Source organism: Mastigoproctus giganteus, chromosome 2 (assembly GCF_048544385.1).
Source record: "Mastigoproctus giganteus isolate SK-2022 chromosome 2, ASM4854438v1, whole genome shotgun sequence".
NCBI lineage: Eukaryota > Metazoa > Arthropoda > Arachnida > Uropygi > Thelyphonidae > Mastigoproctus > Mastigoproctus giganteus.
The window spans coordinates 222896616-223040794 of record NC_143576.1 but is presented as its reverse complement, the minus strand read 5'-3'; the positions used below and the strand labels follow the sequence as shown (position 1 = coordinate 223040794).

The following is a 144179-nucleotide window of genomic DNA, read 5'->3' as shown; positions in this document are numbered from 1 at the left end:
ATTTGGGAATTTTTTTTTTTTTTTTTTGTCTGGTGCAGCATAAGCCTCAGGCGTCCTTGCACCATATAGCTAATAATAATAAAAACATGAAGAGAACTATTTTTGTGGCTTACTGAATTTGAAATCCCCATTAGGCCAGCCACCAATTAACGTCTGTAGCTGCTTATGGGTGAAATCCTGATAACAACACTAAATGAGCCGTATGGAGGGGGGAAAAGGGTGTTATTATCGATCTCGATCGTGTAATATGCGTATTAGTGCCTACATACAATTATTCCTTTCGTAATTGTTATAAAACAAATAAATTAAATAAAAGGTAATTTTGTAAAGTTGCAATTATTCGTACATTTTTTTAAGATTAATTTGGTTCATATATTGTTAAAATTTTAATGATGCCTCACTACGTTCATCATCTAAACAATCCAGTTTTAATTAAGAGCCATTTTTAACCGATACTTTTAAAGAGTCACAATTGTCACCGATTACTACAATTCACTTAGCCCAACACCTGAACTGGCCAAAATTTTCCACGTGGATAGATGGGTCAAGCTTTTTCCTGCTAAATTCTATAAAATACCAGAATTCTGATATTTCTCGTTTTGATAACAACATAATGCCAGCTTATTCATACGCAAATGTGATATATTTAAAGAATATTATTTTTATTTATTTCCCATTCACAGCTAGACATGGCTGACATTGAAGTTCACTGAACGCAATGAGTCAATGACAGAACTTATCTACAAGCGAGAAGGGAAACTTAGTTGCAGGATTGTTTTAACTTACCAATCGCTCATGTTATATTCGAAAGATTTTACGCAGGATAATTACATATCAACTAAGAGCGCACAGCTTTGAATATCATAAATACTACTCTGACAACACAATCAAGTGACACAACCTAGATAAATGCTTTTTCAGGTTGGTGTCGAGAGTTTGGAGTGGCTTGCGGATCTTAAGTGAAGAAAATGTAATGATCGGCTAGCCTTTTCCGAAATATGTCAGTTTGGTACATCATGCTGAAGAAACCAGATAACTCATAAAATCTCTAAACACGCCAATTTCAGTATAATGTGCTTTGCAATCAACGATTGATTGAGCCATTCATCAAAAAAGAATTGAGACTTTTTCTTTCTTCTTCTTCTTTTTTTTTTTTTTAATTAATGTTGGATGCTAATCGGTGGTCAGCTAATATAGAAGACAATTCAATAGAACGATGATTTGGTGAAAGTTGTAAATCTGTCCCCAAAATAATAATTTTTAACGAAATACCATACTTCACCATAATATACGCAAACTATTTTGGTGATGATTATCACAGGAATTGTTTATAATACTCAGCCAAGCTTATAGCAAAGAGATGTAAGAGAGTACTTATTTTTTCATTTTCTTTTTTAAATCATAAAATCACCAAAGTTGAACATAGTCAGGTTTGCCAAACATTCCAGTCTTCAGAGGTTGTCCTGGTTTTTGATATTCAAAACGTTTGCTTATGAGGAAGGTAAGGGCATGTTTTCTGTTATTGAAAATTGTAGTGCAGTAATCTCATATTGGGCCACGCTAGCTCTCGGGAATCGGAACTTTAGACAGAGAATGCAGTTAGTGCCTTTGATTATGGTGACCAGATTGAAGATAATAAAATCACGACAAAATGCATTCTGGAGAACAAAAATGGGGAAATTCCTGTGATCACCTATTAAAGTCAGGGTCATGTGATTTTTTTTTTTTTTTAATCTCCACGTGCTTTTCTATAGCACTCTAATATTTCATACCGAAATGTTAGAGTGCCCAAACTCCAATACTTATAAAGCACTGACAAAAATATCTGCTATTTTATTTTTGGTTCAAATAAAATTATCGATTCATTAACTGTAGGAAAACAAATTCTTATATGGTTACAATTATCCTGTTTCATATAAGAAAACATTCACCAAACACAAAAATCAAATAATCCTATGAATAACTTTTGGTCATGTTCTTCCTAATTTCTGTTTCGTTCAGGAGATTTTTGTTCTTAAAAAAAAAAATAAAATAAAAGCATTTTCAATATTAGCATTAGTAAAGGCACATGATGCAAGAAATCAAGCAAGCTTTCACCCATCCACTTGCTCCAAATGTTTGTCTAGTTTCTGCCTTGAATCTATTTAAGCTATCAACTTCTACAACGACAGATTATTATTATTATTAATAGCCATATGGTGAAGGAAGCCTGAGTCTTATGCTGCACCAGGAACAAAAAAAAAAAAAAAAAAAATTCCCAAGTTACCCTGAGAGAGAGTCAAAAGTAGAAGGGAGTCACCAAGAAAATGAAGAATGGTGATATCCAGCTCAGGACCCTGGGTGTGCCAAGCCCATACTCACCACATGTGAGCCCCCGGGGTTAAATGGAAGTTTGTTCCAGCAAGCAACCTTTAGCAACAGGCAAACTTCCACACATCTGACCTACAACTATCTTTCTTCAATTTGATTTTATACCCTCTCAGGCGATTATTCTAAGCAAGAGGAAAGAATCCCATCAGTAGCATAGGAACGTCTTGGCATTGGGGTAGGTGCCAAGGGCGTCACTGACAAGCCACATCAGTTCCGTTCCAAGCTATTTCGACACCCGTGGCTAGCTGACGAAATGGCTCCACTAGATAACATTGCATCAGGATTAGAGCAGAGGATGGGGTGAAAATTAATTTCCGCCAAATGGCGTGATTTCAGACGGCGATACAAGCCTGTGTGCATCCTTAAATCTGAGTACTACTGCATAGCATTTGGAGGGAATGGTGTGATTTTTTTTTTTTTTTTTTTGCTGATGCTGCATAAGCTCATACACTTGCTTTCTTGCATTACATGCCACTACTACTACTATTACTATAGCAGCACAGATCTTTTGGCTGTCCAGAACGTAACTTTTAAGGAAGCAATAAGGCGACTGAATCAGCGCGTTTTTTTTTTTTTTTTTTTTTAGGAGCATTAGCAACTAAGGCCATATTGCTCCGAGAATATGCGGCGGTCATTCCCTGACCTTTCCATATCCTCCATATTTGGTGGTGGAGGGCCGAACCCAAGTCTAATCAAGAAGCGTGTGCTACGCACTGCTGCTCCTTCCCACCTGGCTACGGAGGCGCCCATCAGCGCGTGATCGAATACATAATAGTTCGCAATGTACGCATTGTGTACGTTCTACAGTACTGAACAAGTTAGAATATTTCAAAACATAAATACAGTAAATCCTCGCTAATCCGGTTACAGTTCATCCGGATCGAAATATGAAAAATTCTGTTCACAGTTGAGTACGTTGAAAGACACACGGAATTAAGGCAAGCAGATACTCACTGCGCGCTGATTGAGTGCGCGGAGAGAGACGGAACATCCATTGCATTTTGTTCAATACCGTGGTTAATTGCGTCATACGAATGTTATTGCTTATATCGCTTCATTTGCGTACTTCTTTATACGTGTATATATATATTACGTAAGTTAACATATTTTATATAATTATGGGTTCTAAAGAATTAAAAAGGGAATAAAAAGAAAACGCGTTATTTAACCATCATTAACAACCTCAAAGTGATAGAACAAATTCAAATGGTGTTCCTTGAAAAAAAAAAAAATTGCTGAAGAATTTGGTATTGGCCAACAGGCTGTGTCAGATAATAAAAAACAAAAAGAATCTATATAGACATTTGCTTTTCAATTCGATGTGGGAGTGATAAAAGCAGTGTATCAAGACAGACATTAAAAAAGCCAAAAGAAGTGTTGCAGGAAGAAATATACGCCATCTGATAAAGGCATAAATGTGCAAACGCCATCTGGTAAATGCATAAAAAGACAAAAGACAATACATGACATTTATCCATCGATAGAGGGATAAATGTACTATCTCTTTATAGTTTTTAAATAACAGCTCTACAGGGATATTTTTTATTTGTATTTTCATTAGCACTACTACACTGGTGTGCAAAACGTAAAGACCAACACTATTTCTAAAGGTTACACCACAAAATTTTTACTTAAGGTACTCTTTATTCATGAGAGAAGATTCAGTCTCACCAACGATTCGGGACGTCAGCTAATCTGGCGAGAGGTTGGCACACAGTATCACCCCGCAAACATCACTGAAAGGAATCGATATGGCGGTAGAGGCGTTCTCGTCTGGGGAGGCGTTATCTTGGATGGACGTACATAACTCCAAATACTGGAAGGCGTTAATGTAACCGGTGAAGGCCACTGTACTGAGGTAATTCTTCTCCATGAGTCTGTTCCAACGTGCCATTGGCCCCGAGTTCGTGTTTATCGATGAAAACCCTATCGCACTGCAGCTGTTGATATGCTTTTGGAAAGTGAGGACATTGTTCGTATGGATTGGTATGTCCGTTCCGCCAATCTAAATCCCAACGACCACATATGGGCGCTCTGGGGAGACGCCTAGCGGCACGTCCACGCCCACCAGAAAATGTTCACCAGCTGAAGATGGCGCTGACAGAGGAATGTAGGATGTTACCGCAAGAACTTATCAACAACATTGTTCTAAGTATGGACAAGCGGTGCAAAGCCTGCATCGAAATTAGGGGTGATCATATCTCCTACTGAGGATTACCTCTTTGCTTTGTTCAATTTTTGGCAGTGATGCATCTGTATCATGGCACTCAGTGCTACGTTACCATTTTTGAATAAAGTCCCTCTGTAACGTTTTGTTTCCGTTGTGGTGTCGGTTTTGTTTCCTTCATCATTTCTGTACCTCACGAGGTTCCATTGGTATGATTTTCCCATATCCAGGCCACTCCTGTGAGAAGCTACAGGTGAAAATCTGACTGGTCCTTAAATTTTGCACACCAGTGTATAACTGAAGTCATGTCTAGATGATCCTGCAATGTTTCTTCAAATAGTGCCTCCATTAATTACCCTGGAACAGAAGTTAAACTATCAGGTCTGTAATTACCTGTGTCTCCGTTTGATCCTCCTTTGTGGATTGGGGTCATATTTGCACATCTCCAGTCCATGGGTACCACCCCCCGAGTCCAAGCAAGCGCTCATAATTATGGTTAAGGGTTTCCTTACTTCTTTTGTTGCCTCCTTTATTATAACTAGATAGATTCCATCCACCCCAGGTGCCTTTCGTATGTTTATCTTCAACAATTTCTCCTCCACTTTACTCTCAGTTATTACAAGATTATCTAGCTTACTGCCAGAGTTTAATACACCTCTGGCATTCCCCTCCCTGAATAACTCCACATGTGTGAATGTACGAGGGGTTTCCGAAAAGTAAGGTAACACATTTTTTTTCTTAATAATGGTGAAAAGTAATTAGATGAAATGCAGTGGACAGATAGACCCGTTAGTAATGTTCAAAAAGACCTCCAATGCAGTGTTGCCGTACTGTCGCCTCACACTAGATTCCAGTTGCAAAATCGCGACTACTGTGTGTGTGTGGTCCAAAAAAGGTGTTCATGAAGTTATTCGCTTTTTGCAGGCAAAAGGATCTTCACCAAGTGACATTCACAGTGAACTAGTTGTTGTGTTTGGCAAAAAGGTAATGATAAAGAAGCAGGTGTGTTTCTGGTGCAATGAATTTAAAGCGGGCCGTGTTGACATTGAAGAACGACTTCGGGTGGGCAGTCATGGCCACATTTTGTTCTGGGATCGCCAATGCGTTCTGTTGGTGGATTTCTTGCCAAAGGGAGGAATAATAAATACACAGCTTTACTGTGCAACATTGAAAAAACTGAAAGCCAACATTAGACGCAAACGATCAGGACTCTTGACAAGCGTCGTGATTTTGTTGCACGAACAAAACTCCACACACTGCCCACACCACTCGTGAGTGGTTGCGTGAAAATAATAGTAATAGATAAAGTGTGACAGACTTTCCCAACGTAATCGTTGGGAAAGTCTGTCACATCCCCTACAGCCCAGACTTAGCGCTTTCAGACTTCCATTTGTTCGGCCCTCTGTAAAACACCTTTCAGGAAAGCATTTCACCACGGATGAGAGAGTTCATCAGGCGGTGCTATGTTTGTTACTGCGTATAGGCACGAACTTCTTCCGTACAGGTATTGATAAACTGATCAGTAATGAATGCAGAAGTGCATCAATAAAACTGCAAACTTTGTAGAGAAGTGGTGCATGTTCACTTATTTCTTGGTGTGTAATTTTAATTTCGTATTATTAAACATCATCGAGAGCAAAAATGTGTTATTTACTTTTCGGAAACCCCTCATAGATGTAAAATATTCATTTAGTTTCTTAGCTACCTGAGCAGGATCATCAACAGTTGAACCATCGATATCAAGGGGACCAATCTGATTCATCCCCTTCCTTCTAGAATTTGCATAAGTAAAGATCTATTCGCCGTTTTTCTTTCCATCCTTTGCCAAAGATTTCTCGTAATCTGCCTTTGCCCACCTAACCTCCTTTGTGACTTGGTTACAGACAAGCTTATATCTATCATAGGCTTCCGTGTCATCTGTTAATTTATATGTATCCCATGCATTTTTCTTCTCTGCCACATCATCTGGTGAGTATGGGCTTGACACACCCAGGGGCTTGAGCTGGATATCATCATTCTTCTCTTTCTTGGTGATTCCCTTCTGCTTCTCTCTCTCTCTCTCTCTCTCTCTCTCTCTCTCTCTCTCTCTCTCTCTCTCTCTCTCTCTCTCTCTCAGGGTAATTCGGGATTTTTTTTTTTTTTGGCTGGTGCGGCATAAGCCTCAGGCTTCCTTGCTACCTATAGCAAATAATAACAATAGTGTTTAGACTAAGATGCATTTAGGGCTAAAGCCTCAAGCTGCGAGCAAATTTAGACTATGTATATATTAAGTGCAATAGCATCATTAATACACAGCCATTTCTGAATAAACAGAATATTTATAAGGCGGCATCGTTTTAAGTTATATCTCATATTGTGAATACCTTCACAACGAGTTGCCATGATATTGCACTACTTCGAATAAGTAACGCTTCACCTAAGGAGAAGACTAATGTTACTTATTCTCAGATGGATACCACCACCCAGACGGCACCGTTTCAGGGCTATTTTGTATGTGTGGGATAATAACTCGACTATCCACTTGTCCCTATTAGACTTAGAAAAGCAAAAAGGTAGAGGGAAAATAATAGTAGGAGTGGAACAGGAAAAGAACGGTGTAGAATAATGAAAGGGACAGTAGCTCCTTCAACTCACACCACTCAAAAACTCCTCCAATAGGCAACGCTTCCCCAGTGGAGAAGGCTGTTGTTACCTATTCTTGGAAACTCCGGACATCATCAGGCTCCCCCTGGTGCCGTTTCAGGGCTATTTGGCCCTTCTTGGGTGGATAGCTACCCGAGTGATGCAATGAGGGCAAAACAGTTATGAAGTATAACCCACAATATGAGAGATGCCTGATGGTGTATGATGTATTTAGACTAAGATGCATTTAGGGCTAAAGCCTCAAGCTGCGAGCAAATTTAGACTATGTACATATTAAGTGCAATAGCATCATTAATACACAGCCATTTCTGAATAAACAGAATATTTATAAGGCGGCATCGTTTTAAGTTATATCTCATATTGTGAATACCTTCACAACGAGTTGCCATGATATTGCACTACTTAGAATAAGTAACGCTTTACCTAAGGACAAGACTAATTTTACTTATTCTCAGCTAGGTACCACCACCCAGACGGCACCGTTTCATGGCTATTTGGCTCTTCTTTGCTCGCAGCTTGAGGCTTTAGCCCTAAATGCATCTTAGTCAAAATACATCATACACCATCAGGCATCTCTCATATTGTGGAGTTATACTTCATAACTGTTTCGCTAGCATTGCATCACTTGGGTACCTACCCACCCACCGAAGAAAGGCCGGATTAACGTTCTTCTTTCGGATAGTCGTCTGACGAGGTTGTGCTGCTTCAAGGTCCTTCTAGATATCGTAAGTTCTAACATTAAGTTTTCTTTGCTGACCCTGCGAAAGTTTCCAGGGCGAGATTTGTGCCTGCGGGCACGACCGTTGTGACATTTTTTTTTTTTTTTTCAAAAATGAATTTTTATATACGTGAGAGGAGCTTGGAATTCGCTCTGGATGCAGAGTATGAACCAAGACAAGTAATTGAGGGGCGTAAATTTATACAGATTACACGGGTTCACTCTCCTGTCCTTGAGGAAATACCAGGTAGTTTGTAAAGACGGCATGCCGAGAGACACATTGCTGAGGGGGCTTCCCTTTTGAAAACCAAGTGATACATCCCCATTTGGTGGGTAGTATCAGGAAATATATCACCATAGAGCCTTACCCAATTGAAATGCCGAACACATATCTAAAAACTTCATTAGAAGCATATGGAAAAGTCTTGAGTATAGAAATGCACGCGTGGGAGGGCTTTCCAGAGCTGTATACGGGAAAAGTAACAGTGCAAATGGAAATGAGAAAGCCAGTTCCAAACATCATCTATGTAATGGGGAATCGACTACTTCTGAATTACAGAGTGGTAGAGAAGAAGTGCTTAAAATGTGGCAGCGTGGATCATTTAGGCGCGAATTGCACAAAAGGACGTTGTTTTAATTGCAAAGAAGTGGGGCATATCAGTAGTGACTGGCCCAAAGCATGCAATAAATGTGGGGAGACAAACCACAAAGCGGGAGGCTGCTCAGTTAGGTCATATGCAGATGCCATCAGAGGAGGGGAAGGAAAAGTAGGCGAAGAAAATTCGGAAAAGGGTAACATGGTCATTTTAAGGCCACAGGGAGTCATAAAAAAGATATTGTCAGCTGAACCAGTGAATCTAATTACAGGAACAGGGGAAGAAAAAGGGGTTATGGACATAAGTGAAGACACTCCCACTTAAATGGAAACGGTGGAAATAGCAAGAGGCATGAAGAGGGGGGACAACAAAGAAGAAGAAAGTCTAGAGGGAGAAGGAAAAAGAAAGAGGCAATTGTAGAAAAAGGAAAGGACACAATACAAAATCTGAATGAGCTAAGTTCAGATGACTCCGAAACAGAAGGGACATTAGGCGAGGGTAGTGACAAATCTGGAGGTGCAGCATTTAAAAAAACACGTGTCAGTAGGATCGGAAACATTAACTGTTAAATTAGAAGAATGGGAGCAGCGGCTAGGGAAGCCGAGAATAGTGTTACAGCATGCTCAAGGAGGCAAAGTAAACAACATCCAATTCATGTGGAGAGACATATTCTTTGGAAACTTAGTAGGACAGACGTTACTGGGAATAGTGCAGCAGCTAAACGATTCCCGAATTTCATGGTTATTAGGACATGAGCAAGAGTTAGGCAGGACCCTGAATGCTCTAAGCATATCTCTGACACAATAGATCAGATTTCTAAGGGAACACGAATTGTATCTACATGGTAATCATTGGTACTTGGAACATAAGGGGCTTTGCTCAAGGGCATGCTCAGCATCATGTATGGAGAAGCATGTTGTTACTAGGGGTAAGGATTTTATTCATCCAAGAAAGTCACTTTTTTAACTGTGTCCAAGTGCGAAAATTCCAGAACAGATACAAATGTCTAAGCTTCTGGAGTTTTGGCTCAAGGAATGCCAAGGGGGGGTAGGCACTATGATGCCTACCCTACCCAATTGACTGGAGAATAGGGTCGCACACAATAAGACTGATGAATGTATATGCACTAAACCCCTCTCCAGAGCGGAGGTGGCTATTTTCTAGTTTACATCTTTTTATGGTGGGTGCACGATTAATTATACTAGGAGGAGACTGGAATTGCGTGTTAGACCCAGTTAAAGATAAGACCGGTACGGGGGATCCAACAAGAGGCACAGGGGGCTCCTTGGAGCTCAACAGCTTTTGCTTAAAACACGACCTGATAGATATATGGAGAAAGAAATATCCCATAAGTCACGGAGCAACCTGGTCTAGGGGAACGGCAGGGACCCGCATTGACCGGTTCTATGTCCCAAGGAAGATAGCAGACAAAATAAATCGGGTAAGACATATCAACATTTCGGGACCCTGTGCAATAACAGATCACAAATTAGTTATAATGGACTTTCCATTAAGCTTAACTGTAGAACAGGAGAAGGGCACCTCGAGGTTAAACCCGGTGCTCTTGCAAGGTGACCCGCAGGGCATTAAAAGATTAACGCAGCATTTGAGAGACTCCAATTACTGGACAGAAGGAAGCTGGGCAAATTATAAAAATGCAATAAAAACAGTTTTTCAAAAATTAACAAGGGTAAGGAACATGGAAAGTAAGAAAGAGTTAAGGAACCTCTATGAAGTTCGGAGGCTCCTAAAGTCTTGTCAGGATGAAGTGGGAGAAAGGGAAATACAAAAAGAAATTCTGGCGTTATTAGAGAGGCAGGCAGAAAATGAGGCGGTCTAGATGCGCATATGTAACAGCAAAGCTGATAAGTCGTCTGCTTTCTTTTTCAAGCAATTCAACAGATCACATAGAGCAGTTTAATCCAGCAAATACAGGTAGGCCCACACCAATATCAGAACACTAGTGACATCGTTAAGTGTTTTGCACATGTTTACAAGGAAATGTACACAGCATTTAAAGGACCAGATTTATTAGAGAGCTGGAAATTACCAGGGTTCTTGGCAGTTCATAGACATGAACAGGATCAACCTATCTCCCTGAGTGAACTATCATTAGCATTGAAAGATATGAAAGGAGGTAAAGCGCCTGGTCCAGATGGACTAACAGTGGAATTTTATAAGAGGTACTGGGAGGAAATTGGGCCAGTCTTGGCCGTCATTTTCTCCAAATTCTTGGAAGGGGCAGAGCCAGAATTTATAGAAGCCCAAACCATATTTCTCAAAAAACAGGGTAAAATTGGGAAAGAAGTGGGCGAATGGAGGCCAATATCACTACTTAATACAGATTATAAGTTGTATGTCAAAGTATTAAACGCCGGACTCAAAACGCATTTAGGGCACATCATAGGTCCCAATCAAACATATGCAATTCCAACAAGATCTATGATGGCAAATCTGTCATTTCTAAAAGATTTGTAAGGATACTGTAAGCAGAAACAATACAGTGTAGTGGTGGCTGTACTGGATTTGGCAAAGGCCTTTGATAAGCTTTCCCATGAGTACCTTAAAAATCTGTTGCATATAGTCCGAATGGCTTCTTTGCTAAGAACAGCCATTATAAGTCTGTACAAAGGGGCACAAACCATTCTTTTGATTAATGGCTACAGCTCGGAGAAAATAAAACAGGAACGGGGAGTTAGACAGGGGTGCCCACTAAGCCCTGCACTATTTTCGTTGGCATTAAAACCCATATTAAGGCTATTTCTAAAAACATATTATTTCTAAAAACATATTAAGCTATTTCTAAAAACATCAGCGGGGTTCTTCTTCCTGGCCCACACTCTGATTGCAAATATGTAGCACATGCGGATGACGTGATCCTAACTTTGGCGGATAGCAGTTCTCTACAAAGAGCGCTGTAAACCTTTAGTCATTTCAGCTTATCCAGTGGCCTATGTCTAAACAAAAGCAAGACCAAATGTCAACAGTGGGGAACTGAGGCTCCAGTACAATTGCCAGCAGGCCTCATAGTCTCGACAGCACCTATAACCATCCTAGGGGTTCCTTTTGTGAAATATCCGGTAGTATCGTCCCGGCAATTACTAGATTCTTGGGAGGACGCTCTGTCAGAATGGAATCTGGTGATGCTATCTTTCTCCGGAAGGGTGTGTATTATGTGGACGATTCTGATACCGATGCTGATGAATACTGTCAACTACATCATTTAATTACTGCGTGCAGAAAAAGTTAACTCGAAGACTAAGTTTTTCTGGAACAGCAGACAGCAAGAAGTAACGCAGCAGAGGCTATATTGCAGGAAGTGTGAGGGGGTTATGCAATAACACGGTTAAAGTGGTTAAGGTGGGCATATGTGTTATAGAACATTTGGACTGCCCTACGGGGAGCCCATGCAGCGGCTGCTTTAGTAAAGTACAATATGGGAAAGTTTACTGAACGACTAGGAGAGGAGCACACTGATCCAACAGTAGAAATAATAACACCCTTTTACAAATTGGTAATCAAGCACTTACAAGAGTTATCTGCAGGGGGTTTACACATGGGAACCAAGCTTAAGATTTCGGAAATATACTGGAAGTTATCCGACATGAATACACCGCCAGTACCGGTGCCATGCAGTTGGCTGAGACTGGACGTGACTCAGATGTTGGGCAACCTACACCATCATATAGCTTATGAGTCACGGAAAGACCTGGCATAGAGAATAATACACGGACACCTGCCAGTGGAGAAGAACAAAGCCAAATTTCGAGGGCACATGAATGTTGAGTGTTTTTACTGTAAGGCGTGTGAAACAGTGGAACATGCATTCTTCTCTTATCCAGTTATTCAGTGCATCTGGATAACAGAAAACAAATGTACACAAAACAATGGGAATACCACGCTTGACCAGGGAACAAGTACTATTCTTACAGTTCCCGGCCCCGATTTCCAGAGCGACGCGCATCCTGATATACCTTTTAAATGAAGGTAAATATCAGGCTTGGAAAATCAGGAAAAGAAAAGAAGAAGGCTCTGCAGAGGAGGTGTCAAAATGCACCCTTCGAATGATGCATGGTGCAATAAGATTTTTGCTATTAGAATTACTACAACTTGGTAAGCAAAGATTCTTACAATTATGGTGTTTCCCCACACCTTTATGTCGGCTAATAGATGACAACATATATGTGCAGCTTAGATGGTAATGATCAGTCTAGGCTAGGGAAGTGTATGTACCAAACAGATTAGTTTAGTTATTAGAGGAAAGGGACCAAGTCAGCTGCAGGCATTTGGTCTCTCTCCCAGATGAACGGCAGCTGAGCTTTGAAGGCTGCATGAAGTAACAGGAGTGTGGAAGAAGGGATGACCCTAGAACCCATGTAGGGCAAGCCAACTCCAGGCGGCCGCCAAGGTGGTCACATGGACTGGGCCTCCCTCGTAGTGTGTCAGTGGGAGAGTAAGCCGAATCGGGATGAGGTGTAAAGATATGAGCAGATAATGGTGTCTGTCCCTGTCTGCTCATTACAGGGTTTTTTTTTTCAGCCATACAAGCCGCTAGGTAGTCCCAAAGCAGGATCCATATAGGGTTCTTGAAGTTAAATTCCATATAAATATCTGGAAACTGGAAAACGTCTGGGATAACCAGCAAGCCTACCTACCCATTGATATAGGCCAAATAGCCAGACACGGCACAGGGGATCAATTTAACCATCCTTGTAGGACTCTGATTTGGTAATAATAGTCCCCATCAGGGGGGACGCATTGCCCATTCGGGGCATAGAGTTTTGAGTTCAGGTGAACCACAACTAAAAATCCCTTTCATTCTTCTAGGGCATCTTTTCCTCTCCTTCTCTTACTGTCACTTTCCTACCTCTTTTTTCTTTGCTCAGTCTAATAGAGATATTGAGGATAGCAGACATCTTTATCCAATACTATTTTCAAAAACGGTGCCGTCTGGAGGGACCTGATGGCCACTGAGTTTCCTCGAATAGGTAACAACAATCTTCTCTACTGGGTAAGCGTTGCCTATTCGAGGAATATGAGTTTTGAGTGCGAGTTGAAGGAGCAACTGTCCCCTTCTTCCTTCTACGGCATTTCCTTCCTCTACCTCTCCTACTATCACCTTCCTACATCTTTATCTCTTTTCTAAGTCTAATAGGGATAGCATGAGGATAACAGAGAACTTTATCCCATACCATATTTCAAAACGGTGTGGTCTGGGTGGTGGGAAGTCTGTTCCACCAACCAACTAGCCGCTGGTAAAAGGCAAATTTACGCACATCTATCCTAATCTGTTTTTCCTCAATTTGAATTTATGTCCTCTCAGGTGATTATTCTGAGCAAGAGGAAGAATCCCATCAGCATTGAGCATGCTCAAACCACTGAAAGCTTTATACACCTATATAAGATCACCTCGCTGGTGCTTAATCTCCAGACACTGTAATTTACAAAAATTAAGCCTTTCTTCGTAAGAGCAACCCTTTGTTTCCTTCACTAATCTTGTTACCCTTCTGTACTCGCTCCTTGAAATGAGGCCTCGAGACCTGTAAACAGTACTCAAGGTGTGGCCTGACCATTGCCTTATGCAAGGGAATAATCACCTCCTTATCCCTGCTAGAAAGATTTCTGTATATCATTGACAAGACACAATGAGCTACTATTGCAGCCCATCTGCACTGTTCAGAACACTTCATATCTGCCTGAACAAATACCCCCAGGTCCTTTTCATTCTCTACCACTGTCAGGGTACCACAGATTTGATACGTTGCTCTGGGGTTGCTGTTTCCCATGTATAGTACTTTACATTTGTCAATGTTAAACTTCATTTGCTACCTCTCAGCCCATCTGCTCAACCTTTCCAGATAATGTTGCAGCAGCACACTGTCAGTAATGTCCTTAACAACCCTGCCAACCTTTGTATCGTCTCCAAACTTGGACATTAACCTTAATATGCCATCATCAATATCATTTATAAATAAAGAAAACACCAATGGACGCAACACTGAACCCTGAGGGACTTCACTAATAACATTAGTCTACGATGAGCAGTGTCCATTGATTACCACTCTCTGTCTTCTCCCACTCAACCATCCCTTTATCCAAAGCAGCAATTTGCCTCCAATGGCACACTGCATCCCTTTATCCAAAGCAGCAATTTGCCTCCAATGGCACACTGCTCCAATTTGTGAAGCAGTCTTTCATGTGCAACAGTATCAAAAGCATTTCTAAGATCCAAATATATAATATGAAAGTTATTCCATGAATCCAGTTCTTTTGTGACTGCATCATAGTATCCAATCAAATTGGTCAGGCAAGACTTTCCCTTAACAAAACCATGCTGTGTTCAAAATATAACTGAAGTCTTGTCGAGATGATGCTGCAGTACTTCTTTAAACAGTGCCTCCATTAATTTTCCTGGAACAGAAGTTAAACTCACAGGTCTATAATTATTTGTGTCAGCCTTTGACTTCTGTCCAGGAAAATTAATGGAGGCACTGTTTAAAGAAGTACTGCAGCATCATCTCTACAAGACTTCAGTTATATTTTGAACACAGCATGGTTTTGTTAAGGGAAAGTCTTGTTAATTTATATGTATCCCATGCATTTTTCTTCTCTGCCATATGTCTCGTTAGTTTATCTGACATCCATTTAGGTCTAAATCTTGAACAATATTTCTTAGTTGGTATGTAAAGCCTAGTAGCTTCCAAGATAAATTCTTTGAATGCTTCCCATTTTGAATTTGCTGTTGGTAACATCATCAGTTGGTCCCACTGTATAGAATTTAAATACTGTCTCAGACCATCGTAGTCGCCTTTATGAAAACAAAAACCCTTTCCTTTACCCCTGATGGTAATTAACTCTTTGAGTAAATCCCACTTCAGCACGAAGAGGCTGAAGTGGGATCGAAAAGGCTCTCATCATATATTTCCTCCTATTGTGTCTGGGCAGAATTTTGTCTGGGAAGGAGAATGACGTAGGTAAAGTAAACATTGGCAGTGAGCTGGATGATTTTGTAATAACTGAGAGGAAAGTGGAGGAGAGATTGTTGAGGATAAACATAAAAAAGGCACCTGGGGTGGATGGGATCTATCCAGTTATATTAAAGGAGGCAGCAAAGGAAGTAAGCAAACCCCTAGCCATAATTATGAGAGCTTCTTTGGACTCAGGGGAGGTACCCATAGACTGGAGATGTGCAAATGTAACCCCAATTCACAAAGGAGGATCAAAGGCTGACACAAGTAATTATAGACCTGTTAGTTTAACTTCTGTTCCAGGTAAATTAATGGAGGCACTGGTTAAAGAAGCACTGCAGCATCATCTAGACAAGAATTCAGTTATAGCTCAGACGCAGCATGGTTTTGTTAAGGGCAGGTCTTGCCTGACCAATTTGATTGGATACTATGATGTAGTCACAAAAGAACTGGATGCAGGGAATAACTTTGATATTATATATTTGGATCTTAGAAAGGCTTTTGATACTGTTGCACATGGAAGACTGCTGCACAAATTGGAGCAGTGTGGCATTGGAGGCAAATTGCTGCTATGGATAAGGGGATGGTTGAGTGGCAGAAGACAGAGAGTGGTAATCAATGGACACTGCTCAACGTGGACTAATGTCATTAGTGGAGTTCCTCAGGGTTCAGTGTTGCGTCCGTTGTTGTTTTCGGTGTTTATGAATGATATTGATGATGGGATATCAAGTTTAATGTCCAAGTTTGCAGATGATACAAAGGTTGGCAGGGTTGTTAAGGACACTACTGACGCTATGCTGCTGCAACAGGATCTGGAAAGGTTGAACAGATGGGCTGAGAGGTGGCAAATGAAGTTTAACATTGACAAATGTAAAGTACTACATATGGGAAACAGTAACCCCAGAGCAACATATCAACTCTGCGGTACTACAGTGGTGGAGAATGAAAAGGACCTGGGGGTAATTGTGCAGGCAGATATGAAGTTCTCTGAGCAGTGCAGACGAGCTGCAAGAGTAGCTCATGGTGTCTTGTCAATGATATACAGGAATTTTTCTAGCAGGGATAAGGAGGTGATTACTCCCTTGTATAATGCAATGGTTAGGCCACATCTTGAGTACTGTATACAGGTCTGGTGGCCTCATTTCAAGAAGGATGTAGAGCTGCTGGAATGGGTACAGAGAAGGGCAACAAGATTAGTGAATGGAACAAAGGCATGCTCTTACGAAGAAAGGCTTAAGTTTTGCAAATTATAGAGTCTGGAGACTAGGCACCGGCGAGGTTATCTGATAGAGGCTTTGAATGGTTTGAGCATGCTCAATGCCAATGGGATTCTTCATCTTGCTCAGAATAATCGCCTCAGAGGGCATAAATTCAAATTGAGGAAGGACGGATGTCGGATAGATATGCGGAAATTTGCCTTTGGCCAGCGGGTGGTTGGTTGGTGGAACCGACTTCCATCACTTGTTGTTGAAGTTGATAGCCTAAACAAATTTAAAGCTGAACTGGACAGGTATTTCGAACGAACGGAGGGGTGAAATGGGAGTGGTGTGTGTGGTTTTTTTTTTTTTTTTTTTTTTTTTTTGGCTGATGCTGAATAAGCTTGCTTTCTTGCATCATATGCCTCTACTAATGCTAACCTTTGCCCCCTGGCAAACATATCCTAGTCCTGTTCTACCTATCCTTTTTACATTCCGTCTTTCCCGTTTCCCTGACAAGAGTCACCAACAACTACTAGTTCCTGTGAGACCAGCGCATTCTGCCTTGGGGGTTGCCGCTGTGTTGCGTGATGATCAAGTGCAAGCTCTGGCATTGATGTGGGCAGCTGAGAGCTTGATGGGCCCCTCAATTTAGATCCTTCGAGGGCATCCACTCTGTCCTTCAAGCTCTCAATATAGGCCCATAACAACGCTGTTTTCACCTGATTTCCTTACACTCCTGACATCGCGCACACACAAAGACATCCCCCATGGCAATATCATGTCCCGTACCCGATTGATCCACAAACATCAAGCAAGCACTGCATTTTAAAAGGCTGTGATTGAGAGGTCAACTGCCCCCCCCCCCCCCCCCTCAGTTCTCCCTTGGGCCACAGCATTCCCATTAGCTTGATTCTTTTGCTTTGCTGCTCTGGTCTGAGTCATGATTTCGATTTAATTTCAATTTTAGTACAAAATTCTAACCCTAAACTTGTATCCCAACACATTTATAATACTATACATATATCTGTATAAATTTTTCAGTATCGAGTATTATCTACGAGTTCCGTTTATATAACTTCCCTAACAAGTTATGTATTAATTAATTATGTTACGTTTGTAAAATCTAAGTCTTTTTATATATTTAGTTAAAAAGGTACAATTTAATTGACAATGAAGTTTAACAAGATTAATAGATTTTACTGATTAATTGATATTATATAATACACTATACAATACTAAGCTAATGCTATCTAGTTCGGTATATAACGTAGCGTATAACAATGGCGGCAAGCTATGAACGGTAAATCTACGGACACTTAAGTATTAAATTAACTTCTAAAATCTCGCTGTCTCAATTCAGAATAAACCAGGGATCTTGACTGGGTCTATAAGCTACTTATAGAAAATAATTTATTATAACAATTGGTCAATAAAGCGGCTAAATATGGCTAAAAAACTTGGCGTTCAGCGGAACTGCAAAACTTTTAACACGTGGATTGGATACCTTTACCGATACTAAATAATAACCTACAAAATCTCTATCTAAGTTAAACTTTAAACTAAGTATCGTAACTAGGAATATAAAGCTACTCTTGAAAATAAGTTAATATGTCAATATAAGCTAATAAAATAGAAAAAAAACTTCTCTATTTCCACGAGCGGTAAAAACTTGGCCTGCACATGACTACTCTCGTCCCCAAAGCCTTTTATGTGTCTCCTTCCAAAACGTAATGTTATTGAAGATATCTATATTCAAAATTTAAGAAAACTATTTTCGTTTTACGCAAATGACCTTGTTAATGAAAATATGTTAATTTCTGAATATAACCTTTGGCAGAAGGAACGAGCTGAAAACTACGAAATACTGTGACTGCCATAGAATCCTTTAGCAAGATGTAATAAAGATATACATCCAAATACAGTAAACCCCCGCTATTCGCGGTTTCGCGATCGCCGATTTAATATAAAATGAAACCTAAAAAATGTGAACTTTAAAGCGCCGTGAATATTTTCCGCCATAAAAAAAACATGGGCGTGGCTAAAATTATCTTTCCCGATCAAAACGGCGCTCAGTGGGTGGGGGAGGGGGTGACAAAATCGCGAGCGTGGATGTTTCTCGCTAATTAGCATTAGCATTAGTAGAGGCATTCGATGCAAGAAAGCAAGCTTATGCAGCATCAGCCAAAAAAAAAAAAAAAAACCCACTTCCACTTCACCCCTCTGTTCGTTCAAAATACCTGTCCAGCTGAGCCTTAAACTTATTTAGGCTATCAACCTCCACCACAAGGGATGGCAGTCTGTTCCACCAACCAACCACCCGCTGGCTAAAGGCAAATTTCCGCACGTCTATCCTACATCTGTCTTTCCTCAATTTGAATTTATGCCCTCTGAGGTGATTTTTCTGAGCCAGAGGAAGAATCCCATCAGCATTGAGCATGCTTAAACCATTCAAGGCTTTATACACCTCTATCAGATCACCTCGCTGGTGCCTAGTCTCCAGACACTGTAATTTGCAAAACTTAAGCCTTTCTTCGTAAGAGCACCCCTTTGTTCCATTCACTAATCCTGTTGCCCTTCTCTGTACTCGTTCCAGCAGCTCTACATCCTTCTTGAAATGAGGCCTCCAGACCTGTATACAGTACTCTAGGTGTGGCCTGACCATTGCCTTATACAATGGAATAATCACCTCCTTATCCCTGCTGGAAAAATTCCTGTATATCATTGACAACACTCCATGAGCTACTCTTGCAGCCCGTCTGCACTGCTCAGAGAACTTCATATCTGCCTGCACAATCACCCCCAAGTCCATTTCATTCTCTACCACTGTCAGTGTAGTACCACAGAGTTGATACGTTGCTCTGGGGTTGCTGTTTCCCATGTGTAGTACTTTACATTTGTCAATATTAAACTTCATTTGCCACCTCTCAGCCCATCTGCTCAACCTTTCCAGATCCTGTTACAGCAGCATAGTGTCAGTAGTGTCCTTGACAACCCTGCCAACTTTTGTATCATCTGCAAACTTGGACATTAAGCTTGATATACCATCATCAATATCATTTATAAATACAGAAAACAATAATGGACCCAACACTGAGCCCTGAGGGACTCCACTAATAACATTAGTCCACGATGAGCAGTGTCCATTGATTACCACTGTCTTCTCCCCCTCAACCACCCCTTTATCCATAGCAGCAATTTGCCTCCAATGTCACACTGCTCCAATTTGTGTAGCAGTCTTCCATGTGCAACAGTATCAAAAGCCTTTCTAAGATCCAAGTATATAATATCAAAGTTATTCCCTGCATCCAGTTCTTTTGTGACTGCATCATAGTATCCAATCCAGTTGGTCAGGCAAGACTTCCCCTTAACAAAACCATGCTGTGTCTGAGCTATAACTGAAGTCTTGTCTAAATGATCCTGCAGTGCTTCTTTAACCAGTGCCTCCATTAATTTTCCTGGAACAGAAGTTAAGCTCACAGGTCTATAATTACTTGTGTCAGCCTTTGATCCTCCTTTGTGAATTGGGGTCACATTTGCACATTTCCAGTCTATGGGTACCTCCCCTGAGTCCAAGGAAGCTCTCATAATTATGGCTAAGGGTTTGCTTACTTCCTTTGCTGCCTCCTTTAATATAACTGGATAGATCCCATCCTGGATAGGTCCAATCATTAATCCTTGTTCAGTATGTGTTATGCTCTTTTCATGGAAGGTTTCGTCGTTTGCTTTTAATTTACTGTATATGCTTATAAATTGAATAAATTTATCAATTTATAAATTGATATACTTACAAAAGTGATAAATCTACCGTTTTGCAGTGTAAAACAGACTTTTTTCTAATGTGTTAATGGAAGAAAGTGACTTTATTGTGGACAAGTTCTTTCTAACCCGTACAAAAATATGGCTACGAATAACAAGGGAAATGTGAAAAGATCAAAGAAGGTGATGACATTAGCGAATAAAATTGAGTTATTAGATAAAATTTCTAATGGTGAAAGTGTCTCCTCAGTGGCAAAACATTATAAAATCAATGAGTCAACGGTATGATCAATCAAGAAATCGGAAGAAAAATCTGCCGTAGTGTCTGTGAAAACGCGCTAATTGCTTCAAAAATTTGCTCTGTAACTCGTGATGTTCAATTAGAAAAAATGGAAAAAGCTTTAAATCTGTGGATAGAAGACCCAACTCAAAATAAAATTCCGTTAAGTTCACTCACCATTCGTGAAAAGGCAAAACTCCTTTATCAACACTTTAGCGAAACTGGTGATAGCACTGGCGGGATAAATCTTTTCGCTAGCAAAGGCGCTGGTTTGAAAGATTTGTTTGAAATTTCTAATAAATATTACATTTAATATTAAATTGTTTCTTATTTTCATTTCGATGTCATATGCTTGCATTTCACTATGTACTGTCTATGTACATAGTCGTATTATGAAGGTACATATAATACATACATAGACAAAATTTCAGACTAGTTTTTCTTATATATTTCATACTTTGGAACGGAACTCCTTTATTACTATGGGAGCCATAACTCAGTATTCGCGTTTTCGATATTCGCGACATTTCTCAGGAACGTAACCCCCGCAAATAGCGGGGGTTTACTGTATATATATCAGTTACTGAAAAAATATCTGCCACTTCACAGGTATCCACTGCGACAGTTGAAAGATCTAATTCAAACTTAAATCATTTAAAAAGTTATTTTAGAAACCGTATTGGGGAGGAAAGGCTGGAGGGATTAGTTCTTTTTAATATATACTATGATGTAATCATTAATTCCAAAGAAGTCATAGATCTTCTTTGAAAAAAAAAAAAAGTGTTTAAATATATAACTAGTTTACGTTTCTAACATCCACTTAGTATTTTGTTGAGTATAAAAGGCTTTTTTTTTTGTGTGTTCAAATACAAATGAAGAGTTTTAAGTTGTTTTGCCTATTTTCGTGGAGTATAAAATGTTTATTTATTTATTATAGATCCTTGAAATAAAGTTTAAGACATTTATTCTGTTATTTTATTCATGCACAAAAAAAATAGTAAAGAGATAATGGTCCGGGGGGGCAATATCTGTAAAATTTCAAAATTTAAAGACTAGTAAAAACCTAAGTATAATTTTTCTCAGGATGTGCTGGACAATAATGCATTAAATGTGTGTGGCAGCACATTGGGAAAGTCCATACCTGTATGAGTATAAGCATGGAAATGTTGGACTGATCAGCTCAGTGCCTTGACCTCAATCCTATAGAGGGCCTCGTGATGAATTGGGTCACTGGGTGCATGTGGGGAAAGACTGTTTGAAAAGGAGAGTTCAGCTGGTTGCTGCTTTGAAAGCCAAATGTCTAAAAATATCAGAGGACATTTACATAAAAAAAAAAAAAAGCTAGTGGAGTGTGTTCCATGGAGGCTGTCATGAAGGCTAGGGGTTTCAGTGTACATTGTTGGTTTTCTTTAAATAGAAGTTTTGTTTGTAGATATGCAGGTGTCTGGATGTTAATGGTATTTGCTACCGATGTGGTCATATATGTATTGAAGTGAACAATGGGTTGTGTTGGGCATCCTCTGACAGGGTTGAACGTTCTTGACTGACAAAGTCACTTCATTGTTTCAGTCTGTGTGCACCCTAAACTGGTACAAAACAAAGGTTTTAATTACAAACATGATGCCAAGTTTGAGCCTAAAAGTGGGCCACACCTGAATATCAAGCTAACAACATTTGTGGCACCCAGCTGTCAGCACAGAAACATTATAGTACTACTCAAAGATGCATATGGGCACTTTCGTTGAAGTTGTTCTGGCTTGAATGAATATTAATGATGGAAAATTTTATTCCTTGATCCCCCCCCAACTTGCATTCAGATTTTATTACTATTCCTCAAAAAGTAATGAAATCTGATGGAAATTATGGTCAGTGGTTCCCCCCCAACTTCGGTAATCGCTTTCACAACCCACACTTCAGGGATCAATTCTGTCAATCTGAAGAAGTCAACTGTTGCTGAATTCTGAAATTGTTGGAAGGTAGAGAGAAAAAAAAAACAAAAAAAAAAAAAACCAATAAATCAGTATATCATATATATGAGTACCTGCTGCTGATGTGGTTTTTTCACGAATGTGTTTTTTTATGCATATTTGGGTACTCATCATGCACTCAAATATACATAAGGGTGTACAATGGGTGTACGAGCTTCCTCTGATGGGGTTGAACATTCTTGACTGACCAACAAGATCATTTAATTGCTTGAGTGTGTGTACAGGCTACTGGCATGACTCTGCTAATTGCAATCTTGACTCTTGGTTTGAGCATGTGTGGTGGCTCTAAGCTCCACAAACAAAGGACACCCCTCCAGTTTCAAAAGTTGGAGGGCCCATGAATGGTATAATGGACATAGCAAAATTAGTAGCCTTAGTTATTTGGTGCTTAACACATGCAAAAAAACTTAAATCAAAAGTCCTTTATTAGATTATAACAAAATGTTAGAATGGCATTCATTTCAAAGTGTATTAATGATGTACTAAGTTGACATTTCTTGATCTGGCATTTCAGAGTTATGCAAATGAATTCATGAATGGCCAAAATCAGTGCATTGATAATCCATGCAAACATATCCTAATAAGGTGTGTGTGATCTCTATAGGTAGCAATATAAGCATGACATTGTTTTCTCATGCTGAGATTGAGATTAATTATTGGTGGACGTCAGTTCACATTCTTGCATGAGTGTTAATTATTGCTATTTATTATTGTTCATTTTTTGCTGGAAGCATCAGTTCATATACTTGTATGAGGGTTGACATATGTGTGCTGAGGTTTCTGAAATGGAACTTGTGACTGGCAAACCTCCTGCCTATGGCCATCCAAGACGTAATCTATTGGATTGCGGTCTGGCTGGCCATTTCATGCAGACTTACTCTCCTTCTGAAGAGAGCTCTGTGCGAATGTGTATTACTGTCTATTAAAAGACCACTTGCTTCTGAAAAAGGGATGAATATAAGAATCAAGGAGCCTGTCTCTATCTTACAGGACCATAAGAATTGCTCACAGGCATATTAACCCCAGGGGCTCACATCTGGTGAGTATGGGCTTGGCAAACCCAGGGTCCCGAGCTGGATATCATCATTCTGCTCTTTCTTAGCGATTCCTTTCTACTTCTGACTCTCTCTCTCTCTCTCTCTCTCTCTCTCAGGGTAAGTCGGGGAATTTTTTTTTTTTTTTTTTTTTTTTTTTGGCTGGTGTAGCATAAGCCTTGGGCTTCCTTGCACCTGGCTAATAATAATAATCAACAGCATCAAACGTTATGTAGATATGGTGAAACATCAAGGTTCACAGGTCTTGACTCAACATGAGGGTTATACTAAGGTATTAAGAGACTCTCAAATTGAAGAAAGGGGTTTGAAAAGTAAGAAACCACATCAAAATAACATTGTTATATTGAGAACTCAGGATGATACTAAATTTGCAACAAGTCAGGATATAATGGATACTGTGATTACAACTCTAAAACAGCATTTAAAGGAAGTAAAGATAAGGAATTTAAGAACAATTAGGAATAAAGGTTTATTGACTGAAACAGATAACAGGGAGGATTTAAGTAAGATAACTGAGTCAGAAGCATTGACTGAGAAGGGGATTAACAAGATAGAATTAAATTGACTAATCCAAATTTATTAATTTATGATGTACCAAAGGAGATGACACAGGAAGAAATTGTAAATGACCTGTAATGTAAGAACCTGAGAGGTTATGGACATACTGAGGAGGGATTATCATTTAGGTTTAAAACTGGTAATAAAAGCAAGTTGATAAATTGGATAAGGGGTTGATCCTCAGATGTATAAGAGTATTTTTAAGGGGGATAGGTTATTTATTGGTTATTCATCACATAAATTTAGAAAATTCTTGGTAATAACTAAATCTATTAAATGCTTATAAGTTTTGGACACACTATAAATTATTGTTCCCATAAAACAATTTCATGTGGACACTGTGCCCAAGGAGGGCATGTGTTTGCTGACTGTTTTAATAAAGATAAGAGTCCTATGTGTGTCAATTGTAAAAGGAAAGGTAAAAGTTGTGATCATTCAGTTCAGGCCAGGCCAATAATTGTCCAGAGTATATTAGAGCTTTGGAAATAGCAAGTACGAAAGTTAATAATGGATAGTGAGTTTTTATTTGAGTATTATGGAGTCTAAATATCATAATGAGGATGATTATATAAATATTATGCAATTAAATTCACAAAGGAGTAAGTCAGTAATGGATGAGGCAAGGGTTATGGCTTATGAGGTGAATTTAGACAGTGTTTCAAAGAGCCATATGTTGGTTGCTTTGGAGGGGTATACAAGGCAACTGATCTTCCTATTACACAGCAAGGGCAGTGTATATAGATAACGATAAACCTAAATTAGCAATTGTTATTTTTAATAAGAGCATTACTGTTATTTTTGGTACACAGAATGTTATCTGTGTATACACACATCAACTCCACTGATATCATTCTATCTAGCTTCAATTTACTGTTCCCCCCCCCCTTCCATGATATTGAGAATACATTGCAGTGTTTGGAATCAATTATAGAAATTGTGGGTAGTAGAAACCTTTTGGTTGCTGTTGATGCAAATGCCAAGTCAAAACTGTGGCACAGTTCACCACAGAGGTAGGATACTGGAAGAATTTATTCTAAACCATAATTTAAGTGTTCTCAATGTGGAGGGGAAACCTCCACATTTCATAACTTACATGGAAGTTCCAATATTGATGTTATCATTGCAAATCAGTAACTTAGCAGGAGGTTTGTCACTGGATGTGGTGCTTAGTGGCATCAATGGTGTCCACAGGGCCATATTTCATGTATTGCTGACTGATCTCCATTTAGATAGTAATTTGGCATTTGATCATGTAAGATCTGGATATAAAAGAATTAACTGGAATAAATTTAAGTATTCTTTAGGTCCTAGAGGATACAGACTTATTTCACTGTTGGCAAAAACTTTTGAGAAGTTGTTACTTTTAAGATTAGAACATGTGCTTATTAAGTCTGAAATGGAGTTTTTAGGTCAGTTTGGATTTAGAAAAGGTATTTCAATCAAAGATGCTATAAATACATTAGTGAGTTATAGTTCACAATCAAAAAGTAAATATGCTTTGGCATTATTTGTAAATTTTGAAGGTGCGTTTGACAAAGTGTGGTATGACAGCATTTTATGCTCATTAAGAAACATAAATTGACCTCAACTATTGTATCAAACATTAAGAAGTTACTTAAGTGGTAGGAGGGTTCAAGTATATTCACAACATTTGAAATTTGGTGGGGCTATTAATAGAGGAAGTTTCTGCAAGGATCAGTGCTTGGTCCGGTGTTTTGGAATTTGGTGTTAAATCAGTGGCTGGAGAAAGAAATTCCGCATTGTAAGTTGGTTGTGTATGCAGATGATTTAGTAATATGTACTGAGGGTAAATCCAGGTTAATATTAGAGCAGACGATGGGAGTTGTAGTAAAAGATCTGAGTATGTGGGCGGTGTAAATAAACTTAAGATCTCAGATAGTAATGATGTTGCTGAAAGGCAAGTTAGATTATGGAAGGCCACTGAAATTAATAATTAATGGAAAGCAAATATCTTTGAGATCTCAAGTTAAATATTTAGGAATTTACTAGATGACAAATTGTAATTTTTCCCACATCTTGATTATATAAGTAATAAGATCAAAAAATTTACATCAGCAATTATTAGAGTAACAAAAACTGATTGGGGACTTGGGAAAAGAGTGTTAAGTTTATATTATAAGGCGGTATTTCTCTCAGTCATAGCATATGCCATCTGTATGGTTTAAGCTTATAAATACAAATAGACAAAAGTTATCCCTACAGAGGGTAATAATGTTGGCTTTTATAACAGCATGCAAGACTGTTTCAAAAAATGCTTTACAGGTAATTGGAGGGGTATTGCCTTTAGATTTATATGCTATTTATGGAGCATTTTGTTATTTATTGAGGAAAAGGGGAAGAACAAGCTAATGTTATTTGTATGATGTTAAAAAAGAAAAGGAAGTGATTAGATGTAGATTAATAAAGATGTGGCAATATCATTGGGAGTAGAGTTTAATGGAAGTTACCAAATTATTTATTCCCAATGTGCGGTTTAATCACAATATCAAAGTTAAGAAATGGTTTTATCCAAATATGGAAACATTTAATTACGAGGCATGGATCTTTGAACCAAAAGTTATTTTATTTTTGGTTAGAAACTCATCCTAATTGTACGTGTACATTGCTAGAATCGTGGGATCACAAATTTATGTGATTGTTAATGCTTGTTGTGCCACACCTTGTCAGAGGACAGGAGTACGTATTACGTATGTTTAGATAATAAAGTTGTCTTTCAGGCCTTTCAAAATTTTGCAAGATTAGTTTTTAAGAAGAGACAAGCTCTCTTTTCTGTTGCTTATAGTTCATAAATGCTGTACACCCTCCCCGCTGGCTTAATTTGGCCCTGTGGAGGGGGAGGATTTTTTATTTATATTTATTATTTTTTTGGCTGGTGATTAGCAAGTTACTAGAATGCTGGATGCAGGTACCAGGATAATTAGTATTGACTACTTGGTGTGGGACTGCAATGTGTTTTTCCATAAATGGAATCATGTTCCCCCCCAGCTTACTTTGGCTATGTGGGGAGAAATTGAATTAAATTTTTTGAAATTATTTTTATTATTTTTTAAATTATTTATATATTATTATTTTATTTATTATTCTTTTTGCTGGCACTCAGGTTTGGGCAGCCTGGGTGCAGGATGCTGTTGCCCACCTGTGTAGCACTACCTCATGTGGGTACAGGATTGCAATGTGTTTTTCCATAAACGGAATGGCAGATTGTTGTGTTTTTTTTTGTTTTTTTTTTTCCTCCCCTGGCTGGCTATGTGGGAAGAAATTTAATTTTTTAAAATTATTTTATTTTAATTAATTTTTTTAAAAAATTTTACTTATTTTTTTATTTATTTTATTTTATTGCAGGCACTCAGATTTGGGCAGCTTGGGTGCAGGCTGCTGGCACCTGTATAGCACTACCTCAGGTGGGTGCAGGATTAGTGCCAATTCACACAATGAGCTTTCATAGACCAAGGTTGGAAAACGTGCCTAGGATGGGCACCAGCTGACCAGGTGTGACTGCTTCCTGGTGGTGAGGTGGCCTGAATATAATATTCGGGCCTTTATACAGAGTACATGTTTGACAATAATACTAGGTGGATTTGGACAAGTCTTGGGGGAAGATTCTCATGCAAATCCACTCGAGACTAGAACAGAAACACAGATAAGATGATATAGATACTTCCATGGATACTGTTCTTCTGAAATGGTATCTACAATTCCTCCACTCTCTCCCAAACACTTGTTGCAACCAGTCAAACTATTTGATGTCCAACTCCAAACTCACATGACCAAACGTTCCTCACTTAATCCTTCTGCTTCTGTTTTCTGCAACAACCTTCCTTCCCATGTATTTTCTGCAAAACTAAATCTACAGAAATTTCCTGCAAAATTACAATCTACAGAAATTGTTGCCATTAAAAAGTCCAATGGCAACAAGTATCTTCTATCTTCTCAGCCTTCAACCTGCATGGTACTAAGTATTATGGGTTCTAATACCCTTTGTGTTTGTAATTTTCATTAAACAAAAAAAAAAAAAAAACCCTGAATATGAGGTGATACAAGCATACCATCTTATCAGACAGGCTCTTTCAGAGGGCCTAGATGGCAAAAACTGACATTAGAAGCTGGATACCTTATTTGTGGAAATTGGTGTCAAACAGCCAAATGAAGTTGCTGAGGCTTTAAATGTTTAATACAAGCTCACAACATCTTATATGATGATCTGTTGATGCAACACAAGGTACTGGAAATTCTTACTGCAAGGTCATTTCAGGAGACTTCATTGTAGCAACTTATGACAATCTCATTGTTTGCATACTATGGATGAAATCTGGTATTTTCTTTACAACCCACAAATGAAGCAGTAGTCAATTATTTATAAAGCAAATACCACAACTACAAGTGAAGTGAAGATTATATAGCAACAATACCATGAAATTTGTTTTACCATTAGATTAACTTTAGCTTTAGAACAAATTACAAGTGGAAATTTGAAACAATGCGTTCATTAAATGCTGAGTTAATGAACATCATTAAACAACAATGCCCCAGTGCATTACAGGCAACCCCCGATAACCCCGCACTTCTACAACATGGTTTCGCTTTAACACATTTGATAAATTGCGGCAATCCTCGCACAACACATTACTTATATAATATGGTTTCGCTTTAACATGGTTAGAGAATTGACAAACCTCACATAACTAAGTATTTTTGAGCTTTCGTGCAGAGGCAAACCCTGGTATTATGTTGGATGTAATTTTTCAACATTTACATTCATTTTATGAATTCCCATTGTTGACTCACTGATCATTATGGAGAAAAAAAAAAAAAAAAATTAGGAAATCCCCATATTTTATTTTGTGGAGAATCCCCTTGTTAGGTTCTGTGCTACTGAACTCGTTTGAGACTTTAAAAAATTGTGACTTCGAAGCGTGAAGTTTGTGACTTAAGGTTTTTGTAAGGTTATTTTGGTTTTTATTTGATTGTTTATGTTTTCTGGATTTATATTATTAAACTTTGTCCTTAAAGAACCATACTGGAATAATTTCTTTGTTGTGAAATAAATTCCAGCCCTAAATTATGCTTAAGGAAAGTAAAAAAGCACTGCTCAAAAGATTTCTCTAGAATAAAAGACAATTTTTGGAATGTCTTATAAAAGGAGAAAGGTATATAAGTTTCAAAAAGTTAATTTAAATGAAACAATCCAGACCATAAAGAAAAATGAACAGAAAATCAGAACTGCCATTGCTGCAGGATCTTTCATTCAAGCAAATATGATAGTTCATCCCCAAGTACTAATAATTGATAAAATGGAAAAAGTACTCAGTATTTGGATATCACTATTTTTAATCAAAATTAAGTTTCCAATAGTTATATAAAAAAAAAGAACAGAAAAAAGGGTGTAATTTTGTTACCAAACTTTTGGAACACAATCCTCTTTTTGTACTGATTCTTAGTCCCATATAACACGGTTTTGCACTACATGAGATTTTATAGGAACCTAACTATTGTGTTATACAAGAATTACCAGTACTCCTCTTCTTACAAAGGAATATGACTGCTTTATAGCATCCCTGCCAAATCATCTGACCCACAATTTTTTTAAGTTCCCAAAAATAAAATGATATTTAAGAGGTTAATACTTCAAAGCCACAGAGGCAGCTATGAGTTTTGTGGTAGCAGAAAAATTCAAGACCAGGTTTCAAAAATTGCATTTATAGCTGGGCGAAACTGTGTAATGACTGAAAGGGAATATTTTGAGGGAGTAACTTACTATAAGTGCCTCTCTTCATTCTATTTTTCTATCTTTGGAATGCTCTGATCCCTCTAGTGACAGCAACAAGACATGAGCTTATGCTCACTTTAAAAATGATATCATTATCCACGAGTTGACATTATCATCATTATCCACAAGTGAAAATTACTAATTTTATTGTTAATTTCAATTGTATTACCAAAAGGGATGCATTTTCCATTCACTTAAAATCTCTGCATCAGCTGATAGCCCAGTAAGCACTGAAACAGGCTGTTATGGTAATAACTTATAATTACCAATAACAGCTCACAGAGGTCAAGACTGTGTGATAGAAGGAAATTAATTATGTTAGTATCGGTGCTATTTGTAATCTCTGTTTCTTCTAACATTTTAAAGTTCCGTGCTGGCTAATCTCCATCGGCAATAAAATTAGTGCTCAAAAATAAATAAATACAGTTTTATGAAGAATACTGGGAAAAATAAATATTCATACATTTTCTTGTAATATTTATTAGCTTTCTATCTATCTTTTCATTTTCACTGTTATAGCAAAAGAAATATGGGTAGAAACTGGTAACAAATACATAATGCTTGTAATTAATTTAAAACGATACTATTGGTTTTTAGGTGAAATAATCCTCTCTATAAACCTTCATCTTATAAATTCATTTGAAAATATAGGAGCTAAGCAATTAAATTACAGAATAGTTTGAAATAATTAAAGAACTTCTTCTAATTATCTTCATCTTTTTTTTTTTTTTTTTTGTTAGTTGTTGGCGCATCAGCTTCTGTGGCCATAATGCACCTCCCAAGGTTTTTGTATTTTCTACTCTGATCCAAGCCCGAGGCGGGATTCAAACCCGTGACCATTGTGATTGATGCTTCTGGGTAGCCAAGTGGCCAGACACAACAACAGAACACACACATATCTGGCCCATTTGTAGTGATACTGTTCTTCACAGAGATATGAGGTGGAGTTGAACAGATGTTCTAGGTGCCACCCTTTACAAAAACACATGTCCACATGACCTTTGGGTTGCCGGGCAGGCACTTTACCCACCCGGCACTTCATCTGGTATGGAAAAACCCGAATGATATCAATTCTTTAATTTTTTTTAAAGCATATTTGTGAATGGGATTTATTGTAAATTTTTTCAGTGTGGTATTTCAGAAGAATGTTTTCCCATCGATGCTCTAACAGTAAAAGGTCTTTACAATACTTCTACAGAGTTCCAAATGAAATAAAGTCATAATGGGTCACATCAGTCGGTTCTTTCAATTTTTTGTTTTACATTGTGGATATACAGTAGAGCGTCAGTTATCCGGAATAATTGATGTCAGACCTCTTCCGGATAATCGAACGTAAGATAAGATTAAATAAATTTAATTATACCTTAAGATTAAATTAAATAATTAAGATTAATTAAACTTAAAAAAAATATATAAACCAATCTCGGAAACCAGAAACATCCATCCAGGCATTTTTATACAAAACAGGAAAATTAGAAAGATTTTTAAATGCTCTCTGCTTTTTCAACTTACTAATATCCCCAGGGGCTCACATCTGGTGATAATGGGCTTGGCATACCCAGGGTCATGAGCTGGATATCATCATTCTTCTCTTTCTTGGTGATTTCCTTCTACTTCTCTCTCTCTCTCTCTCTCTCTCTCTCTCTCTCTCTCTCTCTCTCTCTCTCTCTCTCTCTCTCTCAGGGTAACTCAAATTTTTGCCTACAGGCAAGGCCCCTAAAGGACCCATGCCTCCGGGCCTGGGGCCCTTTAGGGGCCAGGCGTCTTTGGCTGTCTCCTCTTTTTGCAATTTTCATTAATTAAGTAGGGGCCCCAACATGTTCTTTGCCTTCGAGCCTGAAAAAGGGTAGCTACGCTACTGCTTATCTATTAGCCATTTTTCTCTGATCAGGGCTTACAAAAGCTGAAATTATCTGTAATTCGGAGAGAGAAGTTGATTAAACTGAATCAAGGGATACATATATCCATGTAGAGAATATTAATTCATTCAAAAACTTGCTTACCCAAATTCACAAGCATTTGGTGAATTCATTCATTCATGAAAGGTTATTCATTCATCCATTACAGAATAAAGACTATAATACTCAGGATAAGAGATCCATTATAACAGCAGTGGCTAATCCTTTTATATTACAAACTATTTAAGTAGGCTACATGAATCATATTCTCTTTTCACAAAATTATTACATAAAACTAAGTATTCAGATTTTTATTTTATTTAAAATACATACACAATAATAAAGGTCATGGTGTATGTTTAACAGACTAACAGCAATTAAGAAAAAAAAAGCAAGGCAATGAAAATAATTTTTTCTTCAAAAATCATAAAGGTTCTAAAACACTACCATGACACTAGTGCTTCCACACCAAGAGACATTTGTGTAAACCTGAAGCTTTACAATATTAGTTTTGGAGTGGCTAAATACATAGTGAGGCCACTGAAGAGTTTATAATGCTCAATAAGACTTAAAGAACATCGATTAATAGTTAAACATCAGTGCACTTATTTTAGGGGACCATAATTTTATACTTAACTGAATGAGAGGAGAATTTTACCAATTTCATAACCAAAACTCAGACTTTGAATGATAAATAAAAAAAAAAAAGAATATAGAGTATTCCCTGAGTTATAATCACATGCAAACCAAGCTTCATAATATACTACTTTATTACAGTACAATCTTGAAATAATGTGATGTGTGCAAATGAATAATGTGAGATTCCTCTACATTCAAATATACTGTATTAATCAAGTTTAAAACAAACTAATTATAAAGAGTGTTTGATGACTATGGCAGACTAATGCTTCATATGGCATTAGCAGAGGCATATGAAAAAAAAAACCACCTCATTTTACCCATCCATTTGCTCCAAATGTTTGTCTAGTTCTGCCTTGAATTTATTTAAGCTATTAACTACTACAAAGACAGATGGAAGTTTGTTCCAGCAATCAACCACCAGCTGGCTAAAGGCAAATTTCCATACATCTGTTCTACAACTGCTTTCCTCAATTTGAATTTATGTCCCCTTGGGCGATTAATCTGGGCAAGGAGAAGAATCCCATCAGCATTGAGCATGCTAAAACCATTCAAGACCTTATATACCTCAATCAAATCACCACGTAGGTGCCTTGATCCAGACACTGTAATTTGCAAAACTTAAGCCTTTCTTCGTAAGAGCAACTCTTTGTTCCATTCACTAATCTTGTTGCCCTTCTCCATACTCATTCTAGCAGCTCTACATCCTTCTTAAAATGAGCCTCCTCTAATCTCCTGGCAGTCTCACCAACATAACAGAATCCCACAATCTTCACAAGCAATACAGTAAATGGAACTCCCTCACAGAAAAGGAGGATTAGGTGTTTTTAGCCTGGAAATAATAGAATGCAATTTCCTTCCAGGGAGTTGCACACACCATATATGGTAGGAGTGCTAAATTCTGGCAAGACTTTAGATGTGCTCAGATAGTAGGGAATGTAGTCAGGTCCATTCAATTGTAGTCAATAAATGACCACCATAAAAGGAGAGTTATGTGAAATGAACAACTGATCGATATCGGCAAACTGAGTGAACCGTGGGCTGTTTGCATTACAGCTGGGATTTTGCTTAGTGTCAATTGCACTGTCTAGAGCCGTGGTGGCGAACCTATGACACGTGGGTCAGATACTGACCCACGAAGGCTTTGTAAGTAACCCACGCGCATGCGTTTATTGTAATATTGGCCTACTTTTTTTAATTATAACAGAGAAAAGATAATCGAAAATATTAAACAATTATAAAATATAAATATGTAATGTCAGATTTATAAAAAAATAAATAAATAAAAATAAAATGTATAAATAAAAAATAACAAAAATCCAACTGGAATGTGGACGTCGCGCGTTGGCAAACAATGTTCTATTGTATTAAACTACGCGTGTGGGTGACTCATTACATTGTGACATAAACTTGGCGTGATTTGTCGTTGCATTGAAGAACGGAGATGTATCGGGCTAGTACAAAGTTATCAGCTCGCACTCTCACAGTATTGGACTAAGAGGCAGACTTGACGTATGCATCTAGAAGTGTTAATAATAAATTGATTATAACTTAATTTTTCTATTGTCAAATTTTCTCATCTACATAACCGATGTAAGTATATTAAGTGGGCCTACGTTTATAAAAGTTCATCTAAAATTATTGCATCCTACAGATATATATATGTAGGTTATAAAAATATATATATTATATATATTTTTTTTGCAGGGATAGCCCTGAACTATGTCAGTGGTTAAAAAAATGAAAACTAACGGTACAAGCTCCAGACCATATCAAACAGAATGGTTTAATAAATATGGTGTGATTGAAAAGAATAAAACAACTCTGTTTTTTGTAACGAAAAAGTCACCTCTCGTACATTCAATGTAAAAAGACATTTTGAAAAGTTGCATTCAAATCTCAGCTTCTCAACAGACGAAGAAAGGAGAGAATATTTTTTACAAAAGAAAAAACAGAATGATTCACAAACAAGTGTTTTAAAAACTTTTTTGACTCTGAAAAATAACATTACAGCTGCTAGTTTTCAATTAGCTCATTGCATTGTTCACCATGGGAAACCTCTTTCAGAAGGAGAGTTTGTAAACCAAGCATTTTTAGAATGTAGTGCTACTCTGTTTTCAGATTTTAAAGAAAAAGACTTGATTATTAAACGTATAAATGAGTTACCAATAAGTCGCAATACTAATAAAGATCAAGTAATAGAATTAGAAAGAAATATTTCTTCTCAAATACATAACGACTTAAAGTCTGTAGAAATGTTTTCGATTGCTTTAGATGAGAGTACTGATGTAAATGGTTATGCACAACTAGCAGTTTTTGCTCGATATAATGCAGACAATATAATGAAAGAAGAGTTAATAAAACTAATAACATTGAAAGGAAGGTGTACCGGTCTTGATATTTTTAAAGAATTTGATAATGCATTTAAAAAAAAAATGGAAATTGACCTACAAAAAATTGTTTCTGTAACAACAGATGGTGCTCCCAATATGGTGGGAAAAAAAAACATTGGTTTTATTCGGCAGCTTAGGCAAAATATTAGACATTCTCTGATAGAATTTCATTGTATAATACACCAGCAAGTTCTATGTGCGAAGCAAGGTTTAAAAACATTTTCTAATGTAATGCCAGTTGTAATTAAAGTTATTAACTTTATAAACACAAGAGGTCTTAATAAGCAAGAATTTGCACAATTATTAGAGGAAATTGAGTGCCAATATTCTGGGATTTTGACATACATACAACAATGTTCGATGGCTCAGTTGCGGCCAAGTTCTTAATCGGTTTGTCATTTTATTAGACGAAATAAAGGTCTTTTTGAATGAAAAAAACAATAGTTATGACGAATTTTCAAATATAGATTGGCTAAATGATTTAATGTTCTTATGTGATATCACTCAGTATTTCAATGAACTGAATAAAAAACTTCAGGGACATGGACAAATTGCATTAATGATGTTTGAAAATATCAAAATATTTATGAAAAAACTTGACATCTTTACTAAAGATTTGGAAATGAGCATCATGAAATATTTTCCTCAATTACAAAAACATTTTAAAAACACTAAAGATTTTGAAAATATTCTTGACATTCAAGAAAATGCAATTAAAAAATATTTAACCATTTTGCAAGAAATAAAACAAGCTTTCCATGAGAGATATAATCCATTTAAAAGTTTGGAAAATACATTTCGCTTTTTTTTTATGCCCACATAAGCAGAGTACGATACAATGCAGCTAAACGATTTTATGTAGCTAGGTATCACTAACTTAGAAATGGAATTAATTGAATTCCAAAGCAGCAATAGTGTGGAAAAATAAATTTGAAAACTTGATTTTCGAAGTAGCAGAAAAAATTTCAGAAAGTAATGCAGATAGGCCTAATGAAGATCCCACACTAAAAGTTAAAAATATTATATTAAACACACGGTATTCTTTACCGAACAATTTACATATATGAGGAAACTGGCTAACGCTCTTCTCACAATGTTCGGGTCCACATATTCATGTGAAAAATTGTTTTCCTCAATGAATTTTGTTAAATCTTCCAACAGGAATAAACTTGGAAATGAATTGACTGCAAAATGTATTAAAGTAATGAACACGAAGTATGTACCTAATATTAAGAAACTGTCTGAAAGTAAGCAACAACAAATTTTGCATTAAATATACTTTTATCAACATTATTACACATACTGTATCTGTAATTATGTTAATTATTAATGAAGAATATTTTAAAATAAAAGCGTTTTAGCATTAGCATATGATGCAAGAAAGCAAGCTTATGCAGCATCAGCCAGAAAAAAAAAAAAACTTCCACTTCACCCCTCCGTTCGTTCAAAATACCTGTCCAGCTGAGCCTTAAATTTATTAAGGCTATCAACCTCCACAACAAGGGATGGAAGTTTGTTCCACCAACCAACCACCTGCCGGCCAAAGGCAAACTTCTGGACATCCATCCCACATCCGTCCTTCCTCAATCCGAATTTATGCACCCTCGGGTGATTATTCTGAGCAAGAGGCAGAATCCCATCAGCACTGAGCATGCTCAAACCATTCAAGGCTTTATACACCTCTATCAGATCACCTCTCCGGTGCCTAGTCTCCAGACACTGTAATTTGCAAAACTTAAGCCTTTCTTCGTAAAAGCAACACTTTGTTCCATTCACTAACCTTATTGCCCTTCTCTGTACTCGTTCCAGCAGCTCCATCTTTCTTGAAATGAGGCCTCCAGACCTGTACATAGTACTCAAGGTGTGACCTGACCATTGCCTTATACAAGGGAATAATCACCTCCTTATCCCTGCTAGAAAAATTCCTGTATATCATTGATAAGACACCATGAGCTACTCTTGCAACCAGTTTTCACTGCTCAGAGAACTTCATATCTGCCTGCATAATTACCCCCGGGTCCTTTTCATTCTCTACCACTGTCAGTGTAGTACCATAGAGTTGATACATTGCTCTGGAGTTGCTGTTTCCCATATGTAGTACTTTAGATTTGTCAAAGTTAAACTTCATTTGCCACCTCTCAGCCCATCTGCTCAACTTTTCCAGATCCTGTTGTAGCAGCATAGAGTCAGTAGCATCCTTAACAACCCTGCCAACTTTTGTATCGTCTGCAAACTTGGACATTAAGCTTGATATACCATCATCAATATTATTTATAAATACAGAAAACCATAATGGACCCAACACTGAACCCTGAGAGACTCCACTAATAACATGCGTCCACTATGGGTGGTGGACTAATGGCAAAATTGCCACTCTGTCTTCTCCCCCTCAACCATCCATTTATCCATAGCAGCAATTTGCCTCCAATGCCACACTGCTCCAATTTGTGCAGCAGTCTTCCATGTGCAAGAGTATCAAAAGCCTTTCTAAGATCCAAGTATATAATATCAAAGTTATTCCTTGCATCCAGTTCTTTTGTGACTGCATCATAGTATCCAATCAAATTGGCCAGGCAAGACTTCCCCTTAACAAAACCATGCTGTGTCTGAACTATAACTGAAGTCTTGTCTAGATTATCCTGAAATGCTTGTTTAAACAGTGTCTCCATTAATTTCCCTGGAACAGAAGTTAAACTAACAGGTTTGCAATTACTTGTGTCGTCCTTTTATCCTCCTTTGTGAATTGGGGTCACATTTGCACATCTCCAGTCCATGGGAACCTCCCTGAATCCAAGGAAGCTCTCATAATTATGGGTGTTTGGTTATGTCCTTTCTGCCTTCTTTAATATAACTGGATAGATCTCATCCACCCTAGGTGCCTTTCTTATTTTTATCTTCAACCATTTCTCTTCCACTTTACTCTCAGTTATTACAAGATTATCTAGCTTACTGCCAGAGTTGAATACACCTCTGGCATTCCCCTCGCTGAATAACTCCTCATGAGTGAATATCGATGCAAAATATTCATTTAGTTTGTTAGCTACTTGAGCAGGATCAACAAAAGTTGAACCATCGATATCAAGTGGACCAATCTGATTCATCCCCTTCCTTCTAGAGTTAACATAAGAAAAGAACTCTTTGCTGTTTTTCTTTGCATCCCTTGCCAAAGATTTCTCGTAATCTGCCTTTGCCTGCCTAACCTCCTCTGTAACTTGGTTACAGATCAACTTATATCTATCATAGGCTTCTGTGTCACGTGTTAATTTATATGTATCCCAAGCATTTTTCTTCTCTGCCATATGTTTCATTAGTTCATCTGACATCCATTTAGGTCTAAACCTTGACAATATTTCTTAGTTGGTATGTAAAGCCTAGTAGCTTCCAAGATAAGTTCTTTGAATGCTTCCCATTTTGAATTTGCTGTTGGTAACATCATCAGTTGGTCCCACTGTATAGAATTTAAATACTGTCTCAGACCATCATAGTCACCTTTATGAAAGCAATAATCCTTCCCTTTACCCCTGATGGTAGTTACCTATTTGAGTAAATCCCACTTCAGCACACTGTGATCACTGCCACCTAGTGGTTCCTCTATCTGCAGATTCTTAATGCATGAAGAATCACTACTGATAATCAAATCAAGAATATTCCTTGTTTAAAAGTTTTCTTTCATTCCTTGCTCATTCAAATACTTTGTGCAGAGCCAATACTGGTCATGATGTCACCTGGTGCGGTACAAGGTATCAAATCAAGCTTCGATATTTACTTTTTTTTTTAGCTCTTCACTTGCAAAAGTTAAAGTTATAAATCAAAAAGGAAACTAAAACCTTTTTTTGGATTATTTCAAAAGTGAGAACCAAAAAGATTCAACTGTCAACTTTATCTCTTAACAAAATGTTTGATGTTTCCAAATAATTGGCACCCTTTTTACCCCCCCCCCCCTTTCTAATTGAGGCCACTGACTTATGACTCACGGGCTAGTATTTAAAAAAGAAATAAAAATAATTGACCCACTCTTCAAAAAGAGTTCGCCATCACTGGTCTAGAGAGCACCATAAAAGTTGTATACTTGGTTTACAGTTTCGTATGTTCTTTGCTTAAGTTGAAGCTATTTTATTTAGTTTAGTATTTTCGACAAGAAGAATAGGTAAGATTTTTTGAAGATTATGCTTGCTGAATTTTAATTCTTTAGCTTGTGAAAAACAAAATCCTTAATGTGTATGTCTACTGAAAAAAATTTTGTGTAAAAAGTCTTTTCCTATAAATTTTTACCCTAAAGTTAGATTGTTATAATGGATACACATGAAAAATCTGAGTTTCTGCAAGGCAAAAAATATGCAACCCATGCCAATGGGCAAGTTTGCATGGTTTTTGTGCTGTATAATTCAGCCATGATGTGTTAAAAAAAAAGTGCACAAAACAAACCATCTTGCTGGGACTTGAGTACAGGCCTATATAACACAGTGTGTGAAAGACAAAACTGCCACTAACTGTTACTTTGCTGATTGTATGTTCAATAACATGCATTCAGCAAAGTTCATTCCCTGGGCTGGTGACACAAATACATAACACCTTTTGTGTGGAAAAGGATACTTGATTTCTAAAAAAATTTACTGAAGAAATACATTATAAAAATTATTATAAGTTACACTAAAGGCACATAGAAAGGATCCTTGCAAGTATAAGTGGCAGAAAACATGTTAAGGATCTGCTGTACCAGTACCACCACATTAATTACAGGAACTCCCCGACTTACATAATACTCAACTTACAGAAATTCACCTTTACGTAAGTTTTTGCTGACCAGTGCAAACTTAAAAAAATAGTGGAAGCGTATTTTGCATCCCGCGGGAATAAATGGAGGTATCGTGAAAATATAATGTGAACCCAATAACACATTGTTGGTTTTTTTTTTTTTTTTTTTTTGTAATTCATTCCAAGTCCTTGGAAGTTGAAAATTTGCTATTTATCTCACTAAAAGGTCATATTTATAATGGAAATTGCACTACTCTTTCATCGTTATCATATGTTCCTGTTATAAGAATCAATTTTGAATGCCTTTGTGATATTTTTCTAAAGAACGTTTTTGGAGGTCACGACTATAAAACAAAAACATTTGCACTTTCCGGTTTATTTGGCTTTTCTGTTAGCACATCTAACATAAACAGGGATTAAATTCGATCTTATTGCATTTGTGATAATACCGATAACTGCAATTGTGTGGGTTTTTATGCTACTATGGTGAAATCTTCAATCATATAAAAAACAAATTTTCAGAAACTTCTCTTCATTCCTATTTACATATTACAATGATGAAGGGAAAGCGACCAATGAAAAGTGCAAGTGATGGTGGTGCCAGGAAATGAAACAAAATTGATTTAGAAATGAAGATGAAAATGATTAAGAAGTACGAAGCAGGACAAAGTTTGTCATCTATTCCAAATGAATTAGGTCTTGCTGCTTCAACAGTGAATACTATTTTAAAGGACAGTGCATATATAAAAGAACATGTCAAAGGATCAACCCACTTAAGATCAACAATGATCAGAAAACAGTGTTCAGGTGCTATATCAAAGAAGGAACAGCTGTTAATAATATGGATGGAAAATCAGATTCAGAAGCTGTTGTTATTTCTTGTTATTTGGTTTTTAGGAGCATTAGCAACTAAGTCCATATTGCTCCGTGGATATGCGGTGATCATTCTCTGACCTTTCCGCATCCTCCGTATTTGGTGGTCATGGGCTTGAACCCCGGTCTAATCAAGAAGCGTGTGCTACGCACTGCTGCTCCTGCCCACCTGGTTACAGAGGCACCTGATTCAGAAGCAGTGTCCCTGAGTCTAATGACCATTCAAGCAAAAGCAACAAATAGTTATAAAGATATTAAGAATAAGTATGGCAAACCCCAACCCAAGTTCGTGGCAAGCAATGAGTGGTTTAATAGGTTCATGCATTGTGCTGGTTTCCACAACGTTAAAGTGCGCTGTGAAGTCACCAGTGGCGATCCTGCAGTTGCAGAAAAACTTCGTGATGTGCTGGAAAAAAATTATTGGGCTATTCAAGGCAGCAAATTTTTAATGTTGACGAGACTGCTCTGTATTGGAAAAAAAATGCCGGATTGAACATACATTGCTAAAGAGGAAAATAAAATTTCAAGGTGTCAAAAGATAGAGCCAGGCTCTCACTCGGGGCTAATCCAACGGGAGATTACAGATTAAAACCACTGCTTGTGTACCATTCTGGATATCCTCGTGCATTTAAGGGCATCAATAAAGTCACCCTACCCGTGCATTTCTGATCGCACCAGAGAGCATGGATAACAATATCTCTCTTTGAGGATTGGTTTAAATGCTGCTTCATTCCTGAGATTGAAAAATATTGTAAAGATAACAACGTTCCTTTTAAGATTTTGCTTCTATTAGATAATGCTCCTGGACATCCTATGTATCTAGATGATTTAAATTCGAACGTGAGAGTCATATTTCTACTGTCAAACACTACTTCACTCATCCAATCTATGGATCAGGGTGTTATTTCGAATTTAAATGCATACTATTTTCGCACAACATTTGCTCAGGCAGTAGACAATGAGAAAAATTATGTTAAGAGACTTTTAGAAATCTTACAACATTTAATACACCATCTTAAACATTAATAAGGCCTGGGCAGAAATTACTAAAAGTTGTTTAAATGGCGCATGGAAGGAAATATGCCCATGGTATGTAAAAGGCTTCGTGGGATTTGAAAAATATGAATCATATGACGAGGTTACAGATAAGATTATAAAGGTTGCAGAGCTACTTCAGTTGGGGGGTTGATGCCAAAGATGTGGAGGAGTTAATAGAGGTAGAAGAGAAGGAATTATCTAATGAAGAACTTATTGACTTGCATGCAGTGATAGTGAAAGAAGAAAATGCTGACGAAGCTCAAGATGAACCAAATGAGGAACTGAGACGCTTCATCACCAAAGAGATGGCAATGGCGAGGTTTGAGAAGATGGATCCTGACAGCAAAGGATTCTTAAAAGTTAACAGAGGGGTGAGTGATATGCTTACCTGCTACAAAGGTAATTTATGATGAAAAGAAAAAAGCCACCATCCAGTCATCCATTAATATGTTCTTTTGTAAGGTTGAGTAGTCGATCTCTTCTAAATCTTCACAGCCCTCAACCTCTGCAGAGGTGTACTTAGCTGAAGATGTCAATTCTGGTAATGATGCTCAAGAGGTAAAACTTAATGACATTATGCCTGTCTCCTCTCTTTTTTTTTGTAATTTTATAATTTTGAAATTTTTTTAAATTGCATGCTTTTGTAATTTTACCTGCATATGAGATAAAAAATTGAATAAATACAATAAATAATTCAATTTACATGTTCGTTGAACATGTCTTTTTTGATTAAATCAATTCAGCGAGCACACTTGTGAGTGCTGCACAAGCATGGGGGAATTTTCAACTTACGTAGCGTTCCGCAGAATGCAACCCTTGCGTAAGTTGGAGAGTTCCTGTACTTGAATAGAAGTACACTGCAGTGAGCATTAGTAGAGGCATATGATGCAAGAAAGCAAGCTTATGCAGCATCAGCCAAAAAAAAAAAACCACTTCCACTTTACCCCTCCGTTCATTCGAAATACCTGTCCAGCAGTTATTGACAAAGTTACAGCAGTCATGGCACAGGCATATCTGGCAAGAGTTTGATTACAACTGGGCTCTATAATTCATAACTGCTTGAATTCATACAGAAATGTAACTGTTGCCGTCACTGCAACTTTGGGTTTGTGTAAGTTTTCTCCCAGTTTCTTCTTGTGTCTCGTATGAAGCAATTTTTGACCTACCCTGTATAAACATTTACTATTGGAATATAAACTTTTTTAGGGAAAAAATGGCTATAGATTCACAACTATAACTTTAGGATTCTTATGTTGACTGAGAGAATAGCAGTGCTCTTCCTCATTCCTTAAAGGCTTGATATAATTTAATACTGTGAACACTGCTGGCATATGAGTAGATATTTTGAGATTAATGGTGGGTAAAATTGTTTTAAGCATTCACTAAGGTCAAAGTCATAATTTAGATACTTTTGATATATCGTAAATCTGCCTATACTTTTCAGGTCTGAGAGGATCCAGAACCCCGGGTTGTCAGCATACACCATATTAATAATAATAAAAAAAAAAAGCTAAAGGAGATTAATGACGTTATGTTCTCCCAAAGTTAAATGGAATGCACTTGTTTTAGAACTAGAACACTATTTCAGTAACTTGCAGTTAATTCTAATGTACAGGAAACCCCTGTATAACACACGGTACTTCTACAACACAGTTTCGCTCTAACGGCTGACAAATTGCATCAATCCTCATACAACACAGTACTCATATAACACAGTTTCGCTCTATTGGTTTGAGCGATTTAAAAACTACTTCTCATAACATAACATAAGAATTCAAGGGGAAAGTGCACTGGCTGATAATGAAGCTGCCAAGAAGTACTCAGAGGAATATTTCAAAAAATTATTGGAGCACAGATACACACTGTATCAAGTTTTCAATGCTGATGAATCAGGTATATAAAACTGGACAAAATATTTTTTTAAAATAAAGACATCTGGGCAAGGGTGTATTTTGAGTTGGAAAGAAAGTGTACGTGGAATATTAAGTAATCTACTTCATCAGGACTGTGAGAAAGATGAAAGTGATTATCAAAAAGAAGTTGGACATATGAAGGAAGTGTACATAGGAAGTAATGAGCAGATTAATTTTAGTGAGATGGAGTTAAATGAAGAAGTAAAACAGATTAAGAAAAGGAAAGCACCCAGACAGGACATGATTGAAGTGGAGGTGATAATTAGATTTGAAAACAAGTGGCCAGGGATCCTCCTAGATCTATATAACTCATGCATACAAGAGGGTGTGTTCCCGGGAAGATGGAAAGAGACATTAGCTAAAATACTAATAAAAAGTCCATATAAGGATGTTACAGAGCCTGGCTCGTACATAACCATATCAGTGTTGCCAATTATTGGCAAATTATTTGAAAGATTAATAATTAAGCGTATTATGGTTCAATATGAAGAAAGAGGTCTATATTCCACAAGACAATTTGGTTTCCGGAAAGGAAGGTCCTCTGAAGTTGCCATAAAGGAAGTGGTGAACGGCACAAGATATAGTTTAGAAAAATATGTGATGAAAATGTTTTTAGATTTTAAAGGGGCATTTGACAGAACCTGGTAGGAGAGCATCATGAAGAGACTCAGAATCATGGAATTACTAGGGCAATTATATAAAGTTATGAGAAGTTACTTAAGTAACAGAAAAATAGTGGTGAGAACAAGGTATGTATGCAGGTAACTAGGGTGTCTCCTCAGGACTCAATCTTGGGACCTAATCTATGGAATATAGTAATCGATGAATTATTAAGTCAAGATTGGGGAGAGTCTGAAATAGTTAGTTTGTTGTTTGGTTTTTAGGAGCATTAGCAACTAAGGCCATATTGCTCCGGGGATACGCGGTGGTCATTCCCTGACCTTTCTGCATCCTCCGTATTTGGTGGGCATGGGCTTGAACCCTGATCTAATCAAGAAGCGTGTGCTACGCACTGCTGCTCCTGCCCATTTGGCTATGAAGGCGTCATTTAATTGTAATAAGGAAATATCTTGAATATGCTATGGTCAGGAATTATCCTATAGAAATAATGGAAATTCAGTCATGCCATACTGAAGGGAAAGAATATTATAAAAAAGATTTAAAAACAGAAAGAAGAATTAGTAAGGAATTAGAGATTAAATGTTTGTTTGTTTGTTTGTTATTTGGTTTTTAGGAGCATTAGCAACTAAGGCCATATTGCTCCGGGATATGCGGTGGTCATTCCTTGACCTTTCCGCATCCTCCGTATTTGGTGGTGACGGGCTCGAACCCCGGTCTAATCAAGAAACGTGTGCTATGCACTGCTGCTCCTTCCCACCTGGCTACGGAGTCGCCAGAGATTAAATGTCAGAAGGAATGGAACAGTTCTGAGCAGGGGAAGGTTACCTATGGATTTTTGCCTTGTGTAGCTACCATGAAACAACGCAAAGAATGGCCAGATATGGGTTTGCTAAGAGTTAGATTAAGTGAACTGGAATTAGAACCTTCCGGCTTATGTCTCTGTGGGGAATTGGACACTTCAGAACACATACTGTGGCACTGTAGACCTTATCAAATAACCCGTAAAAAATGTATGAAGAATCAGAAGTGCAGTTTCTGCAGCCATGCGAAGTATTTGCAAGTATTCGCTTCTATAGAATTTTTAAGAACTTTGTGAAAGAAGTTTTTGAAAATAGAAGGCTTATTATAGAAGGATCAAGAAATTAATGTAAATATGTGAATATCTTACGATTTTTGGTACGATATATATGGTTTATACAGAGTGTATTTTTTATGAAAAATTGTAATGTATAAGTGTGTGTATTTATTATATAAAGTACACTATATTTTTATGGAATTTAAATAATACAGTTTTAATTAAGTAATCTTGAATTTTAAGTTTTAGATTTATGAATGAATATACATGTACAGTCAGTCCTCGTATAGCACGATAGTTGTGTTCCTGGAAACCCTCGTGCAATATGAACAACAGGCCCTATGGGAAAAACAGGGTTAGGTGCCAACCACCCAAGATTGAACACACATTGGTAACCAAAACATTACCAAACACAATAAATAATCGTAATAAAATACGTATTTTTTAACAATTAAAATACGTAATAACAAATATAAGTTTTATATTTTGTATTATTATTATATTATATTTTATTATAATATAATAAAAAATACGTATTTTTTACGGGAAAAATATGTATTTTATTACGACTATTATGTAATAAAATATTGCTAATGCTTTTGCTTCTATCGTAAGCAAACTTGTTTTTTGTTTGATTTTCTATCCAAACAGATGACAGCCGTTCCATCTCTTCCAATTCTTTGTGCCTTGATCTAATGGATTTTAATTACCCTTTGAGTTGTTCCTGCTATGAAAGTTGTTTTTATTTTCTCTGAATTCTTTGTAATTCTCAGCATTGCCTCATTTAGGTCTGTAGCACGTGCAATATCACATGGTCTTTCATTTCGCTCAAAGCGTTTCACTTTCACAGTTTCATATTTTTTCGCTATCGACAGTGGCGGACTGGCCATAAGCCTTACCGGGAAAATCCGGGTGGCCGGTGTGATTTTGGCCATAAACGCTAGTGTGAGGACACTACAAATTTTCCCGGGTAAGAATTTTTGACCCAGTCCACCTCTGTTTATCAATATTGCTTTTGTTTTTCTCTCTGAATCTGCAATGTCTTCACCAGGACACTTCTTTTTCACACCTTTTAAGTATTTTACTCATTTTTAGGGAATAAAGCACAATTACAAAACGAGGAGGCACGCTTGATACACATAAACAAAGCTGCGTGCGTGTAGCAACTGAATAAAGAACACCGTAAAGGCAGAGATACACTATTAACACCTCACATTTTACTAAAGCGCATTTCTGTGGGTTACTACCATAAAACAATAAAAACAATTTCCAGTTGAATTTCTGCTAGTGGAATCTGTTATAAACTGGTAGTAAACTCGATCTAATTGCATTTGTGATTATACCGATAGCTGGAATTGTGTCGGTTTTTACGTTATTATGGTGAAATGTGTTTCCCCTTCACTGATATAAAAAACATAAATACATTTTCTCTTCATTCCTATCGTGTTGCGTTCAGTTGGGGTGATTCCACGTTCAACTGCCATTTCTTGTAAACACAAAAGCAAATCGTGCATAAGCGAATTCGGTTCGTGTTATATAAGATATCGTTCCCCTATTTATAAATCGTGTATGATCGAATTCGTGTAATGTAAACACGTGTTATACGAGGACTGACTGTATATTCTTTTAAGAGATTGTAAATATGTAATATGAGATTGTAAATATGTATGGATTGAAAATATGATTATAAATAAATATGTAAATATCTTATGATTGTTGTATATATGTAAATAAGTTGTATATATGTTTTGTAATGTATATATAAATGTTTATATGGTTTTAATTAATTTATTTTAAAGATTTACATTTTAGGTGTATAAGTTTACAATTGAATCTTTCTTTTAGGAGATTGTGAATACGTATATATGATTGTTTTATTATACATTTTATGGAATTTATATTTCTTTAAGAGTTATTTATTTTTTTTTAAAGATGAAATTTTGAACATGATAACCTTACCTGAATGTTGTGTATATGGCTTATTGGGCCATGTGAATGATTTTTTTTTTGTTTGTTTATATGTATTTATCTCTTATTATGTACATTTATAAATAAGGACTGTAATGTGGATGAGCCAATGGCTCAGGTAGTGTTGTACTATAAGAAGCAGAGAAATAAATTGAATTGATGAGACAGGTCTTTGGTGGAAAAAAGTGCCCAGTCTGCAGGGCATTTTTTTTTTTTTGAATGTTAATTAAAAAAAAAAAAAAAAGAGAAAACTACACCAGATTTTAAGGCATCAAAAGATTGTGTAACATTACTTATGTAGTAAAGCATCAGGAGATTAGCATTAGTAGTGGCATATGATGCAAGAAAGCAAGTTATGCAGCATCAGCCAATAAAAAAAAAACCATTCCCATTTCACCCCTCTGTTCATCCCAAATACCTGTCCAGCTCAGCCTTAAATTTATTTAGGCTATCAACTTCCACAACAAAAGACGGAAGTCTGTACCGTCAATCAATCACCCACTGGCTAAAGGAAAACTTCCACACATCTATCCTTTCTCAATTTGAATTTATGCCCTCTCAGGTGATTATTCTGAGCAAGAGGAAGAATCCCATCAGCACTGAGCATGCTCAAACCATTCAAGGCCTTATATATCTCAAACAGATCACCTCACAGGTGCCTAGTCTCCAGACACTAATCTGCAAAACTTAAGCCTTTCTTTGTAAGAGCAACCCTTCGTTCCATTCACTAATCTTGTTGCCCTTCTCTGTACTCGTTCCAACAGCTCTACATCCTTCTTAAAATGAGGCTGCCAGACCTGTATACAGTACTCAAGGTGTGGCCTGACCATTGCCCTATACAAAGGGATAATCACCTCCTTATCTCTGCTAGAAAAATTCCTGTATATCATTGACAAGACACCATGAGCTACTCTTGCAGACTACCTGCACTGCTCAGAAAACTTCATATCTGCCTGCACAGTTACCCCCAAGTCCTTTTCATTCTCTAACACTGTCAGTGTAGTACCTTAGTAAATTTGAGAAGAGGAGACTTCAAGCACACATGCAGCAGGTGTGGCAGGACCGCTGGACAAATTCAACCAAGGGGGAAATCACCAGGAGATTCATCCCAGATGTTAGCAGAATCTATCCAAAATCCCCATTATGGTTTTCTCCAGGCCTGTATGCCACGTATTTGGTTACCGGCCATGGTTCAATAAAGGCAAAACTAACAACCTTTGGCCTAGAAGAGGACCCAACATGCACCTGTGGAGGAATTGAGGACTTGGATCACCTCATACACGAGTGCCCCCTCTACGATGACCTCCGCTGCCAGCTTATCACAAAGCTGACTTATATACCAAAAGGCAAAGAAAACCACTTACTGGATACTAAGGAAGAGTATCAAGCTCTCACCAACTACGCACAGCAGTTTTTCTTGAGGAGAAGACAACTAATTGCAGCAACATGACAACCCTCTACTAAATGAACCCAGGGACCCTGATGGTACAGGAACAAGGCAGCTAAACTTGACCAGCATTACCATCATTGGTGTGAACTACCATACATTCTCCAAAATGTCACCCACCAAAGATAACTACCAAATAACTACCTTTGAATAGAGACAACCCACAAATTAAGACAATCTAAGAAAGACAAAAGGTTCTTATACTTCTGGACTTGTCTCTCACGGATGTGACCAATAAGACAGTCTCCTAGATAAAGACTGAAAAAAGCTACCGGCATGCCATTAGATGTCAACTTCTTTTCTTGGCCAACTAGCATTCCGAACCAGGTACCCTAACTTGGTTCACTTTAATACCCCCTCCCCTGGTAGGGAGAGGGAGGGGACGGGTTTCAGTCTCCTCCCCCTCCCTGCTACCCCCTTTTTTTCTCCTGGTGGGGCCAGTCCCCACTGACCTTTCTGGGGTTGCCTTCCCTATCATCCCCATATTTCTATCTGTTTCCCCCTTCCTCAGTCTTCACCCCTACTCTAACTAAATATGCATTTTATTTTATTTTATTTTATTATTATTATTTTTTTTTATCTTATTTTATTATTATTATTTATTTTTATATATATTTTTTATTTATTTATTTTATTTTATTATTATTATTTTTTTTTTTTAAGGCCCTTGCCACTGAAATCTTAGGAAATTAGGTGGCAGGGCCTGCCAGAGTAATTACTTCTAATGCGATCCCTCTATGCCTGACCTGCCTCCTCGGGGTTAAGTGTGGGCAACGGGGGGTCCCACTAGGGGCCCAACGGCTAAAAGGTTAGAGGAACAACACAACATGACACTACACAACATAAACATGCACCTTACACTTTTTAAAATCTCTGGCCTTCACAGTGTTCTGTGTTTCACAAACAGAGTACACAACACAGAGATGGGGGAAACCCCTTGGGCCATTAGACAATGAACACTTTACACTTTTGTCAGTGTAGTACCACAGAGTTGCATTACTCTGGGGTTACTGCTTCCCATATATAGAACTTTACATTTGTCAATATTAAACTTCATTTGCCACCTCTCAGCCCATCTGCTCAACTTTTCTAGATCCTGTTACAGCAGTGTACTATCATTAGTGTCCTTAACAACTTTAACATTTTTGTCATTTAACATTAGTGTCCTGCCAACCTTTGTATCGTCTGCAAACTTGGACGTTAAGCCTGATATACCATCATCATTTATAATATTTATAAATACAGAAAACAACAATGGACCCAACACTGAACCCTGAGGGACTCCACTAACAACATTAGTCCATGAAGAGCAGTGTCCATTGATTACCACTCTGTCTTCTCCCACTTAATCATCCCTTTATCCATAGCAGCAATTTGCCTCCAATGCCACACTGCTCCAATTTGTGCAGCAGTCTTCCATGTGCAACAGTATCAAAAACTTTTCTAAGATCCAAATATATGATATCAAAGTTATTCCCTGCATCCAGTTCCTTTGTGACCACATCATAGTATGCAATCAAATTGGTCAGACAAGACTCCCCCCCCCCTTAACAAAACCATGCTGTGTCCAGGCTATAACTGAAATTTTGTCTAGATGATCCTGCAGTGCTTCTTTAAACAGTGCCTCCATTAATTTCCCTGAAACAGTTACATGATAAAAACCTATGCTAGCTTATAGATCCTCTAATCATTGTGCAATGAAAGATGTAAATAAAAACACATTACTGATATACTGGAAAGCAAATAAAAAAGCTTAAACTTAAAAATTAACAGAGATTTATCAAGGAAAAGCAAGCAAACCCAGATTACTGATTTTTTAAAGAGAGCAGAAGATGCATGAAATTTTAGACTCTGCAAAAGAAGTTGAGAAGGTGAAGATATTCTGCAACAGCGAAAACATTCTCGTTTGATTGTGCCCAGCAGCGATGAAGAGGAAGAAATGTACATTATCTGACATATGTGTATCACAGTTTGTAAGATGCTTGTTCAGTTATTATTATATTAATAAAAAATTAATAAATAAAAGTTTCCAATAGTTATAAAAAAATTGTGTATTTTTGTTAGCTTTTGGAATCTAACTCACTTTTTGTACTGGTTCTTAGTCCCATACAACATGGTTTCGCACTACATGAGATTTTATAGGAACCTAACTACCATATTATATGAGGGTTGTATTTCATAATACTGCCAGGAGCAAATTTACAAGTTAATATCTGCCACCGTTTAGATTTCTAAAATCGAATGATTTTTAATAAAGATTCAGCTTTAGCTGGAATGCTTCAGAACTGCCCTGTGGTAATGTCTAAATTGTGTTCCCAGGCTTTCCTTTCAAACTAGTCAAACTATTTAATGCATGTCACATCCCACAGCAAATAAATTACATGTCAATATGGAATGCAATTGTATGCTATTGCTTCTTTAATTTATTTTAACTATTTATTTTTATTTTTTAAATTACATAGGACAGGTGCAATGGTCAAAATCCAGAAGCAACCTTGGGAACTGCTTAGTTGCCAGTTTTTTGGACAATAATCCAAGAAGAGATAAATGGAGAGCATACTGGAATCTTACTTTTTTTCCAATTTCTCTATGTGATTTAATTATTTTTTATTAACTATATTATTTTATTTTTCTTTTGCTCTCTTGGTTTTCACTTAAAAATTTGGAAATGAGAAACTCAGGCACAACAAAGTTACCAAAGCAATACACCTACAAAGTTGTTTTGATAAATGTTTCATTTAAAAAACAAAATAACTAGAAGAAAAAAAAAAAAAAACAGAAATGCAAATACTGCAAAGATATATTCATCAATTATCCAAGAGGTTCTGTACACAGGAATAAAAGTAAAGCATTTTAGATTTTCTTTTCTTTCTTTCATTCTTCGTGACTGACACAGACTTTCCTGGCCACAGGAAAGTGTTCTGTTGTGACTGATGTGATCAACTGCTGTAAAAGTCACGCCACTTATACAATTGCTGTGCGCACTACCCTTGGTTTGATGAATGCATACACATAGTTTCACATACTGGCCATTGGCATGCAGTGAATTGCCTGCCTGAAGAACAAAAGTGTAACAGTTGGGCAGTGGTAGTGCTGACACTTTTGATTCATTAAAGCACTGAAGGTGATCACTTCACATGTTGCATCATTACTGGTGATGGGTCCAAATGCTACCATTACAAGCCAGAAATGAAGCACCTGGACTCTTCAGCACTAAAAAGAGATCAAGTCTACACACAGAACTGAAAGTCCTGCTTACCTCATTCTTCAAACACAAGGGACCAAACATATCAAATTTGCAGTATGTGTAAAGATTATCAATACCATATTACTGTGAAACATTAATTTTTGTGCCACACTATCAAAAACAAGCATGGAGATTTCTTGAGTGAGGGAGAGATCTTACTACATGATAATACAGGCCCCATACATAATGTGCAACACAGCCATCTTAAACATATTGGGATGGGAAACCACAGAACACCCACTATGCAGTCTGATCTTGCACCTCACAATTTCAGTGTTTGGAGTGGTAAAAAAAAAAAAAAAAAGAGCTTGAAGGCAATTGCACCAATTACGATAATCTTTTTATGAGGACACCATCAGCAGGCTTATGAAAGAGCAGGGCAGATGTCTTAACTCTGAAAGAGACTACTGTATTTATAAACCAAAGTTATAGTTTAAAATATTCACTTTAGCTCACTTCCATTTGACTGTTCCCCCCCCCCCCCATAGAATTGTTTAGGCATTAGAGTACATTAAAATAAAGTATATAATATAATATTAAAATGGGGTATTAAATTAATGAGCTGCTGTAACACAGCAACTCACTATTAAATATCACATGGCCTTGGTTGGAGAAAAGTTGTTGGGTATAAGATGCCAGAGGATTCACTCTAGTTAGTATTTCTTATACTATATTTTCACCTTGAATTCTAAAACAACAAAAAAAAAAAACTAGAAGAGTAAACCATATTACAGAAATAAACATACCAACTTTTCTGCAATACAATATTCCATAATTTGTGATTTTTATGATACTTTAAATTTGTACTTTTAACAAACAATGCTTTTAAATAATTTATGGCAATTAAAACCTACTCAACCTATTTTGACCCATCAGCAGGAGCCGAATCTCATACACATCTTTCAAATACTTAAAACAGCCATTTATGAACATTTCTCTTTTTTTTTTTCATGATCAATAACATTCTAAGTAAAAATAAATCATCACATTCACAATAACAATAGTTATTAAAAACAAAAATCAACATTTCTCACTGAATTCCATTTTTGTTCCTGATTAATTACAAATGGGAGATATGTACCTCATTAATACTATTATCAAACATTTGTATCAAAGAAAATGAATAACAATCTAAAGGAGAAATATTTTTTGTCCTTGTTTACAACATAATTAAACATGATGCCTAACAGTATGCATAATGGCTACTAGACTGATATCTTAATACAGAACACGAGAACAATATTTATCCAAAGGGTTGGCTTGTTTTAGAATAAGTGCCAAGGCCATAAGGCATCAAATACACTGTTTTCTGTAAACTGCATACATTCTAGTTAGTTTGCCTGAATAAAAACCTAATTTCTGAGGGGGATGAACCATGCAACTGTAAACCTCAGGCCAACGAACTGGGTTGCACTGATTAAAAGTTCCAGCTGCAATGACAATTCAAACCTAGGCTTTTTCTAATATGGCCTGGAACAATGATGATTGCAGTAAAAATGTGTGATATATGGACCAATTTTTCTTAACTAATCTCTAGGCAGATGATCTAGTTACAACTATTTTCATCACTTTTTGCATAAATTTTTACATGCAGATGAAATTTTTAAATATCCAAGAAATCAGCTGTCTCAGAATGGTATGAAAGTTTTAGCATAACTGACAAATTGTCTTAGACCAACAGAGATCTACCAGATTGTCTCATGACTGATAAAATGGTTAATTGAAGGGCATTTTCACAGTTGATGATAATTAGCACCCAAAGAGTTGTACTTTTTTTTCATAATGTACTAAAGATTGTACAAGTTTTATTATCGTGCAAGCCAAAGCATTTAACTTTTAAACATTTAAATACATCTTTAGGAATTTTTAATATAAAAGATATTTTCTATAGGTTCAAAAATCAGCAGTATCTGACTAAAATTTACAGTAATATAAAGCATTCATAAATTCTGAATTGGTAGGCTATTAACAGAATAGTAAAAAAAATTAATTACAGGCAAGAGTAGATATATTATCGTGATATATTATTCTCTATATTATCACTGGTACTGGATATTACGGAATTATCTACTTTATTGGCCTCAATATTGGCATCTACAGAATTTTCTTCTTCCCTGTTACTTTCTACTTTCAGAGAAGACAAAATAGTTTTGTTTAAAGAATGAAGCAACTCTGCACCTAGAAGATGATCTGGAGACATTTTTGAAATCATTACTTCCATTTCACTTTCTGCATTTACAGCTTGAGGTTTATTTTTCTGTTTTCTATCACCAAAATGTGTTTTCATGTGAACTTTTAGTTCCTGTTTTTCAATGAAAGCTTTTCCACATATTTCACAAACTTGTTCTCGCTTACCAACATGTCTTTTAATATGCTTCCACATATTACAACTAAAAAGAAAAGCTTTGCCACAATATTTACATATGTGCCGTTTTATTCCTTCATGGAAATCTTTATGGGCACTAAATGTACTCTTTGCACGGAATGATTTGTCACACAAGTTACATTTATAACGCCTAATATCACTATGAACATTCATATGGGAATTCAAAGACTGTTTTCTTTTATAACATTTGCCACATACTTTACATACATGGGGCCTTTCATTCGAATGAATAATAGGATGCTTGACATATGCACTCCTGTTATTAAATGTTGCACCACAAATATCACACACATACAATTTATCACTATGGATTTCCATATGTGCTTTCAAGTTACCCTTAGTCCTATATGCATTTCCACAATACTCACAAATAAATTCCTTTCCAGCTGTGTGAGAAAATAAATGTGTGTCAAGATAATGTTTTGTAATAAAACTCTTCTTGCATATTTCACAAGTAAATTTTCTCTCTGGTTGACTATGGATACAAAATACATGATTTCTTACTGCAGTTTCACTTCCAAGCTGCTTTCCACAAATGGGGCATTTATACGGATTATCTTCATTATGAACTAACTACAAAGGAAAAAAATAAAATATGCAAATAACCAAAAGTAACTTTATGCATATATGTACATGTTCATGCACACACCAGGTATTAAGTCTTGCATGTGTTTAGGCATATTAGGGCAATAGCTAGGCTATCATTGCTTTCTATAGTGACAAAGCAAATCAGACTTTTAATTAGGCTCCAATGAATCATGTTGTATGTTTAGTGTGTGCATCCTAAGGCTAATCTCTCTCTATTGGAAGATAAAGAGCCCTTCCAAAAGCTGTTCCACTTGATAAGACCTCAATAAGTTCCTCTTGCCACTGACAAAATTCAAAACCATATCATTACAAATGGGTGGTGAGTTAGAATACCCCTAGCCACAGTAACCAAAATGCATAGCAAACAATGAAACAAATAAGATTTAGCACATAATAATACAGGTCTGCTTTTTTGATACACTAATATATCTAAAGTTTACAGATATAACCACTAGTGTATTTTTATTATTTATTTTTTTTTGAAGCAGGCTTTCACAATTGAGATGTTTCATTCATTTACAGTGAAACTTCTCCTAACGGACACTTCTCGTTAACGGGCATCTCTCTACAACGGACATTTTCAAATTCCCCAACTCACCTCCATTGGTTTTAACGTGTTTGCAGCTTCTGTCTAGCGGACATTCTCTGTAACGGACGCGGACGGGCAATCTGCACTGTTTCGTTTAGATTAGCACTTAATTTGATCTCCCCATAACGGACTGCGGGAGAGCTCACGGCCCTTTTTCTAGGAACGTTTCTTCCACCTATTGCCTCAATCTATTTCCGATTCTCTGAATTTTATCAAGATTTACGTCACGCTTGTAAACCCTTTTTCAAGAATTTTTAAGGCACGTGTAAAACTTCTGATGAATTCGGTGTGTGCAGGGGGCGGGGTGAATTTGGTCGGCCTTTCGTCTTTTCAGTTTCAGTTTTCAGTTTTGTTCAGTGTCGTGTGAAGTGCACAATGTCTTCTCATAAACATTTAACTTTAAAAGATAAAGTCGAACTCATTAATGCGTATGATCGGCAAAAAAATAGTGTTCGCAATCTCGCTGCAAAATTCAAAATCGGGAAGACGCAGGTAAGCGACATCCTAAAGGAAAAAAATGAACTGCTCAAACAATTTTGGCAACACGGAAATGATCACGTTCAAAAATCATTCCCGAAAACTGTTGGACTTCAAATTGACAATGTTACGTATGAGTGGTTTTGTCGCGCACGTGCTAAAAAAATTCCCATTAATGGGCCTATTATTAGGGAAAAGGCTTTAGAGGTTGCGAAATCTATGGGAGTAAATGAGTTCAAAGCTTCTGTGGGATGGCTAGACAAGTTCAAAACTCGGCATAAAATTTCTTGGAAAACCGTAAGTGGTGAAGGTGGATCTGTTGATACTGGGGTTGTAACAAAGTGGACCGTCAAATTGGAAGATTTATGTCGTGATTTTGAACTAAGGATACTTACAACTGTGACGAAACAGGGTTGTTTTTTAAAGCTCTTCCTGAAAAAACAATGAATCTAAAAAACGAAAAGTGCCAGGACAGAAAAAATTCTAAGGAACGCTTGACTGTACTATTGTGTACAAATATGCTGGGAGACTTTGAACAACCTCTTGTTATAGGAAAACCACAAAATCCTCGTTGTTTCAAGGGCATAAAGTTGAATCTTTTGAATGTTGACTGGAAGTCTAATAAAAAAGTGTGGATGACACGAGATATCATGAGTGAATGGATAAGTCACTTTAACCAAAACACGATTCGTCAAAACAGAAAAATTATTCTTTTCATGGATAATGCTGCATCTCACCCGCACATTGAATTGTCCAACATTCAAATCGTTTTTCTGCCACCAAACACATCAGCAGAGTGTCAGCCCTTGGATCAAGGGATAATAAAAAATTTTAAACTTCACTACAGAAAACGTGTTTTAAGACATTTCATTGCAAACATGAACGATGTAACATGTGCGAGTGACCTTGCAAAGAAAATCAGCATCCTAGATGCAATTCAGTGGATTTCCTCTTCAGTAAACGCAATTAGAAAACAAACTGTCGTGAACTGTTTTGTAAAGTCTGGCTTCTCAAACACAAAAATTGAAGTTGTGAACAGCAATGTGGAGCACCAAGAAAAACAAGAACTTCAACATCTATTGATAATGTACGATACTTCAGCTACAAGTGACCCTGGCTACAAAGATATAGACTCGAACCTCACTGCAGAAGATGGTGCTCTAGATATCAACGACATTATCATCGATATTTTTCAAGAAGTTCCTCATGCGGATGAAGAAATGGAAGGAGGTCATTCTGTCGAAGAACATATTAACGACGAACCGCCGATGAAAATAGAAGCGCTCATACAAATCAATCGTTTAAAAATGTTTTTCGCTGCTGAAGAAGATACTGAAGGACTTTCGATGGTTTCTTCACTCCAAACAAATGTTGAAAACAAAATTATCAGCCGGAAGAAGGTGCAGAAGAAAATAAGTGATTACTGTATGTATTTTTCTTAAGATAAAGTCATAATATGCATAGCACAATTGTATGTATATTATTTACAAAAATATTGTGCAAAATCTGTATATAATTTAATTTAATTTTACATTAAACATTTAACGATTTTTCTTTATCTCTTGTGTATGTAATTGTATATTATTTACAAAAATATTGTTCAAAATCTGTATATATTTTAATTTAATTTTACATTAAACGTTTAACGATTTTTCTTTCTTTCTTTTTTTTTTTCTCCCTCAGACTTCTTGTTAGCGGACACTTCTCTCTAACGGACACATTTTCGTTCCCCATGGCTGTCCGTTAAAGGGAAGTTTCACTGTATTTCTATAAGAAACTCAAAATGTATCAGCATAGTCTGAATTACTGTTAATCTGAGTGTGTTTTTTTTAGCAAAGAGGATACTTTCTTATAGGTATTATCCTTTGGTTCTGGCAGTATCCTTAAATCAAATGTTCATATACAATCTGCTTTGGCACTACAGCAAATTACATGAAAGCAATTTCATTAATACACGGTGTTTGCAATCGATTTTGATCATGGAGAGACATTTTTGTTCTCACTGAAGGCCAAGCAGCAGGTACTCGTGTTAAGGCCTGGGTTTATGTTGAACTTAGAGACAAATAATGTCGTGATTTGCTAATGTTTTTAAAATTATATAGCATCACCAAAATAGGCAAAGCTGCTTTACATTTAAAAATCTGAGACACCATCAGGACAGCTGTTTCACAAGTTAAATATGCTTACTGGCTTATTTAGGCACGAGAAGTGTTTTAGGCATGTAATTTAGGTATGAGAAAAGTATGACAAGATGGTGCCAAAAATTTTGAATGAAGGTCAAACAGTATGACCCAGAAACTAAAAGACAGTCAAATGCAATGGAAGACAAAACAATCACCCAGATAAAAAAAAATAAATAAAAAATAATGAATCTAAAAATCAAAAATTAAAACCATGCTTCTTGCTTTCTTCGACATTAAAGGAATTATTATGGCTGAATACATCCCACCAAATCAGACTCAGTCAAACACACTACATTGAAGTTCTGACAAGGCTGCATGAAAAAATTCAAAGAAAGAGACCTGAATTGTGGAAGGATGGCTGGATGCACTAACAATACAATGCTGCAGCACATAATGTGTTGTTTGCCAGTTTCTGCACAAAAAACAAACCACTATGTGTGAACATGCACCCTACTCACTAGACACAGCCCTGCGACTTTTTTTCTTCCCTAAACTGAAACGTGTACTTAAGAGAACCCATTTTTCAATCCACTGAAGACATTCTGAAAAAAAAAAAAAAAAAAAAAAAGAGCAAAGTGTTAAAAGGCTTACAGAAGCTTAATAAAGGCTTACAGAAGAAGACTTCCAGAAATGTTTCTGTCATTGGAAGAAACATATGGAACAGTATGCAGGCCTAAGGCAATTACTTTGAAGGGGATAACTTGTAAGGTATGAAATATTTCATTATATTTATTTTATTGCAACAGTCTCATTATTTAATAGCCACATCTTGTATAAGGCTGCTGAAAACCAGCAAATTTTTAAACTGTTCTGGTAGCGTCTCAATTTTTAAATGTATAGTGGATTCATCATTCTAGTGATGCTATATAATTTAAAAGGATACTAGCAACTTAAGCAGAACTGTGGATAACAGTATTTGTCTCTAAGTTCAACATCAGCCCAAGCCTTTGAGTGCCAACTACTTAGCACTTGGTCTTCAGCGAGAGCAGAAATGCTCTTCATGACAGAAATAGAAATCAAACACAGATGAAGAATATTAATACTGATTTGATTTCAACTAATGTGTTGGAACACCTCTGTAACCTTACAGTATTAGACTGTCTCCCAATAAGCTAACCATAAATATGTAAAGTCAAATGAATCCAAATTTCATATCTACATGGTAATATACCTTTTTTTTAATAATTAAGAAGCATCCTTAACATGCAAGACTTCTGAAACACTTAGTGCGTAATGTGCATACCTGTGTGCATATGTAAATGTGCATGTGTGAGAACACACACATACACATTTTGCTGCACATGTAAAACTCAAAAATAAATGTTTATAAAAAAAAAACAAAACTTTCTTAATAGAGTTATTTTAGTAAGATAATAGAAACTAATAAGCAAGCTGCTATCAAGTTTTATGCAGTAACCATTTTTGCATAAAATCATCATGTTCTTTTTAAAATCTATGCACAATCCAGATGGGTAATCACAATGGAAGATTACAGGCCTGCATCTGGATAAACAGATTAGGTCATGATTTGCAACCAACTTAGACAGAACCTGTTAGGCCTCAGTAGCCAAGTGGTCAGGAGTAGGAGTGCAGTAGCACACACTCTTTGAGTAGACTGGGGTTCAAACCCCTAACTGTTTGTTTGTTTATTATTTGGTTTTTAGGAGCATTAGCAACTAAGGCCATATTGCTCCGAACCCCTGACTCCTCCCCTCCCCCTAAATATGGTCGATCTGCCAACATGCACTGGACCAGCGTGGCAGATTATGGTCCATTTCCCTCGGCATGAATTGTTGAGGAGGCTTCCATCCTGCAGTGGGTTGATAATGGCTGCCTTTACCATTACCTTTTTTTTTAATAGAACCCTGCTTAACCCAAAATTTGGATATCCTTGATTCCAATATACATATTAGTGCCCTGCACTTCATGGATCAGTTTGATTTTAAAACAAAATAGATAATTTTATATCTAGAAGGCTTATCTGTACTGATTGAATGTGGTCTGATCATAAGAGCCCAGCCAAATTTGCATTTTGAAACATTTGCTTTTTCAAAGTACAGCACAGCACAGTACATAAATAAAACAGAACAAAATATTTTGAATTTTTGTTTGGTAATCAGGCTTAACAAAAGAAGAGGAAAACATTCTCACTTAGCATAAGTTAAATTTGTAAGTTAATTTGTTATTGTGTAAAGTAAAGTCATTAGATATTCTTCAATCCAATGCAGGACACCTGAATATAACAACAGTCACATCATAAGGAAATAATTGGGCCCTGAGAATTTAAAAAAAAAATACCGTTAAGGATAACGTTTTGTCTACAAAGCAGGGACAGGCAACCTTTGTTCAACTGCCGACTAGACAAAACTTTACAAATTGCTGCAGGCCGGTATTCTAGTTATACATTTTTTGATTTATTATTTTTTCATTTAAATATTCTTTTCACAAGGCTTTCTAAATAGTAACGATAACTGCTGAAACTATTGATGAAGGTATATCAGGCTTAATGTCGAAGTTTGCAGATAATACAAAGGTTGTTAATGACAGTATGCTACTGCAACAGGATCTAGAAAAGTTGATCAGATGGTTTAACTTTGACAAATGCAAAGTACTGCAGAGGGGTAACAGGAATCCCAGAGAAATGTACCAACTGTGTGGTACTACACTCGGGTAGTGGAGAATGGAAGACCTGGGAGTAATTGTGAAGTCAGATAAGAAGATTTCTGAGCAGGCACACAGGCTGCCAGAGCAGGTCATGGAGTCTTGTCAATGATATACAGGAATTTTGCTAGCAGGGATAAGGTGATTATCCCCTTGTATAAGGCAATGGTCAGGCCATACCTTGGGCACTGCGTACAGGTCTGGAGGCTTCATTTTAGGAAGGAAGGATGAAGAGTTGCTAGAACAAGTACAGAGAAGGGCAAGACTGATGAGGGGAAACAAAGGGGTGCTCTTAAGAAGAAAGGCTTAAGTTCTGCAAATTGCAGTATCTGGAGACTAGGCACCTGCAAGGTGATCTGATTGAGGTGTATAAGGCTTTGAATTGTTTGAGCCAGCTCAATGCTGATGGGATTCTTCCTATTGCTCAGAGTACAACCTGAGGGGGCATAAACTCAAATTGAGAAAGACAGTTATAGAACAGATGTGCAGAAATTTGCCTTTAGCCAGTGGGTAGTTGATTGCTGGAACAAACTCCCATCTCTTATTGTGGAAGTCGATAGCTTAAATAAATAAATAAATTTTCTGTTTATACTCCGGGACAACCAAATGATCAGGAGTTCACAAGATAGACAGAATACAAGAAACAGCACGGTATTCAGCAGTCATGGGCTTGAACCCCGGTCACTCAAGGAATGTGTACTTATGCCCCCGCACGCCTGACCACTAGGCTAAGCGGCCTTGCTTAAATAAATTCAAGGAAGAAGTGGACAAAACTTTGGAACAAATGGATGGGTGAAACTGGATTTTTTTTTTTTTTTTTTTTTTTGCTGCAGGTCTGTATAAGCTTGCTTTCTTGCACCATATGCTTCTGCTAATGATAATATCACAATGTTGGTACAATAATATTTGGCCAAGAAAAGTGCTTATAAGCCAAATAGTCATAATTTTTGGCTAATGACAAAGTTCTGCAGTTGAATTTATAAACTTAGAATAAAGAGATGAACCACAGTCCATCTCTTTATTCTAAGTTTTCAATGCAAACATCTCCGATTTTCGTAAATTTGTTGTGATTTTACTTAATTAATAATCATGGCCACTAAAGAAAAGAAAACAAAAAAAAGCAGGAAATCAATTTCTGTACAAATAAAGCAAGAAATTATTTCAAAACCTGAAAACAGCATAAAAGTGCACTTGCAAGCAAATGTGGCCTCGGGCAATCCATATTTTCAATAACTGTTAAACACAAATATGCATTTAAATACTGAAAGTGATAGTTGCTTCTATCAGAGTTTAACCAAAGGGAGGAAATTAAGTGTTGAAATGGAAAACACTATTAATGCTATGGATTTGTGAAAAAAATGAAAATAAATAAAAAGATTCAACTGATTTCCATTCAGAAAGCCAGTACAGGAAAGTTTGGGGTGGGCTTTGCAATGAGAGTGAATGATTCTTGGAATAGTCATATCAGTCTGCATCCCAATACTACATGCAGCAATAGAATCCGAATTAGTTAAACATATCTATAACTAATTCAGAATCATCATCATTTGGGTTTAGTCTGATAATCAATCTGTATGGTAATCAACTTCCAAAATGGAAGTGGAAGATTTAAAAACTTTTGGTATAATGAATTTGCACATAACATTCTTCCACATATTAGCATAGACATATGATGCAAGAAAGCAAGCTTATGCAGCATCAGCCAAAACAAAAAAAAAAAAAAAAAAAACCGCCCCCATTTCACCCTTCCGTTCGTTCCAAATACCTGTCCAGCTCAGCCTTAAATTTATTTAGGCTATCAACTTCCACAACAAAGGATGGAAGTCTGTTCCACCAACCAACTACTCGCTGGCTAAAGGCAAACTTCTGCACATCTATCCTAGTAATGGTATGTAAGGGTAATAACCTTAGTACACATTTGTGAGGGGCATTAGACTGAAGAGCCATATGTTCAGATTTTCATGTGGCACAACATTTAAAACAAACAAATAAATTGCTTTATTACAACCACAAGAGAGCAATATGAACAGACTTTCTGCATGAGCAAGGATAACATGCCTAGAATTATTAGGTTTGTTTGGCCTCTTTAGCACTGCTTTCTCCATAAGTTTGAGATTCAGCAGTTATTTTCTTGGAGAGTTCATTAATTTGAATTCTTTTGATTCATGAACTGCATTTAGATATGAGCCAGCAGTACTCACTAGTGATCACTCGTTGCACTTTTCAGTTTAACTCTGACAAGGGCTTATATGGCTTTTCTCATCAGTTCTAACTTTCTTGTTAACAGTTGCCATTTTCTACCACTCTAGTTACATATTTAACCAAAGACAGCCAATGTGCTCACACACTTCAAAATATTAAAATATTTTTTACTTCAGTTGGAATACATCAGTTTAAATTGTTTAAATCTTCCTTTTGTTTTAGCATTTCTTTCGAGATAGCAGTAAATTTTCTCCAAATATTTACTTTCAGAGGAAGGCATGCAGCCCATTTCCAGCAAACAAATTAATAAGATGACAAGGGCAGCCTAATACTACCAAGCTCAATTTTTTCTTTTAACACCCTTGCTACATCAGTTTTTATACTTTCCAGATGCATTATCAACACTAAGTGTGAAACAGTTTTTATGGGAGTTCCACATGCTTTCGGATTGTTCAGAAGAAGATGCCCAATGTTATAACCTGTAGAGCCACCTTCCAATGCTGGTACCAAGAGCAAGCTTGTTTTGATTTAACGTTTTTTTTTTATTTATTTATTTTTTTTTTTATTATTATTATTATGAAAGGTCACCACAGTGGGATATAGCTTGGACTCACTTTGATGCAATCAGTGGCAATCGAAAATGGCCTATTTTTCAGAGTCATCACTAACTCTTTTTCTAACTGTGCAATTTCACCAACAATGACTTGTTTTTGTTCTTCTGTAGAAGTGGCAGACAACATTCTAAAATCTTTCCTTACGAACTGAGCTTTCTTCAAGGAACTTTGTGCACAGAGAACTGGAAAATAATTTTGTCTTTAAACTCTCCCAAAGATGCAGTATTTATACATGATCTTTACTCCTTATATGCTGTATATTTGACACTATTTTAACTGCATGTCACTGCATTGTTGTAACTAGATGATGTAAGGAATATGGTTTAACTGATGAATTAGTTTATAAAAAATTTGTAAAGGTACAGTAAGTGCCGATTATAGTGATCATGTTTACAAATTGAATTTTGATTCTAATAAATGGCGATTCTAATAATAGAAAATCGATGAATATTATCTACAGGCTATAAAAATAAAGATATAAAGTGAAAATTAACACCTTATTACCAATTAAATGATGCGTGAAAATCAGAAGAGTATTATCCACAGGTTAGCAAAAAAATAAATAATAAATTTATTTTTTATTTATACTTAAAACGCGATAAGTGTTTGCCTTTTTATTTACATAATTGTTATTTTATATTGTACTTAATACGTAGTCTTATAGTTACGCTGGTTATTTTTATTTTAATTTAGATAAAGAGTTTTTGGGGATTACTACTTAATTTACATAAAACCGTTATTTTGTTCGAATCTTGCAGCCATTGTTTTTGTATATAGTGGTAGGGAATTCAAATTTTTCATTGAGATAGCCAGGTAGCTACAACGCATAATTATATAGATTAATACGCTTCACTGTTTCTATTAGATAGCGTAGTATTGACATTTAATTAATTTAATTTTTTAATCATATTAATTTAAAATAGCATGCCCCAAACTAGAGCAGCAAAGCAACGGGCACAAAGTGGCAGGAGTGCTGTGACTCGGGGGAGAACTGAGGGGGGCGATTCTCCAACGCATCACAGCCTAAAAAAAAAAAAGGTGCAACTTGTGAAATGTCTGCCGAACTCTCTGGAACGGAACACGATATTGCCATGGAGGATGTCTTTGTGTGTGCGCGATGTAAGGAGTGTAAGGAAATCAGGTGACAACTCAGCGTTGTTATGGGCCTATATGAGAGTTTGAAGGACAGGGTGGATGCCCTCGAAAGATCTAAATTGAGGGGCCCATCAAGCTTTCAGCTGCCCACATCAACGCCAGAGCTTGCACTTGGTCATCACACAACACAGCAGCAACCCCCAAGGCAGAATGCACTGGCCCCCACAGGAACTAGTAGTTGTTGGTGACTATTGTCAGGGAAACGGGTAACATGCTTTGTAAAAAGGATAGGTGGAACAGGACTAGGGTATGTCTGCCAGGGGCAAAGGTTGATGATGTTGTAGAGCGGATATCATCTTTTAAGGGCACAAAAGGTGATATAGTTGTACACGTTGGCACTAATGATATTAAGAGTAGGAGACCGACAGAATTACTTACAAGTACAGGTCACTGTTGAACAAAAGCCGAGAATTAGGGTTGAATTTGAAAGTGTCTGCAATTCTGCCCAGACACGGTAGGAGGGAGAATATGATGAGAGCCTTGTCAATCAATTCGGCCCTGGAAAGATTGTGCAAGGCTCAAGGGGTAGAATTTTTTCAGCCTGGACTGTACTTGTTAACAGGAGAGACTGCTTCTACAGGGATGGGATACACTTAAATATAAAGGGTGCAAGAATATCTGCTGATGCTGTCGAGGCAGCGTTAGGTGGGTCGGAAAACTCCTAGCTTGGGGGGATACAAGGACAAAAAGTTTAACAGTAGCCGTAGGCAGAGGTGACGGTGATTCTTGCACAACTTCTATTAGAATCAGTAGCGACCTGGAGCGAGGGGTGTTGGGGGCTTCAGGGACGGATGGCAGTCATCCTGAAACAGGTGTGTATATGGGATGTGTTAGGGTAACTAGGAATAGGAGCATGTATGCTTCCATGTATACCAATGCCAGAAGTATAGTAAATAAATTTGATGAATTTGAAGTGTTTGTCAAGACATCAAAGGCGGATATTGTTGGGATAGCAGAGACGTGGTGTCACACAGATATAAGGAATGCAGAACTGGAATTTGGGGAGTACAATGTGTACAGAAAGGATAGACAGGATAGAAAGGGAGGAGGTGTTATGCTGTTAATTAAGAAAAACATAAAATCAAAAGAAGTGAACCCAGTTGATATAGATGAACAGTGCACTGTTGAGTCAGTTTGGTGTGACATAAGCACTGCGAAAGCAAAAATAGAGTAGGAGTGTGTTATGAGCCTAATGACTCGAATGAGTACAATGAACAATTGTACAGAGAAATAGAGTGGGCTAGTAAATCGGAATGTCTTATAATGGGGGATTTTAACTTCCCAGATATTGACTGGAACTTGTGGGTTGGGCACTCACACACTAGTCAGACTTTTGTGGATTTATTGGATGATTGTTTTCTGCAGCAGCATGTTCGAGAGGCAACCAGAGAGGGTAATACTCTTGATCTGGTTATCAGCAGTGATCATTCGTGTATTAAGAATTTGCAGATAAAGGAACCACTAGGTGGCAGTGATCACAGTGTACTGATGTGGGATTTACTTAAAGATATAATTACCATCAAGAGTAAAGGAAAGGGTTTTTGCTTCCGTAAAGGTGAGTACAGTGGTCTCAGAAAGTTTTTAAATTCTGTACAGTGGGATCAACTGACGATGTTACCAACAGTAAATTCTAAGTGGGAAGCGTTCAAGGAATTAATCGTGGAAGCTACTAAAAGTTTCATACCTATTAAGAAATACTGTTCAAGGTTTAGGCCTAAATGGTTATCAAATGAACTAATGAGACTCATAACACAGAAGAAAAATGCATGAGATGTATATAAATTATCAAGCGACTCAGAAGCCTATGGCAGATATAAGCTAGTCTGTAATCAGGTCACAAAGGAGATTAGGCAGGTGAAGGCAGATTACGAGAAATCCTTGGCAAAAGATTCTAAGAAAAACAGCAAGCATTTCTTTACTTATATAAACTCTAAAAGGAAGGGGATGAATCTGATTGGTCCACTTGATATCGAAGGATTGACTGTTGATGATCCTGCCCAGATAGCAAACAAACTGAATGAGTATTTTGCATCTACATTCACACACGAGGAGTTATTAAGGTTTGGAAATGGCAGAAGGTTATCAAATTGTAGCAGGATACTTAATGATTTTGTAATAACTGAGAGCAAAGTGGAGGAGAAACTGTTGAAGTTAAACATAAGAAAAGCACCTGGGGTGGATGGGATCAATCCAGTTATATTAAAGGAGGTGGCAAAGCAACTAAGCAAATCCTTGGCCATAATTATGAGAGCATCATTGGACTCAGGGGAGGTTCCCACGGACTGGAGATGGGCAAATGTATCCCCAATTCACAAAGGGGGATCGAAGGGTGACACAAGTAATTACAGACCAGTTAGTTTAACTTCTGTTCCGGGTAAAATAATGGAGTCACTGGTTAAAGATGCATGGCAGGATCATCTAGACAAGACTGCTGCAATAATTCAGACACAGCATGGGTTTGTTAAGGGAAAGTCTTGTCTGACAAATTTGATAGGATATTATGATGTGGTTACAAAGGAACTGGATGCAAAAAATAATTTTGATATCATCTATTTGGATTTCAGGAAAGCTTTTGACACTGTTGCACATGAAAGACTATTGTACAAATTGGAGCAGAATGGTATTAAGGGTAAGTTGCTACAATGGATAAAAGGATGGTTAAGTGGGAGAAGACAGAGGGTGATAATCAATGGGTGCTGCTCTTCTTGGACTAATGTTATTAGTGGAATCCCACAAGGTTCGGTGTTGGGTCCACTGTTGTTTTGTATATTTATCAATGATATTGATGAAGGTATATCAGGCTTAAATGTCGAAGTTTGCAGATGATACAAAGGTTGGCAGGGTTGTTAATGACAGTAATGGCAGTGTGCTACTGCAACAGGATCTAGATAATTTTGGCAGATGGGCTAAGAAGTGGCAACTGAAGTTTAACCTTGACAAATGCAAAGTACTGCATATGGGTAGAAGTAACTCCAGAGAAACATACCAACTGTGTGGTACTACACTTAAGGTGGTAGAAAATGAAAAAGACCTGGGAGTAATTGTGCAGGCAGATATGAAGTTTTCTGAGCAATGCAGACAGGCTGCCAGGGCAGGTCATGGGGTTTTGTCAATGATATATAGGAATTTTTCTAGCAGGGAAAAGGAAGTGATTATCCCTCTGTATAAGGCAATGGTCAGGCCATGCCGTGAGTACTGCGTACAGGTCTGGAGGCCTCATTTTAGGAAGGATGTAGATTTACTTGAGTGTGTACAGAGAAGGGTAACAAGATTGGTGAGGGGAATGAAGGGATCCTCTTACCAAGAGAGGCTTAAGTTCTGAAAATTGCGGTGGCTGGAGACTAGGCACCTGCGCAGTGATCTGATTGAGGTATATAAGGCCTTGAATGGGTTGAGCACGCTGAATTTTAATGGGATCCTTCCACTTGTTCAGATTACAAACCTAAGGGGGCATAAATTCAAATTAAGAAAAGACAGATGTAGAATAGATGTGCAGAAATTTGCCTTTAGCCAGCGGGTGGTTAATTGCTGGAACAAACTTCCATCTGTCGTTGTGGAAGTTGATAAGTTGAATAAATTTAAGGAGGAACTGGACAGGCATTTGAGGGAATGGTGTGATTTTTTTTTTGGCTGATGCTGCATAAGCTCATACACATGCTTTCTTGCATCACATGCCGCCACTACTACTACTTACGTACAAAGCTTAATATACATATTAATTAAACAACACTTTGTAATATGATTATAATTGTAAACAGTCACTTCTTTTAGACTGCTTAAGTCTATTTATAGATTTTTCAATATTGTTTAACAGTATATTCACGATCACTTGCACCAGTTTCTTCCAATGCTCTCCTCAGGATGGCTAGAGCTTTACGAGTTTGCCATTTTGTAATGGGAATTTGTTCGGGTTCATCTTTATTTTTGTCCTCACTGGTGAAATTATCAGTAACAGACTGGGCAATTTCTTCTTCTGTTAAAGCTGTAGTAACTACCTGTTTACAACAGATTGTACAAACAAAAAGGCCCAATAAGCCAAAAATTGCAAATTGTTTTTGTTTTTGTTTTATGGTTGTAGTCTCTAGAAATGTGACCTTCAGATATGTGCTTTAGAAAAATATTACAGAGGCATTCAGAATTGATTCTTCTAACCAAAGATGTGATTCTAATAAACGATGAAAGTGTGGTGCATTTTAATGATTTAAATCGGTTCTTTGAAATTTGATTCTCTAAAGTGGCCGATTCTAATAACCAGTGATCACTATAACAGGCACTTACTGTATTTACCTTGTAAATCCTAGGCATTTCACTACCTAGTACATGAATAATCCAACAGTTTCTTGATGTGTTTAATGCTGTTTCACTTTTAAGTATATTTCCGTGTTATTTGTTGCCTCTTACTTAGGTAACATTTTTAACATGTTTTTAATATTTTAGTAACATTTTTTTGTTATGTTTATCAAATTGGCTGTTGCTTGGTTGTAAGAACTGCTTGTCATGGAGAAGCTTTTAAAAAAAGAGATTATAAAGTTATGCAAGAAGCTAAATGCATCTTATTTTAAGCAAATCTGTTTTTGGTACATGGAATATACTGATAGTGAGATATTACGTAAAAAATTGGTTTATGCAAGTGTAAGTAGAATTTTTAAAGTTCAAAGTTGTTTTATTTATAAAGCTTTTAATTCATTCTGCTTGAATTGAAGTCTGATAATTTATCGACCAAAATCGTGCCCATTATATAAAGCAATTGTAAGATTACATTTGGAATACTGTATGCAAGTATGGAGGCCTCAAATAAAAAAAAGATACTGATTTCTTGAAAGGGTCCAAAAACAGGCAACTCACATGGTGAGATTGGCAAATGGGCGACAATATGAGAAAGACTTTAATTACATGGGGTATGCAGATTGGCAACCAGACACATTAGAGGGAACCTGATTGAGGTTTATAAGGCTCTGAGATCGGTTAGTAAAAAATTAATGAAGGTGGAATTTTCACTGTTATATAAAATTCCAGAACTCAGGCACATGAATTCAAATTACAAGGGAAGAGGTTTAGATTAGATTGTAGCAAATTTTTTTTCAGCCAGTGAGTTGCTGATTGCTGGAACAAGTTGCCTCAGCAGGTAGTTGAGGCTGACGGTTTGAAGAAATTCAAAGGTCAACAACTGGATAGTTACCTACATGAGAAGGGAAGTGCATAATTTTTTTTTCTTATCTGCCCGCTCTTTTTTTTTTGGCCAGTGCAGCAAAAGAATGTGGATTTCTTACACTACATGACTATACTAATATTAATGTATGTTGCTTTTAAAAGAAAACAGAGGTTGAAGCTAACAGATAAACTGTTAGAAGAGATTGGGAGGAGGTAATATGGGAAGCGGTAGCTGCTTTTTTTTTTTTAGTTTGCTTTCTTGCATCATTTGCCATTATATTACTAAATGCAAAAAGGATTGCTAATGAAATTAAAGGCTTTAAAAAGGCACTTTTAAAAATGATACTTTAAGAACAGTGGTAAAAAAAAAATCCTGATGTTATAGGAGCAGAGTGTATTCTGTTTTCATGTAACTAAAGCTTATCATGAATTCTTAACATGTTGCCATTTGAGTTATTTTAAAACACATTGTCTTTTGTTAGTCTGATCATACAAGCCACAGGAAATCGACACCCCACATCTGTGAAGTTTTAAGGAACCTAAAAGCCACATCTAAAGCAACATTCAAATTGAGGAAAGACGGTTGTAGGATAGATGTGCGGAAGTTAGCCTTTAGCCAGTGGATGGTTGATTGCTGGAACAAACTTCCATCTGTCATTGTAGAAGTTGATAGCATAAATAGATTCAAGGCAGAACTTGACAAACATTTGGAGCGAGTGGATGGATGAAATAAGGTTTTTTTTTTTTGGCTGATGCTATATAAGCTTGCTTTCTTGCATCATGTGCCTTTGCTAATGCTAAATCTCAATTGCAATATGACTAAATATATGCTTCCTACATCCTCGTTTAGACATTTTCTCAGAAAAGCTTGCAACGTATTGGTGATGAACATGGTAAACATTTCCAAAGTGGCATTTTCATCAAGGAAATGAAAATTTCCTTCATCATCATTGGAAAAATAATACCAAAGAAGGTAGATGCACAGTATGTGGCAGACTATTGTCAGATATTGATCAGAGAAGACTCTGGTCATTACAAAAGAAAAAGCAACTGAAAAAAAATAAATAAAAATAAATAATAATAATAATAAACAATTCAATAAGCATTACCTACAGCCCTCAATAAATCTGTGGGTGCTTAGCAATATCCAATTTCATATTTGGATTCAGCTCATCAAAATCCATGAGATGTACTATATTTCAGGAGCAAAAAATCAAGAGCTTAAAATTTGTTGTCCAGTGTCATAGCCAGCCTTTCTGAAAATATACCAACCCAAAGTCCTCCCTATCAAAAGAAATAATTACACTTTTCTTCCTTGGAGTTAGCCGCTTATATGCCATATCACACATGGAATTAACTGCTTATATACCCTGGGAACAGAAACTGACAGCACATGCTAGCAGGTTAATGCTTTTATACACAAGGTATTGAAACAAAGCCTTCAGGTGACAATTTCAAGTGTACAGAAAGATACTAATGAAATAAACTTTAATGGGTGATGCAACCCTTGTGACTGTTCTATTCCATGTTTTTCTCTTTAAGCTTATGTTAGAGTGGAAATTAAGGGGTTTTTTTTTGTATGCATAACAACAAACTGACTAATGGTAGATTCAAAATCTGTTAATTTTTGATTCAAGAGTATCAGAGCTACAGAAGAAATTGTTTCTGACTAGACATCAAAGGCCTGTCTGTTAAGTCCAATTGTCCATTAAACTCTAAAGAAATGCATATCACTAGAGTGTCATGAAAAAGTGCTGATCATGAATTTCAAAATGTAATAATGTATTTTTCAGCACTTACCAGTTGTATTCAAAAATGAGCTGAACTGCTATGTTGTACATGTTGGTTACTCTGACTGAAGCTTATTCAGGATCTGAAGAGCTCTTGGGCACTGTATCTGGAGGTTTGAATGGCATCCTACTGATGTTGTATGTGCTTAGCAGGCAGATAAGAGTATGATTGTGAGGAAAATTCTCGCTAGATAGATATAAATCCTGTAAAGAGCACAAGCTTTAAGAAGCTATAAATTGTTTCATGATTCTGCCGGAATCCTGAATCCTGTTACCACTTGTGGAAGTGGTAAATAACTGCATTTCTGAACCAAAAGAAACTATTGAAGTTTATGACAGTATCCAAGAATTTTCCTGACTTTTGACAGCTTCCACTTTACTTCTTCTTTAACAGTAAAAGTAATAATATTTTGGGCAATCTCTTTTTCAGTGAAATCTGTTATCCAGGACCCCCCTAACTTCTAACCACTCAGCAATGATGTCTTCAGGGCGACCAGATCTGCCACCTTGAGCCCTTAGATCAACATCCTTGTCAGAGAAGGTTTTGTTCCAGCCATTCAAAAGGGTGTATATCTTTAGCACCTTCCAAAAGGGGCTCCAGCAGAAACAACAAATTACCTTGTTTAATAAGAATGAAACTTTGTTTTCTCAATAAATTTTCAGTTTTTAATTAGAAATAATGTTATACCTTAGTTCTTACTAAACAAATAGAAAGTGACTATAAACTGTTATAAAGAAAAGAACAAGGAATAAAAATAGAGAATGCAAAAACTGAAAAAAGTACTCTGAATTTGTTTAATTCAGCACACAACAGCTTGAGCCAGGAACACTCAAGAATTTAAACTGAATAAAAAAAAAATAAATAAATAAACAAACTAGCCAACTGCTACTCACCATTTTGTATGCTAAGTACATACTGGTTATTTATTACCCAAGTTTTACCAAACATTTTTATGAAATACTGAAACTGACTTACCATATGAGCATCTAAATTAGTTTTTGCAGAATATCTTCTGTCACATATGCTACATTTAAAAGATTTTTCACCTCTGTGAGTAAAATAATGACTTTCTAGTTTAGTACGAGATGAGAGGAGCTTCCCACAAATGTTGCAGGGATGCCTAAAGGATCACATATTATAAGATTAAGAAAATGATATACATAATGCATTTAAAAATACAAAACAACACCATAATTTTTTTTTTTCATAAGAAGGAAACAATGGATTAAGTTAAACCTGTACCTTTGAAGCAATTCTTTGTTAATTATCTTTCCTTTTTTTCATTATCATATTAGTTTATTTAAACCTTCAGCACATTTGTGAGGTAGTAATTACTTGTGATTGATTCATACTTCATAATTCACTCCAAGAAAGTCATGAAGGCACATCAAGAAAACAAATATTTTGAAAAAAAAAAAAAAAAAAAAAAAAAGAATATAAATAATGAATACAACCAAAATACTACAAGGCATGTCCAACACCAAGCTCTGAAGTAAAGTTCACTAGTTTCAACTATTCAAAGATTAAGAAAAAAAGTAACATTTTTGTTCCCTTTAAAAAAAATTAAGTTTTTGTTTAATTTAACTGATTTACAGCCTGTAAAGATGGTGGGTTTATTGTCTGTGGAGTTTACTTATGATTCCAGCTTCCTCATAGTTTTACTTTATTACAGTATATGGCCCAAAAAATGTTTACTACTTTGTGTTACGCCACATTTTAAATGTGAAATTTTGCAACTTTTCTTTGTAACATTTCTTTAAGAAAATTTAAATGTTATGGGAGAATTTTTCCTCAATTTATCAGTTATATAAGTGCAAAAATTCATCACAAACTCTGTTACAACATGGAAATGTTGTAACAGAGTTTGTGATGCCAAAAAAAAACTTCCCATTCCACTTCTCTTCCTTGAATTTATTTAAGCTATCAACTTCCACAATGACAGAGAGAAGTTTGTTCCAGCAATCAACCACCTGATGGCTAAAGGAAAATTTCCACACATCTATTTGACAACTGTCTTTCCTCAATTTCAGTTTACACCCCCTCAAGTTTGTAATCAGAGCAAGAGATAGAATCCCACAGCATTGAGCCTGCTCAATCCATTCAAGGCCTTAACCTCAATCAGATCACCTTGCAGGTGCCTAGTCTCCAGATGCTGCAATTTGCAGAACTTAAGCCTTTCTTCGTAAGAGCACCCCTTCGTTCCCCTCACCAGTCTTGCTGCCCTTCGCTGTACTCGTTCTAGCAACTGTACATCCTTTCTAAAATGAGTCTTCCAGACCTGTATGCAGTACTCACGTTTGGCCTGACCATTGCCTTATACAAGGGATATTCACCTCCTTATACCTATTAGCAAAATTCCTGTATATCATTGACAAGACCCCATGGCCTAGTTTGGCAGCCTGTCTGCCCTACTCAGAAAACTTCATATCTGGCTGCACAATTACCATCAGGTCTCTTTCATTCCCCACTACCCTGAGCATAACAGCACCCAGTTGGTACATTTCTCTGGGATTACTACTACCCATATGCAGTACTTTGCATTTGTCAATGTTAAACTTCATGCCACTTCTCAGCCCATCTGTCCAGATCCTGTTGCAGCAGCACACTGTCATTACTCTTATTAACAAACCTGCCAATCTTTGTATTATCTGCAAACTTTGACATTAAGCTTGATATATCTTCATCAATATCACTGATAAATATACAAAACAATAGACCCAACACCGAACCCTGGGCGACACCACTAATAACATTAGTCCACGAAGAGCAGTGTCCATTGATTACTACTCTCTCTCTTCTTCCATTCAACCATCCTTTTATCCATTGTAGCAATTTGCCCTTAATGCCATACTGTTCCAATTTGTACAGTAGTTTTCCATGTGCAACAGTATCAAAAGCTTTCCTGAAATCCAAGTATATGATATCAAAATTATTTAATTTTTGCATCCTTTGTGCCCACGTCATAGTATCCAATCATACTGGGCTGACAACACTTCCCCTTAACAAACACATGCTTTCTCTCAATTATTACTGCAGCCTTGTCTAGATGATCCTGCAGTGCTTCTTTAACCAGTGATTCATTATTTTTCCTGAACAGAAGTCAAACTAACAAGTCTGTAATTACTCATGTCACCCTTTAATCCCCCTTTGTGAACTGGAGATACATTTGTACATCTCCAGTCTGTGGGGGCTTCTCCTGAGCCCAAGGATGATCTCATAATTATGGCTAAGGGTTTGCTTACTTCCTTTGCAGCCTACTTTAATATACCTAAATAGATCCAATCAACCCCAGGTGCTTTTCTTATGTTTATCTTCAACAATTTCTCCTACGCGTTGCTCTCAATTATTACACAATCATTTAACTCCCTGTTAGAGTTTGATAAACATCTAGCCTTCTCCTCTTTGAATAACTCTTCATGTGAATGTAGATGCGCAAAATACTCATTTAGTTTGGCAGCTATCTGAAAATGATCACCTACAGTCAAACCACTGATATCAAGTGGACTAATCTGATTCATCCCTTTCCTTTTAGAGTTTATATAAGTAAAGACATTTTTGCTGTTTTTCTTTACATCCTTTGCCAAAGATTTCTCATTATCTGCCTTCACTTGGCTAACCTCCTTTGTGACTTGATTACAGACTAGCTTATATCTACTATAGGCTTATATATGTATTATAGACCACTCTAGTCACCTTTACGAAAACAAAAACTCTTTCCTTTACCCCTGATGGCAGTTACATCTTTAAGTAAATCCTACATCTGTGCACTGTGATCACTGCCACCTAGTGGTTCCTTTATTTGAAAATTCTTAATGCATGAATAATCCCAGCTGATAGTCAGATCAAGAGTGTTACTCCCTCTGGTTGCCTCTCTAAAATGCTGTTGTAGAAAACAATCATCCAATAAATCCACAAAAGCAAGGCTTTTGTGGATGAGAAGACAGTGAAAAATTTCAAGCAGGTATAAGGGACATTTATAGGGTTGTATAAGAATTACTAAAAAGGTCACATTACAAAAGTCGATACAACAAATTTAACACTCACACCTCAGTGTAGTATTATCAAATTATCAATTAAATTTATTAATCTTATTAATTTTCATTGTTAATCAAATTGTAATAAATGGAAATCATGCTCCAGACTAGAGCAGCAGAGCAAGGGCAAGAAAGTGCTGTGGCTCGCGGGGGAAATGAAAGGGGCAATTCTCCAATGCATCACAGCCCCCCCCCCAAAAAATGCAACTTGTGAAATGTTTGCTAGAACAGGACATGATCAAGACAAGGAGGATGGCCTTGCATGTGTAGGTGCAGAGAGTGTAAAGAAATAAGCCACACCTCAGTATTCTGATGGGCATCTATGGGAGTTTGAAGAGTAGGTTAAATGCCTTCAAAGGAATTAAAATGGGGGCACATCATGCCCTCAGCTGCCCAACTCAATCCCACAGCTAACTTAGTACATCAGGCAACACAGCAGCAATCCTCAAGGCAGAATGTGCTGGTCCCACAGGATCTAGTTATTGTTGGTGACTCCATCAGAGAAACAGGAAATATATTGTGCAAAAAAGGATAGGTGGAATAGGATCAAGGTATGTCCGTCAGGGGCAAACGTTTATGACATTGTACAGCCGATAACATCTTTTTAGGACACAAAAGGTTATATTGATGGACACTTTGGCACTTTCTGCAGACTTACTTAACAAGTACAGGTCACAGATGAAAATAAGTTGCAAGTTAGGATTACATTTGAAAGTCTGCAATTCTGCTCAGACCTGATAAGAGGAAGAATATGATTAGAGCCTTGTCAATCAATTCGGGCCCTGGAGAGATTGTGCAAGGCTCATAGAATATTTCACAGCATGGTCAGGGCTTGATAACAAGAGAGATTGTATCTACAGAGATGGGATACACTTAAGTAGAAAGGGGGCAAGAATATTTGGTGATGCCACTGAGGCAGTGTTAGGTGGATCAGAAAACTGCTAGCTTTGGGGATTTGCTGACTAACAGATTAACAGCAGCTGCAGGCAGAAGTGAAAGTGATTCTTACACTGCTTCTATTAGAATGAGCATCAACCTGAAAAACAAGGTACTGGAGATTTCAGGAACTGCTGGGAGTCATCGGAACAAGTAAATACATGGGATGTGTTAGGGAAACTAAGATTAAGAACAGGTGCATGTATACTTGCAGGTACACCAATGCTAGGAGTATAGTAAATAATTTGATGAATTTGAATTGCTGGTCAAGCAAAGGTGGATATTGTTGGGATATCAGAGATTTGGTGCCACACAGATATAAGGAATGCAGAATTAGAATTTGGGGAACAAAAATAATAGAAAGGGAGGAGGGGTCATGCTGTTAGTTAAGAAACACAAAATTTAAGGAAGTGCATCCAGTTGACATGGGTGGACAGTACAGTGTTGAGTCAGTTTGGAGTGACAAAGCACTGGGAAATAATATTTAAGGGAAAAGGCCTCACATGCTAACATATAGGTTAGTGCAAAAGCATCATTTTAACGTAGCCATCTACCAAAGTAGTTAAATTAATTAAATTGGCATCGTTTTGGTTATCGTATTAATTAATTTAACTACTTTGGTAGATGGCTACATTAAAATGATGCTTTTGCACTAACCTACATGTTAGTCATTCTACCTCATAGCATGAGGTAGAATGAGAGATCTTTGCCCTTAAATATTTTATAGTCTATATCACTGCACACCATCAGGCATCTCTCATACTATGAAGTTATACTTCATAACTGGGTTGTCACTATTGCAACACCAGGGTACCTGCGCACCCACCAAGGAGAAGCCAACAAGCTTTGAAACGGTATCGATGGTGGTATCCACTGAGAAGTAACAGTAGTCTTTTCCACTGGTGAAGTGTTACTTATTTGAGGTAGTACAATACCATGGCATCTCGTTGTGAAGGCATTTGCAATATGAGATATAAACAAACCGTTGCCAATTTAATTAATTAATTTAACTGCTTTGGTAGATGGCTACATTAAAATGATGCTTTTGCACTAACCTATATGCTAGCACTGGGAAAGCAAAATTGAGTAGGAATGTGTTATAGGCCTAAGGACTCTGCTGAGTACAATGAACAACAGTACAGTCAGTCCTCGTATAGCACGATAGTTGTGTTCCTAGAAACCCTCGTGCAATGCAAAATCGTGCAATATAAACAACAGGCCCTATGGGAAAAATAGGGTTAGGTGCCAACCACCCAAGATTCAACACACATTGGTTACCAAATATTGGTAATAAATAATTGTAATAAAATACTTACGTATTTTATAACGATTAAAATATGTAATAAAAAATAATACTATAATTTTTTATAATATTTTTTATTATTATATTATATTTTATTATAATATAATAAATAATAAAAAAATACGTAACCATTTTTTACAAATAAAATACTTATGTATTTTATTACGACTATTACGTAATAAAATGTCGCTAATGCTTTTGCTTCTATCATAAGAAAACTTGTTTTTTGTTTGATTTTCTATCCCAACAGATGACAGCCGTTCCATCCCTTCCAATTCTTTGTGTCTTAATCTAATGGATTTTAATTACACTTTGAGTTGTTCCGGCTATGAAAATGTTTTTATTTTCTCTGCAGTCTTTGTAATTTTCAGGGTTGCCTCACTTAGGTCTGTAGCACGTGCAATATCACATGGTCTTTCATTTCGCTCAAAGCGTTTCACAATTTCATCTTTTTTCTCTATCGACAGAGGTGGACTGGCCATAAGCCTTACCAGGGAAACCCCAGTGGGCCAGAGGCCGGTGTGATTTTCGCCATAAACCCTAGTATGAGGCCATTATAAATTTTCCCGGGTAAGAATTTATGACCCAGTCCGCCTCCGTTTACCGATATTGCTTTTCTTTTTCTCTCTGAATCTGCAGTGTCTTCAACCAGGACGCTTCCTTTTCACACCTTTTAAGTATTTTACTCATTTTTAGGGAATAAAGCACAATTACAAAACGAGGAGGCACGCTTGATACACATAAACAAAGCTGCACACGTGTAGCAACTGAATAAACAACACCGTAAAGGCAGAGATACACTATTAACACCTCATATTTTACTAAAGCACATTTTACTAGGGGTTACTACCATAAAACAATAAAAACAATTTCCAGTTGCGTTCCTGCTAGTGGAATCTGTTATAAACTGGTAGTAAACTCGATCTAATTGGATTCGCGATTATACCGACAGCTGGAATTGTGTTGGTTTTTACGTTATTATGGTGAAATGTGTTTCCCCTTCACTGATATAAGAAACATAAATACATTTTCAGAATCTTCTCTTCATTCCTATCGTGTTGCGTTCGGTTGAGGCGATTCTGCGTTCGACTGCCATTTCTTGTAAACACAAAGGCGAATCATGCATAAGCGGATTCGGTTCATGTTATATAAGATATCGTTCCCCTATTTATAAATCGTGTATGATCGAATTCATGTAGTGTAAACACGTGCTATACGAGGACTGACTGTATAGAGAAAAAGAGGGCCAGTAAATCAGAATGTCTTATAATGGGGAGATTTTAACCTTCCAGATATTGACTGGAACTTATTGGTTGACCATTCACACACTAGCAAGATTTTTGCAGATTTATTGGATGATTGTTTTCTACAACAACATGTTCAAGAGGCAACCAGAGGGAGTAATACTCTTGATCTGATTACCAGCAGTGATTATTCATGGATTAAGAATTTGCAGATAAAGGAACCACTGAGTGACAGTGATCAGAGTTCTGATGTTGGATTTACTTAAAGATGTCACTACCATAAAGGGTAAACGGTAGGGAAGTTTTTAAATTCTATACAGAGGGAACCAACTGATGATATTACTAATGGTGAATTCTAAATGGGAAGCCTTCAGGGACTTAATCTTGGAGGCTACTAGGCTTTTCATTCCAACTAAGAAATACTGTACAAGGTTTAGGCCTAAACGGATGTCAGATGAACTAATGAGGCTCTTAGCAGAGAACAAAAATGCATACGGTGACATAAATTATCAGATGACACAGAAGCTTTTGGTAGATCTGTAATCAAATAATAAAAGAGGCTAGGAAAGTGAAGGTATATTACGAGAAATCTTTGTCAAAGCAAGCAAGGAAAAACAGCAAGACTTCTATACTTATGTAAACTCTAGAAGGAAGGAGATGGATCAGATTGATCTACTTGATATTGATTTAGCATTAGTAGAGGCATATGATGCAAGAAAGCAAGCTTATGCAGCATCAGCCAAAAAAAAAAAAAAAAAAAAAAAAAAAAACCACTCCCAATATCACCCCTGCGATCGTTCGAAATACCTGTCCAGCTGAGCCTTAAATTTATTTAGGCTATCAACTTCCACAAGCGATGGAAGTCTGTTCCACCAACCAACTACCCACTGGCTAAAGGCAAATTTCCACACATCTATCCTACATCTGTCTTTCCTCAACTTGAATTTATGCCCTCTCAGGTGATTATTCTGAGCAAGAGGAAGAATCCCATCAGAATTGAGCATGCTCAAACCATTCAACGCTTTATACACCTCTATGAGATCACCTGCAGGTGCCTAGTCTCCAGACACTAAATTTTCAAAATTTAAGCTTTTCTTCGTAAGAGCAACCCTTTGTTCCATTCACTAATCTTGTTGCCCTTCTCTGTACTCGTTCCAACAGCTCTACATCCTTTTTAAAATGAGGTCTCCAGACCTGTATACAGTACTCAAGGTGTGGCCTGACCATTGCCTTATATAAGGGGATAATCACCTCCTTATCGCTGCTAAAAAAAATCCTGTATATCACTGACAAAACACCATGAGCTACTCTTGCAGCTCGTCTGCACTGCTCAGAAAACTTCATATCTGCCTGCACAATTACCCCCCAGGTCCTTTTCATTCTCTCTACCACTGTCAGTGTAGTACCACAGAGTTGATACGTTACTCTGGGGTTACTGTTTCCCATATGTAGTACTTTACATTTCTCAATGTTAAACTTCATTTGCCACCTCTCAGCCCATCTGCTCAAATTTTCCAGATCCTGTTGCAGCAGCATACTGGCAGTAGTGTCCTTAACAACCTGCCAACCCTTGTATCACTGCAAACTTGGACATTAAGCTTGATATACCATTATCAATATCATTTATAAATACAGAAAACAACAATGGATCCAACACTGAACTCTGAGGGACTCCACTAATAACATTAGTCCACGATGAGCAGTGTCCATTGATTACCACTATCTGTCTTCTCCCCCTCACCATCCCTTTATCCATAGCAGCAATTTGCCTCCAATGCCACACTGCTCCAATTTGTGCAGCAGCCTTCCATATCGATGGGTCAACTGTTGATGATCCTGCTCAGGTAGCTAACAAACTAAATGAATATTTTGCATCCACATTCACACATGAGGAGTTATTTAGCGAGGGGAAAGCCAGAGGTGTATTCAACTCTAGCAGTAAGCTAGAGAATCTTGTAATAACTGAGAGTAAAGTGGAGGAGAAATTGTTGAAGATAAACACAAGAAAGGCACCCGGGGTGGTTGGGATCTATCCAGTTATATTAAAGGAGGCAGCAAAGGAAGTAAGCAAACCCTTAGCCATAATTATGAGAGCTTCCTTGGACTCAGGCTGCAAGAGTAGGACTCAGGCTGCAAGAGTAGCTCATGGTGTATTGTCAATGATATATAGGAATTTTTCTAGCAGGGATAAGGAGGTGATTATATATACCCACAGACTGGATATGTGCAAATGTGACCCCAATTCACAAAGGAGGTTGTTATTTGGTTTTTTTTAGGAGCATTAGCAACTAAGGCCATATTGCTCCGGGGATATGCGGCGGTCATTCCCAGACCTTTCCGTATTTGGTGGTCACTGGCTCGAACCCCGGTCTAATCAAGAAGCGTGTGCTACGCACTGCTGCTCCTGCCCACCTGGCTACGGAGGCGCCTCACAAAGGAGGATCAAAGGCTGACACAAGTAATTATAGACCTGTGAGTTTAACTTCTGTTCCAGGAAAATTAGACTTCAGTTATAACTGAAGACAAGACTTCAGTTATAACTCGGACACAGCATGGTTTTGTTAAGTGGAAGTCTTGCCTGACCAATTTGATTGGATACTATGATGCAGTCACAAAGGAACTGGATGCAGGGAATAACTTTGATATTATATACTTGGATCTTAGAAAGGCTTTTGATACTGTTGCACATGGAAGACTGCTGCACAAATTGGAGCAGTGTGACATTGGAGGCAAATTGCTGCTGTGGATAAAGGGGTGGCTGAGGGGGAGAAGACAGAGAGTGGTAATCAATGGACACTGCTCGTCGTGGACTAATGTTATCCCATCCACCCCAGGTGCCTCAGGGCTCAGTGTTGGGTCCATTATTGTTTTCTGTATTTATAAATGATATTGATGATGGTATATCAAGCTTAATGTCGAAGTTTGCAGACGATACAAAGGTAGGCAGGGTTGTCAGTGACACTATTGACACTATGCTGCTGCAACAGGATCTGGAAAGGTTGAGCAGATGGGCCGAGAGGTGGCAAATGAAGTTTAACATTGATAAATGTAAAGTACTACACATGGGAAACAGCAACCCCAGAGCAACGTATCAACTCTGTGGTACTACACTGACAGTGGTAGAGAATGAAAGGGACCTGGGGGTAGTTGTGCAGGCAGATATGAAGTTCTCTGAGCAGTGCAGACAGGCTGCAAGAGTAGCTCATGGTGTATTGTCAATGATATATAGGAATTTTTCTAGCAGGGATAAGGAGGTGATTATTCCCTTGTATAAGGCAATGGTCAGGCCACACCTAGAGTACTGTATACAGGTCTGGAGGCCTCATTTCAAGAAGGATGTAGAGCTGCTGGAACGAGTACAGAGAAGGGCAACAAGATTAGTGAATGGAACAAAGGGGTGCTCTTTCGAAGAAAGGCTTAAGTTTTGCAAATTACAGTGTCTGGAGACTAGGCACCAGCGAGGTGATCTGATAGAGGTGTATAAAGCCTTGAATGGTTTGAGCATGCTCAATGCTGATGGGATTCTTCCTCTCGCTCAGAATAATCACCTGAGAGGGCATAAATTCAAGTTGAGGAGAGACAGATGTAGGATAGATGTGCGGAAATTTGCCTTTAGCCAGCGGGTGGTTGGTTGGTGATCCAGACTTCCATCCCTTGTCGTGGAAGTTGATAGCCTAAATAAGTTTAAGGCTCAGCTGGACAGGTATTTTGAACGAAGAGAGGGGTGAAGTGGAAGTGGTTTTTTTTTTTGGCTGATGCTGCATAAGCTTTCTTTCTTGCATCAAATGCCTCTACTAATGCGCAACAGTATCAAAAGCCTTTCTAAGCTCTGAATGTATAATATCAAAGTTATTCCCTGCATCCAGTTCTTTTGTGACTGCATCATAGTATCCAATCAAATTGGTCAGGCAAGACTTCCCCTTAACAAAACCATGCTGTGTCCGAGCTATAACTGAAGTCTTGTCTAGATGATCCTGCAGTGCTTCTTTAACCACTGCCTCCATTAATTTTCCTGGAAAGGAAGTTAAACTCGTAGATCTATAATTACTTGTGTCAGCCTTTGATCCTCCTTTGTGAATTGGAGTAACATTTGTACAGCTCCAGTCTATGGGTACCTCCCCTGAGTCCAAAGAAACTCTCATAATTATCGCTAAGGGTTTGCTTACTTCCTTTACTGCCTCCTTTAATATAACTGGATAGATCCCATCCACCCCAGGTGCCTTTTTTATGTTTATTCTCAACAATTTCTCCTCCACTTTCCTCTCAGTTATTACAAAATCATCTAGTCAGAGTTTACTTCACCTCTGGCATTCTCCTTCCTGAATAACTCCTCATGTGTGAATGTAGATGCAAAATACTCATTTAGTTTGTTAGCCACCTGAGCAGGATCATCAACAGTTGAACCATCAATATTGATGGTACAACTGTTGATAATCCTGCTCAGGTAGTTGAAAAATTGAATGAGTATTTTGAACCTACATTCACATATGAGGAATTCTGTAGGAAATGAAGGCCAGAAGTTTATCAAACTCTAACAGGGAGCTAAATGATTTTTTAATAACTGAGAGCAAAGTGGAGGAGAAATTGTTGAAGTTAATTATAAGAAAGGTACCTGGAGTGGATTAAAGAAGATGGAAAAGGACATAAGCAAACCGTTAGCCTTATTTCTGAGAGCATCCTTGGATTCACAGAAAGTCCCTATGGACTGGAGATGTGCAAATGTATTCCCAATTTGCAAAGGGGGGATCAAAGGGTGAAACAAGTAATTACAGACCTGTCAGTTTAACTTCTGCTCTGGGGAAATTAATGGAATCACTGGTTAAAGAAGCACTGCAGGATCATTTAATAAAGACTGTAGTTATAGTTCAAACACAACATGGGTTTGTTAAGGGAAAGTCTTGTCTGGCCAATTTGATTGGATACTACGATGTTGTCACAAAGGAACTGGATGCAGGGAATAACTTTGATATCATATATTTGGATCTTAGAAAGGCTTTTGATACTGTTGCACATGGAAGACTGCTGAACAAATTGGAGGAGTGTGGCATTGGAGGCAAATTGCTGCTATGGATAAAGAGATGGTTGAGTGCAAGAAGACAGGGAGTGGTAATCGATGGACACTGCTCATCGTCGACTAATTTTATTAGTGGAGTCCCAAGGTTTGGTGTTGGGTCCATTTGGTGTTGGGTCCATTGTTGTTTCCTATATTTATCAATGATACTGATGAAGGTATATCAGGTTTAATGTCCAAGTTTGCAGGCAATACGAAGGTTGGCAGGGTTGTTAACGATAGTAATGACTTACATACACCTGCTGCAGCAGGATCTAGAAAAAGATGGGCTGACAACTGAAGTTTATCATTGACAAAAGGAAAGTACTGCATATGGGTAGGAGTAAACCCAGGTAAACTCAGGGTAGTGGAGAATGAAAAAACCTGGGGGGAATTGTGCAGTCAGATATGAAGTTTTCTTAGAAGTGAAGACAGGCTGCCAGAGCAGCTCATGGGATCTTGTCAATGATATACAGGAATTTTGTTAGCAGAGATAAGGAGGCGATTATCTTTTTGTACAACTGCACCCCTAAAAAGTTCCACATAGTGTCCAAGGATCTGTTCTCGGTACCTCTGCACAGTTACTGTATCCCTATCAAAATCATGACGAGGGGTGCAGCCATTGATCATTACTTTACCCAACATGAGAACACTGCCTCCACCATAAGTCTTTCTTTCTCTGATGTTGGAGGGATGGTACTGCATTCCTTGTCGTCTCCAGATGAAATAACATCTAGAATCTGTTTGTATGCTAAAACGGGACTCCTATTTTGTTATTAACAATGTCGCCAAAGGCACTGTTCACAATAAAATATTCTTGAAAAACATTGTTCTGTTAAGCAGTGTAGTATATTGACTACAAGTGAGTGGGTACAATCTACTTATGAAAGCATAAAAACAAACTCCTCCCCCCCCACCAATTTCTGATTATATATATTTTGTAATATGAGTGCAGATTTCTGACAACCTTGTCCTTTTAGTTTCTGCACTAAGAAAGAGCCTGTATGGAGATGAGCAGAAAGTGAAGTGAATATTACGAAACACGTAGAAGGAACACTGCTGTTGTGATCCTTCTATCGTTATCTGTGGAAAAATGCAGTCTTTTAACATGGCCTTAGGTCTCAGACTTAATCTAACAAAATTTCTAATAATCAAATTTCAAAATTTCATCATCATTTGAACCAACTGATATTAGGACTCTTGATTCCTTCATATCCTCATGTTTTTAGTTTTAAATATGACAAAGCATAAGGAAGAAGTGCACTTTTCCACGGAATTAGGAGTTTACAAGGTCTTTCAGCTGTTTCATATATTTTAAATTTTTTTCCAATAATAAGACATTAACCATGTGGTTAACCAGGAGGTAAGTTTTGAGAAAGTAAGTTTCATAAAATATTTCATAAATATTCTTATATCACAAGTTCAAGTATGCTGATCCAATCATCAGTTATCTGATAATTGGTTCAACCTAAACTTATGTGCATTAACTGACAGATATGTTTTTCAACTCTCATATTTTGAATTATTTCTTTTGTTCATGTTTTTTAACAGTATTCAAACCCAATTATGTTTGTTTATTGTAAGCAATGTTAACCCCCTCCCCACAAGTCAATTAACACCTGGGGGGGAAAAAAACTCTCTTCTCATCTGTCCATCACATCAACAAAACTGTCTATTTGATTGCTTGAATGCCATTTCATCACAAATTCAGTTATGTCTAAGAATAATACAGTATATTAAGTACTGAATTGTGAAATGAATCTATAATTTAAAAAAAAAAAAAAAAAAAAAAAGATCTGAATATGGCAATTTCAGGGCTTTTTTTTTTTTTAAGATTCCTCTGACAAATTTATCAAGTAACCAGATCCTGTAACACCTACTCTTTTTGTTTCTTTTTTTTCTTTCCTTGTTCAGTACTTGAAGTCTCTTGCTTTTTGTTTAGGTTACTATTTTCTTCATGCTTGATATGAAGGTCAAGCTGACATGCTGAGGAATCTTTTGACAGTGATTTTTCGGCTTTAATATCAATAACTTCTTTCTTAATAACAGATTTTACTGCATCAGATGGCAAGGATTCCTTCTTTGATGATCTGGATACAGTTCTAATTTCAAATAAATAAAATGCAAAAAATTAAACTGAGTAAAAAATCACTTTTTCAAATATACAATATCCTAATAGAATAAAATAAGCAAAGCAACAATACTAGATAAACAGTGTTTAACCATGTATAGTACAAATCTTAATTTATTAAGTGTTGTACTCTGAAAGTGGTTGGAGTGAATATACATATCAGGAAGATGACTCTTGAGTAGGTTACCTAATGATTTATTAGCCAAATGGGCTATTATAGGCTAATAGGCTATAATATAAATATATGGATTGTATACTAATGCATAATGTATAAATGAACAAAAGTCTTCATAATTAGCTGAAATGAATTTACTAAACCCATATTACAAGTGGCTAATTACAAAGTCAAGTAACCACGTTGGTACAGAAACAATGACAATTCCACTGAATAAACGTGTTCATCATTTATTTCTTGATGCACCTTTGGATTACTTCTGGAGAACCGAGGAATTTTTGTGTTTCGAATCTATCCTTTTCCAGAAAAATTTGTTTTCCCATATCCATGCCCTAATTTAACAAATATCTCTAGTATCTCTTCTTATGATTTGTTCTTATCAACATCCAATACATCACAATTTAGTTGAGCAATGATTTTCTTACCTTATCTTTTGGATTGGAGGGAGAGATGTTTCCAGTTTAGACAGTAATGGCTGTGTTGATTTCTCAATTCCTGTACTGATGGGGCAGAGTGATTCTCAGACATGACTGGGAAAAGATTATTCATCAGGCAGTATCCTTAAGTCAGTTTATGTTTCTGTGGATTGGTATTTATTAATAATATGAATGTATGTTGGTTTTCCATTACTGTTTGGAATGGCACTTCAATTACCCACTTGATGTTACGTTGTATTTTATATTTCTGGGCAGATTTATCAGATTTTCACAGATAGGCATTTGATGTTGAGGTATCAGCATTAGTAGTGGCAAATGATGCAAGTAAGCAAGCTTATACAGTATCAGCCAAAAAAAAAAAACTAATAATTAATAAAAGAAAAGGAAAATAAATCTATCATCCTATGCATTTCCCTCACCTGAAAGTACTATCCAGATGACCTTTGAATTTCCCCAAACTGTCAGCCTCGACCACCCATGTAAGCAACTTATTCCAGTAATTTATAACTCGCTGGCTAAAATAAAACTTCCTGCAGTCCAATCTAAACATCTCCCCCCCGTAACTTGAATTTATGTCTCCTAGTTCTAGCAACATTTATAATCTTGAAAATTTTGTCCTCATTCATTTTACTGATGCCTCTCAGAGCCTTAAACACCTCAATCAAATCTCCTCTAAGGTGTCTAGTTTCCAAATTCTGCAACCCACATATTTAAAGTCTTTCTTCATAAGAACACCCTTTTGCCGATCTCACCAGGCGAGTTACCCGTCTTTGCACCCTTTCAGGAAGCTCTATGTCTTTCTTTAGGTGCAGTCTCCATACTTGAACACAGTATTCCAAGTGTGGTCTAACAAAAGCCTTATATAATAGGTTATCACGTCTCCATCTCTACTTGCAAAAGTTCGACAGATCATCGATAGGACACCATGGACCTTCCTTACAACCTGTTTACAATGCTCAGAGAACTTCATGTCTGACCGTATTGTAACACCCAAGTCACTTTCCTCCAGTACTGGGTTTAGTTGAACTCCACCAAGTGAATAAGTTATTTTGGGATTACTGTTTCCCAGGTGTAATACCTTATACTTTGTTGGATTAAAGCATAGCTGCCATTTTTCTGACCAATCCTGAAATATATCTAGGTCTCTCTGAAGAAGCTCAGCTTGACAGGGCTCATTAACTACTTTACCAATTTTAACATCTGCAAATTTAGACATCATGCCCTCTATCCCTTCATCAATGTTGTTTATGAAAATTAAAAAACAACAGTGGTCCTAATACTGATCCTTGGGGAACCCCACTTCTTACATCAACCCAATCTGAGGAATAGCCATTTATCACAACCCTCTGCCTCCTGCCCTGAAGACATCCTGCTATCCATCTAAGGATTTTCCCAGTGATTCCAACCTGTTCCAGCTTATAAAGCAACCGCTCATATGGGACTGAGTCAAAAGCTTTGCTGAAATCCAAATAAACAATGTTGAAATTATTCCCTAAATGAGTGACCCTTTCAAAATAGCGAACCAGATTTGTTAAACATCATTTTCCCTTTACAAAACCATGCTGAGTATCCTTGAGAATTTCAGTTCTATTCAAATGATCCTGAATTCCATCCTTGATCATTGCCTCCATGATTTTCCCTACCACTGAAGTCAGACTGACAGGTCGATAATTTCCCACTTCACTCTTAGAACCACCCTTATGTATGGGAGATACAGTGGCACTTTTCCAATCCAAGGGAATTTCCCCAGAGTCTAGTGATGCTTGCATAATTAGCCTCATTGGTTCAATGCACTCACTTGCCACCTCCCTTAAGATTATAGGGTATATTCCATCAACTCCAGGAGCCTTACTGGCCTGTAGGCCTGAAAGTTTTTTCATGAAATAATCTTGTGAAATTTCAATATCATTAATTGCATTTTTCAACTTCGCTCCCACAATTTCCCATTGCCACAAAAGGTTTTTCATTTGTAAATATCGATGAAAAGTAACTGTTGAGTTCATCTTCAATGGCAGCTGGTGTATTTAATACTATCCCCTTTCCCTTACGTAAAGGTCCGATCTGGTTTGTCCTGCTCTTCTTAGCATTTATATATGTGAAGAATTCCTTATCCTCCTCTTTGCTCTGTTTGCTAGCGATTTCTCATAAACTGCCTTTGCCTGTAAAACATTTTTTGTGGCTCTATTACAGATCATCTTGTAGCTGTTATAGGCTTCAGTACTTTTTATTGCTCTGTAACTTTTCCACGCCACCTTTTTCTGGTCAAGTAATGTGGCAACTTCACTATTCATCCAACTTGTAACCCTCTTCGTGGAGTATTTTTTAATGGTAAATACGCATTCAAGGCATCTGTGATTAATGTTTTAAAAGCATACCACAGTTCAATTGTATTCATTCTCTGTGTGATATCTACCCAGTTAATAGAGGCTATGTAGCACCTTAAGCCATCGTAATTTCCTTTTCTGAAATTGTAACCTATTCCTTTGCCTTTTTATTACTGCTACCTCTCTCTTCATCATCCACCGTAGAACTCTGTGATCACTTCCTGCTACTGGTTCCTCTACTGTCAGCCCTGTTATGTCATCTGATTCAATCCGATTCAATCAATTAGAGGCAAACTGAAATCACCCATAATAAGACATTGACACTTACTTGCCCATTCTATTTGCATGTAGAGGCTTTCGTCATAATCTTTACAATCACCTTGTCTGTAGATTACTCCTACTCGCATTATACCTTTGTTTCCAACTATCTCACACCATACAGACCGCACCACCCCTCACATCTCACCCCCCCCTTCTATCTACCTTATCCTTCCTAAATACATTATACAAGCCGTACTGAAACTCATCATCCCCTATTTCCGGGTGGCACCACGTTTCCATAAGCCCTATTATGTCTGCGTTACTTGTTTTAGCCAGCAATTCAAATTCGCTCATTTTATTGACGTCACTTCTAACATTACTATATAAACAATTAAGACTTCTGTTCTTGTATATTTAACAACCCTAACACAACCCTTGAAGTTTTTTAGGCTGTCTTCCCTGGCATTAGCTACTCGCTAATAGTAGCTACTTGAAACGTTTCTGCCCCCAGAACATCTAGATAATATGTCCAGTTGGGGCAGATAAACACATGTCAGTATTACCCACATCCCCCCCTAACTAGCAGTTTCCCTGAACCTTTAAGGTATCCTCAATAATACTGGCAAAAACTTTTGCACCACCTTTGTTTAAGTGTATCCTGTCTCTACAAAACAAATTCCTTCTACCTACAAGTGTGGGTCAGGCTGACAGAAATTTTCCCCCTAAAGCCTTGCAGAGTCCTTCAAGTATTGAGTTAATCCACAAGGCTTTTAACATATAATCCCTCCTATCATATTTGGACAGAATTGAAGACACAGACATTGTGGCTTGGCTCTCAGCATGGTCCTGTATTTTTCCAACAAATCGTCAGATCGTGTATGTTTAATGTCATTAGTCCTCACATGAATAATAATATTCTCTTTACCCCCCCCCTTAAAATCTGGCAATCTGTTGATGACATCATTAATAGTTGCTCCCAGCAGACATACCCTGGTTCTACTCCACCTATCCTTATTACAAAAAATATTCCCCATTTCCCTCACAATAGTCTCCTAATAAAACAAAGTCCTTTTGAACCACAGTAGTTTGCACTTGGTTTTTGTTTTGAGGCCCGAATCGGGAGTGCATCACTTGGTAGATTGCTGGAGTCTTGAGTCCCTGACGAGCTCCCAGATGTATTATTCTCGAGGGCAAGCACCCGTTTTTTTCAGTGACTCAAATTGTTCCATCAGTGCACCAAGTTGTAATTTAAGATTGGTGCAATCCTTACATCAATCGCAAAGAAAAGAATCCCCAGGTGAGCTATGATTAGTCACCAGGTCAATCTTGGAAAACATTCCACAGGTTCCGCAACGGATTAAATCATGACTCTCCCGTAACTCGCCATTGGCTATTTCTGTGTGAGTCACGATACCCTGTGACATGTTTAAGGCAGATCTCGTAATTACCATTATGAAATAATGGTAATTACGAGATCTGCGTAATTCCAAGTGACTTGTTTTTATTGTGCCGTCTAAATATCAATGAAAATTAACTTTAAAAAATGATAGTCTATAATATTATAAAAATCAAACTGTTACAGGAAAACCTATAACAAAATAATCCAACAATATACTAAATAAATCAAATATTTAAAAGCAATAATCAACAGTAATCCAATCCACTTAACTGAGGAACCCTGACGATTATCAGCCATATGGTGCAAGGAAGCCTGAGGCTTTTGCTGCACCACCCAAAAAAACATTTCTGAATTACCCTGAGAGAGTGAGAGAAGTAGAAGGGAATCACCAAGAAGGGAAAGAATGATGATATCCAGCTCAGGAACCTGGGTGTGCCAAGCCCATACTCACCAGATATGAGCCCCTGGGCATAAATACACATATCACTGACAAAACCCCATGAGCTGTCCTGGCAGCTTGTTTGCATTGCTCAGAGAATTTCATATCTGACTAACAATTACTCCCAGGTCTTTTTCATTTTCCACTATCCTGAGTGTAGTATCACACAGTTGGTACATTACTCTGGGATTAATGCTACCCATATACAGTACTTTGCATTTATCAATGTTAAACTTCAACTGCTATTTCTCAGCCCATCTGCCCAACTTTTCTAAATCCTGTTGCAGTAGCATACTGTCATTACAGTCACTAACCATCCTGCTAACCTTTGTATCGTCTGCAAATTCTGACATTAAGCCTGATATACTTTCATCTATACCGTTGATAGGTATAGAAAACAACAATGGGCCCAACACCGAACGTTGGGGCTCACCACTAATAACATTAGTCCACAAAGAGCAATGTCCATTGATTACCACTCTATTTTCTCCCACTCAACCATCCCTTTATCCACAGCAGCAACCTTCCCTTAATGCCACACTGCTCCAATTTATACAGTCATCTTATGTGCAACAGTATCAAAAGCTTTCCTGAAATCCAAACATATGATATCAAAACTACTTTTTGCATGAGTTGTGCATCTTTTGATGTCTACAGTCAACAGGTGCACAATTGACTGCAAAAGATATCAAACTCAATGAAGAGCACTTGTTTTTACATAAATGACTACAGAGGAAACTGTATAACTAACACAGGAGGTCCAATGTGCCTATTGTCGAAAGCGATAATGCAAATGATGACCCTGAAGTATGCAAAAAAATTACCTAAAGAAGCTAAAAAAATCCATTGGTATTTTTTGAGCAGAAAAGTGATGAGAAGACCATAATGCAACGTGCTGTATTTTTTAGAAAAAGGCATTGCTATTTCTAAAGTTAGCAAGAAGAATGTTTATACAAACACTCAGAAATGTTTTACACCAATGGAATGAAAATGATATGCATGTATGTACCATATCAACTAAGTTCTTATTTTGTAATTAGGCTTTTTATCAAGTAAACTTTACAAGTTAAAAAAAAAGTTATTTTAATTTACCACCACTCTGGATACACCACCACAGACTTCAATATATCTGAGTTTGACTATACAACGTAACTAAATTTTGTTGTCTGGTAGCTAATTGTATATCATCTGTGGACCACAGATGATATACCACAATTCACTTTTGCACTCCAGAAGCCTCTCATTCCAAACATCAAGATGTGCAAATGATGACCTTCCAGTGGTGTGCAAACTGGGGGGGGGGGCAACCCGCAGAGTGGTTGTCATAGGATAAATTAAAGGGCTCACGGCAATTCTTAAATAAAATTATTTTTTGTGTACATAAAAGCTAAAAAACCTGTTGTTAAAATTACTTTTTTCAATACTGTAAATGTAGAGACCTTACTACTCGAAGTCAGATACTGCCACTCATAGAGTGACATTCTTTATTATTGCCCATCTCGTGGATACACTTAATTTGCTCTCTGGCTATGGACACACACAGAAAGCAGCTGATTAGTGAGACTTCTCAGTACACTTGCCGAACAGTAATACCTTTAGCAGTTAATTCATGTTTCCTACAGTGTTAAAATATATTTCATCCTTACAAAATAAATTCCTTCTATCAATAATTATTTTTCACCTCAAATTATGTACCAGGTACATAATGAGTTGCTGCCACTCTACTCTGAGACTGATAGTCTCACCGATAATGTCACAGCGGCAGTCGTTAAAAAAGTCTTTACTGCAACTCATTATGAAACTGGTACAGTAAAATAAATAAAAAAAAGTATTGATGCATTATTTTTTATTGAAAAAATAATTTCAGTACAATGAATGGAAGTTTTCAATGTACTGGTGTACAATGAAATAATTCGTATAAAATATATTATAATAACACTAAAATTATTGGTCTATTGTAATTGAAATAAGATATATAATTTTGACACTCAAGTGATTTTAATTTCCGAGCGAATACTCCATCGGTTGTCGTTCCATTACTTGTAGTATTTACTGAGGTATTTGATTTAATATCTAAATTGAAGACATCTTTTATAAATTTACAAAACTTCTTTCTAGCCTCAGAATTTAATTCTAGATTGAAATCACCAGCGAGAACTATAGGTATACGATCCAGAGGCTCTTTCAATAATTTTGCACCTTCAGTGAATACGGCATCAAATTTTTGTTTATGAATTTTTGAATTATACCTAACGACATCCCTGGAGTGATGTATATGGCAACAATGAAAATAGATTCGCTATTGAATTTGCACAAAGATCCACAAATTTCTCCAATTTTGTGTGATACAGCTGTCGCATTATTACTATTATGTTGTGCAAAGATATGCGGTGTACAGATGATAGTTGAACCTTTACATTGATATACTGCAACACTGCCACTGCAAACATCTGACCTTTTAAATTGAGTCACACATTGGAATGGTTTAAGTAATATATGTTCATCATTATACAACCACGTTTCACTTAATATCAATATTTTGAATTGCTGTAAGATTGTGTCTGTTTTGATATCTCAAACATGGGCCCATAAACTTTGTACATTCATTGACGATATAGATATACCACTTTGTATGAAATCTTGCAGTTCATCCTGTAGAGACGGTAGCTTATTATTTTTCAAGCTATCTAGTTCAGCACGAAGTTCTATATTACTAGTAGCTTTGCCATGGTAAAATGTGAAATCATCGTGGGGATTGTAATATATAAACCTTGCAATGAGGTCACTCAAGATAACACCACGTATACAAGTTTCGGTTGATGATCTTTCTCATAATTATATACAACTTTGTCAAAGGTCACTCCTTGATATTTATGTATAGTCAAAGCACAAGCAGATACTAAAAGAAATTGTGTACGTCTACATCAGTGGTTCTCAAAGCGGGTGCCACGATGTAAAATTTAGCATTGGCTAATATTGTGGCCGTTGCTACAAAAGGTTGTTGATTTTCACGCAACCGAGTAAATTAGAAGTCGTCATGAAATAATTGCTGACCGCATCGCAGTGTTATTGTGCATACACCTACATATATGGAACACTGTATTTGCCAAGCAGTCCATCGTGCGTACACTGTATTTGAAACAGCACAGCGCTGCTTCGAATGCTCATACTCACTTAGCGGATCTTAGTCCTTAGCTTGTATTCCTCCTTTAGCATATCGGTGTGCCCAGTTGTGCATATAGTCAAGCATGTTTTGCACGTTAAAGTTTTAGTTAATATTCCTATTTCAAATACTTTAAAACAGTGACCATGGAAAACTTTATTATTAAAAAGAGAAAAAAAATCAAGATAGTAATGAACATTTGAATCAAGAAATAGTGGTATGCAACGATGAAGATACTTCACAGAGCAGCAGAAAAACTGAAGTAAGCACAAGTTCAACTATAAAAAAGAAGAAACTCTTATGTATCAAGACAGTTACTTAGAAATTAGCATAGGCATATGATGCAAGAAAGCAAGCTTATGCAGCATCAGCAAGATTATTACAGATTGACCATCACCAATCTGGCCAAGGGTAATCTGGTTCCACTGCTAATTCGGACATAATTTCTGCAAACATAATTTCAAATTTCCTGGGCCGGCGCACCAACCTGTCGCTACTGTTTTGGTGGCACTGGTTGTTGCATCAGCTGTTGGCATGAACTCGTAAATACTGGCAAGCCATTCCCACTTGTTTTTCTGTATTTATTATTATAACCTGCTGAAATTTAGCCCCAGCCATGGTTTCAATGCATAAAGGAAGTGCCTCTTGTGGTGTATAGTGCAAACACTGTACATTGTCCATAACAGATAAAGTTGAACTTCTGAAAAAACTCGACAGTGGTGTGTCCTGTGAGAAGTTTAACACTGCTTAATTATAAATTCCAGCAATTTCTCTCAGTTCCTCTTATTTTAGTAATTTTCTTTTAGCCATTCCGTTTTAGATTTTTTTTTTTTTTTTTTTTACAACACATTTGTACAAACTTGTGGAAAAACACAACGCAATATAATGGATAATACAGCACGATAATGATCTTGTTTTCACAAAATCTCTAACAATACTGACAAGCTTATTGTGACGTTTCAGAGTTTATTTTATCGCAATTAGTTTTATTGCAGCGCTCACCGCACATGCAATAAACTAATCACAAACGACCTTCATATGTATCCCATAATAGCGTCACACGTATATGGCTGACGCAGCTTCTCAAGAAATAAAGTAACCTACTGAGCCACGTATATGCGACATAAAAAAAGGTCTCTTTTTTTATATTTTAAGCAAAAAAAAAAAAAGACAACACTGACATTACAATATTTATTTCAGAATTACTAATCAAATTATTTGCTAAATATTTTTTGGCCCCTGGGGAATTTTTTTTTTAAAACTAGCTTGGCAGTCAACATGTTAAAAGGTAGGAGGAGGTGGTTAGCTGTTGGGTAAATTGTATGTGCTAAAATAACCACCGATGATCCGGCAAACTCACTAATCTGGCACCACACAGGTCCCAGCATTAGTATACATATACAGTCAGTCCTCGTATAGCACGATAGTTGTGTTCCTAGAAATCCTCGTGCAATGCAAAATCGTGCAATGTAAATAACAGGCCCTATGGGAAAAATAGGGTTAGGTGCCAACCACACAAGATTGAACACACAATAAATAATTGTAATAAAATACTTACGTATTACGTATTTTATTACGACTATTACGTAATAAAATATTTCTACTGCTTTTGCTTCTATCATAAGCAAACTTGTTTTTTTTGCTTGATTTTATATCGAAACAGATGACAGCCGTTCCATCTCTTCCAATTCTTTGCGTCTTGATCTAATGGATTTTAATTACACTTTGAGTTGTTCCTGCTATGAAAGTTGTTTTTATTTTCTCTGCATTCATTTAGGCCAGTAGTACATGGACTTCATTACGCTCAAAATGTTTCAAAATTTCATATTTTTTCTCTATCAACAGAGGCGGACTGGCCATAAGCCTTACCGGGGGAAACCCTGGTGGGCCAGAGGCCAGAAGAGGATGGGTTGGGTCGGTTGTTGTTGGGTTTTTTTGGCGCAAAAGCAACTTTGGCCATATTGCGCCTGGAGAGAAGAGGATGGAGGCCGGTGTGATTTTGGCCATGAACGCTAGTATGAGGCCACTATAAATTTTCCCGGGTAAGAATTTTTGACCCAGTTCGCCTGTTTATCGATATTGCTTTTCTTTTTCTCTCTGAATCTGTAGTGTCTTCACCAGGACGCTTCCTTTTCACACCTTTTAAGTATTTTACACATTTTTAAGGAATAAAGCACAATTACAAAATGAGGAGGCATGCTTGATACACATAAACACCGATAAAGCTGCACGCGTGTAGCAATTGAATAAACAACACCGTAAAGGCAGAGACACACTAACACCTCACATTTTACTAAAGCACATTTCTGGGGGTTACTATGATAAAACAATTTCCAGCTGCGTTTCTGCTAGTGGAATCTGTTAAAAACGGGTAGTAAACTCGATCTAATTGCATTTGCGATAATACCGATAGCTGGAATTGTGTGGGTTTTTACGTTATTATGGCGAAAAGCGTTTCCCCTTCACTGATATAAAAAACAAATACATTTTCAGAATCTTCTCTTCATTGCTATCGTGTTGCGTTCAGTTCGGGTGATTCTGCATTCAACTGCCATTTCTTGTAAACACAAAGGCGAATCGTGCATAAGCGAATTTACCCCCAGGGGTTCACATCTGGTGAGTATGGGCTTGGCACACCCAGGGTCCTGAGCTGGATATCATCATTCTTCTCTTCTTGGTGATTCCCTTCTACTTCTCTCTCCCTCTCTCTCTCTGGGTAATTCAGAAATTTTTTTTTTTTTTTGCCTGGTGCAGCATAAGCCTCAGGCTTCCTTGCACCATATGGCTAATAATAATAATAATAATAAATAATTCGGTTTGTGTTATATAAGATATCGTTCCCCTATTTATAAATCGTGTATGATCGAATTTGTGTAGTGTAAACATGTGTTATACGAGGACCGACTGTACATTAGCGCAAGTATACATTGCTGACCAGGCTAGCCAGGTGGGTAAAAGTGCCTGCCTGGCAACCCAAAGATCGCAGGTTCGAACCCCACCTCAGGCTTGGATTAGAGTAAAATGCAAGAACTTTGGGAGGTGCATTATGGCCACAGAAGCCGATGCGCCAACAACTAACAAAAAAAAAGTATACATGCAACTTTTTTTATTCTTAACAACACTAACATAGTCTATGTATTTGCTTGTTCCATGAGGGCTTCAAATCCTTGACACCTTGTTTTCCAGGCTACTGCATGTTTTGACAGATGCAGTGTAAAATTCACTTTCACCTCTGCCTGCTGCTACTGTTAATCTATTAGTCTACATACCACTCACAAACTAGCAGTTTTCCAACCCAACTAACACTGCCTCTACAACATCAGCAAATATTCTCATGCTCCTTCTATTTTGTTTTTCTTAAATAAACTTGATGAAAGCTTAATCATACTGGATTCTGGAGGTTACACTACTTACATAATACAACAGAACAGACACTTTCATCCGCTCTTGCTCTCTCTCGAAAACATCACCCACTACTGCTTGACCCAATAGTTGCTTAGGAGGACTGGCCTTTGTTCTTTTCATCAAGTAGCTATTAAGTGCCAGTACACAGATACACACATTTTCCTCATTGCTTGTTTACAGAACAAAATTCAGCATAATAAAAGTGAAATTATTTTTCTAATTTTTTGCACTAAATGAAACTACTTTATTTTAATCTCAATATCACAGTTCTTTCCTTCTCTATCATCTCTTATTGCTTTTTCCCCCTTCTCATTCTTTCTCCTCTTCCACTTTTATATACATGTACAGGGAGATTCTTAATTACATACAATAAATATAAGGATCATGTTTTACCCTTACAATCAACAAAATTTTCTATAAAGATATAATCACAAATATTTTGTTAGTAAGGTATATTCAGTTTCATTGGATTAGTAATAGTATTCGCCATATAGTGCAAGGAAGTCAGACTTTTACTGCCCTGGCCAAAAAAAAAAAAAACCCAAACCAAGTAGATAAGAGGAAACAAATTATTTGCTTCCCTCTTCACACAAGTATCCAGTAGACCTCTGAATCTATTCAAGCTGTCATCCTAACTACCTGCAGGGGCAACTTGTCCAGCTATAACAACTTTCTGGCTAAAAGAAAACTTCCTACAATCTAATCTAAACCTTAAGCCCTGTAATTTGAATTTATGATCCCTAGTTCTGGAATTGTTCCAAACAGTGAGAATTCCACCTTCATTCATTTTAATAATCCCTCTCACAGCCTTATAAATCTCAATCAGGTCACCTCTAGGTGCCCAATTTGCCAAGCTCTGTAGCCTACATAATTGGAGTCTTCCCTCATACAGCTGTCCTGCTGATCTACCATCTTTGGACCCTTTCAAGAAGCTTGATGTCTTTTTTTTTCAGATGAGGTCTCCATACTTTAATACAGTATTCCAAATGTGGTCTTTTATTTGCCTTATACAGTGGGATTGTGACCTCCCTATCTCTACATGATAAATCATTGATAGGATACCATGGGCTTTCCTGGCTGCCTGTTTACACTGTTCAGAAAACTTCATATATGCTCATATTGTAACTCCAAGATCCTTTTCCCTCCTCCACTGTTTTTAATTGAACTCCACCAAGTGTAAGACCTTGCATTTAGTAGAGCAGCATTAAAGTATAACTTCCACTTCTCTGAAGTCTGTTCAAGTCATCCTAAAGGAGTGCTGCTTGGCACTGACCATTAATGACTCTTCTATTCTTTACATCATGCCTTCAATCCCTTCGCAGATATCATTTATGAAAATGAGAAACAACAGTGGTCCAAGAATTGATCCTTGAAGGACCCCCACTCCTGACATTATAACAATCTGAAGAATATCCATTAATCACAAACCTCTGTCTTCTGCCCTGCAGCCACCGAGCAATCCATCTTAGAATCTCACCAGCAATCCCAAGCTTATACAGCAACCTGTCATGAGGGACCAAGTCAAATTCTTTGCTAAAATCCAAATAAACTATGCCGAAATTATTCCCTAAATCCAGCTCGTGAATAACTGTGTCAAAATAGCCTACTAAGTTAGTTAAGCATGACCCCATCTAAAATGACCCTGGACTGCACTCTTAATCACTGCCTCTAAGATTTTTCCTACCATTGAAGTCAGACTAACCGGTCTATAGTTACCAACTTAACTCTCGAACCGTTGAATCGCTTTTATGTATTGGCAATGCATTGGCACTTCTCCAATCCAAAGGAATCTCCCCCGAGTCCAAAGGTGCCCTCATAATTAACCTCAATGGTTCAATACACTCCCTCGTGCTCTCCATCAAAACTACAGGGTAATATGCCGTTAACTCCCAGAGCCTTACGGAGCAGGCGGGATCAAATTATACTAATATACTATGTTAAGGGCTCATTTATTTATTGTTTACATACACATCAGTAATTTAATACTAAATGTTTACAAAAGATGTTCAAAATTGTTTTCCATTTCTTTCAATGCAGAACTGAGACCTGTGATGCCAAGAATTCTAAGTCACTAAAAAACCTCCAGGCATGTATCATATTGTTGTCACAGATACCTCAAACACCAATTCTTGTTCCAAATGTTAGCTGTCTGCAAGTAAACCATGCTCTTCACATAACCCAACAGATAAAAGTTTGCAAGTACAAAATCAGGGAATCACAAAAGCAATAAAGCTGGTCCATTCTGCTTTATTCATTGATATGGATGATATCTAAAAACTGCTTTGTATCATGGGTAAAACAAGCAAGTGCTCCATCATGCACAGACCAAGTTTTTTGCATTCTTAATGGTACATCTTACAGTGGCTGGGATAAATCTTCCATAAAAAATGTAACTAGGAGTTTCCTCTAAGTCAAGGTGATAACCTGTAAAGTTCTACAAGGAGATCATCGATTATTTTTGCCCAAATATTAATTGCAAATGAAGTTGGAGGCATGTCTCCTACACTGAAAGCAGATTTCCATTGCCCATATATACATATTATAATTATTGAAAATAACATTTTGAGTGAAACATGTTTTAGCCATGATCATGATTCAGTTCAAGGAAGTTTGGAATTTACTTTTGGTTTAGTACCATCTCTGCTCCTGGAATGTGTTTGGTTTAATTTATACACATGAATGAATAAACTGTCTTTTAACATCATTACTTTTCTTTGAAGTCCAATATGTATTAAAAATATCTAGCCTTTTACACTCAAATTTTTTCATGGAATTTCATCCTGCAAGGATAAAGTGGTTTTGTAACTCTGGCTAGTATGTTTTTGCCTTTTTTCCTCAAGTAAGCTTTCCCCACAGCATATAGCATAGTTCACTTTGAGTTTGTTACATAACCAGTCATTTGAATTTTTTTTGCACGTTTCCTACCTTGGTGCTTGGTTGTTGTTTTGTTTATGACCTTTCTTATTGATACATCATTCTGAACAGCATCATCCAAAATTTCTTTAGCAACACTGTAATTAAGGTTGTGGTGAACTTTCCTTAGTAGAAGGCATATAACGTCCATCAGAGTACATCTGAAGAGTACATCTGCTAAGAGCAAATCATTGTTCAATAATTGTAAGGTGGATAATTGCTGTCTGTAAGTATTGTTGATGCAAGTAGAACGTGAGGCTTGTTCGGTGAAGATATTAGCATTAGTAGAGGCATATGATGCAAGAAAGAAAGCTTATACAGCATCAGCCCAAAAAAAAAAACCCTTCCCATTTCACACATCCATTCACTCCAAATGTTTGTCTGGTTCTGCCTTGAATTTATTCAAGCTGTCAACCATCACAGCGACAGATGGAAGTTTGTTCAGGCAATCAACCACCCGCTGGCTACTGGCTAAAGGGAAAAATATTGTTATTAGTATTGTTAAATGAAACATTTGACCATACAATATTATTTACGGAAGAAAACATTCTTTGTTACATCGTTCTGTTCGTGCTTATTCATAGATGTTGTCTCAGTAACTGCAAAAGAGAAATTCTTTGATAACATGAAATTGGTTAAAATTAAAAGACGCTACCAAATTTATAGGAACAGCCTACAATGAGTAAAAAAAAACCCATGTCAGCCTATAATAAATAATTATATAGTTATATTACTTATACAGAATTTTTTAATATTGTGTATAACCTAATTTTGTTACTTACTTTCAGGAAAAATATTGTCTTTTTCCTCCAAAGCCAGTTACAATTTTTCCCTCAAGAAAGCATTTTACTTAATCTTTCAAAACAAAAATAAAACAATGAAATAATTAAATACTCTAAATGCTAATTTAAACTAAACACAACAAAGAAGCACTCAGTTTGTAACAAATAAACTGACTAAAATGATATGAAACCTGTTGAGATTTTTGAGCATCATATACTTTTCAATCAATCCACTAGATTGTGCTAAAGGCATAAAACACTATGTGGGCATAGCATTATGAAAAAAAAAAAAAAAAAACATTAATCAAAGGTATATGAATTAGTGTCCTCATAGTGTTGTTTGCCTCTAAAGGGAAATTACAGTTCTTTTAAACATGTTTATTTCCTTCATGACCTTGAAGTGGACATAATGTTATATCCCACTAGAAAGAGAATAAAATTTAGATAAGCACCAAGTGAAAATTCAATTTTTGAAATTGGACATAGTCACATGCCTCTGAGATACAGATGAAGAAATTTATTATTTTGTTTTTAACATGTGCCACCCCAGGGTTCTTTGCATTTCATGCTCCTGATAATAACAGTAATATCCAGTATTCTGTAAAATGGAACTTTACATAGAATAAAAAAAAAAAAAAATGTTGAAAAAGGTTATTTTCAATAACAACTTTTCTGTTATTTCAATGAAGTAAGGGGTGGAGGCACAGGGTGTGGGTGAGGGATGAAAAATAAATAATGACAAATGTTAAAAAAAAAAAAAAGGAATTTTTATAGTATGAATATGATAAATACATAACCAACAACTGTAAGGTTAATAGACTGAATTTATGAACTTATCAAAAAATATTGTTCTACTGCTACTTATGCTGATTTATCTATTTTCATATAAAATCATAATTATATATGAAAACAGATAAATCAGCACAAGTAGCAACAGTAGTAAATCATATGAAAACAGATAAATTTGTCATTATTCCACTGCAATCTCTTTAGGTAGCAACTTGCTGTGTCTGTTGCTGAATAAAAATAAACAGATCACATTATTACCTTATCATCATTAATATTATTAGTTCATTAATAAAAGAATCAGAACTTACATTTTTTGTTCACTTCTGGTTTTTTTACTTCTAGAAGAAATTGGTGATTGTGTGGCCTTCTTTTTTGTACAGCTTGTACTTTTAATACACTTTTTTGCTCTTTCTTCAGTTCTAAAATAGATAAATAATGTGGTACAGGTGATTATTTTAAGGAATTATTAATATTTCTACATTTAATACAAGTTTACTTTGAATAAATGCAAAATAAGATTACTAAATACTAAACAGTTTTCCGCATTTAGGAATTTTTTATTTGAAACTAAAATTAGGAAACTGTAAACTGAAATTATGAACTGTAAACTGCTTTAAAATTAAATTTAACATTACACATTTCAGAACCTCTCTACACACCTTGCTCAGTAATGCAATTTACATTTAAAATTCACCTAAATTCAGCCCTAGAAGCAAAAACAGTGTTAGCATTAGTAAAGGCACATGATGCAAGAAAACAAGCTTATAATAGCATCAGCCAAAAAAAAAAAAAAAAAAAAGCCTTCTCGTTTCACCCATCCGCTCGCTCCAAATGTTTGTCTAGTTCTGCCATGAATCTATTTAAGCTATCAACTTATACAATGACAGATGGAAGTTTGTTCCCGCAATTAACCACCCGCTGGCTGAAGGCAAACTTCCGCACATCTATCCTACAACTGTCTTTCTTCAAGTTGAATTTATGCCCTCTCAGGCGATTATTCTGAGCAAGAGGAAGAATCCCATCAGCATTGGGCATGCTCAAACCATTCAAGGCTGTATACACCTCAATCAGATCACCTCACAGGTGTCTAGTCTCCAGACACTGTAATTTGCAAAACTTAAGCCTTTCTTCATAAGAGCAACCCTTTGTTCCATTCACTAATCTTATTGCCCTTCTCTGTTCTCATTCCAACAGTTCTACATCCTTCTTAAAATGAGGCCTCCAGACCTGTATACAGTACTCAAGGTGTGGCCTGACCATTGCCTTATATAAGGAGATAATCCCTCCTTATCCCTGCTAGAAAAATTCCTATATATCATTGACAAGTGTTTCTCCTTTATACTCAACCTATGTTTAAACTTTGTAGTAACAATACATATTGTTACTGCAAAGTTTAGTTATGTTTAAGCATCCACACTACCTGTCAGAATAAAGTGAGCTCTTAAGAAACATAAGCAATCAATAGTATGATCGTTTAAAATGGATTTAATTTTGGTACATATTTTATTAGTGGCAGAAAACGCCCTTTAGGATTCTATTCTGGTACTATTGTACTGAGATAATCGTAGACAATCTCAGTTCATATTTTCTAGGCTTTAAACTTTTTTAGCAAAAATAGTTAAAAGTATTTCATTTAATTTCCGACTCAAGTTCATCTTTTAAAATCTCATTGGAGTCAGGCAATTTCTTATTTTGGAAAGAATTTGCAGAACACTGATATTCTGTTCCATGTTGGTCTTCCATGGTTGAATTATGTTCATCATTTTGTGAAGGAGAAAGACGTTTTATTCAGCGAAGTATAATTTTCACTATAGTATCTTTACTGAGTATGGGAGAGAGCAAAGAGTGGAAATAAGGAATAAAGAGAGCAAAGGGCAGTTAAGGAATTCTTAACATATATAAATGCAAAGAAGAGAAGGACAAATCAGATTGGACACATATGTAATTGCATGGGATAGTATTAGATACCCCAACTGATGTTGCAGATGAACTCAACAGTTACTTTGCATCGATATTTACAGAAGAAAAACCCTTTATGTCAATGAGAAATTATGGGAGAAGTTGAAAAAAATGTAATTAATGATGTTGAAATTTCACATGTTGATTTCATGAGAAAACTTTTGTGCACACAGGCAAGTAAGGCTCCTGTGGGTGATGGCATATACCCTATAATCTTAAAGGAGGTGGCAAGTGAGTGCATTGAATCATTAAGGCTAGTTATGAGAGCATCACTGGACTCAGGAGAGATTCCGTTGCACTGGTGTAAATTGGAACATAAAGGTGGTTCTAGGAGTGTAACGAGAAATTACCGACCAGCCAGTCTAACTTCAGTAGCAGGGAAAATCATGGAGGCAATGATCAAGGGTGGAATTCAGGATCATTTAGATGGAAACGAAATTCTGTAGGATACATAGCATGGTTTTGTAAAGGGAAAATAATGTTTAACAAATCTGGTTAGCCATTTTGACAGGTCACTCATGAGATGGATTTAGAGAATAATTTCGACATTGTTTATTTAGATATCAGCAAAGCATCTGACTCAGTCCCACATGAGCAGTTACTTTAGATGGATAGCACAATGGCTTGAGGGTGCCAGGCAGGGAGTTGTGATAAATGACTATTCCCTCAGATTGGGTTAATGTAAGCGGGGTTCCCCAAGGATCAGTATTGGGACCACTGTTGTTTTTGATTATCTTAAATGACATCTATGAAGGGATATTGGGCGTGACGTCTAAACTTGCAGATGATGTAGAGATCAGTAGAGTAGTTAATGATCACCACCAAGCAGAGCTTCTTCAGAGTGACCTAGATAGACTTCCAGGATGGTCAGAAAAGTGGCAGCTATATGCTTTAATTCAGCAAAATGCAAGGTCTTAACACCTGGGGAACAGCAACCCCAAAATAACTTATACACTTGGTGGAGTTGAACTAAAGTCAGTAGTGGAGGAACGGGAGTTACAATACGGTCAGACAAAGTTGTCCGCAAGAATTGTGCACAGGTTGCAACGTTGAATAGTGTCCTGTCGATGATTTATCGAACATTTACTAGTAGAGATAAGGACGTCATAATCAGATAAAGGTGATTTTATAACTTTATGTGATTAAATTAAACTATTTTTCTAAAACTAGTACTGAAAAACAGATACTAATACTTGTATTTGAATACCGGAAAAAAATTATCAGGATCTCGGTATTGTAAGCCCTACTGCACATGGGTAACAATAACCCCAGAGTAACTTATTAATTGTGTGGTACTACTCAGGGTAGTGGAGAATGCAGAAGACCTGGAAGTAATTGTGCAGTCAGACATGAAATTCTCTGATCAGTGCAGACATGCTGCCAGGACTACCCATGGTGTTTTGTCAATGATATACAGAAACTTTGCTAGCAGGGATAAGGAGGTGATTATCCCTTTAAGGCCATGGGTAAGCTGCATCTTGAGTACTGTATACAGGTCTGGAGGACTCACTTTAGAATGATGTAGATCTGCTGGAATGGGTGCATAGAAGGGTAACCAGATTAGTGAAGGGAACAAAAGGGTGCTCTTACCTAGAATGGCTTCAGTTCTGCAAATTGCAAAGTTTCAAGACTAGCCACCTGCAGAGAGATCTGATTGAGGTGTTTAAGGCACTGAATGGATTGAGCATGCTGAATGTTAATGGTATTCTTCCACTTTCTAAGACTACACACATGAGGGGGGACAAATTTAAGTTGAGAAAGGATCGGTGCAGGATAAATGTGTGGAAGCTTGCCTTCAGCCAGTGGGTGGTTGATTGTTGGAACAGGCATCTATCTGTTGTGGAATTGGATGGATTAAATAAATTCAAAGGAGAACTACACAAGTTCTTGAAGGGTATGGATGTATCCCCCAAGAATATTGTGTTTTTTGGCTGATGCTATATAAGCTTGCTTTCTTGCATCATTTGCCATTACTCCTAGTACACACACACAGTTGAAAAAAAAAGAGAAAATTGAATTAATTGAATTGAATCTTTTATGGTTTAATAAAATGAAACTGTAATTCTAATAAGAAAAATTTTAGATGCTGCAATGTATAAAGGGTTCAGGTTTTCAAATTTTGATTCAGTAAAATGGCTGAATCAATTAACCAGTGATTCCTATAAGCGCAACCCACTGTACTAAATTTTATTGAATTGTTTTCCACAGCTAAAAAAACTATGATAAAGTAAAATAAAAAATTCTGCCACGTACCCTTTAAAACCTTTTTGCACAGCCCTGGGGTATGCATATCACACTTTGGGAAACATCGACATACAGGAATTGAACCCAGACCTCTGCAATTGATTGACATGTGGCAAAACGACTCTGTCATAGAAAATAATTAATGCACTGGCGTGAAGGCTGTGCTTTTTACTAGTGCAATCTGTATTCCAAGCTAACTTTAAAAATTCAAAATTAACAAAAAAAACAAGCTAATAAGTACCAACACTTATTCATGGGAATTTCAAAAGCAAAAATTCCTGCTTGGAAAAGCACAACCACAGACTATATTATAATGCAGAGTTACATCCATGTGCAGACCAAAGGGGTTTTGTCAGTAATACACAGGAAGTTTGCTAGCAGGGATAAGGAGAGGATTATCCTATTGTATAAGGCATTTGTACGTCAAATTTTTAGTGCTGCATACATGTCTGGTGGCCTCATTTTAGGATGTGAATCTGCTGAACAGGTGCAGAAAAGGACAGAAAGGATATACAGTAAACCCCCGCTATTCGCGGTATCTGTATTCGCGGTTTCGCGATCGCCGATTTAATATAAAATGAAACCTAAAAAAATGTGAATTTTAAAACGCCGTGAATATTTTCCGCCATAAAAAACATGGGCGTGGCTAAAATTATCTTTCCCGGTCAAAACAGTGCTCAGTGGGTGGGGGAGAGGGGTGAAAAAATCTGGAGCGTGGATGTTTCTCGCTAATCCTTGTTCAGTATGTGTTAGTCATGGAAGGTTTCGTCGTTTGATTTTAATTTATATGTTTATAAACTGAATAAATTTATCAATTTATAAATTGATATGCTTACAAAAATGATAACTCTACCGTTTTGCAGTGTAAAACAGACTTTTTCGAGTGCGTTAACGGAAGAAAGTGACTTTATTGTGGTCAAGTTCTTTCTAACCCCTACAAAAATATGGCTACGAATAAAAAGAGAAATGTGAAAATATCAAAGGTGATGACACTAGCGAATAAAATTGAGTTATTAGATGAAATTTCTAATGGTGAAAGTGTCTCCTCAGTGGCAAAACATTATAAAACCAATGAGTCAACGGTACGATCAATCAAGAAATCGGAAGAAAAAATCTGCTGTAGTGTCCGTGAAACCGCGCTAATTGCTTCAAAAATTTGCTCTGTAACTCGTGATGTTAAATTTAAAAAAATGGAAAAGCTTTAAATCTGTGGGTAGAAGACCGAATTCAAAATAAAATTCCGTTAAGTTCACTCATCATTCGTGAAAAGGCAAAACTCCTTTATCAACACTTTAGCGAAACTGGTGATAGCACTGACGGGATGTTTTTTTTTGCTAGCAAAGGCGCAGATTTGAAAGATTTGTTTGAAATTTCTAATAAATATTACATTTAATATTAAATTGTTTCTTATTTTCATTTCGATGCCATATGCTTGCATTTCACTATGTACTGTCATGTACAGTCATATTATGAAGGTACATATAATATATACATAGACAAAATTTTAGACTAGTTTTTCTTATATATTTCATACTTTGGAACGGAACCCCTTTATTACTATGGGAGCCATAACTCAGTATTCGCGTTTTCGGTATTCGCGACATTTCTCAGGAACGTAACCCCCGCGAATAGCGAGGGTTTACTGTACTCATGAAGGGAATAAAAGTATGCCCTTATCAAAAGAGCACTTCTGCAAAGTGCAGTGTCTGTAGACTAGGCACAGGCAAGGTGATCCAATTGAGATGTTTAGGGCTTTGAAAGGATTGAGTAAGCTCATTGCTGATGGCATTTTTCCTCTTGCTCAGTCTACATACATGAGGAGGCATAAATTCAAATTAAGACTGATGGTTACTTCATAGAATGTGCAGAGGTTTGCCTTCAGCCAGCAGGTGTTGTTCCATCTGTTGTCATGGGCACAGTTTGAATAAATTCAAAGAACTAAACAAATTATTGGAAGGGATGAATTGGTGATGTGGCAGGGTTTGCTTTACAAACTTGTTTTCTTGCATCATATACCACTACTATTACCTGAACATTGTGTGGTTGGGGGGGAGGAATGAAGAAAGCAACAAACAAAAAATGGTCTGCATTTTGTCCATATCAACTAAATTAATAGAATGCATGACATATGTGTTACTAATTTACGATCCATCTTCCCCACTGCTGGCATCATTCCCTCGCTCCTTGTACAATTCTCCATAGTAGTCTTCTGCTATTATCAGTATTCTTGTTTCAGTATCATTTGCCTTTCTGTATTACTGCTCATGGCTGCTGATTAAGTCCTTTGTTTTCCCTTAATGCTTGTTCTACTTTTCTTGCGTTAAATCTTCTTATGTACTCTCTGAGTCTCTTTCTAATGGCTTTGCATAACTCAGTATACTCAATTTTTCCTTGTCAGTGTTTATCTTGCTCTTCATTTTTTGCCTTCGATTCATCAGTGTTTCAAGTGTTTCTTGACTAATTTTTTCTTCTTTGGATTTCTTTTTTACTTATAGGTTTCTTGGGCTTTATCACTTTCAGAAAGTTGTAATATTCCTCATCGATATCTTGGTCCTGAGCAGTCTGCAGAAGCTCAAACTTGTTCTTAAGTTCAAGTATATACTGCTTTTTCTCCTCTTCTGTTATCTCAAAAACCATATTACTTACTGGAGTCAGTTTTTTCCTTTCTTTTCTTACATCTACATCAAGTGTGCAGCTTACCATTCTGTGATCACTTCCAACATTTACCCTGTTCAGGACGGTAACATCATTCACGATATATCTTCTGTTAGTGAGTACAAAGTCGATTTCATTAGTTGTTAATCCATTTGGGCTCTTCCATGTCCACTTTCTGTTCACCCTTTTCTTGGAAAAAATGTTCATTACTGACAATCCTCGAGATTCTACAAATTCCACAAGTTTTTCACCTCTTTCACCAATACCAAAATTTCCTATAGTTCTCCTTTCTGCACTGTTTTGTCTCTTTCCAACTTTAGCATTGAAGTCCCCCATAATGATAGTGTAGTGGGCTTTCTCCTTGTCTAGAAGACTCAATTTCTGTGCACATTTCTTCAACCTCTTCATCATGGCACGATGTTGGTGCATAAATCATTATAACCTTTAGCATGTACCTCTTAGAAATCCTCAGCAGTAGTCTTGACACCCTTGGTGATGTACTTTTGAATTCCAAAATATTGTTTTTTATATCTTTATGGACCAGAAAGCCAACTCCACCTTCGCTCCTTTCACTGTTTCCATTGGTGTATAGCAGATTTCCACTTGATAAACTTATGTGACTCATTTCTTCTTCTTGTTTCAGCCAAACCGATGATATTCCAATTCACATTTTCTAATTCCTTTTCCAACTCTAATATCCCATCTTCTCTGATGAGTGATCTTACGTTGTAACAGGCCAAGTTCAGTTTCCGTGCATGGCAGCCTGGTTGTACCCAGAGATTCTTAGCACCCTCTGCTTCCATTCTGATCCTCTCGCTGCCATAAGAATGGGAGTGAAAGCCGCTGGGGACTGAGGGCCATTTGTTTCGTCGTGCTGTCATGTGCTGGAGGGTGTTGTGGTCTTTTCCGCTTCAAGGTGACCAGGCGTCTTGAAGGGAACAACTCTACATGTTCATTGCCACCTAAGTGACATAACAAAACTTACCATCAAGAAGGTGTGCACAAGTGGATTTTAAGGAGGCAGGCCAACCGGACTTCTCCTAAATCTTCTAAAATAGAAAGATATTGGATCCATCAGTGTTTTAGACTGATTGTCTGATTCCATCCATTAATCGCTGCCCCTTAAGATTTTCCCTACTACATAGCATAAAAGCATGTAATTTTTATAACAGAAATGTGGATAAGTTTCTGTCCCTACTTCAAAATAATATTGAGGTTGCCCTGAATTTAATGATTAAAAATCATTGAAAGTTGTAATAAAATGTTTTAAATCACTCTCTCAGGGTAGGTAACTCAGAAATTATTTTTTTGGCTGGTGCAGCAAAAGCCTCAGGCTTAATGGCACCATATAGCTAATAATAGTCTATTACATTTTTATATATTTCTATGGTTTTTCTTTTCTGTCTATGTAGCCATCCTTTTGTCCGTCTGCATTTCACTCTATAATTCTCTTGCAAACCAATGAAATCTCATTATTTTAATGTCCTTTAAAATAGGGATACAATTTATATCTGTGGAACGTTACAAGAAATGTGATGATGCATACATAAAGATATACCTACCTTTCATATAAAATCTTATCCAACAATGGAAGGATATATTCCTCATTACCAGATTTTTCAGTTTCGTCTTCATATTGGAAATTTTCTAATTCTAAATTCTGAGCACTATTAAAGAACAAAATAAAAATATATGAATAATTATATATATCTAAGTAAAAATACATTTACCTAGCTTCACTCTTTAGCTCTTACAACTTGAACTTTAAATTAAGTGGCTGAATGTGTTAGACTTGTTCTAATAAGATTATAGAGTATGTTCTGCTCTATAATCACACCGTGTGAGTAAGAATTATACTTACTCTTTATATCTTATTAAATTTAGGATCAGTGTATACCAATGAGCCAAAACTTTATGACCAGCAAGTTGCTATGCAAATCAAAGCAACTGCAGGTGAACTATGGAGCGTGCGTGAGTCAGGACATGGTATAAAAAACACATGATATGGAGCTCCGTTAATCAGTGTTACTCTTGTTCTTCAGATGGGAAAGGCAGTGGACTTAAGTGAGTTTGACAAAAGCAAAATTGTAATGGCCAGATGACTGGATCAGAGCATATCCGAAACGGCACAGCTGGTGGGGTGCTCACGGTCAGCTGTGGTTAGTACCTACCGAAAGTGGTCCGAGGAGGGAAATCCCACAAACCGCCAGCGATGTTGAACGACCATGGCTTATCAATGCTCGAGGTAAGAGCAAAGGCTCTCCCAGATGGTACATGGCAACAGAAGGGCGACTGTGGCACAACTCACCGGTAACTGGAATGCTGGTGACAGGAGTAATGTGTCACAACACACAGTACACCGAACCCTGCTGAAAATAGGGCTGCGTAGCCGCAGGCCGCTCCAAGTGCCCATGCTAACCACGGTTCACTGGACAGCACCTACAATAGGCATGTGAGCATCAAAACTGAACCTTCAGCGATTGGAAGAAGGTCATCTGGTCTGTTGCACCATGTGGACGGCCAGGTACGTGTGCATCATTTAACTGGGGAAGTGATGGCACCTGGATGCACCGTGAGACGAAAACAAGCTGGTGGCGGCGGTGTCATGCTTTGGGCGATGTTCTCCTGCGATATTCTGAGTCCAGTCATCCACGTGCCAGGCACTCTGACGTCTACCACCTACCTAAACATCATTGCTGACCAGGTACACCATTTCAAGGCAATGGTCTTCCCCTCTGGCAGTGCCATCTTTCAGCAAGATAATGTGCCATGCCACACCGCCCGGATTGTTCGAGGCTGGTTCACAGAACACGAGGAAGACTTCCAGGTATAGGTCTCCAAATTCCTAATACATCAATCCCATCAAGCATCTGTGGTTTGTGTTGGAACAGCAACTCCAATCTGCGGCATCTCAAACATGGACCTTACAGGAGTTAAAGGTTCTGCTGGTTATGTGTTGATACCAGATGCCACAAGACATTTAGAAATTTTGTAGTGTCCATACCTTTTTTTTTTTTTTTTTTTTTTTTTTTATTATGAGAACCCCAAACATGAAAGGTATCAAAACCTATAGTACTTAGTACCGTGCATGGGTTGAAGGAGAAGTATGGGGAGAGGGATGCCGGAAACTTTGCTCTAGAGACTAAACATGGGTTTCACCACTTCAAGCCTCCAATAAGCAAAGTGGTGGTATTTCACCGGTTGATGAAAGTCATCTAACTCATCAGGTACAAGCTGTTTTGGCTGCACATGGAGGACTAACATCATATTAGGTAAGTGGTCATAATGTTTTGCCTTATCGGTGTATGTATTAAAACTATGGCAGTAGTTTTACATATTTTTGTCATTTTTAAACGTGCTGTCTAGTACAAATTTATTGTTAACCCCTCTGTTATTCATGACTGTATCCCAGTGCATTTTTTCATTTACTGTTATTGGTTTCTTGTTGCCACTGTTTTTCAGGTAGTATTCTAGTAGCACACATGATTTAATAATTTTAATTCATCCTAAGACAATACTGTGACTGCAATGAACTTATTATGCTGTAATGATCCATGAAAATAAACTGACTGACTGAAAGATAATGGAAGCACAATTTAACTCTTTAAATTGTAAATTTAAGATACAAAAGGTAAATTTTTGTATCTTAAATAATGGGGCTCGACCTGTGTAGCTGTTTTCCCAAGGTCAAGTACATTTCAAATAACGTGCAAGCTTATAAAGTATGAATTATCTTGAATTTTTTTCCTCATACATGTCGCCATGTCTGATCTGTGTTTCCAACAAACAGTAGGCAGTTTAAAAGATGCAAAAGAGTTCTGAAAATTGGAGGACATCGAACTTGTCAGCCATTTTTGTCTGAGTCACTTGTAAAAAGGTTAACAAGGCTACTGTTTCTTTGCAAATAAAGTACAAACTTTTCTTTGCCAATACAGCAGACTCTCGATTAACCGGGACACTTCAATACTCCAAATTTATAAAAAAAAAAAAAAAAAATCAACCAGAAATCAAAAAATTCAAGTAATACCTAGAATAGGTATAAACAGATATTTTGGAAGTCGTAAATAAGCGACAAGTGGCATTATAAATCGTTATTGGGAGATTAGTGTACCTATTATCTTGCAATCCCCGCTGTCTTCACACCTGCCACTAAAAAAAAAAACACACACCAAATGTTTAGTTTGTTTTAGTGCATCCCGCTGCATTGCAAAAGGACAAATTTTGTTTCGTTATTTATGTCAGGGATGTCAGAATTTTTTTTATAGTAATTTTTTTTTTTTTTATAAATCACGAAAATTATGGGTAAACACAAAAGAGGTGCGTTTTCAGTTAAACAAAAACTTAAATTATTCAAAAGTTTGAAAACGGTGCATCTGTTAAATCTCTAATGAACCATTATAATGTTGGTGATCAAACTATATGCAACATCATAAAAAACAAAGGGGAGCTATTAGACTTAAAATCGAAATCGCAAAAAATAAAGGGAAGCGTCGTATTTGGACACGCAAGTAGTGTGTGGAAAGTAGGTTGCTGAACATTTTTCATACAGTAAGTCCCCGACTTACGCAACTACGGATTTACAAAAATTTTTTCACTCAAATTTTTTTTTTTTTTTTTAGGATTGTAAAATTTAAAACAAACAAAAATAATAAATAAATAAAATAAGCCATCCATAACGACAATCACAGCACACACAAGTGAGATACAGAACAACAAGAAGATTCTTACACTTTATTTATGGGTTTTTTTTTTTTATATGACTGAAGATTTCGGTGAAGGGGACACATTTCACCATAATAACGTAAAAACCCATACAATTCCAGCTATCGGTATTATTGCAAATGCAATAAAGATAGAATTTTCTACCCGTTTATAATTCTTTTCAGAAAATTTCATTTTGACTGTTATCATGGTGCTAAGAGAATAAGTGACAGTGCTACCAGTAAATCTACCAACAAAAGGAAAGCCATTGATTTGGATTAGAAAATTAAACTAATAAGGATGTATGAAAATGGCCAAACATTAACAAGTATTGAGCGGAATTCAGATTTGTCAATAATAATATAGTAGCAATTACGCAAAACTCTTACGTATGTTGGGGACTTTTGCATTTTTGGATTAACCGGGAAATCGATTATCCGGGATTTGTTTTTTTATCATCTATCCAGGAAAATCGAGAGTCTACTGTATAAGGAAATATTTATTCTTCTACACAACTCTCAAAGTCAACTACTCTTTTTCATAGCTACATTTTCAAACAAAAAAATTTTAGAGGAAACTGCCCAATGAAATAAATTGCATTATAAATAATTCTGTTTATTTCATTCACTTTATTTAATGCACTTAATAATAAAATATTTGTTATATTTATTTGTAAAATAATAAGAAGAGTTTACCTCAATATAATACGTACAACACTTCCGTAGGATACTCTCCAGAAATTAAAACGAAAAAATTGAAAACTTACATTAGAGTAAAAAATAAATAATTAAAAACCAATTTAACACAATTTAATGCAATTAAAAATTAAAAAGAATCTAACGAAAATATTCAAAACAATTTTCCTTTCTGAAGCTGACAACGCTTTTCGACCAAATGTCGTGATCACAGGAATGAAAATAATTTTCATTCCTTACAGACCTCCATTAGTTAAACTTAATGCTTCCAGTATTCCTTATGTCACTAAAAACAAATATCTTGGATTAATTATAAATAACCATCTCCCTTATTTTTCCTTTTATGAGATAAACTGAAAAAATTTGCTGATATAATAACCAGAATCACTAACCGTGACTGGAACCTTAGTCAAAAAAACATTAACCACTCTCTACAAGGTTGTCATTCTGCTTATTGCTACATATGCAGCTATAGTCTGGTTTACTCAAACCACGCTTTAGACTTTCATGAGTAAATTGTATATATTACAATAGTTTTATTTTGCCTTTATCAAAAACTTGAACAGTCACAATTCCTGTTACAAGTAATGTCTGGTTCCATGTCCACTTGACTTTAGTTTTTTGAGGATTTTGCTATTTTAAAAAGAATATCCCTCTTGACTTTGGCGGCATTCAAATTGATCAATCTAATGATCGGAAAAAAAAAAAAAAAAAAAGTCTTCGATATCCTTATGTCAAGGCAAGGTAGCAGCAAAATTGGACTACCCCTCCAGAGCCGGATTTAAACTTGTCGTGGTCCTAAGCTATAACGTGTATGAAGCCCTTCACCGGTTCACTGTGACAATATTAAAAAATTATTTTCATGGTGCAGCGAGGCCCTTTGTAACATGAGACCCTAAGCTGTAGCTTGTTTGGCTTATGTGTAAATCCAGCCCTGACCCTCTCCCCCTTAAGGGTCAAGTCACTAAATCTTTTATCAATGATGTTAATTTTGTCAATAAAAATACATTGAAAAGGTTTTCACCAAATCTACAGGATGTTTCATAAAGGACAACCTTAAAATGAAGATGGTAGAACTTATGGGTAGGCAAATATTAAGCAAAGTTTGAAGGTGGCAGCACTGCACCCAAGGTAAGCCATTCAATCACCGTAACATGCATTAGTCTCGGTCAGGCATCCACTCCGTTGTGTTGGCCATGTTGTTTTCCAAGAATGAGCTGCTTTTACTGTGGAGTCTTACTTCTGACATAAATCTTATAAACGTGTGCAAGACGAGTTTCAGATGAAATTTCCTCGGTCGTTTGTCCGCAAAAAATCAACAATATTGTGTATAATTGCAAATTTCGTGAGACTGGGAGTGTGTAAGACAAAAATAGCCCAGGCCAGCCATCACTGTTAATTGAAGGTTCTGGTTGATCTGAATGAACACTTGTTCAAGGAAAATTAATGGAGGCACTGGTTAAAGAAGCACTGCAGGATCATCTAGACAAGACTTCATTTATAGCTCGGACACAGCACGGTTTTGTTAAGGGAAAGTCTTGCCTGACCGACCAATTTGACTGGATACTATGATGTGGTCACAAAGGAACTGGATGCAGAGAATAACTTTGATATCATATATTTGGATCTTAGAAAGGCTTTTGATACTGTTGCACATGGAAGACTGCTGAACAAATTGGAGCAGTATGGCATTGGAGGCAAATTGCTGCTATCTATAAAGGGATGGTTGAGTAGGAGAAGCCAGAGAGTGGTAATCAATGGACACTGCTCATCATGGACTAATGTTATTAGTGGAGTCCCTCAGAGTTCAGTGTTGGGTCCATTGTTGTTTTCTGTATTTATAAATGATATTGATGATGGTATATCAAGCTTAATGTCCAAGTTTGCAGATGATACGAAGGTTGGCAGGGTTGTTAAGGACACTAATGACAGTACACTGCTGCAACAGGATCTAGAAAAGTTGAGCAGATGGGCTGAGAGGTGGCAAATGAAGTTTAACATTGACAAATGTAAAGTACTAAATATGGGAAGCAGTAACCCCTGAGTAACATATCAACTCTGTGGTACTACACTGACAGTGGTAGAGAACAAAAAGGACCTGGGGGTAATTGTGCAGGCAGATATGAAGTTTTCTGAACAGTGCAGACAGTCTGCAAGAGCAACTCATGGTGTCTTGTCAATGATATACAGGAATTTTTCTAGCAGGGATAAGGAGGTGATTATCCCCTTGTATAAAGCAATGGTCAGGCCACACCTTGAGTACTGTACACAGGTCTGGCGGCTTCATTTTAAGGATGTACAGCACTTGGAATGAGTACAGAGAAGGGCAACAAGATTAATGAATGGAACAAAGGGTTGCTCTTACGAAGAAATGCTTAAGTTTTGCAAATTAGTGTCTAGAGACTAGGCACGTGCGAGGTGATCTGATTGAGATGTATAAAGCCTTGAATGGTTTGAGCATGCTCAATGCTGATGGGATTCTTCCTCTTGTTCAGAATAATCACCTGAGAGGGCATAAATTCAAATTGAGGAAAGACAGATGTAGGATAGATGTGCAGAGGTTTGCCTTTAGCCAGCGGGTAGTTGGTTGGTGGAACAGACTTCCATCCTTTGTTGTGGAAGTTGATAGCCTAAATAAATTTAAGGCTGAGCTGGACAGGCATTCGGAACAAATGGAGGGGTGAAATGGGAACGTGGTTTTTTGGCTGATGCTGCATAAGCTTGCTTCCTTGCATCATATGCCTCTACTAATGGTAATGCTTAACCCGCTCACCAAGAAAATCGCTCAGGAAGTTATCTTCTTAAACGGACTGTCACCAACCACAGTTTCAGGGCTACAAAGAAGTTAAAATTGCATGCTCACCATATTGGTGTCATTCAGGAAGTGAATGAACCTGACCATGAAAAAAAGTGAACGATATTGTCGTTGGTTTTGTTCTTTTGTTGACGAAAATGGAATTGAGGTGTTGGATAGTGTTTATTTTAGTGATGAGGCTTGGTTCCACTTGGATGGGTATGCGAATAGTCAGAACAGTCAAATATGGAGCAGTGAAAACCCTAATGTGTATCACAAAACGATCATTACATACCCTGAAAATTAGGGGTTTGGTGTGCCATCTCGTGCCTTGGTGTTATAGAGCCTATATTTTTTGACAAAACTGTGGATGGAGAAGTTTCTCAAATCCAACAGTATATTAAACTGTTGGAGCTGAATGAAAGAGAATGTTGGTTTCAACAAGATGGTGCAACCTGCAATACAGCAAATGAAATGATGGCCATGTTACAGGAATTTTTCGGAGATCAATTAATCTCAAAAAAACTTGTGGCCCAGGGATCACCAGATTTTTTGCTTTGGGGACAATTAAAAGGTGAAATGTTTCACAACAATCCTCATACTCTTGACCAGAGGTGTAGCTAGGTATTTCGTGCCTTTGGTAAATCATGGCTACGTGCTTTTTTCTTTTTTTGATAATTGGTAAAATCATTAAAAATAATAAGTACAGCCAGACCTCTGTTTAATGAACAGAGTATGATGGGCAGCCTGGCCAACCTCCCAGTGGTGGTGGCGGGCAACGTGGGTCCCACTAGGGGCTCTGCGGGAAAGAAGCCAAAGGCAAAAAAAGAAATAAATAAAATAAAATAAAAAGAAAAAACTACTCCCATTTCACCGCTCCGTTCATTCAAAATGCCTGTCCAGCTGAGAATTAAATTTATTTAGGCTATCAACTTCCACAACAAGGGATGGAAGTCTGTTCCACAACTAACTACCTGCTGGCTAAACGCAAATTTCTGCACATCTATCCTACATCTGTCTTTCCTCAATTTGAATTCATGCCCTCGGGTGATTATTCTGAGCAAGAGGAAGAATCCCATCAGAATTGAGCATGCTCAAACCATTCGACACTTTATACACCTCTATGAGATCACCTCGCAGGTGCCTAGTCTCCAGACACTAATTTGAAAAATTTAAGCCTTTCTTCATAAGAGCAACCCTTTGTTCCATTCACTAATCTTGTTGCCCTTCTCTATACTAGTTCCAGCAGCTCTACATCCTTCTGGAAATGAGGCCTCCAGACCTGTATACAGTACTCAAGGTGTGGCCTCACCACTGCCTTATACAAGGAAATAATCATCACTTATCACTGCTAGAAAAATTCCTGTATATCATTGGCAAGACACCATCAGCTACTCATGCAGACTGTTTGCACTGCTCAGAGAACTTCATATCTGCCTGCACAATTACCCCCAGGTCCTTTTCATTCTCTACCACTGTCAGTGTAGTACCACAGAGTTGATACGGGTTGCTGTTTCCTATATGTAATACTTTACATTTGTCAATGTTAAACTTCATTTGCCACATCTCAGCCCATATGCTCAACCTTTCCAGATCCTGTTGCAGCAGCATAGCTTCAGTAGTGTCCTTAACAACCTTGCCAACCTTTGTATCATCTGGAAACTTGGACATTAAGCTTGCTATACCACCATCAATATCATTTATAAATACAGAAAAGAATAATGGACACAACACAGAACACTGAGGGACTCCACTAATAACATTAGTCCACGATGAGCAGTGTCCATTGATTACTACTCTGTCTTCTCCCCATCAACCATCCCTTTATCCATAGCACCAATTTGCCTCCGATGCCACACTGCTCCAACTTGTGCAACAGTATCAAAAGCCTTTCTAAGATCCAAATATATAATATCAAAGTTATTCCCTGCATCCAGTTCTTTTGTGACTGCATCATAGTATCCAATCAAATTGGTCAGGCAAGACTTTCCCTTAACAAAACCATGCTGTGTCCGAGCTATAACTGAAGTCTTGTCTAGATGATCCTGCAGTGCTTCTTTAATCAGTGCCTCCATTAATTTTCCTGGAACAGAAGTTAAACTCACGGATCTATAATTACTTGTGTCAGCCTTTGATCCTCCTTTGTGAATTGGGGTCACATTTGCACATCTCCAGTCTATGGGTACCTCCCCTGAGTCTAAGAAAGCTCTCATGATTATGGCTAAGGGTTTGCTTACTTCCTTTGAGGCCTCCTTTAATATAACTGGATAGATCGCATCCACCCCAGGTGCCTTTCTTGTGTTTATCTTCAACAATTTCTCCTCCACTTTACTCTCAGTTATTACAAGATTATCTAGCTTACTGCCAGAGTTGAAAACACCTCTGGCATTCCCCTTCCTGAATAACTTAGTTTTGAATAATTTAGTTTGTTAGCTACCTGAGCAGAATCATCAACAGTTGAACCATCAATATCAAGTGGACCAATCTGATTCATCCCCTTCCTTCTAGAGTTTACATAAGTAAAGAACTATTTGCTGTTTTTCTTTGCATCCTTTGCCAAAGATTTCTCGTAATCTGCCTTCGCCTGCCTAACCTCCTTTGTAACTTGGTTACAGACCAGCTTATATCTATCATAGGCTTCTGTGTCTCATGTTAATTTATATGTATCCCATGCATTTTTCTTCTCTGCCATATGTCTCAGTTCACCTGACATCCATTTAGGCTTAAACCTTGAACAATATTTCTTAGTTGGTATGTACAGCCTAGTAGCTTCCAAGATAAGTTCTTTGAACGCTTCCCATTTTGAATTTGCTGTTGGTAACATCATCAGTTGGTCCCACTGTATAGAATTTAAATACAGTCTCAGACCATCGTAGTCGCCTTTACAAAAGCAAAAACCCTTCCCTTTACCCCTGATGGTAGTTACGTCTTAGAGTAAATCCCACTTCAGCACACTGTGATCACTGCCACCTAGTGGTTCCTTTATCTGCAGATTCTTAATGCATGAAGATTCACTACAGATAATCAAATCAAGAGTATTACTCCCTCTAGTTGCCTCTCTAACATGCTGATGTAGAAAACAATCATCCAATAAATCCACAAAAGCCTTGCTAGTGTGTGAGTGACCAACCCACAAATTCCAGTCAATATCTGGGAAAATCAAAATCCCCCATTATAAGACTCTCTAATTTACTGGCCCACACTATTTCCCTGTACAGTTTCTTATTATACTCATCACAGTCATTAGGCCTATAGCACACTCCTACTCTCAATTTTGATCTCCCAATGCTTATGTCACACCAAACTGACTCGACACTGCAGTGTCCAGCGATGTCGACTGGCTTCACTTCCTTGGATTTTATGTGTTTCTTAACTAATAGCATAACCCGTCCCCCCTTCCTATCCTGTCTATCCTTTCTGTACACATTGTACTCCCCAAATTCCAGTTCTGTATTCCTTATATCTGTGTGACACCACGTCTCTGATATCCCAACAATATCTGCCTTTGATGTTTTGAGCAATACCTCAAATTCATCAAATTTATTTACTAAACTCCTAGCATTGGTGTACATGCAAGTATACATGCACCTGTTCCTATTCTTAGCTACCCTAACACAACCCATGTGTTTACTTGTACCGCAATGACTCCCAGCAGTCTCTGAAATATTCTGCATCTTGTTTTCCAGGCTGCTGCTCATTCCAATAGAAGCAGTGCAAGAATCACTTTCACCTCTGCCAGTGGCTACTGTTAATCTATTAGTCCTTGTATCCCCCCAAGCTAGTTTTCCGACCCACCTAACACTGCCTCGATAGCATCAGCAAATATTCTTGCGCCCTCTCTATTTAAGTGTATCCTATCCCTGTAGAAGCAGTCTCTCCTGTTAACAAGTACAGATCAGGCTGAAAAAACTTTTACCCCTTGAGCCTTGCACAATCTTTCCAGGGCCGAATTGATTGACAAGGCTCTCATCATATACTCTCTCCTATCGTGTCTGGGCAGAATTGCAGACACTTTCAAATTCAACCCTAATTCACGGCTTTTTTTCAACAGTGACCTGTACTTGTTAAGTAATTCTGCCGGTCTCCTACTCTTAATATCATTAGTGCCAACGTGTACAACTTTATCACCTTTTGTGCCCTTAAAAGATGATATCCACTCTACAACATCATTAACCTTTGCCCCTGGCAGACATACCCTGGTCCTGTTCCACCGATCCTTTTTACAAAGCATGTTCCCCGTTTCTCTGACAATTGAGGTCACCGACAACTACTAGTTCCTGTGGGATCAGCGCATTCTGCCTTGGGGGTTGCCGCTGTGTTGCGTGATGACCAAGTGCAAGCTCTGGCATTGATGTGGGCAGCTGAGAGCTTGATGGGTCCCTCAATTTAGATCCTTCGAAGGCATCCACCCTGTCCTTCAAGCTCTCATATAGGCCCATAACAACGCTGAGTTGGCCTATCGCTCGAGTACTCATACTCGAGCGATAGGCCAACGATTGGGTTTTTCCCAATCCACTTTATGGAGGATACTGTCAACAAACCAAATGAGTTCATACCATCTGCAACGCGTCCAATCATTGGATCCTGTGGTTTATCCACTCCGGAGGACTTTTGCTACTTGGTTTCTTCAACAGAAACGGTTCGCAAATGCTGACTTCCAGCGGGATCGCTGTTCATGCAACCTCCCGTTCAATGTCCTCTATCGCATGACGAAGGCATTTCGAACCCTGCAATGCTATGTGATTCCGATTCGTCTTTGTGCCCCCTACACCTCCTGCAAGTTTGTCACACTGGTAGTAAATCACCCTGTATATAATACCCATCCATAGTTTTTCCGATGACAGCAAATTGCATTCCACTTTCTATTTTGAGAAACCTTGTCCTGCTCAATCACCTTAAACTTCTCGAAAATCTGCTACCAATTCCTTAAATGCCGATCTCCAGGTAATTCTCCAGTGGGGCAAAGACAACTTAGTTGATTTCAATCCTTCTGAAACTCAGTCTTGTCATATAACTCGCAAAAAGGATTCTTCTGCTCCTATGCTTATCTTTGGTGACACTTCGATTTCTAGGCAAAATGATATATCTCTTTTGGGGATTACCCTGACTTCGAATCTCTCTTGGCACAAGCACATTACAAATATTGCTTCCTCTGCATCTAAAAAACTTAGTTTTCTAAAAAACTTAGTTTTCTTAATTTCAGAAGGAGAGAATTCAGGAAGTATAGTCACATGAAAAATAAAATAAATTTTCTGTTTATACTCCGGGACGACCGAACGGTCAGAGGAGTTTACAAGATACACAGAATACAAGAAACAGCACCGTATTCAGTAGTCACGGGCTTGAACCCCGGTCATTCAAGGCATGTGTACTTATGCACCCTCGCGCCTGACCACTAGGCTATATCCCAATTTGTCTGAAATGTAAAATAATGAACCAGTGTATATTCACCACGACTTATAAATGATGGATAAAATCACATAAGTTCAAAACTTTACTTGTAAATAATGCTTGTTGAAGATGTAAGATTGTTTAAAGTGATAATTTCAGATAAAATATGAAGAGAACTATTTTCGCGGCTGACAAATAAATTTGAAATCCCCATTAAGCCAACCACCAATTAATATCTGTAGCTGCTTATGGCTGAAATCCTGTTGATAAAACTAAATGAGCCAGTGTGCATGGGTTTTTTTTTTTTTGGGGGGGGGTGGGGAAGAGATTATCGGTTATTTTCGATTTAGCGCCTACATACAATTATTCCTTTCGTAATTGTTATAAAATAAACAAATAAATAAATGAAATAAAAGGTAATTTTGTAAAGTTACAATAAATGATTTTCTTTTCAAGTAAAGCAAAATATGAACCCAACTGATAATTTGGTTCATATCCTGCTAAAATTTTAATGAAGCCCCACTACGATTATCACTTAAACAATCCATGTTGTAACTGACACTTTTCAGTCACAGTTGTCACCGATTATTACAATTCACTTGGCCCAACACCTATTAGAACCTGAACTGGCCAAAATTTTCCACGTGAATAGACCCGACAAGCTTTTTCCTGCTAAATTCTAGAAAATACCAGAATTCTGATATTTCTCGGAATGATAAAAAAATAATGCCAGCTTATTCATACGTACGTGTGATATATTTTAAAAATATTAATTTTCTTTTTATCTCCCATTAGTAGCTAGACATGGCTGACATTGAAGTTCACTGAACGCAATGAGAGAACTTATCTACAAGCGAGAAGGGTAACTTAGTTAGTTGCAGGATTATTTTAACTTACCAATCGCTCATGTTATATTCGAAAGATTTTACGCAGGATAATTACATATCACGTGAAAGCGGACAGCTTTAAATATCATAAATATTGCTCTGGCAACACACACACAAGTGACACAACCTAACTACAATAAATGCTTTTACAGGTTGGTATCGAGAGTTTGAAGTGGCCTGCGTATTTTAGTGAAGAAAAGGTAATGATCGGCTAGCCTTTCCCGAAATAAGTCAGTTCGATACACATGGTACATCACGCTGAAGAAATCAGATAAAAACTCCAAACACACCAACTTCAGTAAAATGTACTTTGCAATCAACGACTGATCGATCCATTCATCAAAGCATTGAGATTTTTTCTTTATTCTTCTTCTTCTTTTTTTTTTTTTTTTTGATTAATGTTGGATGCTAATCAGTGGTCAGCCAAATCTGGTACCCCCAGGGGCTCATATCTGGTGAGTATGGGCTTGACACATCCAGGGTTCTGAGCTGGATATCATTCTTCTCTTTCTTGGTGATTCCCTTCTACTTCTCTCTCACTCTTTCTCTATCTCTCTCTTTCTTCAGGGTAATTCAGAATTTTTTTTTTTTTTTTTTTTCCGGCTGGTGCAGCATAAGTCTCAGGCTTCCTTGCACCATATGGCTAATAATACACAAAACTTAAGGACCAACGCTATTTCTAAACTGAACTGTGGCCATTCAGTAGAAAGCTAGTGCACATGCAAAAATTTGAATCGTGATGAGAGGGGTCACATAAGCAGATAAAAGCAGCAGTATGTAAATTACCGAATGGTTAGCACGATTGTTACATACGTTCGATTGGGTTCATAACAGTGCTACAGACAACGAAATGGTCAGTAGACAACACCTGGATCACTTTATTCGGGATCGAATAATTAGGAAGATCGAAGTGCGAGGAGTGTGGCTGCAGAGTACGATATTGCCCATAGCATCGTCTCACGTGCGTGGTCAGCCTTCAGAACGACAGGTACAGCTGTTCGAAGGACAAGTGGTGGTCGTCCACTAAAAACAACACCCAATGACGACCGCTATATACTCCTACAGGCCAAGATGAACCGACACCTGACAGCGGATCCATTGCAAACCAGCTGCATAGGAGCATGGGACACTTGTGACATAGTGTTTTTTGACAGGCTGCACCGGTGCTTTCGCACAACTCCGCATTTGAATCTCATGTGAAGTAAGACAGTACTGTCACAGGATATCCCGGTTTACTGTAGCCAGGCGACTCCACAACCCCAGGGCTCACATCTGGTGAGTATGGGCTTGGCAAACCCATCTGGTGAGTATGGTCTTGAGCTGGATATCATCATTCTTCTCTTCTCGCTTTCTTGGTGATTCCCTTCTACTTCTGACTCTCTCTCTCTCTCTCTCTCTCTCTCTCTCTCTCTCAGGGTAATGCGGGAATTTTTTTTTTTTTTTTTTTTTTGGCTGGTGCAGCATAAGCCTCAGGCTAGCTTGCACCATATGGCTTATAATAATAATAATAATAATAATAATAATAATAATAATAATAAAGGTGGGCTGTTTGCCCGACGGCCAGTACGCTGCATCCCTTCAGGGCCGCCGCAAGTGGGTAGGGGAAGTAAGCGTCGCTTAAGGGCGGCAGTTCGCGAAAAAATTTTTTGATATATACAAGTTGAACCTCTGTTTAACGAACTTCTTTATAGAGAAATTTTCTATTTAGCGATTTTTTTAAATTCCCCTGGTAATGACATTTATAATAGTTTCAGTAGAACAAAGAAATTTTCTATATAACGAACAGATTACGAGAGACTACTGGGAACCAGCGCCGCCGCAAGTGGATAGACGAGATAAGCGTTGCTTACGGACGGAAGTTCAGGAGAGCGTCAAAAAACTTCTTGACATATAGTCATATACAGTGCAACTTGGACTTCTGTTTAACAAATTTCTTTACAGCGAAATTTTCTATTTAGCAATAAATTTTGAATTCCACTTGGTAATTATATTTAAAATAGTTTCCGTAGATCGAAGAAAATTTCCATATTACGAATGGATTGGCTAATAGGCGAAACCCTGGGGTCCGCCACAACAACACATTACGAATGGATTACGAGAGACTTCATTGGGAATGCATTGTTCACACCTCTGGCCTTCAGGCAGTTGAGGAAATTAGTGCTGCTACTAAGCAAGAATTAAGAGCCAAAGGGCCCTCTGTTTACCATCGTGCAACTTAGTGGTACTCGTAAAACCTATGCAACCGCCTGTCCCACATGCCCAGAAGTTGCACTGGTCATCTGATTGGTTAACGTTTGCCAGTATTCAATAAGGCAAGCAAATAATTCATTTGAAATAAATACAGTACACCAAATTGAAGACTTACGTTAATTTGCTTATTATCTGGATCTGTGTTTCATATTTATATTTCGCAGGGTTACATCCAGAACATGGGAACAACGTCGTACTTCAGCTCGAAAGAGAAGAAGAAGGCAGTGATAGGACGTGAAGACACCTCCCACTCACTGCTTTTCTCCTCTCCTGCATGTTACACGGGAATCTCATGTGACATCACAATATGTCGGAGCTGAAATGAAGAAAAAACAGCAAAATGGCAATTTTTTTTAAATAGCTAACAAAAATTAACACCACATACAACTACTGATTCTTCTCGCTCGTACATTACTAGGCGATTTCACGTGTATTAACAATGAGAATTGCTCATGCACCTCAACACGCTTCTTTTTTCGTTCTGGGGGTTGCTGCCCGCACACACCCCCGCTAATATAAAGAGAACCAGATACTAAAAACTCATACAATTAATGCGAAAACATCAAATTGTCAAGAAACAACTTGAAATAAAAAAACCACCTCTCAGTACTCGCATACCGGCTGGTACACTTCATCAAACATCCACCGCTGAAAACACTTGTATTCCGAAGCTAATTAAATTCACACTCATACATCATTCGATTGCAGTCTTACATTAACCATCCTTTTGCAAACGGAATAACAATAACAGAGGGCAGCAGAGCAGCACGACGACGACTAAACAACAGCACGATTATTGCGTATTTGCCACTAAAATCAGACGCGAATTTGCATTCAATCAAACGTTCAGAAACGCAAAATGAGGTAAATTACGCATTCCCAATAATCAGTCAATCCCAGAACTCGACCGAACAATTACTCCGTTCTTCGGGCCACGCCCCCAATAGAGACATCCATGTTTTGAAGTTCAGCCAGAATAATATACAGTATACGATACTATTTTTAACAAGGCAATGTATAGTGTTCAGGGGATCTTCAAAAGATTTATACGAAAATGAAAATGGTAACTTTTTAAAACTTACTAAAACAATTGCTAAATTTGATTGTGGCAGAAAAAAAAGGCAGAGCACATTCGCTGTATTCAGAAATCTGAATCGAAAAATATCGTGCATTATTTGGGTGATCAAATCCAAATGAAATTATTGAAATAATTTCACAAAATATTACAGATGAAATACTATAGAAGCTAAATATTTTGCTATAATCACTGAAGACGAAAATAAAATTAATATTTTAAATAAAATGCTCCAAAAGAAAAAAAAAAAATCTCGATTTGGCTAATAATATGGCTGTTATCATTGGAATTGAAGCTTCGTTTCCAGAAGTAAGCACTGTAAGGAAAAGATTGAAAAAACGTCATTACAGTTGTGAAAGTAGAGATAAAGCATCAGTAGAGGCATATGATGCAAGAAAGCAAGCTTAAAGAGAATCAGCCAAAAAAGTAGAATAAAATAAAAAAAAATTTCATTTCGCATAACTATTCGCTCTAAACGTTTGTCCAGTTCTTCCTTGAATTTATTTAAGCTATCAACTTCCAATGCAAAATTTATAGTAAACCTTATAGCACCGTATTAATTACTCAAATCAGTAATATAGCAATGGCTTAATTGATTTGAGCTATCAACTTCCACGACAGATGGAAGTTTGTTCGAGAAATCAACCAGCCGCTGGCTAAAGGCAAATTTCCGAGTATCCATTCTACAACTGTCCTTAGGTTTGTAATCTGAGCAAGAGGAAGAATCCCATCACCGACATTGAAGCTGCTCAACCCATTCAAGGCCTTAAACACCTCAATCGGATCACTTCGCAGGTGCCTAGTCTCCAGATGCTGCAACTTGCAGAACTTAAGCCTTTCTTCGTAAGCGCACCCCTTCGTTCTCCTCACCAATCTTGTTACCCTTCTCTGTGCTCGTTCTAGAAACTCTACATCCTTCCTAGAAGGAGGCCTCCAGACCTGTACGCAGTACTCAAGGCACGGCCCGACCGTTCCCTTATACGAAGTAATAATCAGCTCTTTTCCCCTACTAGCAAAATTCCTGTATATCATTGACAAAACCCAATGAGCTGCTCTGGCAGCCTGTCCGCACTGCTCAGAAAACCTCATGTTTGACTGCACAATCATCTTTACTCCCAGTTCTTCATTGTACAGTACCCTGAGTGTAGTACCGCACAGTTGGTAAGTTACTCTGGGATTACCTGTACCCATATGCAATACTTTGCATTTGTCAATATTAAACTTCAGTTGCCACTTCTCAGCTCATCTGCCTAACTTTTCTAGATCCTGTTGCAGTAGCATACTGTCATTAATAACCCTGCCAACCTTTGTATCATCTGAAAACTTCGACATTAAGGATCCGCAACAGAATTTCAAAATTATTTTTTTCTTTCAAATTATGGACACAGAATTTTCTCGTTAACTGAAAGGTTTACAAATATGAAAGAACGCGTAGATATATTAAAAATGCTTCATAATATTTCTGAATTTAAAAAATGGTCAGATGACGATTTAATAAATCATTTACATATTAAGTTCAAAATTCTTCTCTTTCTTGGTGATTCTTTTTTACTTCTCTCTCTCTCTCTCTCTCTCTCTCTCTCTCTCTCTCTCTCTCTCTCTCTCTCTTTCTCTCAGGGTAACTCGGGAATTTTTTTTTGGGTGATGCAGCATAAGCCTTAGGCTTTCTTTCACCATATGGCTAATAATAATAAAAGTTAAGTGACATTGATCGTAATGAATTCGATATTGCATTATCTGAAGAACCGAGTACTTCAAATTTATATTAAAGACAATATATATATTCCATTTGAAGTTTTACAATATATTTTCCAGATACTTTTCTAACATTTAAGCTATATGGTGCAAGGAAGCCTGAGGCTTATGCTGCACAAGCCAAAAAAAAAAAAAAAATTCCCGAGTTACCCTAAGAGAGAGAGAGAGAGAGAGAGAGAGAGAGAGAGAGAGAGAGAGAGGGAGACAAAAGTAGAAGGGAATCACCAAGAAAGAGAAGAATGATGATATCCAGCTTAAGACCCTGGGTGTGCCTAGCCCATACTCACAAGATGTGAGCCCCTGGGGTTAAGTTGCCTCAGGTGAACGGAGTTTTTTTTTTAATTAATAAAAATTATTTACGATCGACAATGTCTCAATTATCATCATCATCAGCCATTTTCAATCCACTGCAGGATGAAGACCTCCCCAGCAACTTTCCAGTTCCTTCTCTTTTGTGCATGACTCAATGTCTCAATAAGACTCTCTAATTTGGCAATAATTTCAATAGAAACTTATTATCTTTTCGAACAAATAAACATAAATGAAATAATTAAGAAATTCGCGCATCTTAAAGCAAATAAACATAAATTTGCATAATATTTTTAGCATTATAATTTTCCTTTTATTTTATTATCGTGGGTACAATTACTGTAATTTAGAATTTAAAGTACACAACTGGCCATCGGAGACACCATTTACAGAGGTGAATCGAACACAAGGGTTGAACAGCAGCACAATGGAGTAAGGTACTCTTTACTGTTGAGAGTAGATGCAGTCTCAGCAGCGATTCTGGACGTCAGCTAATCTGGCGAGAGCTTGCACAAGGTATCACCCAGCAAACATCAGAGAAAGGGATCGATATGGCGGTCAAGGTGTTCTCGTCTGGGGAGGCATTATCTTGGATGGACGTACAGAACTCTAGATACTGCAAGGTGGTACTGTAACCGGTGCACGCTACTGTATTGAGGTAATCCTTCCCCATGTGGATCTGTTCCGGGGTGCCACTGACCCAGAATTCGTGTTTATGGATGATAACGCCACATCCCATCGCACTGCAGCTGTTGATATGCTTTTGGAAATTGAGGATATTGTTCGTATGGATTGGCATGCCGTTCCGCCGATCTAAATCCCATCGAATACATATGGAACGCTCTGGGGAGACGCCTACCGGCACGTCCACACCCACCACAAAATGTTCACCAGCTGAAGATGGCGCTGAGGAATGGACGATGTTATCGCAAGAACTTATCAACAACATTGTTCTAAGTATGGACAGGCGGTGCAAAGCCTGCACTGACATTAGGGGCGGCCATATCTCCTACCGAGGACACCTCTTCCCTTTGTTCCATCTTTGGCAGTGATGCATCTGTATCATGACAGCCATTGCTATGTTGCCATTTTTGAATAAAGTCCCTCCATTCCGTTTTGTTTCCATTGTTGTGTCGGTGTTGTTTCCTTCATCGTTCCTGTACTTCACGAAGTTCCTTTGATACACTTTTCCAATATACTTTTCCTTGAGTACTGTATGCAGGTCAGGAGGCCCCATTTTAAAAAGGACGTAGAGCTGTTGGAAAGAGTACAGAGAAGGGTAAAAAGATTAGTGAATGGAATAAAAGATTGCTCTTACGAAGAAAGGTTTAAGTGTCAGGTGTTAATTTATATGTATCCCATGCTTTTGCAGATTACAGCGTCTGGAGACTAGGCACCTGCGAGGCGATCTGATTGAGATGTATAAAGCCCTGAATGGTTTGAGCATGCTCAATGCTGATAGGATTCTTCCTCTTGCTCAGAATAATCACCCAACAGGGCATAAATTAAAATTGAGGAAAGACAGTTGTAGGATAGATGTGCGGAGTTTGCTTTAGCCAGTGGGTAGTTGATTGGTGGAATGGACAGGTATTTGGAAAGAACTTAGGGGTGAAATGGGAGCGTTTATTTTATTTTTTCTTGGCTGATGCTGCATAAGATTGCTTTCTTGATCATATGCTTTTATAATGCTAATGCTAATATCCAGGCCACTCCTATGAGAAGATACATTTGAAAACCTGACTGGTCCTAAAGTTTTGCACCCCAGTGTAATAATAATAATTCAATAGAACGATGATTTAGTGAAAGCTGTAAATCTGTCCCCAAAATAACAATTTTTAACGAAATACTACACTTCACCACAATATATACGCATACTACACTGTGCTACCACTTTATTAGTAACACCCCTGCTGTGCACACAAATGGTTTGTCCCACAACATTGCAAATCACATTACAACAGTTATGGATAAAAATTCAGCAGAACAGCCTTTTTAGCATCGGTTAAGCGTACAAACTGTAGCAAGGATGGGTAAAGGAGTGATGTAACGGACTTACCTTTCACGCGCCACAGTTTCAAGGGTGTATCGAGAGTGGTGCTTGTTGGTTTGTTGTTTGGTTTTTAGGAGTATTAGCAACTAAGGCCATATGTCACACAGATATAAGGAATGCAGAACTGGAATTTGCGGAGTACAACGTCTACAGAAAGGACACACAGAATAGGAATTGAGGTCTGGTTATGCTATTAGTTAAGAAACACATAAAATCCAAGGAAGTGAAGCCAGTCGACATCGTTGGAGAGTGCAGTGCCGAGTCAGATTGGTGTCACATAAGCATTGGGAGATCAAAATTGAGAGTAGGAGTATGCTATACGCCTAACGACGCTGATGAGTATAATAAGAAACTGTCCAAGGAAATAGAGCGGGCCAGTAAATCAGAGAGTCTTATAATGGGGAAATTTTAATTTCCCAGATATTGACTGGAATTTGTGGGTTGGTCACTCACACACTAACAAGGCTTTTGTGGATTTAATGGATGATTGTTTTCTACATCAGCACGTTCGGGAGGCAACTAGAGCGAGTAATACTCTTGATTTGATTATCAATAGTGATTCTTCATGCATTAAGAATCTGCAGATAAATGAACCACTAGGTGGCAGTGATCACAGTGTGCTGAACTGAGATTTACTCAAAGAGGTAACTACCATCAAGGGGAAAAGGAAGGGTTATTGCTTTCGTAAAGGCGACTAAGATGGTCTGGGTCAGTATTTAAATTCTATACAGTGGGACCAACTGATGATGTTACCAACAGCAAATTCAAAATGGGAAGCATTCAAAGTGATTTCAATCTGCCTCTAATTGATTGGAGTAAATGGGAAGGAAACTCGACATGGGGAACAAAATTTTTAAATCAACTAGATGACTGTTATTTGTATCAACATGTCAGGGAAAGTACTAGAGAAAAGAATATCCTAGACCTCATCATCACACATGAATCAGATGACATAACAGGGCTGACAGTAGAGGAACCAGTAGCAGGAAGTGATCACGGAGTTCTACGGTGGATGATGACGAGAGAGGAAGCAGAAGTAAAAGGCAAAGGAATGGGTTTTAATTTCAGAAAAGGAAATTACGATGCCTTAAGGTACTACATGGCCTCTATTAACTGGGTAGATATCGCGCAGAGAATGAATACAATTGAACTGTGGTACGCTTTTAAAACATTAATCACAGATGCCTTGAATGCGTATATACCATTAAAAAAATACTCCACGAGAAGGGTTCCAAGTTGGATGAATAGTGAAGTTGCCACATTACTTGAGCAGAAAAAGGTGGCATGGAAAAGTTACAGAGCAATAAAAAGTACTGAAGCCTATAACAGCTACAAGGTGATGTGTAATAGAGCCACAGAAAAGGTTCGACAGGCAAAGGCAGTTTATGAGAAATCACTAGCAAACAGAGCAAAGAGGGGGGATAAAGAATTCTTCACATATATAAATGCCAAGAAGAGCAGGACAAACCAGATCGGACCTTTATGTAAGGGAAAGGGGATAGTAATAAATACACCAGCTGCCGTTGCAGATGAACTCAACAGTTATTTTGCATCGATATTTACAAATGAAAAGCCTTTTGTGGCAAAGGGAAATTGTGGGAGCGAAGTTAAAAAATATGTAATTAATGATATTGAAATTTCGCAAGATTATTTAATGAAAAAACTTTCGAGCCTACAGACCAGTAAGGCTCCTGGAGTTGATGGAATATACCCTATAATCTTAAGAGAGGCGGCAAGCGAGTGCATTGAACCATTGAGGCTAATTATGCGAGCATCATTAGACTCTGGGGAGATTCCCTTGGATTGGAAAAGTGCAAATGTATCTCCCATACATAAGGGTGGCTCTAAAAGTGAAGTTGGAAATTATCGACCTGTCAGTCTGACTTCAGTAGTAGGGAAAATCATGGAGGCAATGATCAAGGGTGGAATTCAGGATCATTTGGATCGAATTGAAATTCTCAAGGATACTCAGCATGGTTTCGTAAAGGGAAAATCATGTTTAACAAATCTGGTTCGCTATTTCGAAAGGGTCACTCACGAGCTGGATTTAGGGAATAATTTCGACATTGTTTATTTAGATTTCAGCAAAGCTTTTGACTCAGTCCCACATGAGCGGTTGCTTTATAAGCTGGAACAGGTTGGAATCACTGGGAAAATCCTTAGATGGATAGAAGGATGGCTTCAGGGCAGGAGGCAGAGGGTTGTGATAAATGGCTATTCCTCAGATTGGGTTGATGTAAGAAGTGGGGTTCCCCAAGGATCAGTATTAGGACCACTGTTGTTTTTAATTTTCATAAACGACATTGATGAAGGGATAGAGGGCGTGATGTCTAAATTTGCAGATGATGTTAAAATTGGTAGAGTAGTTAATGATCACTGTCAAGCTGAGCTTCTTCAGAGAGACCTAGATAGACTTCAGGAATGGTCAGAAAAATGGCAGCTGTGCTTTAATCCAACAAAGTGTAAGGTATTACACCTGGGAAACAGTAATCCCAAAATAACTTATTCACTTGGTGGAGTTCAACTAAAGCCAGTACTGGAGGAAAGGGACTTGGGTGTTACGATACGGTCAGACATGAAATTCTCTGAGCATTGTAAACAGGTTGCAAGGAAGGCCCATGGTGTCCTATCAATGATCTATCGAACTTTTGCAAGTAGAGATAGGGACGTGATAATCCCATTATATAAGGCTTATGTTAGACCACACTTGGAATACTGTGTTCAAGTATGGAGACCGCACCTGAAGAAAGACATCGAGCTTCTTGAAAGGGTGCAAAGAAGGGTAACTCGCCTGGTGAGATCGGCAAAAGGGCGTCCTTATGAAGAAAGACTTCGAATATGTGGGTTGCAGAGTTTGGAAACTAGACACCTTAGAGGAGATTTGATTGAGGTGTTTAAGGCTCTGAGAGGCATCAGTAAAATGAATGAGGACAAAATTTTCAAGATTACAAATGATGCTAGAACTAGGGGACATAAATTCAAGTTACGGGGGGAAATGTTTAGATTGGATTGCAGGAAGTTCTATTTTAGCCAGCGAGTTATAAATTACTGGAATAAGTTGCCTTCATGGGTGGTAGAGGCCGACAGTTTGGGGAAATTCAAAGGTCATCTGGATAGTACTTTCGGGTAAGGGAAGCACATAGGATGATAGGTTTAATTTCCTTTTTATTTATTTTTTATTTTACTAATTATTATTATTTATTTATTTTATTTTTTTTTTTTTTTTGTTTTTATCATTGTTTTGTTCGGATTTATATTTTTTTTTATTATTTTTTATTTTTATTTTTATTTTTTTTTTTTTTGGCTGGTGCAGCATAAGCCATAGGCTTTCTTGCACCATGCGGCCGTTACTAATACTAATACTAATACTAATTTATCTAGGAACCTAATAGGCTAATAATAATAATAATAATAATAATAATATAATAAATAATATAATAATAATATAATAAAATAATAATACCAACTAAGAAATATTGTTCAAGGTTAAGGCCTAAATGGATGTCAGATGAAACAAGGAGACATATGGGAGAGAAGAAAAATGCATGGGATACATATAAATCAAGACGTGACACAGAAGATTATTATAGATATAAGTTGATCTGTAACCAAGTTACAAAGGAGGTTAGGCAGGCGAAGGCAGATTACGAGAAATCTTTGGCAAGGGTTCCAAAGAAAAACAGCATAGAGTTCTCTACTTATGTAAACTCTAGAAGGAAGGGGTTGAATCAGATTGGTCCACTTGATATCGCTGGTTCAACTGTTGATGATCCTGCTCAGGTAGCTAACAAACTAAATGAATATTTGGCATCAACATTCACACATGAGGAGTTATTCAGCGAGGAGAATGTCAGAGGTGTATTCAACCCAAGTAGTAAGCTAGATAATCTTCTAATAACTGAGAGTAAAGTGGAGGAGAAATTGTTGAAGTTAAACACAAGAAAAGCACCTGGGGTGGATGGCATCTATCCAGTTATATTAAAGGAGGCAGCAAAGGAAGTAAGCAAACCTTTAGCCATAATTATGAGAGCTTCCTTGGAATCAGGGGAGGTACCCATATACTGGAGATGTGCAAATGTGACCGCAATTCACAGAGGAGGATTAAAGGCTGACCAAGTAATTATAGACCTATGAGTTTAACTTCTGTTCCAGGAAAATTAATGGAGTCACTGGTTAAAGAAGCACTGCAGGATCATCTAGACAAGACTTCAGTTATAGCTGGGACACAGCATGGTTTTGTTAAGGGGAAGTCTTGCTTGACCAATTTGATTGGATACTATGATGCAGTCGCAAAGAACTGGATGCAGGGAATAACTTTGATATTATATATTTGGATCTTAGAAAGGCTTTTGATACTGTTGCACATGGAAGACTGCTGCACAAATTGGAGCAGTGTGGCATTGGAGGCAAATTGCTGCTATGGATAAAGGGGTGGTTGAGGGGGAGAAGATAGAGAGTGGTAATCAATGGACACTGTTCATCGTGGACTAATGTTATTGGTGGAGTCCCTCAGGGTTCAGTGTAGGGTCCATTATTGTTTTCTGTATTTATAAATAATATTGATGATGGTATATCAAGCTTAATGTCCAAGTTTACAGACGATGCAAAAGTTGGCAGGGTTGCTAAGGACACTACTGACGCTATGCTGCTGCAACAGGATCTGGAACGGTTGAGCAGATGGGTTGAGAGGTGGCAAATGAAGTTTCACATTGACAAATGTAAAGCACTACATATGGGAAACAGCAACCCCAGAGTAACATACCAACTCTGTGGTACTACACTGACAATGGTAGAAAATGAAAAGGACCTGGGTGTAATTGTACAGGCAGATATGAAGTTCTTTGGGCAGTGCAGACGGGCTGCAAGAGTATCTCATTGTGTCTTATCAATGATATACAATAATTTTTCTAGCAGGGATAAGGAGGTGATTATTCCCTTGTATAAGGCAATGGTCAGGCCACACCTAGAGTACTGTATACAGGTCTGGAGGCCTCATTTCAAGAAGGATGTAGAGCTGCTGGAACAAGTACAGAGTAGGGCAACAAGATTAGTGAATGAAACAAAGGGTTGCTCTTACGAAGAAAGGCTTAAGTTTTGCAAATTACAGTGTCTGGAGACTAGGCACCGGCGAGGTGATCTGATAGAGGTGTCTAAAGCCTTGAATGGGTTGATCATGCTCAATGCTGATCATGAATAAATTTAAGAAAACTCCACATGTTATAGCAATTAAAGCTGATCTTAAATATCCTCCATATAGTATCTGGATATTGTGCAATACACTCAGAATAAAAGTGATGCTATCTACTCATATCCATTCTTCTGTTGATGAAATTCCCAGTACTGTTGGTAGTTTAAAAAGCTGTAATTTGGAAGACGATAACATTTCTGGAATTCACATTGTATTAATTTGGAAGTCTGGTGAGTGTTTACTACAAAAATGATTATTAATGTTCTTTCTAAATAAACAATTGTGCTACTCTTATTTAAAATAAATGTAAAGGCAAGCAACAAGATGAAAATTGAAGTCAGACTGAATACTCACGAAAACCGACAATGAATCAAACTCAGTGGCACTTGGGCCTCTGTGAAACCTTAATGGGATTCACCAGATTAATGGGAGCAGCAGAAAGCAAGAACTACTTCAGATATCTAGTCCACATCTCCAAAGTAGCTGTAAAACTTTTTGGGAAAATTTTTCATTCTCTAAGACCATCCTGTCTAAGTTTGCATCACATTGGACTGACAAAAAAAGTGGGCTTTCTTTTCTCGTACACTAATTAGTAGTTTTGTCTTGTTTGGTTTTGAGTGCCACACATGAAAAGGATTATGATTTTATTATTGCTTCGGTGTTGGGTTTTTTTTTTTTTGTGAAGAAAAACCAAAATTTTAGTTTCATTAAGAACATGCGAAATTTCCAAATAAATTTAGAGCAGAGGAATCTGTTATTGTTGAGTTAGTGGCTCAAAACTGACTAAAGCCATAGTGCACAAAAGCTTCAGGCATGTGACAGCCATAAAATATTAATGCACATCAATTAGTATTAGCCTCAACTGTGTGCAGGTGAAGTTTTGCCTTTAGCCGGCGGGTGGTTGGTTGGTGGAACAGACTTCCATCCCTTGTAGTGGAGGTTGATAGCCTAAATAAGTTTAAGGCTCAGCTGGACAGGTATTTTGAACAAACAGAGGGGTGAAGTGGAAGTGGGTTTTTTTTTTTTTTTGGCTGATGCTGCATAAGCTTGCTTTCTTGCATCAAATGCCTCTACTAATGCTAATGCTAATGCTGATGGGATTCTGCCTCTTGCTCAGAATAATCACCTGAGAGGGCATAAATTCAAATTGACGAAAGACAGATATAGGATAGATGTGTAGAAATTTGCCTTTAGCCAGCGGGTAGTTGGTTGGTGGAACAGACTTCCATTGCTTGTTGTGGAAGTTGATAGCCTAAATAAATTTATGGCTCAGCTGGACAGGTATTTCGAACGAACGGAGGGGTTAAGTGGAAGTTTTTTTTTTTATTTTTCTGGCTGATGCTGCATAAGCCTGCTTTCTTGCATCATATGCCTCTACTAATGCTAATTGCTCCGGGGATATGCGATGGTCATTCTCTGACCTTTCCGCATCCTCCGTTTTTGGTGGGCACGGGCTTGAACCCCGGTCTAATCAAGAAGCGTGTTCTACGCACTGCTGCTCCTGTCCACCTGGCTACGGCGGCGCCCGAGAGTGGTGCAACGAACAGAAAACATCCTCTCAATGGCATTCCTGTGGAATAAAATCGCTTGTTGATGACTGAGGTCAGAGGAGGATGGCTAGAATTGGGCAAGTAAACAGACAGGCCCAATGTCGCACATCACATCAGAATACAACCTTGGTGCGCAGAACAAAATATCTCAACGGACCACTAGTCGCGAATGGTGGTAGATGAAATACCACCACTTTGCTTATTGGAGGCTTGAAGTGGTGAAACACATGTTTAGTCTCTAGAGCAAAGTTTCCGGCATCTCCCTCCCCCCATACTTCTCCTTCAACTCATGCACGGTTCTAAGTAGTATTGGTTTTGATACCTTTCGTGTTTGGGGTTTTCATAAAAAAAAAAAAAAAAAAAAAAAAGAACGGACTACAACAGACGACGGCCATATCGCGTACCTTTGTTATCAATGAAGAAGAAGAGAGCACGCCACCTGTAGACACTGCATCACCAGCACTGGACTATCGAGGATTGGAAAACATTTGCTTAGTCTAACGAGTCGAAGTTCCTGGTACATCATGTTGATGGAAGGCTCAGAATTTGTCGAAAACAACATGAATCCATGGACCCCTCAAGTCTGACGACTGCTGTGTGGAGGTGGTGGGCGCAGTGTTATGGTGTGGGGAATGTTTTCTTGGCACATGTTGGTTCCATTGATACTCATAGATACACGTCTGAATGCCACATCGTTCCTGACCAAGTGCATCCGTTCATGTTGACAGTTTATCCTCAGTCAGATGGTTACTTCCAGCAGGATAATGGGCAGGTGTGCAAAGCCCGAATCAATATGGAATGGTTCCAGGAACATGACAATGACTTTTCTTTGCTGCAGTGGCCCGCTCAATCCACGGTTCTCAATCCTATTGAACAACTTTGGGATGAGCTGGAAAGGAATGTTCGCTGCAGGCCTACACCTCCGTCGAATCTCAAGGAACTGCGTGACACACTCATTTCTGCATGGTACTCCATTCCTGCACAACATTTTCATCATCTTTTTCATGCCTAGACGAATTCAGGCTGTGTTGAAGGGTGAAGGAGGCTCAACACGGATTTTCCTGATTTTTGATATTCAAAAAGCTTGAATATTGGGACCCCTAGCTGCCAGCAATCAGAACGTTACACAAAGTATGCAGTTGGTGCCTTTGATTAGGGTGACCAGATTTTAAGGATAAAAACCAGGACAAATCGAATTCTGAAGAGAAAAAGATCGAGCCAAATGCATTCTGAAAAGCAAAATTGGGGAAATTCTTGTGATCACGCCTATAAAAGCAAGGGTCATGCAGAGGCGGACTGGCCGCTGCAGTGGAGGCCAGGGTCATTTTGGCCATGAACAATATGACCATGGTCTTTATATGACCATGAACACTAGTACAGCGTTCATGGTCATATAAAGACTGGCCTCTGAAATGGAGTCCGGTGTCATTTTGGCCAAACGCTAGTACAGTGTTTCTCATCCTGTGTGCCGCGAGTATACTTCAGGTAACACAGTAGTATCTTATGTAGGACGGCACCTAAACGTCAGTTCATCTCCGCAGAGTATACTTCAGGTGTACCGCGGAAAATGCAAATAAAAAAATCAATAAATCCAAGGTTTATAATAAAAATTAGTTGAAATACAAAATTTGTTTATTTACGCTGCACCGATCCCAGCCCTTTCCAGAAGTCAATGTAACGTCACGTTTTGATTCCTAGTACTAGATTTGTTACCCTTAATCCTTTGTTCACTTTTTCATTCCTAGTAGTAGATCTGTCCACCTTTATTAAGCCATTCTAATCATTTGAGAAACTCTCAAAGGCATCCTGCAGTTGTATAAATGCAGCCTGTAAGCAGCATAGTAAGAAATTTCCTTTGTGTTTTAAAAGTACTTTTTGTGTTTTTATATCTCTAAAACGTCATATTCAGTTAATTCGTATAGAAGAGGTATTTTCAATTAACTATATTAATACATTCTAGAAGTAACTTTATTTTTTTTTAGAATTTACTAGCAATGGATAAATTTTTAGTGAAAGGAAATCAGAAGAGGCAAATTGATAATAACGAGCTTGGAGAAAATGACAAAATCAAAAACGAGCAAACCTTAAAAAAAGAAAACATTATTATATTAAATATGATGACGATAATTTGGGGATGGGATTTTCATATGCTGGTATCCAAGATTGTCCACAACCTTTGTGTGGCATGTGGTTTAAAATTGTCAAATGAACCAATGGTGCCAAGTAAATTGCAACGTCATTTTTCTACGAAACACGAGAATTTATCGTCCAAAACTATGGAATATTTTAAAAGACTGCAGGCGTCTACTAGAAAACAAGGTACAGAATTTTATAGTATGGCTGAAATATCCGATAAAGCGCCAGAAGCCAGCTATTTATTAGTAGTAGCAGTAGTGGCACGTGATGAAAGAAAGCAAGTCTATGAGCTTATGCAGCATCAGCCAAAAAAAAAAAAAAAAAAAATCACACCATTCCCTCCAAATGTCTGTCCAGTTCTTCCTTAAATTTATTTAACCTATCAACTTCCATAACGACAAATGGTAGTTTGTTCCAGCAATTAGCCACCCGCTAGCTAAAGGCAAATTTCCGCACATCTAGTCTCCATCTGTTTTTTCTTAATTTGAATTTATGCCCCCTTAGGTTCGTAATCTGAACAAGTGGAAGGATCCCATCAGAATTCAGCGTGCTCAACACATTCAAGGCCTTACCACCGCGCAGGTGCCTAGTCTCCAGCCACTGCAATTTGCAGAAATTAAGCCTCTCTTGGTAAGAGGATCCCTTCATTCCCTTCACCAATCTTGTTGCCCTTCTCTGTACACACTCAAGTAAATCTACATCCTTCCTAAAATGAGGTCCCCAGACCTGTACGCTGTACTCAAGGCGTGGCCTGACCATTGCCTTATACAGAGGGACAATCACCTCCTTCTCCCTGCTAGCAAAATTCCTATATATCATTGACAAAACCTCATGACCTGCCCTTGCAGCCTGCCTGCATTGCTCAGAAAACTTCATATCTGACTACACAATTATTCCCAGGTCTTTTTAATCTTATACCACCTTAAGTATTGTACTACACAGTTGGTACGTTTCTCTGGGACTACTTCTACCCATATGCAGTACTTTGCATTTTTCAAGGTTAAACTTCAGTTGCCACTTCTTAGCCCATTTGCACAAATTATCTAGATCCTTTTGCAGTAGCACACTGCCATTACTGCCATTAACAACCCTGCCAACCTTTGTATCATCTGCAAACTTCGACATTAAGCCTGATATACCTTCATCAATATCATTGATAAATATACAAAACAACAGTGGACCCAAAACCGAACCCTGTGGGACTCCACTAATTACATTAGTGCACGAAGAGCAGCACCCATTAATTACCACCCTCTGTCTTCTCCCACTCAACCATCCTTTTATCCATTGTAGCAACTTACCCTTAATACCATTCTGCTCCAATTTGTACAATAGTCTTCCATGCGCAACAGTGTCAAAAGCTTTCCTGAAATCCAAATATATGATATCAAAATTATTTTTTGCATCCAGTTCCTTTGTAAACACATCATAATATCCTATCAAATTTGCCAGACAAGACTTTCCCTTAACAAACCCATACTGTCTGAATTATTGCTGAAGTCTTGTCTAGATGATCCTGCAATGCATCTTTAACCAGTGACTCCGTTATTTTACTGGGAACAGAAGTTCAACTAACTGGTCTGTAATTACTCGTGTCACCCTTCGTTCCTCCTTTGTGACTTGGGGATACATTTGCACACCTCCAGTCCGTGGGGACCTCCCCTTAGTTCAAGGATGCTCTCATAATTATGGCTAAGGGTTTGCTTAGTTGCTTTGCCGCCTCCTTTAATATAACTGGATAGATCCCATTAACCCCAGGTTCCTTTCTTATTTTTAACTTCAACAATTTCTCCTCCACTTTGCTCTCAGTTATTACAAAATCATTGAGCACCCTGCTGCAATTTGATAACCTTCTGCCATTTTCAAACCTTAATAACTCCTGATGTGTGAATGTAAATGTCAAATACTCATTCAGTTTGTTTTCTATCTGAGCAGTATCATCAACAGTCGAATCATCGATATCAAGTGGGCCAATCAGATTCATCCCCTTCCTTTTAGAGTTTATATAAGTAAAGAAATGCTTGCTGTTTTTCTTAGAATCTTTTGCCAAGGATTTCTCGTAATCTGCCTTCGCCTGCCTAATCTCCTTTGTGACCTGATTACAGACTAGCTTATATCTGCCATAGGCTTCTGAGTCGCTTGATAATTTATATACATCTCATGCATTTTTCTTCTGTGTTATGAGTCTCATTAGTTCATTTGATAACCATTTAGGCCTAAACCTTGAACAGTATTTCTTAATAGGTATGAAACTTTTAGTAGCTTCCACGATTAATTCCTTGAATGCTTCCCACTTAGAATTTACTGTTGGTAACATCGTCAGTTGATCCCACTGTACAGAATTTAAAACTTTCTGAGACCACTGTACTCACCTTTACGAAAGCAAAAACCCTTTCCTTTACCCCTGATGGTAATTATATCTTTAATTAAATCCCACATCAGTACACTGTGATCACTGCCATCTAGTGGTTCCTTTATATGCAAATTCTTAATACACGAATGATCGCTGCTGATAACCAGATCAAGAGTATTACCCTCTCTGGTTGCCTCTCGAACATGCTACTGCAGAAAACAATCATCCATTAAATGCACAAAAGTCTTACTAGAGTGTGGGTGACCAACCCACAAGTTCAAGTCAATATCTGGGAAGTTAAAACCCCCATTATAAGACATTCTGATTTACTAGCCCACTCCTCTATTTCTCTGTACAATTGTTCATTGTACTCATTCGAGTCATTAGGCGTATATCGCACTCCTACTCTTATTTTTGCTTTTGCAGTGCTTATGTCACACCAAACTGACTCAACAGTGCACGATTCATGGCGCCTCCGTAGCTAGGTGAGAAGGAGCAGCAGTGCGTAGCACATGCTTCTTGATTAGACCGGCGTTCGAGCCTGTCACCACCAAATACGAAGGATGTGGAAAGTCAGGGAATGACCACCGCATATCACCGAGGAATATGGCCTTAGTCGCTAATGCTCATAAAAACCAAAATAACAAACAGCACTGTTCATCTATATTAACTGGATACACTTTTTATGATTTTCTTAATTAAAGGTTATGACCCCTCCTCCCTTCCTATCCTTTCTGTACACACTTTACTCCCCAAATTCCAATTCTTCATTCGTAATATCAGTGTGACAGCACGTCTCTGATATCCCAACAATATCCGCCTTTGATGTCTTGACGAACACTTCAAATTCATCAAATTTATTTACTATACTTCTAGCATTGGTATAAATGCAAGCATACATGCACCTATTCCTCGTTACCGAAAGGACTGAACAATCGTTCAGTCCTTTCCTCGTTTGCAACACAAATAAATGACCTAGTATACAACATTTCTTGTGGTGATTGCGACTCTTCTTATCAGAATTCAGCGCGGTTTCCTCTGAATTTTCGTGTTAATCAACACGCGGCCTCTGTTCGTGGATAGGCTTCTCGTTCAGCAGCGTCAGAATTAGCCTTTAATGAAATACATACTTGTGTTTTTTTAGCGAGGCGAAATACTAAGTGTCCAACGTAATTATACCAGAGTATTAATTGCAGAAACTGTCGAAATTAAATGACATGAGAATTTTGTTAATGTTCGCCGGCCATATGTAATCTCAGACTCGTTGTCCTTTACGTGCATGAGCGAAGACAAATAATCCCTATTTAAATTCCATGCTCACTCCAGTTCGGTAATTTTCTTTCTGTGATCAGGACAAACGGTCGAAAATCATTGTCAGTTTCAGGAAGGAAAATTGGTTTTTTTCGATAAATTAATTTTTACTTAATTTTTTATTGCTCTAAATTGATTTTTAATTGTATTCCTTTGATTTTTAATTATTGTTAATTATTTCTTATTGTAATGTAAGATTTTAGATTTTTTCACTGTTTTCGTTTTAATTTCTGGAGAGTATCATACGAAAGTATTCTACGTATCATGTTGATGTAAACTTCTCGTATTCTTTTACAAATATTTGTTACAGGTGAAAAAATGGTTGGCAGAACGGACCGTTC

General features: G+C 37.5%; 1 protein-coding gene across 1 annotated transcript; it reads right to left on the bottom strand.

The window, feature by feature from the left end:
* Nucleotides 1-53964: 53964 nt before the first annotated feature.
* LOC150090164 (uncharacterized) lies at nt 53965-123882 on the bottom strand. The gene is made up of 5 exons (XM_090390183.1): nt 123872-123882; nt 110956-111060; nt 86198-86419; nt 72726-72870; nt 53965-54912 (listed from the first exon to the last, which is right to left on the bottom strand). The coding sequence occupies exons 1-5, from the start codon at nt 123880-123882 to the stop codon at nt 53965-53967; spliced, it is 1431 nt and encodes a 476-aa protein (XP_090246309.1).
* Nucleotides 123883-144179: the final 20297 nt, after the last annotated feature.

What these genes read in the sequence shown, in the direction of transcription:
- LOC150090164 (XM_090390183.1), bottom strand. An exon ending in GATAAGATTTTATATGAAAG is followed by an intron (nt 86,420 to 110,955) that starts GTAGGTATATCT and finishes ATTTGAAATTAG; the next exon opens with AACTGTATCCAGATCATCAA. An exon ending in AAAAAAAAGAAACAAAAAGA is followed by an intron (nt 72,871 to 86,197) that starts GTAGGTGTTACA and finishes GTGATCCTTTAG; the next exon opens with GCATCCCTGCAACATTTGTG.